Source organism: Pristis pectinata, chromosome 6, assembly GCF_009764475.1.
Source record: "Pristis pectinata isolate sPriPec2 chromosome 6, sPriPec2.1.pri, whole genome shotgun sequence".
Classification (NCBI taxonomy): domain Eukaryota; kingdom Metazoa; phylum Chordata; class Chondrichthyes; order Rhinopristiformes; family Pristidae; genus Pristis; species Pristis pectinata.
This window is the reverse complement of record NC_067410.1, coordinates 74,174,972-74,319,150: the sequence shown is the minus strand read 5'-3', so window position 1 is coordinate 74,319,150 and position 144,179 is coordinate 74,174,972. Positions and strand designations below refer to the sequence as shown.

Below are 144,179 nucleotides of genomic sequence, written 5' to 3'. Positions count from 1 at the left end.
ATGGTTCATTTTGGTAGGTCAAATATGTTGGCAGAATATAGTATTAATGGTAGGACTCTTGGCAGTGTGGAGGATCAGAGCGATGTTGGGGTCCGAGTCCATAGGACACTCAAAGTGGCTGCGCAGGTTGACTCTGTGGTTAAGAAGGCATATGGTGTATTGTCCTTCATCAATCGGGGAATTGAATTTAGGAGCTGTGAGGTATTGTTGCAGCTATGTAGGTCCCTGGTCAGACCCCACTTGGAGTATTGTGCTCAGTTCTGGTCAGCTCACTACAGGAAAGATGTGGAAGCCATAGAGAGGGTGCAGAGGAGATTTACAAGGATGCTACCTGGAATGCGGAGCATGCCTTATGAAAGCAGGTTGAGGGAACTCGGCTTTTTCTCCTTGGAGTGAGGGAGGATGAGGGGGCACCTGATATAGGTGCATAAGATGATGAGAGGTATTGATCGGGTAGATAGACAAAGGCTTTTCCCCAGGGCTGAATTGGTGGCCACAAAAGGACATAGGTTTAAGGTGCTGGGGAGTAGATATAGAGGAGATGTCAGGGGTAAGTTTTTTAGTCAGAGAGTGGTGAGTGCCTGGAATGGCTGCCGGAAACGGTGATGGAGGCGGATACGATAGGGTCTTTCAAGAGACCGTTAGATAGGTACATGGAGCTGAGTAAAATAAAGGGCTATGGGTAAGCCTAGTAATTTCTAGGGTAGGGACATGTTCGGCATAGCTTTGTGGGCCGAAGTGCCTGAATTGTGCTGTAGTTTTCCTATGTTTCTATGTTCTAAAATATCAATAACTGTTTATGTCTGTTTTAAATAAAAGAAGTGTGAATGGTTTGGGTAGTATCTATGGTTCTCTCTGTCATAAGGTTTGCACTATTCCTCTACTTTGTGCCACATGGTTTTATGTGCAATATGGTTGAAAACTGATTGCTGATTGCTGTATTGGGATAGTATATTGTAGTCTTACATATGTGCAATGTGTTTACATAAGGAAGTCACTGGGAATGTAGCTGGAATGTAGTACTGATTTGACATAACTGGTGCAAAATCTAAGTGTGTATAGGCTGTTCAGAATCTTCTTGAACCTTGAAGGCAAGTGCAGGCCTTAGTAGGAGGAAGGGCTGTTGAGCTAAATTAAAGGCTCAAGGATGCTCACTAGATCTGTTCACCCCAAGTTGTAACGGAGGCATAGAAAATAGTGCAGGGAAGAGCCAAATGCTTGATCACAGTGGTCAGAGGTATGAGAAAAGATCAGAGGAATTCTCATTTTTCAGCCTTGAAAGGTCACATTAAAGTTCTAATGTATTGACTCTGAAATATTAACTTTGTTTCTCTCTCCACAGGCGCTGATGATTTTTCCTGAATGTTGAGTGGCTTCAGCACTTCCTGATTTTAATTCACGTTTGGAGCATCTACAGTAGCTTTGCTTTACACTAAGTTATGGCTAAGCAGATATGGGGGCAGGATTGCAGGATGTGTTAATGTGTGCTGCAGAACATGCCCCCATCTGGAATCCCTCTGGCTCAGACCTGAAGCATGATTTAGAGACATTCAGACACATAAGGAAAGCAAAGAGGATCTAGACAGCTTGCTCTAAGACCCCAATCACATTTCAGAGGGGAGTAAGTTCAGAATGATTATTAAGGTTTAAAGGAACCCAAGTGAGATAGAAAGTTTGGGTCTCAAAAAATTTATGCTGGACTACAGCTACAATGCATTTAAGAACTGTTAGATACAAGTTAGATTGAAAAGATAATGACAAAGACCATCAGGACAGCAGATGGTTGACCTTGGCAACATGGTGCAGGAGAGTGCCCAGATGTAATTGTGAGGTTTAATAACTATGAGCACACATTACATCCTTTGTAAGCAGAGTCAAGGCTCCAATTTTTATATTACCTACCTGGTACCAGGCTAAACAACATCATAAATTGGTTGGAGGGTTTTGGAGATTGTTGGGCAAAATCCAGTCATTGGTGGTCCATGACTAACAATACACGGGAATAGAGAAGTGGTCCTGTTTAAAAAGTACCAGCTGCTAGGAGATAAAAACAGGATCTCAAGAAGTATAATCACTGGATTATTACCTGTGCCATCCTTAAATTGGCATAGGGACAGGGACGATTCAATTTCATTAGAGACTAATGCCAATATTTGGATGGGAAGGAATTATGCCATAGGGAAAGGTTCACTTGGACTCCATTGGGAATGAGATCCAGTGAATATATTAAACAGGCTGGTCATAAGGAATTTAAATGGATAACTAGTGGTGAGGAATCAGAGGATAAGATAAATGAAAGGCAAATGATGCGCTCACTCTATTAAATCCTTCTGCCCCATCTGTGGTAGAGTCTGTAGCCTCATCACTTAGCTCAGAACCCACAGAGCTGTGGTGGAAGCAAGCCATCCATGACCCCAAGGAACTGCACAATAAGAATAAGAAGGCTGCAGTGAAGATTATCTTAAACCATTATCAATTGGAATTGGAACCTGGGCCCTTTAAAATGAAACAGATACACAGCTAGCTATCAGGATTCTGCATCAATAGAAATTAAATTTGATTAAGTAGAAGCTGGTTCAAATTTATGTATGGATGCTTGATTTTATTAAGGATGTAAAGAAGGATTGAGGTTTATGAGCAATCACATGCAGGAACTGCAAATAGATGAGTGCAAGAAGCAGTGAGTGGATCAAGAAACCCAGCTATTCTCTTGATGAGGATTTGTGCCTAAAGCTCAACCTCAACTGGGAAGAGGAGGATATACTGGGGGACATCAGAGCCATGCTATAATAATAACCATCTGCAGGAAAGGAGGCAGGTCTGACTGTGGTAATAACAGAGGGGTTGCCCTGCAGTCAGCCAGAGGGAAAGTCATTGCCAGGGTCATTTTCATCCACCTCCTCCCTGTGGGAAAAGAGCTACTTCCTGAATTGCAGTGTGGACTCTATCCATGTGGAAGCACATGTGAATATGATCATCACAAGGGGACAGAACTCCAAGAGAAATGCAGGGGCCAACACTAGTCACTCTACATGGGCCTTTTTGACCTCAACAAAACCTTTGACTCCATCAAAAGAAGACACTGTGGAGTACTCTCCACGCATTCAGTTGCCCACAAAAATTGTCTCCATCTTATGTTTTCTTCATGACTGCATGCAAGCCATGATCTTACCCAACGGGTCTACAGCAGAATCAATCTCAGCGAAGACTAATATCAAACAAGGCTGTGTCATTATCCTCGACCATTCTTTCAAACCTTCTAGTCACACTTCCTTTTCAACAGAAAAACTTCCTCTGTGAATGCTAACCTTCAAAACTAATAGGAAACAGTTTAACCTACAGCAACTACACTCCAGAACCAAGATCACCCAAACCACAGGAGTAAAGGCTGATTTCAAAGTCATCATTGACTCACTTATGGAAGCATATGGCAAGATGTGCTCAATACTCAACTTTCACAAGACCAAAGTCTTCTGTCAACCATCCCCTGCTGCACTACATCACACACCAGCAATAGAGGTTCTGGGCAAAACCAGAGAATGTGAACTACTTCTCATATTTCAGCAGCTACTTCTAAGTGAAGGCAGACATTGATGATGAAATTTGCCACAACCTTCAATGCCCCAGCACAGCTCAGTCACATCCTTCCAGTGGTTGGTTGAGGAAGAGGGTGTTTGAAGATCGAGACCTCAGTCCTGCCATGAAACACATGGTCAATCAGACAGTGGTGATCCCTGTCCTCTTATTTGGTTATGAGACCTGGACTACCTCAAACGAGCACCTCAAAGCACTGGGAAAATAACACCAGTGCTATCTCTGCACAATGCTTCAAGTTCATTTGAAGTATAAGCAAACTAATCTTCATGGCTTCTCCTAAACCAATATCCCCATTATTGATGTCCTAATTACACTCAGTCAGCTCTTTGGAAGGTGGGGATGGGAAACATCCTTCACATGCCCGGCACAAGACCCCGGAAACAGACCTTCTATTCTGAGCTCTCTTATGGAAAGGGATTACTAGGACAGCAGAGGAATAGTTTCAAGGATCTGCCCAACGTTTCCTTGGAAAAAACTGCAACTTCCCCAGCTGGGAGTCTCTGGCCCATGAGCACTCAGAGTTCGGGATGATACTGAGAACAGGAGTCCATGAATCGGGAACAGATAGAAGGCATGAATGGTGGAAAGAGTTGACTACCTGCCCCTTAGCTACCTCCTGCAGATGAGTCTGCAGTTCCCACATTGGCCTCATCAGTCACCATAGAACTCACAAACCAGAGAGGAAGCAGGTCAACTTTGATCCCGAGGGACCGCATAAGAAAAGGAAAATATGCAAGTATACTCATATCGTCATTTTGACAGAGACACTCAATTCAAAGGGACTGGCCCCGCAATAATTATGTGCTATTCTGAAGATCTCATACATGAAAACGATTTTTGCTAGCCAGGCAGCCCACATGTGGAAGAATATATTTGTGGCCTATTTGTGATAGGTTAAGTCTATGATCCACATGTCTGTCAAAAGATATCCTTTACAGAGGTGATGTTGTCGATATTTAGCGTGCCATTACATGCTTTTCTCCCCAAAAAAAGTTACAACAAAGAAGCATTCGATACTTAAATAGGGAGGAATTTGAACACGTTCATTGGGTTTGACTTTTCAGCCATCTGGAATGAGCAGGTCTGACTTGGCATCTATTCTTATGACTTCACTGGGAAAGTTTCCTATCGTTAAAAAAAAGCACTAACCGCATCACCTTCCTGAGACAGATGAGACTGAGTTGATTTCTGCCGTTGAGAAGAAATCTGAAATAACTCCTATTAAGATGCTGTCGGTCTCGCTTGTCAGAAATGGTTGAAATGGGAGACAAATGGGAGTTTAGCATCTGCTTGACCAATAACCGTGATACACACTACAGCTTTGCAAATGTCAGAAGCAACCCGCGTCACGCGGTCAAGTGGAATTAAATCAAAAGCCATCTAGACTGCGGAGGTGCATGTCCGAGACGCTTTCAGAAGTTTCTCAATGAGTGCGACACACACATCTAGAGTAACTGCAGGGGCTAACAGTATTGAATTTCTTGTAAAATAACGTAATTAACTTGAAATACTGCATACTCTCTGAGTGACATTAATTCATGTACCATTTAATGGTTCGGGGAAATACTGTAAATTCTAAATTACACGGTTTTTGGATAATTAAAAATCTTGGGCACCCAGGATATGGTTACACCGTGAAAAGACTTACTGGATCCAGTCTGTCAGCTTTAACATTCCTACACATGTATGCATGCGTCCAGCTAATAACTGACAGCTATATAAGCATTTGTAGCTTTTAAATGATATGAAGAGAATCGATTAGCTATGCATACAGAGTTCCAACATTTAAACGCTTTGTACACATGATTCCTTAAATATGTGCCGGTGGTTGCTTCTTGCTTTTATAAAAACAGTATTGTATATCATGGTCATTCATAAATCAAACACTCACTTCTTTTCCTTTGTCTCCAATGCCATCCATTAATCATTAGTAGGATAGACAATTTGAATCAGTTTTGCCTCTGATATGTTCAAAGGGCAGAATTCATCACTAAAAAGTTTAGCTGAAACTGAATTCTACAACCAGCAGGATTTAACAAAAAATCTGTAGGATCTTTTTCAAAAGAGTAAACATATGCCATTAGCTGAATCGTTTTCTTTTTTACAACTTCACTGGAAAACCCATTTGATAAGTATGGCAATTGCATTGCAATGGGACCGTGAAGGATATTTTACTACCAGTTAAATACAAAGAATTCTTTTTTGAAAAATTTAATTTACCTATTTCATAAAGGGATATTGAAATCCTTTGCAATGGAATAACAAACTAACAAGAGTTCAAAGACTTACGTACAATGGTTACCTATAAAATATGGTTTAATCTGCCAATGAATCTAATATCTGAATTCATGATTAAACCTTGTTATGGCTGAATAATCCCCTCAAAAAAGAATGGCAAAAAATAATAAACGAGTGATCTTGAAGGGTAATTGCTGTCATGTGCTTATTTCAAACAAGGGAGAATCTGGCATTGCTAATAAATGCAAATATCATACATATTAAAAAACTCTATCTGCCAAAAGATGGCTCCAAAATGCAAATTAAACTGGATAATTTCCAAAAGCATAAAAGTTAACTTGCAATTCCTCTTATGTTCTACGGTGACTGCTTCCACGTGTCATGAGGAAATCTTTCTTAATGAGCAATGCAAGCACAACTTCATTTCTCGGCTTGGAGGAGTCCTAAACATTGTTGTGGGTTCCAGAGGCTTCTTCTCCCACTCGCATGAATAGAATACCATCTAGGACTGCTTCTGGCATTGCTTTGCTTAACTGTTGTCATGGGAAGCTCATCGCAGCTTCATGCTTAATCTGACTAGGCAAAATTGCTGTCAGGTCCCAATTACATAATTATGTTAGTGCTAATAGAAACAAGTTAAAAAAAAAGTGAAGCAAACTAGCCAAGAAATGATGGAGATACACATATCTTATCAGTATCAGACTCTTTCTAATGCTAATGAGCATCATTAGGAATGTGTACCTTGCTGACAACACTTTATTTAATATTTAAATGATGCTTAAATAAAATATTTAAATATTTAAATGTCCCTATTATTTAAACAAACTTTTACCAATTGGATTTGTCCATTCAAAATAGCTCACGTTGTGTGTAGATTTTTTGATGTTATTTTGTCAGCATTTTGCTAACTGTCACAGATAGAATTATGCATTTCCGACAACTCATGTATCTTTAATGTCCTTAAAACTGACTAATTGGTTAGCTTTGAAGAAAGGGCTGGGAAGGGCTAGTCCCTACTGAAAAGTACTCCCTGAAGCCTAGGAAAAGCCTTTCTGAATGATAACATCTATCCACACAGCTCTCAATGAGCAGGGTATTGGGATCAAAAGTAAAAAGAACAGTTTAATTAAAGTATTTGGTCTGCATCTGAAAGTGGTTTACTATTTTATTTGGGGTCAATCTTCACATATTCCTTCATCCTTTGGAACCAGCAAATTAATATTTATGATAATTTGAAGTATTATTATCTCAGACATTTTTAACAGAGGCTTTGCTTGATGAGGTGGCCATTCTATATTTTTTTTCACCCCCTTCTCCCGCCCACAAAGTAATTCCTGATCGAACGATTTCATGTTGTTTTTAAAAGGCATCTACTCACATAGCAAACATGTTTATTTTTCCTGCCATTGTTTCTTGATTCTAGCTGGCATCCATTCAACTGCATTTTCAAGTTAAAGGTGGATGTTGAAGGCTTGCACCCATCTAGTGGATATCTGATATCCAATAATACTCATTTTCTGTTGGAGGTCACTCAATAGCAATCATAGAAATTTACACATAGAAGCAAGCCATTTGGTACATGATCGTCTCAGAAGAGCTACTCTGGCCAATCCTAATTCCCAGTTCTATGTAGTCTTGCAGTCCAAGAGTTTATCCAGGTAGTCAGTTAATGTGTTGGGGGTTCCCGATTCGACCATCCCTTCAGGCAGTGGCCTCTAGAATGCCACCCCGCCTTGAGTGATTTACTTTCCTCCTCAACTCCCCTTCAAATCCTCCTAACAACTTATTACTGCTCTTCTAAGGGAAATAAGTTCTTCCAGTTTACTTGCCTAGGCCTTTCGTTGGTAGTGTGCGTAAAGAGTAGGGTATTGGTGGTGGGTGGGTATAAACAGGTGCATTATTACACCCCACCCCAGTATTTAGCTTGAGGTGACAAAGAGGTGCAAACACATCCCCTCTACAGCATTAAGGACCGTGTGCATGCCCCTCCAAAAGCTGGGAATATTAAACTCCTATGCGTGCCTCTGCCCCTCCTAACTTTATACACATTGATTAACTCTCCATTTCCTTTGTACGAAAGAAAACAACTTCAGCCAAGCCAGTGTCTCCTCATAACTAACATTCTCCGCCCTGGCAACCTGATAAATCCCTCAGAGATAGCCATCAGCCAATTATATCACCCCAGCAGAGGGAACTAATTCAGCCTAACCAGGTTTCAGCTCCTGAGTCCAGTAGTCAGGCTGTTAGGTAAAATTGTTTGCTGCCCATCTTTCCTTTTTGAACAAATAATTATTGCAGAATAGAATTTACCATTCATGTTATTTTCTTCTTTCAAAAGATCAGGCCATAAGCTGTCAAGTTTTGAACTATTACTAAGTGACTGTTAGTTAGATTATCCAATAATTTCAGAAGAAAAGAGAAATGAAAATAAGATTTTGGAAACTGCAGTTACATGGCTGGAGGATAAAGCCTGACACCAACCCCATTGTGTGGTAGTGTGCCCAATGAATGGATATACTGACGTTGCCAGGAGCTTAGGAAGCTCTGCAGAACAATGTCATAAGCCAGAATCCTTTGAAATGAAATATATTCCAGAGACCTTGCATCAAAGATAGATGAGAATTATAGGGTGAATGTGTTATCCATTCTAAAAAGCAGGCAAAATATTTATACTTGCAAATATTACATACATAAACTCAATGAAGAAAAGCATACTTGTATAATAGTGGTCCATGGGATTATGTTGGTTAAATAAATGCTTTCTACAGACAGGTAGTTGTCCAATAGTAAAATTCATGGATGATTCAGAATGGGGAAATTACTTTCCGATGTTCATTGCAGACTGGTATAACAGCTCTTTGCTCATGACTACAACACACAAAATTTAATAAACCGATCCATCATCTGACTAGTACAGTGTTAAAGTGCTTTTCACCTTACTAATTCCAAAAAACTAGTGCATCTCATATATACTGTATTTCTAACACTAAATACTTTGCAAAGCAAGCTTACAAAAATAATGTTGCTTTTTTTACTTCCTTAAACATTCTTCCTCTATTATTATCATTTCAAAATATATATGTTGACACAAGCGGTGATTCATATTAAAATATTCCCCACTGTCTCACACATGATATAGAATGAACCTACTTCTTCTATTTGTAAGACTCTCTTATTTATTTTATCAGGTGTTTTTCATTTGGTTGTTAATTCACCCCTATGATATCCGCCACATGGAAGTCAATGGTCCCTGCCAGGGAATATGTTTATCTAAAGTAATATGTTTATTTAATGGAAAATCTTGCATAGAATGCAATGATTGTTGTTTAAATGATTGTGTTGCATATCAATGATTATATATAAGCCTACGGCAGTTTCTAGTTCAACGTGATTTGAACCCTTTTGGTGAATGCTAGTTTTATTTCAAAACCATAATTATCATTCAAAAAGATATTCATTTTAGATCCTTGCAGAATGCCCATTTAAAATACACATCTCTCCATCTGCCCATAATGCTTAGCACTTTGATAAAAATATTTGTCGGTAGAAGAGTACTAATAAAGGTATAATTGGAAATAATTGGTTATGATTTTGGTATAACACAATCCTGAGAATGTTCCATGCCACGATATGGCATCAAATTCAAACAATATATACCAATGAGACAAGAAGGAGCCTCTATTCCACATAAACGACTGGTGATAAATTATACATTACGAAGTCTTAGACAAACGGAAATGTAACCTGTCAGATGCATATTGATTACTGTAACATTTGATTTCTATTTGCTGCCTTTCGTTCTCAAGAGATCTATATGGCAGTTGAACCTGGGGGCAAGCAAGGAATATTTCTGAGCTAATGAAATTAAAGGCTACACCTATTCAATCGATTCTCATTAACTGAACAATGTTAATTCCTTACAGATTCTATAATTTACTGTATCCACACTTCTGTTTGGAACAATCATCTGTGTTTGTATCACTGACATCATTATTTATCAAATTTATAGGGATTTAAAAATAAAAAAGTGAAACCTTCCACGAACATTAACCTTATGATCAAAATTATGCAGTCAATGATCCTCACAGGTATTCACAGTAATTTTCTGGGATGGTAAAGTAGGCAAAATGTCATACATAAGCAGTGTTCAATAGGAAATTACTGGACCTGTTGCTGGCACAGAGTGAAGAAGATTTTAACATGATATTTTCTGCCCATGTCAACCATGAGAACTGTGGAGAAGATTCTGAGGAAGGGTTTATTTCAAAGGGCCAATGTTGTATTCGACTGAAACATTGTTCCTTTGGAAAGCCTATCATATGATTGCAGAAATGGATCCAAATCAATAAAATACAAACACCAAACTGAACTTGGGATTAGCTCATTTGTAAAAGCTGAAGTTGTTCATTTTTGTTTCACTTTAATGACACATCATTGCAGGCTGTTGGAAAGGTCAAATGTGAACCAATTACATTTAAGAACTTATATTTTTCTTATAAATATTTAATATAATATATTTAAAATTTAGCATTGAATATATCTAGGTTGCAGAGTGGAGCTTCAGGTAGTGTGATTGTGTCATAGCTCCAGCGACCAGGTTCGATTCCGACCTCAGGTGCTGTTTGTGTGAAGTTTACATGTTCTCCCTGTGACTGTGTGGGTTTCCTCTCACATCCCAAAGACAAGAGATCAACCATGATCGTATTGAATGGCTGGGCAAATGTGAGGGTCCTACTGGCCTACTCCACCTATTTTCTTGTCTTCTTGAATGTTCTTGTGTTCTTGATGGTTGTTAGGTGAATTGACTACTGTAAATTGCCTCTCGTGTAGGTGGGTGGTAAGAGAACAGAATGGGAAGAGGTGATAATGGGCATTTAATAGGGAATAGGTTACAAGGGAATAAGTGGGGCAATGGGATTGCTCTGAGAGCTGGCATAGACTAGCTCTTGAATGGCTGGCTCTTATGTCATAAGGAAATATGAGAAATAATTAATCAATCATTTACTTTTAATCCTTCCATCAGAAATGAACCTATTGCTTGCCAGGAAGCATATTGTAGAATTAACAAATATGATTTTTAAAAAATCAACAGGAGAGACAGGTTTAAAGCAGCCATAGAGCCATGCTCTGTGAGAATCCTAAAATAGAACATATTACAAATTCCATTCCCTACCTTTAAGTGTTGTCCATCTCCCTGGTCTGGATTTGATGCCGAACCAGGCTCTTTACCACATTGGCATCTGATTTGAGCTTCTGACGTCATACCTCTCCAGAACAAGACAGATTACTTCCAGCCCTCTAACATTGCTTATTTCTGCTTTTGCCTTAGCTGATGGGCAGGTGATACCTTCATCCACACTTTTGTTACCTCAGGCATTAGTTCCTTATGTACTCCCCTTGCCAGTCTCCTGCACTCTACCTTCTGTAACCTTGACCTCCCCACAACTCTGCTGCTTGTATTTTAATTTGCACTGAATTCAGCTCAACCATTCACCTTGTTCTCACTTATCTACATTGGCTTCAAGTCTGACAATTTCTCAGTCTCAAAAGTCATTTCCTTGCTTTCAGATACCTTCATGATCTCATCATTCTGATGTCTCTGACTTGCTGACAGATTCTTCACAGTGAATCTGCCAGCATGCTCCAAATGGAGTTCAAAGTCAGAACAGAAACTTCCAAATGATGGGGAATCTGCTGATAGATCTTGTGCCAGGCTAGGCCAGACACAGGATTTGCAAAGCCGTTCATTCCTATTGTAATTGCGTTCAAAAATAGGTAAGTTACAACATGTAAATTATTGTGTTTGCAATGATACTTTTAATTACTTAAACAGTGATTTTTCAGTGATATTTTTAAATTTTTAACATTTAATTGTTTATTTCATTTTTAATAGTTATTAATTGGTTCTGAATATCAGGGAGATTCTGAGGCATTGAAAAATATGCCAGCTTTGATAGATGGTAAAGATGGGGCCATGGCTTTACCATGTGTCAGGGATTTTCATCACTATTTAATTGGTGTGGCTTTTTCTGGCCTGTCTACATAACCCAATTACAATCACCTGTGCCATCTTCCGGTTCATCTGGGGATCCAAGATGAAGCGGGTCCGACGGGTCACCATGCACAAGTCCCTGGACAATAGGGGTAAAGGTGTCCCCAATGTCGCCCTCATCTTGATGACCACCTTCGTCTGTGGCTGCATCAGGCTGTGCATGGAACCCAAGTATGTGGGCACTGTGTACCGAGGTTCTACCTGTCCCTGCTGTTGCGAAGGATGGGCCTGGCCCCGTGGCCACACAACGCCCCAATCAGCTGAACGTTGCCGCACTACCTGTCCTTCGTGGAAAGGTTCTTCCAGACCAACACCTTTGACCACAAGTCCATCAGGCAGTGGTCAGCACAGAACATCCTGCAGACACTGCAGGAGAAGGACTCGATGGACACTGTGGGGTGGTTCCCTGAGCAGACTGTCCAGACCATCTGGCAGAATGCCTCATCGCCAGAACTCACCAACAAGCACCAAGACCTCGCTTGGCTGGTGGTGAGAGGGGGCCTCCCAGTCAGATCCTTCCTGCATGGTCGGAACCTCACTCCCAGTGCGTGCTGCCCCCGGGAGGACTGCGTTGGGGACGAGACGGTCGCCCACCTCTTTGTGGACTGTGGGTTTGCGAGGAGGGTGTGGCAAAAGATGCAAGGGTCCTTGTCACGTTTCATCCCCAGCAGCTGCATAACAGAGGATTCTCTGATCTATGGGCTGTTCCCAGGGATGCACACAGAGATGGATATCAACTGCTGCTGGAAGGTCATCAACTCAGTGAAAGACGCCCTTTGGTCTGCCCAAAAATTGTTGGTCTCCCAGCACTGGGAGATGTCCGTGGGGGAATGCTGCCGACTGGCACATTCCAGGCTGCAGGAGCACGTGCTGAGGGACTCACTGAAGCTGGGTGCAGCCAATGCAAGGGCTCGGTGGGGAAGGATGACAGTCTAGGGTTCTTCTGCCACTGGAGAGGGAGGGGCGGGGTCAAGTGAGGAAGCCCCTCAAATATTGTAAATATGGGATTGGGGTATCACCCCAGGGAGCCACATGAGTGGCATCGGTGCTGTGGTTTTTATAAAACGTAACACTAAGAATTGATCTGTACGTGAATGTAAAGGTTTGCACTGTTTTATTATTGTATATAGTTTCTTTTATTATGAATAAAGTTTATTTTGATAATAAAAGAATAAATCACACAAGGCCCTAATGCTGGTCAGGGCCTCTCTGATCAGGTTCTGGATGCTCTTGTCCAGGAAGTTCAGTCTTAAAGATCTTAATCAGGTAAATGTGAGGAGATGATGTGTGGATGGTGAAACACATTCAGTAAAATCTGGATCATGGGGGTTATCCAAAGCTTGGGTAAAGATAGAGAGTTATAAGGAGAGAGTCAAAGAGTCATGCAGCAGGGAAGCCATTTCTTAGACTCACCACATCTGCATTGACAATCAAGCACCCATCGACATTACTCCTAATCTTTTCCTCTCACTTCTCCATTAACTCCCCCACCACCTTATTGTCCTGCCATCCACCTATACTAAGGGAAATTTACAGTAGACCATTAACCTACCAACCAGCATGGCTTTAAGATGTTGGAGGAAACTGAAGCATCCAGAGGAAACCCACGATGTCATTGGAAGAACATGCAAGCTCCACTGCAGACATTACCAGAGGTCAGGATTAAACCTGGTTGTCTGGAGCTGTGAGGTGGCAGCACTAACTGTGTTAATTAATTTTACTTAAAGGAAGGCTTGGAGAATCAGAGAATACTTTAGATAATGGCACAGCATGCAGATTCCAATATCTCAACAGTGGAGTTTACCAATCACTTCATGGCCAAGAAAGTAGGTAAATGCAAGCAACAGGAATTGGTGGAAGGAAAGAAAGTTTTGTGAAGGTTGGTTTCTGGCACTGGAGGAAGTTATGGAGATGGGGAAGGGTGAGGACCACGAAAGTTTTTAGACCTTGAAGATTCAAATTTAAAATGAAATGTTTGGGGTTCAGGAGCTAATGTGGCGAGTGAGTAGAAGTTTATCATGAGTATATCTTTGCAAATAGTGGCAACTGGCCACAGATCTGGGATGAGTTAGGGAATAAGATGCTGAACATAAGGACATTGGAAATGTCACCAGTATGTACATAGAACATAGAACATTACAGCACAGTACAGGCCCTTCGGCCCATGATGTTGTGCCAACATTATATCCTGCTCTAATATCTATCTAACTCTTCCCTCTCACATAGCCCTCCATTTCTCTATCATTCATGTGGCTATCTAAGAGTCTCTTAAATGTCCCTAATTATCTGCCCCCACAACCTCTGCTGGCAGTGCGTTCCATGCACCCACCACTCACTGTGTAAAAAAACTTACCTCTGACATCCCCCTTGTATCTTCCTCCAATCACCTTAAAATTATGCCCCCTCGTCTTAGCCATTTGCATCCTTGGAAAAAGTCTCTGACTGTCCACTCGATCCATGCCTCTTATCATCTTGTACACCTCTATCAAGTCACCTCTCATCTTCCTTCTCTCCAGTAGATAACAAAGACTTTTGAAGCCATGTTTGGGCTAAATTAGACAGCTTCTGAAAATGGGCTTTGGGATCACGATGTGAAATCAGCTCATACTCATTGATTCCAACACAGGGAGCATACCAGCTTTGTGATGGCTGATTTAAATGATTGTTATGTACAGCCAGCACTGAGTGCAGACATACTGTTCATTGGCTGATCATCACATTAGTGAGTCCCAATATTGTGAGTAGCCAGCACTAGTTAAGCTAGTTCTGATGAAGAGCCCCAGATCTGAAACACTAACTGTTGTTCTCTCCACAGATGCTGCCTGACCTGTTGAGTGTTTCTGGCATTTTCTGTTTTTGTTTTGGATTTCCAGCATCTGTAGCTTTTTTCATTTTTGCCAGTGGAGGGATATGGACATGGTGTAGACAGAAGGGATTAATTTAGTTGGGCATTTGACTACTAATTTAATTAGTTTGGCACAACATTGTGGGCTGAAGGGCCTTCTCCTGTGCTGTACTGTTCTATGTTCCATGAATTTAAGGAACCTCAGGGTCATTGGCATGGTGCTGTAGAAGGTGAAGTGAAGGAGAATACTGTTTAAGTCAGGTTCAGGAAGTCCTTCAGGCACAGGATCAGAAGGCAGTAGGAGGGGACAGACATGGCCAATGCCGTAAATAAAGCATTGAGAATTTCATTTAGTACAGCAACAAATTCAATGACTTCATATGTACAGGCAGCAGATGTGCCTTTTAGAAATAAACAAATGCAGCACTGGTCTCAGACACTGCTCAACATAACACACCCTCATATTCACCCATCAATGCGTTATCAGTCCAGAGTTGTGCAGCAGTGTTAAATCTGCAGGTATAGTGGAGCAAACTTCACTTGCTCCACTTTACGCACACAAATAGCACCACTGCGACCCTCGTACCAACTTTTAGCAGCTTTCATGCACACCCAGCAATTCAACAACTCTGCACATCGCCCAAAATATGTGAGACTCTCACTGGCATACGTCCCTTTCTCTTATGTTACAGAGCAATTAAGATGTGATGGTATCACACCCCTATGAGGAGAGGTTATTTGCCAACGTTAAGCAGTCCGTTGTTGAAACTAAAGAAGATGACAGGATCCTTGTACTAATTCACTTTATCATATCTCATTTCACTCTCATCCCAAAAACTCTGCTGATTTACAACCTGCTGATGGTGTAAACATACACTTTTCTTTCCTCACTTATTGGTTAGCCAAGGAATACAACAAGACCAGGTGGTTTTAGAGAATGAAGATCTTGTGAGGACCTTTTTTTGAATTATTTTCAAAATCTCTGATTTGGTGACTAAAACGCAGATATTGGCTGACATTGTTACGTTTTTAAGGGTTTTTCCTTGTTGTTTTTCCCATCAAACAGCTTCGGTTTTTGGTAGCGGGAGTAGATATTTTTATAATAAAATATTTCAATTTTTTTTCTTTTATTAACTAACTATTACATGTGATTTTTAATTTAGAGTATTGTGATCTTAAGTATGATTTAACACAACATATTTAGTAGTATTTTTACTTTCTTTCTTGATGCATGTACTCTGTATTTTTTTTCATGGATTTCATAAAATATTGTAAAGAAGACAAGTTACTTTGTGACTTAATTTAACACTATAGACAACACCATAGATAACATCACAGCGTGCAATTCAGCTTTGAGGCATGTTTTGAGTCACCAGGCACAAGTGCCCCGCAATGAGGGAAGAGTGCAGCACAAGCACCAACTTGTCAAAGAATGAGATTGCCCATGACTTCTGCTGCAGAGATTCAGAGTTTAATGAAGCAATCTACAGCAAGTGGCAGACAGGTCTGCACTGTTACAAACCGAAAGGGGTGTCAGAAAGCCTGCAGAAGTCTAGGACCATGAAGGAGTCCAGTGTAAAGGACTTTGGAATAGCCATTTGCAGCAAAGTGTGCTGACAATACAAGGATAGATGGGAAAGCAAGTTTTGAGGAGGACAGAAAGGGATATAGATAGTAGACAAAAAACTGCCAGGAAGAGTTTAATGTGGGTAAATCTGAGATTATACATTTCAATAAGAACAGAAAAGCAGGGTATTATTTAAAGGGATAGAGACTTCAGAGTTATGCTATACTGAGGTCTCTAGCTGTCCTCACACATGAAACACAGAAAATTAGCAAGTTTAGCAAGTAACAAGGAAGGGAAATAAATATTGGTCTTTACGCAAAGTGATGTAGTATGAAAGTAGGAGAGTCTTGCTACATCTCTGGTAGGACTGTAAGGTGCTGGTAGGACTGTATCTGAAGTGTTGCACACAGTCTTGGTCTCCCTATTTAATGGGATATACTTGATTTGGAGGCAGTTCAGAGAAGGTTAACTAGGTTAATTTCTGGGATGATGTGCTTGAATTAGGAGGAAAGTTTGAGCAGTTTGGGCTTATACTTAGTAATGTGTAGAAGAATGAAAGTGATCTAATTGAAATATATACAAATCTCAGAGGGTCTGAGGGTAGATGTTGGGAGAATTTTTCTCCTTCTGGGGGAAACCAGAGGTGAAGATTCTCTATAAGGGTTCATCCAGTTAAAACGGAGATGAGGAACAATTAGGCATTCTCCAGAGAACTGTGGACATTGAAGCAATGAATTTTCTTCTATATTCTCCTTTCTTCTATATTCTCCTGCTGACTGTCCTTTCTCTGGTTGACTTCTTCTGCTTCAATTTAGCAAGCCTGAAAATTTGGAAAGGTTTGAACTCAGTGTTAGTCCTCCATTGGCAGATAGTCAAGTCTGTTTACCTCCAGGCTAATCTGAAGGTAAAACCAGATCAGCCATGATCTTATTGAATGCCAGAATGGGCTCAATGGACTAAATGGCCAATCCTGCTCTAACCTTTTGTTCTTATAAGAGTACTACACTCTTTAAATGGCTTCCACAACTCATAAGTAATTTGCAAGTTACAGGAATAAATACATACTGGAAGCTGCAGCATGTTGTCTTATGGAAGTCCTCATTGAAGTCCAATGAGAACTTCAATGTTATAGAATCATAGATTGGTTTCAGTAAAGAAGTTATCCATTTTGCCCAGCCCATCACATTCATGCTGATCTTCTATCAGAGCAGCTCTGTAGTTCCACAGGTCCTTTCAAATCTTGGGAAATATTTTATGATTGTGTTTTAGCTGCCATCTTCCTTAACAAATGTCACAGAGGTGCTTCAAACTGAAACTGCATTGTGTGACGCAATACAGACATAAACAAATTGTTAAATATTAATAAATATGTTATCATCTATACTATCGGTCTTCAATAAGTCTTCAATTGTCAGTGGAGGCTCTGGGATGCCTCACCAATTGACCCCTCAGACAACCTCAAACCTCCTGAGGAAGACATTGTTAGACACACCTTAATCACCAATAGTATAGCTGATTATATATTTATTAATATTTAACAATTTGTTTATGTCTGTATTGCGTCACACAATGCAGTTTCAGTTTGAAGCACCTCTGTGACATTTGTTAAGGAAGATGGCAGCTAAAACACAATCATAAAATATTTCCCAAGATTTGAAAGGACCTGTGGAACTACAGAGCTGCTCTGACAGAAAATCAGCATGAATGTGATGGGCTGGGCAAAATGGATACCTTCTTTACTGAAACCAATCTATGATTCTATAACTATTTTCACATTTTTATGGGTAGAGTTTTCTGCTGCTTCTGCTTGCTTCATCATTTTTATGTGTTTACATTTTGCTTCATTGATAGTTTTCCTGTCTATTTCTTACAATTGAGTTGGACAGCTATCAATCACAAATTGGGCATGTGATTGATACACATCACTTAATGTACATTTGAAGAGACTTTCCTGCATTAGACACAAACTGATAACCATGGTCCCTGAACCTTCTCGAGACCTAAAGTGCATCTGAAATAATGTCATGGTAAACAAAGACTGACACAGCTGAGGGGTTAGGGGAGGGGGAATATAGCCACTCCTAACAAGACTATTTTTCTGTCCTAGGCAGACATATAATGTTGCTATCTCTAGGAATGAGGATGGGTGGAAATGTAGTCCTCTCTACCTCCAGACCCAGCATTTGAAGAGAAGGTGGGATCAGGTCTGCATTTCACTGTTGGGCCACAATTGTCATTCGAATATATTTTCTGCAGTTGAGTGGCTTTGTGGATATTTGAAATCTTTCTTTCTGTGGAAATTGTTCTTCAAAAATGCAGGAGTTCTGACAGTCTTGTGTACACCAGTGCAGAGGCACGTCCTTTCGACTATTCATCTTGTCAATTCGGCTAGCAAGAACCCTCGGGACATACCTTTCTTCTGTATTCTTCTGCTGACTGTCCTTTCTCTGGTTGACTTCTTCTGCTTCAATTTAGCAAGCCTGAAAATTTGGAAAGGTTTGAACTCAATGTTAGTCCTCTATTGGCAGATAGCCAAGTCTGTTTAGAAGGCAGAAGAGCTTTCAAACTGGAAGTCACTAATCCCATTCAAGATGAGGAAAAGCAGGTTAAAATAAACTACACTGAGTAAATTAAATGTTTGTAACTTGACTTGGAACTTGTTATGTGCCTTTATGTGTATTAATTTTATATATATTGTTTTGTTACTGGGTAGTTGTGGGATTGCTTTTATGCATTTTGTTAAATTAATTGTTTGTATCTCTTTAAATGTGGCTTGTAAATTATTAAATTGGTTTATTGATTTATTATTGTCCCATGTATTGAGGTACAGTGACAAAACTTTGTTTTGCATGAAAAACTTTGTACTTGTACTAACTTGACGAAGTGAGGGTAATGTCAGATAACCTAAGTTTCAGTGCTTGCAATTCACTCGTGGGGCTTTCAGGCTGAGGCAGCTTCTTTGCCAGGTGTGCAGTCAGCAACGAGACTTCTGCTTGTTAGATTCCAATAAGCAATGGGGTTGGGGGGGAATGTGCAACAAAAAGCTGTCTATTCCGTTGGAAGATGTGTCTGGGCCACTCAATAATTGGAGACCATTGGCATACCACAACATAATTATACTGTCAGATTTGGAACATGAAATTCTCCCATTTTCCACTAGACTGTGTACTTTTAAAAAATAAATCAACTTATCTGGATTTATTTAAGTTTAGAGACATAACATTTCTTTTGCTGGAAATGAAGAGGGGCAGGGCATTATTCAAACAATAAAATTGTTCTGCCTTTACCTTTTGTTATTGTATTGCATCTGTAAATAACTTCCCTAACTGGATTTGATTAGTGTGTGATACCTTAATCTGACAGAGTTCATTGTCTTTATGCCTTTCAGCAAAAGCTATGGCAAACCAGTCCAGTCGCTTCCCTGCCTCCTCTTGGCGTACATGATTGGGTTATTCACTCTATTATTTGCTGCCAGCTACTGTTCAAACTTTGGTCTTACCAATGTACTGCAGACTTGTCCATTCTAGCCTGAAAACAATGATTGTTAGGACAATTTTGTCCTGTTGAAAAAATAACATCTTGAATGTTAATAAGTGACCTCAGACACATCTATAATAAGCAGAAATTTACTTGATAACTCCACGGACAAACCCCACCTTGCAGGAAATAGGTTACATAGTCAAAATCTAATAAGATCACATCATAAAGCCTCAGGTTGTGCTCAAGAATTCAGTATTGCAGTGTGTGACAAAGAAAGGAACCAACAAGCTTACGTATGTGCCTCAAATCATGGTATATTTGTATCTCCAAAATATTCCACAGTCCATTCTGCTCACTCTTTTAAGAACAAAAGAACTCAAGAAATGGGAGCAGGAGTAGGTCATAAAGTCCCTCAAGTCTGCTCTGCCATTCAGTAAGATCATGGCTGATATGATTTTGCTTTCAACACATTATTGCCTTTACCATGCAACTCTTAACTTCTACATCATTCAAAATCCTGTCCACCTTGGCCTGATATATAGTTAATGATTCAGTCTTCACAGCTCCCTGGGATAGACAACTCCAAAGATTCATAATCCTCTGAGAGAAGAAGTTCTTCCTCATCTTTGTCAAAAATGGGCAACCTCTTATTCTAGATTCCTCTTCAAGGAGAAATACTCTCTCAGCATTTCCCATATCAGGTCTCCATACAATTCTATATGTTTCTATAAGATCACGTCATCTTTCTCGCTCCAATGAGTTGATGCCCATCCTGCCTGCTTACGTTTCCCTGTAAGGCAATCTCTTCATCCCAGGAATCAATATGATGGACCTTTTCTGAACTGCCTCCAATGGAAGTACATAGCAAATCAAAACTGTACTCAGGAGCCAGGATGTGGTTTCATCAATGTCCTGTAGGTTCACAACAAGACTTCCCAATATTACACCCTATTCCTCTTTCAATAAAAGCCAACATTCCATTTGCTTCTCTGATTACCTATTGTACCTGTATGTGTGTTTCATGTATGATGATGCCTAGAGCTCAATAACCTAATAATCATCCACATTATACATCATCTGCCAGATAGGTTCCCACTCACTTAATCCATCTATATCTGTTTAGAGCTCCTTTATATTCTCTTTACTACTTGCTTTAATACCTATCTTTTGTGTCATCAGAAAATCTGACTACAATCTTTTGTTCCTTTATCTAACCCTTCCCTCTTAACTGTAAAAGTCAATGGTCCGGTGTTGATCTCTGTGGCATTCTGCTGGTTATAACCTGAAAAATGACCTATTTATCCCCTATTAAGTCTATTAGTTACATTCCTCCATCTGTGATTATGTGTAACACCCAATGCCATGAGTTCTTATCTTGTGTTATAATATTTTATTTTACCTTATTGGAAATCCAATTGACTCCTTTGACTGGTTCCTCTTTATTCACCCTGTTTGTTAAATATTCAAATATATCTAATAATGTTGTCAAACACAATTTCCCTTTCATAAAACAGATTACCCCCAGTGCAGGTAGGTGGTAGGAAAACCAAGGAGAGTTGTAAGGCATTGAGAGAGAACAGGTTACAGGGAAAGAAGAGGGAGGATAGGATTGATATGGCAGTTCTAAGAGCTGGCACAGACTTGATGGGCTGAATATCCTTCTTTGTAGTAAGAAAATAAGGGAAATATACTGACTCTAATTAATTTTATTATGATTTCCTAAATGTCCTGCTACTACTTCTTTAATAGTGGATTCCAGCATTTTCCCATTTATTGTTTTCTAATCTGTTGGGCCTTTCTGGAATCTTAGGAATTTTGGAAGATCACATCAGAAAGACTTTTCATGGAAAAGATTTGCTTAACTTACTGCCATACATGAACCAAGCTAATTAATTTAATTCATAAATTTGGTTACACTTAGTTGCTTGGAGTTTAGTCTAATATGTCAACTTTGACTTTTTCTTACTTCCTAGATTATCTTCTACTTATAATTACAGTCATTATGTGATATAATTTATCGTTTAAGTAGTTATAGTTAGCTGTTACTTTGATAAAAAAACTAAGAGTTGAGAATATTTTAATTATGAGATAAAATCTATTTGGAGAGTTATAAGAATTTAAGCTATGATCTAAAGAAGAGGATATCAGGCTGAATATCAATGCATGATATCATGTGTATTTAACATAAACAATATGGGTTATGGTTATGATATAAATCCCCTCCAATGTGCTTCACAGATGAGAAAAGTAAAGACTAACTGTTATTGTGAGTTGGATTACTAAGGCAGAGCCAAATGAATAGATTTTGAAGAAGTACTTAAAAGCAAAGAGAGGAAGCAGGCAAAGTGTGTGAACTCAGAAAAGGATTCTTGAGGATCAGAGCCAAGTGAGGGAATGCTATTGAGAAAGATAGGATTCACTAACAGATCGTTGGATCTACAGATTTTTTAAAATACTTTATTGTTCTTTATGATTATCCATGTCATGATTGTTCTCCTGATCTCTTTGTATTACATGTATAAACATTGATATATTAATCTGTATTAATTTGAAAACTAGTAAAAAGATTGAAAAAGAAAGAGAAAGATAGTGTGCAAGAATTTTCAAAACCACAGACCAGCCAACTACAGTGGTCCAGCAGTGCATTTAAAAACCAGAGTGCAATCCCTTGTAATGAAATGTTACCTATATTTCAGTCTGTTCATCAGTGAAGTATGTTTTATGCTAATAGCCCACACTATGACCATCCCTTCATTTACAAGTCAGTAAGAAAAGTCACTGACCAGAAGCCTATACCAATTTAACAAAGAGAGAGAAAGCACAGGTTATGTGTTCATCTATGCCTTGTAATTCTAACACTCTACTGGCCATCTTCTCTTGTTCTATCCACTCCATATTTGGGGTTATCTACTGCCCGTATCCTCACTTGCATCAAGTTCTGTTAACCCATCACCCTGTACTCAGTGACCACATTAGCTTTCAATTAAGCAATAAATTGATTTTACAATTCTCAGCCTTGTTATTAAGTCCTTCCATGGCCTTGCACTTCTCTCTCTCTCTCTCTCTCTCTCTCTGTAACCTCCTCCAGACCTACAGACTCACAAGATATCTGTGCTGCTACACTTTCAGTCTTTTAATCATCTGCAAGTTTGATCAATCCATCAACAACTGTGTCTTCAGTTGCCAAAGCTCCAAGCTCTGGAATTCACTTTCTATATCTTACTGCCTCTCCAATTCTCTTTTTCTCCATTAGGACATTCATTATAACGTGCCACTCGCTGCTCAAAGCTCTGCCCTCTGCCAATCCTTGTACTTCTGGAAATATTTTCTCCTTATTTATTCTTATCAAAATCCTCCATTATGAACAGCTCTATAAAGTCTTATTTAACCCTTTCTGCACTAAAAAGAATGATATTTTTTCCACATAAATGAAAATTCTCATCTCTTGTACAACTCATTTATATTATTAGAAAATTAAATTGCTAATAACATTACTAGTAATCTGGAATAATTACATTGCATGCAGAACTGTCTACAATCCTTAATATATACTGTATTTTCTTACTCTTTAGCAATGATAAAATAATAGATTATTGACTGATAGGAACATCTATAAAAGCAAAGCGTACCATTTTTACACTTTGCTCCACTGGACTTCCATTGATATAAAATAGTTATGCATCAAAATAATACTAAATATAACAACAAATGCAAAAGAAAAACACATAGAAATGTGGACTTAGAAATTAGTGGGGCAGTTAGATGGTGTTTTTCAAGCAGTGTATGCAGAAATTCAGAGGCCCATTGACTCTTGGGCCTCCTAGACAGCACGGTGACATAACTGTTGCCCCACAGCACCAGTGACCCAGTTTCAATCCTGAACTCTGGTGTTGTCTGTGTGGAGTTTGCATATTCTCCCTGTGACTGCATGAATTTCCTCTGGGTGTTCTGATTTCTTCCCACTTCCCAAAGATACGTAGGTTAGTAGGTTAATTGCCCTTTGTAAATTACTCTTAGTGTGCAGATGAATGTAGGATCTAGGATTTGATGGCAATGTGGAGAGAATAAAATGAGATTACAGTAGAATTAACGTAAATGGGTGCTTAATGGTCAGCATAGACAGTGGTCCAAACAGCCCATTTCTATGCTGTATAACTGTTTTACAGGGATTGATAGAAGTCGGTCCTTGATTTTCGTCAGTAGGTTTGGTGTAATATGATCCTGGTAGAATACTATAAGCAACTCAGGGAAAGATAGATGTCAGTGCTAGGCCACTCACTTCATCAGTGAATCTTTCAGGTAAGAACTAGGATAAGGTGTCTGTATGGGCCATTCGGGAAGGCTAATCATGACTTACAGGGAATGAACTACACTTTTTGGAACTGGCTGTGGTGGCTATAGAAGAATCCTGAGTGAGGCAAGCCCAGTTTGAGCTGAATCCTGAGTAAGTCATTGCCTGCTAATATATTAATGGACAAAGTCTTAGTTCCTTAATTTGTATACAGAAGGAGTCGTGTGTTCAATTCAAGTGTCTGCCTGGAAAAACTATAAAATTGTCTCCACAATTTTGGCAGTGGGAATAATTCCCATACAAATTAGGCACAATCTGATTCACAATGGCTTCCTTTAAACTTGTACCTGTTTCAAGCCCAAGAAAGACTACAGCAAAGAATATTTCTTCCTTGAATTTTTTGGAGAATTGAGATTGGGTGTGTGGGGGGGGGGGGAGGGGGGGTGCAGAATGAATAAATGAATTTGTTTCTTCAGAACTGTTTTGGTCTAAGTTGTATCAGTACTAAAAGCATTTCGCTTACCCCTGATTCCCTGGATTTGTAAAGAAGAACATTGACTTGGATTCCTCTAGTTGATGGCAAACAAAGATGAGAATGCATGAAAAAGGTTTCCCACTACATATGTGCCATCTGCTGGCAGTAATTGGGATTTCGGGGCACCTTATCCTTTTTTATTAACTTTGATGCCAACAAACTTCGAGCGTTCATCAGTATAACCCTGGTTTCAATCCAATCCTCAAAGTGATGTTATGTGAATTCACTGGTTCACAGCTGATTGGGCAGGCTTAAAAATTTTAACTGTTATGGGTCTTTAGGCTGTAATGGCAGTACTTTTTTCACAAGAGGAAGACAGAGTTGATGTGGATAATCCATTCAAACATAAAATGTTAAAATAAAGTTACCACTTCAGTTAGTCATATTGTTCACAATGTTGAAATTCCATGACAATGTGGTTCCTATGGTGAAAATATCCAATTTCTTATTCCATAACAAAAGCAGAATTTCATAATGAAATTGACACAAATATTTTCTCCTTGATGCAATGGTAAATACTATTCCTGTTAATGCTTCCAAAATTGCTCTTAATATTGGAAATCATTTAGTGTGTTTCAAACTGGTTTCTTTGATTGTATAAGCATGTCTATAATTTGATTTCAATTATTTGATAATGAAACAGACTCAGAAGTCTGAATCATGGAGCAAATATCTTTCTGGCTCTATGTTATACAGTATCTGTCTTCAAAATCCCTCAATCCAGCAGCGTCCTATGTTTAGTTATTACCAATGGTTTACCTTGTTATGTGAAAGTTTCTCTAATATTATTTTTTTCAGTAAAACTAAACATTAATTTTGCATTTTATGCTAAATTGAAGTTCTAATCCATACTTTATTACATGCTTGCTCATTTGTTATCCTTCTTACGTGTGAGGAATACCCATAAAGCGATAAATGCTTATAAATGTTGCTGTGCAGTACAGTTTATTAGATTTTATATTAAATTAGTTTGACCACTATGTTAAAAGTATGAAGGCATTTAACAAAAACTCATTAATGAGGTTTGTTAAAATAATGGAATTTTGAATTATGGTGATAATGACATGGCTCGGCATTGATGGCAAAATAAAAACATACAAAGTTGCTTTACATGAGCACTACTAAACAAAATTTGATACCAAGCCATCATTGGACATATTAAGATAAATCTTGGTCAAAGACGCAGCTTTTAAGAAGAGTCTTAAATGAGAAGGTGGAGGTAGTGAGCTTTAGGTTATGAATTCCAGAGTTTAGCGCTTATGCAGCTGAAATCATGGTAACCAATAATAAAGAAGTACTTACAAGTGAAATACTTACAAATAGCTTTACTTTCATTTAACACATGTTTGCCGTTATTAATGTTAATCCATTAACAATGACTTAATTTGAAAGTGATAATTATTCACAGTTTATCTGTTGAAATTACAACTGACCATGTGTATCACATTTTGGCAAACTCTACAGTCACATAGTTTCTTTGAAGTATGTTCATTCAATTGCTTATCTGAAAATACTTAGGAGACTATGAATTAAATAATAATACAAATATTTTAAATAAATCAATCAATTGCTAATTAACTGATGATGATACAGTTTTAAAATTTCAAATTGTTACGTGCTAATTGGAAAAGAAAACTTAACAAATGATCATATGGGTGGGGGGGGGGGGGGAAGAACTACTTATGTTATCTTCTAACCCATTATTCTTAATTTTATATCTGCACTGTTTCCCCTGCTATTAAACTTTAAAAGTTAACTAAATTTACTCTTTGAAGGACTGTGTGGAGTGGTGATCACATTTACAGATTTCTTCCTCAAGAGTTTAAGTGAGGTGGCTAGAAATTTTGATAGAATTGTTTAAAGTCTGTAGAAATTAAAGGCACAATGAAGTAAATGATACTTTCCTGCTTTATGTTTTCTCTGTTTATCTCACTACAAAGGCTTTACTCCATCCGGGTTTAAAATGTGGAGAATTGTTTTCAAAAACTGTTATTGACTCTCACACTTCTTGTTTTAAAAACCCTTTATGGTGTACTGTATGGAGCACTGGGATAGATATTAGCCTTACATTAATGGAATCCGAGTTCAAATCTAATGCACACCGTCTTCTGGTTGTAATGGATCTTAATCCAGTTCTGAAAGAGCATAGGCACTGTAACTTGACACAACACTCTGCATCTGTTAACATTAATTAGTGATCTCAAAGAGAGAGAAAGGCAAACAAAATCATCCTGGTGTTTTACTAAGGATAAGGCTGAAATACGTTCTTAAAGAAGCATGGAGAGAATTTCCCTCTGCATCCAATCGTGCTGTATGTTCTCGGAGTGATTGTTGCTGACGAGTGGATCTCTGAAATGGATAGATTTCCCTCCACCGGCACAAAAATTCCTCACCTTATTGAGTGCCAAAAATATAGTAATTTATTTTGAATATAACCTCGGAGTCCTTGACGTCCAATCAAGTGCAACATACCTGAATATTCGTATGATTGAAAAGATGTCATTTAGCAGCTTAGAGGGAAATAGAACAGTCAGGATGTTTCATCATCAGGTAAAACAGTCCTTATTCCACGCCTTTCCAAGCAGAATAAAAGACCGATCAAAACGATCGGATGGAGTTTGAAATCTAATAAGGGGAGAAAGGCATTTGGCTGGCTGTTGGTGTGGGGAAATTATTAAGATAAAACATGACGAAAGAAGCACGTATCATGTGAAAACATTACTGGGACACATACGTGTCGTTATTATAATAACATTTCTAAATTATAATAGGATATTTATCTTTCTTTTATTATAAATCAAATAAACCGCTAACTGAAAAAGTTGAGTACGTTCCTTAAACAGTATGATATGCCTAGATCATCTACAATATTGTTATTATTTATTACTTTAACTGAAGTATATAATTTGGACTTTTAATACAATTTATTGATGTCTTACTATGCCAATTTCATAATTCTGGAAATGATTATTATTTAAATACTATTATTCTATTAACATGTATTAATTGGAAATAATAATACAGCAGCACCTGTAAATTTATGTTTAGTAAATTTATTTTCATTATTTCCTTACTTAATGTTCTTAAGTATTTGAGATGAGATTGCGAGAAAACAATTCAACAAAACCATATGACTAACAGAGTTTTGCAGAACTGTGGTTTCAACCTTAACCCGAAAAACAGCGAATAATTATAATTATGTTCGAAATCAATTGTTAATGGGCAAGCTGCGACAAATGCTGTATTCACTGAAAATAACACAATCAGATTTGTAAATTTTTCACAAAAAGTACAATCTGAATGCAAAGATTCAGATTATTATAAATCAAGTAATTCACTAGTTGAAAATGTTATTCCTGTGCGTTAAAAGACATGATACGCAAAGTCTATCTACAATATTATTATTTGTTATTATTTTAACTGAAAGATAAAATACTGAAACGTAAGGGACCATACAAGGGTTAACATTAATATTACCGTTATGAATGCCATCATCCTAATTTAGAAGAGATGGATACTGCACCTGTAATGATTTAATTGTATCCCCGTTAACACTTGGAAACGGGCAAACCTTTTTTTTTACCGAAAAAAGCATTTTAATTGCGAACTTGCTCTCTCCAAAGCACAACCTACATCATATAACATATAAAAAAGTGAAAGGAAATGTTATTGAACGTATAATCATACAAATTTTAAAGTTCCAATTATTTGTTTAAGAATATCCCTTAAAAGCCTTTGTGAAAATGTTTTAGTTTGAAAAACAATCTGACGATACAAACACACAAGAGTCCTCCTTGGTGAAGTAAAATGCATGTATTTCAAAATCTACCTTTACCGTATATGCTTGATTGGTGTAATTTGCTGGCACCGGCCGTATTCACTCTAAATCCCGATCCAATTAAAGTGCACCTGGCCTGGAAGATCGCTTTAATTATTGGGTCACATTCAGTTGTCCTTATATGTATATATGTAATTCGCACTTCTCTTGGCAACTTCAATAACAGTACCAATATATCCTGTTATCCGCAAGTTTTTCGACCTACTTTACTCAATCCGTTAAAATTAACACTTTCATTACCTGTAATAATTGTCCCATCCCCAACGAAGGCAATTTTCCTCCCTTGGATATTTACATAAACTGATCCACAATTTAACTAGATGCTGTGCCTTAAAATGTGCAGTAAAATATATAGTTTCAAAAATGATTGAAAAGGTAGAACTAAGAGCTGTGCGTAAATATATAAACTCATTAGAGTAACCATAAGTTGTATTAGGAAGAGAACAAAGTCTATTTCCCCCCAGTAGGATATAAAATACTGCGTTTAAAAAAAAGCACTCAGTTTTTTTGGTGGATTTTGGTTACAGTAATCGGTTTCTGATCCAATCCTCAAAATGCAGGGATCATTCTTTTTCAGAAACGTGGGTTAATTCTGGCGCTGGGCAAGATGATCACTGGAAATGGGATGATGCTGTTTAAGTGCTATTTTTAAACAACTTAAAAGGGGGAATTAATATAATAGCGACTGAGTCCGTTTAATCTTTCTTTTTGTTACGTCACTGGATAATCATTCTGTTCTGGTATAAGAGAACAATTGTTGAGATTAAGAATCAGTAAGTGAAAGCGATGACTTTTTGCCAAAAGGAGGTTGTTTCTCTTTTGGAACCGCCTTTCAAACAAAGCCCAGTCTTAACTATCTCATCGTTTGATTGATTAAGGCTTTGAATAAAGTTCCGCGCCAGACTGACAGGGTTTTTTGAATAGCCACTTCCAAATAAAGCCCACTCGGATGGCTGTGCTTGAAGATCAGAGTGTAAAGGATGAGTTTACCGGCAGTTAGCAAGTTATAAATAGAGGACTCAGACAATGGTACCTTCTCTGAGGACAGACGGGCTTTACAACAGTCCTGGCGTCATATCCTGCTGTGGCGCTTCAGCTCCCAGCCAGACCATTTCTTTCTCTCTTTTTTTGGTTCTTCCTTGATTCTTAATACTACATATATACATACATATACCCCAGAAAATGCGAAGGCTGGATTCGTCTGTATCATCACTGTGCTTTGGTTATTACCTGAGAGGCATTTGTTTTCCAGAACTCCTGTAGACTCTCCCTCACATTAGTAACTCCAAACACAATTTTGCCAAGGATGGGTTTTAGAGGGACAGCTGCTAATTGCTGGTGAATTATATTACTGATAATAATTCAGAGTGTCAAAGAATGTAGCCCTGTTTTCAGAGACCGCCTTCATTTGACTTCAAACTTAGGCTTTTGCCCTGCAGGCAATCTTCTCTAAAACAAAATGCTGCGTGTGTTTAGATATACGATAGATAAGCCAGTGAAAGCTGCCGTGTGTTAGAAAGGCTTCAGGACGGGGTTCTATTCTTGCCGCAGCCGCACGTTCGCTTTTTATTTAAAAATCATATTTCCAGTGATGGGAAAGGAAGATTGCAGGGATTGGCCAATCAAAGCACACGTTTCCATAGAGAAGAATCTCTCTTATTCACCAATCAGAAGGCAGGGGTCTCGATGGAGCCAGGGGTGGAAGAACTGATAAATTCTCCAGGTCACCGTCCCATCGACTCCTGGCTGTGACCACAACAACTCTTAGCCCCTGGACCACAGTTGTACCTGTCACACGTAACAGAGCAACGCGCGAACCAACTTCAGAAACTTCAACAACAAAAACTCAGTCAACTTTCTTGAGATCGCCGGTTAATTACTTGGGGGTATCACATCTGCTGAGAACAACTGAGACTGCAGCTTAGCTTTTCTGAAGTCGACTGGCCTGAGTGGATTTACCTAAAAGTGGCCATTATTTTTATTTTTTAAATATATATATATCTCCTTCTCCTTCGGCAACCCACTGAAAATCTGGGACTGAACGTGTCCAAAAAATGAGCACGTTGGCTGGACCCGTCCCAAGAATGATGCGGCCAGCCCCGGGACAGAATTACTCTCGCAGCAGCGGATTCCCACTGGAAGGTGAGCGCCACATGCTTTAACTGATCGAGTGCCCTTTAGCTTCCTTCTACGAAAGAGAAAAGAAGCCGTTTACGCGCGTCCACGGAGAATTTTCTGTGCGAGGCAAAACATTATGAGACTTTCCCAATAATAGTTTTTAGTGTGACTGCAACTGTACAGGCCTATTTAGTGAATGCCTTTTTGAAGTTTCTGATAGCTCTTAAACGTACTTCTCCAAGTATCATGTTCAGTATATCCAGTAAGTAGATTATAATATAATTGAGGAGTTCGCTGGTGTTTGACACGGACTAAGTCACGTTAGTGTTGATGGAGGCAAACTGTGAAAACTAACAGAAATAAATCTACTTTGTTGGTTTCAGATACCCGAAGTTTGGTTACTTTTAACATTTACTACTAGAGTACATGAAAAAATTCAATATGATCAGTCCCTCCCGAACTTGTGGTTTTACACAAACTCAGGCTACGAAATCTCAGATTCTAAATGCACTGAAATCAACTTTTATTTCACGTAACCGGGGCGGAATGGCCTGCTTATACAAAACATAGATTTAAATATTGTGATGGCATGGTTTTAGTAGCGTTCATTGCAACACATCCGAACTATTGCTTCGAACTTTTATTGTACAATGTGAAATAATATTGTAAAGAGACAGAATAGATTTTAAAATTTTACTGCTGAAACAAGGAACAGTTTTATTTGACTACAGTTTCTACAAATGGATTCCACACAATGTATAAACACTCTCTTTGACCAATGTGTTCTAAGCGTTGATGAAATATATTCAGAGTTTCTTTCCACTTTTCTATGTGATCAGTTAAGTTGTAACATGTTTATTAACGCTACAATTTTTTTTACTGTAAATAGTGTCAACGCCTTTAGGTCAAGGAAGAGTGAACCAGCTCGGAGGAGTTTTTATAAACGGCCGGCCTCTGCCAAATCATATCAGGCACAAGATAGTGGAAATGGCCCATCACGGCATCAGACCGTGTGTCATCTCCCGGCAGCTGAGGGTCTCCCACGGTTGTGTCTCTAAAATCCTCTGCAGATACCAGGAGACGGGTTCCATTAGACCAGGGGCGACTGGGAGCAAACCGAGGGTAAGTAAGACCACTTATTAAAGAAAATGTATTCTGTATTACAACTTGGTTAATACATCTACAGCGTCACGAAAGGGGTTGTTACGGTTCCTCTCCAAAGCGAACGGATGGCGCTCCTATCTGTGCGTGTTTCTCAAAGGCTCTTCAAATGCAGACAGTTAAATCGACCAAAACCACCTGAGGATTTTAGTGCTGTATAATTTTTAAAACTGTAAATCAAAATTTGCTTTTGTAGAATCTGCCCCACTTACATCTGTAGTTACGCATACATGTGCAATACTCAGAAACGCCTGTCATAATCGAGGTACTGCAGATAATTTGATCTAATCGATCGCTTTTAAAATTAACTAAACTTTTAGTAGCTTTTACAATATGATACTTTGACAACACGGCAATGCTTTTTAGTTCCGCGCATTCTCCGTTTTATGTTAGAAGTTACATAAATTTGATCAACTGAAACTAGTACTTTATTAAGAACTTTCAGCAGCCAGAAAAGCCAAGATTATAAAACTTGTAACAGTAATGAAGGTACCTGTAACAAATGGATTTGATTAGTTTAGATAGCCCAAGGAGTAACATATTTATACATTGGATTCATAATTTGAATATTACCAAAATAGTAAAACTAAATACAATTTTCAATTTGGTAACGTGATTAAACAGGGTTTATTAAAATCATTATAATCGATCCATTTTCCATATTCCTATAATATGTCCATATGTCTATATTAAACACGTGAGCATTGATAATATTTGCGTTGTGCATATCCAGAAATATACATTTACTTAACTTTTTGGTGTACGATGTTACATACTTAAACATAGAAGATGAAAGGATATCTTGAACAATTTAGATGGATTTTAACAAAACTGCTCCAACTGGGGGTTTTGCGCTTTAGACAAAACTGCAGGTTATTGTATCGCAGCCATTCGGGGTGGCCAATGTCATGCTTATAACCGAGAAAACACTATTCCTTAATTCATAATTCAATCTTTAATGTCGGTGGGTTTTGACACAGACAATTAAACACGCAGGTTGTAATGGCCAGCAATTATCGTAATATAGGTCATTAAACACAGGAATTGTACTTCGGTTACTTCGCATTTTCAATAAACGTGACCGCAAAGTTCAAGTACCGATTTGCAGTGAAGTTACCAATCAATAAAACCTTTTTTTGGTCCAGTTTGACTTTCGTTCACTGTAAGTCAAATTCATAAAGTTTCGATCATGAACCATATGTGCGTGCCCGACAATTATGCCCAAATGAAGTATTATATATTCCATGTGAATATTATATCACGCGTTTAGTTTTGTTTTCTATGATGAATTTAACAGGAATTTTTTTCCCAGGATTCGTATAAGGAATTGTTAGAGAGGTACTACTGTGTTTGGAGTAATTCGAAATTGAGTAGAAATTACTGCTATATTAGATTTTCATGTCGGAATGCCTCTGCAATGGATTAGTTTACCAGTCGCGATTGAGCAAAGCTGTAAATAATATTTTGTCTTCTTTCTTGTCATAACATTTCCAATGAAGCAAATGGCAATACCAGACGTTGAAAAAAAGATCGAAGAATACAAGAAAGAGAATCCTGGAATGTTTAGCTGGGAAATCCGGGATAAGTTATTGAAGGACGGCATGTGTGATCGGAATACCATTCCCTCAGGTTGGTCCAACAGTTGAGATATGCGCGAATTGAAATAAATCAAACACTATTGTGATTAACATGCAAACATAACTACTCTTATTTCACATAAACATGAAATTTGCTGCAAATATAAATGACGTCCAGCTGCACAACATAACAATAAAGGAAACCATACCTCATGGTGTTAATAAATTATTTCAGCGCCTCAAATTGAAAAATACTATTTCTATGGTTCTTTTAACTCATTATTCTTAAAAATGTCAGGAAACAATTCACGGTTTTAAAACTGAGTACTGTCCATGTCTCATATAGGCGGCATTTGCAGAAATTTGAATGTGCTTTTTGTGATGGCGTTGATCATGAATGTAATGTTTCCCTTGAGACATGTGTCCATTTGATTATTTTCAATGTAGAAGAGTAAAATATAATCGCTTCATCCCAAATTATAAATGAATGATTGAACTCAGTGTTCTGGACTTCTGTTTTATCAATGTAATATTGCACAGGAACTTGAAACATTTTGTTCATCTTATTAACCATTTCTTCCAAACAAGTGAGTTCAATAAGCCGGATCCTGAGGAGTAAATTCGGAAAGAAAGAAGACGAAGAGGAAGATTGTGGAAGAAAAGACTATGAAGATGGCGATAAAAAAACCAAGCACAGTATTGACGGGATTCTGGCTGATAAGGGTAAGAGGTGGAATTTATGAAATCATTCGTACGTTTTTTTGTGATTAAAATGCATTAATGTTTGTGTCGACACTATTATTTTTATAGATGTGAATTAAGGAATCCGAAAATTTGTATTATTTACATATTTTGGGCAAAAAAAGACGTTCGTACGGTTTTTAACCAAAATCTACTATAACTATAAATGAAAGTTCATTTACCCAACACTGGGTTAGAAACAGTCACGGTGTCCCTTTGGAGGTTTCAACGGAATGACCACGAGCATAGTTGCCTCCAGCTGCAAATGTCTAGGTGCCCTTCGCTTTGTTTTGCGGTTCTGGTATTTCCCGGAGTGAGGGAAAGTGGACGGAAGTATTGCTTTTATTTCACCCTGTGAGTTTTATTGAGCTTGTTCAGGTGGTAAAGTTTACGCCAAAGTGTTAAAACAATTGAACAAGCTTAGCAAAGGGCGGCGATATCAAAGTTTCGAAATGTAACCAGGACAGCCCTATCAGCACCACAACCTGTTGATAGTTTGCCGCTTCGTTGTGCGCAAAGATAAACAGATGTTTTTCAACGTTTACCATCTGACTGCAATTTCATTGACTTCCAGAGAATGCTGGCAAGAAGAGTAGGCTTAATATTGTTGCATGTATTATCAGCGTAGACCATTTTTATTGATTATTACAGAACGATAGTACCATATAACACCACTTTGTGTGTCTACTCCATCAGGAAAATCAACAGATTACGTTTGTTGGAGGACTTCACTTTGTTATTGCTAAATTCCTGTTAAATTAAATGATACAGAAATCAAGTATAGATCGCAGATAATATATGCAAACATGTAAGTGTATGTTAGGAGCATGTGAAAATACATTCAATCCAATTACGTTATCAATAACTTCCTGTAATTTCGAGGATTAGAAAGCGATTTTAGTGTTGATTTCAAAGACCAAACATTATTGTTTTAAACTGTAATCTACTCCTTAAACGTTTGTGGTTATAGTATTTTAAAAAAGGTCTTCAGTTTGCAAATTTGTCTTCATTTTCGTGATCTTACAATCAGTTTTCGAAGATGAAGAATGTTTCAGATAATCGAATAAGATCATGGTCGTAACATTTAACATTATGCAAACTTATTAAAATTAGACGCAATTATTTTCGATGGTGTTATTTTAACCAGACAACTATGCCAATGGAATGTACTAAACAATGTGAAATGTAATGATAAATGCGTCGGATGAGAGGACAAATTTCTCTCTATATATGAGAGCATACCCGGGCTAATTTCAACATGGTGTTACATCAAAACTGGGCCAAAATTGGCTAATTATGTTTCAACGACATCTGAAAATTGGAAGTGATCCGGTGCAGATGTGATTCGAATTGTCTTTAATTATATAATATTTGGAATGCATTAAATTATATACTAATAACGAGAAACGAGATAGTTAAAGAAAATCGAGCTTTCTAAAGATATTTACTGTGAATTCCACCCTCTATGCCTCTGGTATGTAACAAAACGAAAACTAAACTTCTGATGCCGCTTTCTAAACATTTCAAATCAATTCCAAGTTGTAATTAAGGGAAATATTCAGCGTGGTGACTTTTGCATATATATTTGATCGTCACCAACAATGTTCTGAAATTGTCAGTTGAAGATTGAATTTCAGGAAGTATCGGTGAAATCCACCCAATACTTCCTCTCTATGCACCCTTAGCAATACAGAACTTTACCGACTTTACCCGAACTGAAAAGTACCACAGAGCGCATTAGAAATAAGGAACAGACATTTTTGACATTCGACAGACTGCTTTCTTTCTTGGGAGTTAGGAGGTGAGTCGATTTAACCCTTTGAGACCTAACTACACGATCATTTTTTTTCATCTCACCAATCAGCAACTCGGGATATTTCCCCCAAAAAAAGATGCCACAAGAAATCAATCCTCAGTTATAGTTTGTATTTCAGATGGAAACTATGAAGTATTCGGTTCTTCTAAGGTATATTTCGGGCACGTTTACAAAGGGAGAAATTATCTTTTAAAAACACGCGAGAACGTTTTATTTTCATGATTGCTTCCCTCGAAAATCGCAACTATCCCTGTTAAGGAGATAACTGAAGGTTGGTCAAACTATGCCCATCCTTCGAAGGTAAATGACAAATCCCACGGCTGACTAGGGTCATGGGCGCTCCCTTGGATTCGAGGACTTGCTTCCACTCCAGAGTCCGTAGGTTCTGAAACAACACACAAAATGCTGGGGGAACTCAGCCGGACAGGCAGCATCTATGGAGGGAAATTAAAGGTTGATGTTTCAGGACTGATGAAGGGTCTCGGCCCGAAACGTCGATTGTTCATTTCCCTCCATAGATGCTGCCTGACCCGCCGAGTTCCCCCAGCAGTTTGTGTGTGTGTGTGTGTGTGTGTGTGTGTGTGTGTGTGTGTGTGTGTTTGTTGCTCCAGATTTCCAGCATCTGCAGTCTCTCTTGTGTCTCCGTAGGTCCTGAAGTTGATGGTGTGGCAGGAAATGCCAAGTGTGACGGGCGGTGGGTATTTTGGGAACACTAAATTGCCTCAGATGCGCGAAATCAGAAATAAGAACAGAAAATGCTGGAAACACTCAGCAGGTCAGGCAGCACCTATGGAAATAGAAACAGGGTTAACGTTCCAGGCATAAGATCCTCCGCCTGAAACGGGATCTTTGTTCTCTTTTTCTCAGATGGTGCCTGACTTGTTGAGTATTTCCAGCGTCTTCCTTTATTATGGGCATTTTGGAAGATCGGCGGGTTCCTTCCGCCGCTCCCACCCTGGTTACATGGACTCGGGGGTCTCGGTGCCATCGGCAATGCTCCTCAACTCGGAGTGGTCATGGGCCAAGAATTCCCAGGAATCGAGGAGGAAGTTGCACTTCTTCAAGAAGACTTTGAGAACATCCTTGAATCTTTGGTCTGTCCACCCGGATCTCTTGCCGTGGCAAAGCTCGGAATAGCTTGTAGTTGAGGAGTCTCCCGTGGGGCGGACGTGGCCTGTCTGTTGGAGCCGGATTTTATAGACTTAGAACATAGACCAATACAGCGCAGGAAGAGGCCCTTCGGCCCGCCATGTCTGCGCTGACCATGATGCCAATCTGTCCTAATCCCATATGCCTGCACATGGTCCGTATCTCTCTATTTCCTGCCTGTTCATATGTCTGTCTAAGGGCCTCTTAATCGTTGCTTTTGTATCTGGTTCTACCACCTCCGCTCTATATATACAAAAATTGCCTCGCACATCTCCTTTAAACTTTCCCCCTCTCATCTTTAACATGTGCCCTCTCCTATTTGACCTTTCCGCTCTGGGAAAAAAAGACTGACGATCTATATATATTCCTCTCATAATTTTATATATTTCTACCAGGTCACTCTTCAGCTTCCGACGCTCCAATGAAAACAAGTTTTCCCAAACTCTCCTTACATCTAATACACCCCAATCCAGGCAAGTTCCTGGTAAACCAGTCCTGCACCCTCTCGGAAGCCTCCACATCGTTCCTATAGCGTGGCGATCAGAACAGCACACAATACTCCATATGTGGCAAAAATAAAGTTTTATATAGCTGCAATAATACCTAGTTGCAAGAATTAAAACAGAATCATGACACACCCCAAAATCCTCCAATTATATTTCCTACTGTGCTCTGATAAGAGACATGTCGTCATCAGTTACAAAATATTATCATTTATTCGGAAAACGCATTTTCCTCTACACGAGTTTTGGCCATACATGAATGCAACGTAGAAGTGTCAATTTCCTGATTTTTTTTGTGAAATCGCGTCAGAAAAGTGGCTCTGAAAGATTGCCTCAGTGTCCATGGGACACGCAGGGAGCTAAAGGCAACTGTGAAGCTGTGACCTGATTCATGAAGCGTGATAGCTCGTTTACAGTCGGCAGTGTTTATTGATCTGATTAATATACTATATTCAACATTTGAATTATCCTGATTGTGTATCTAACGAGCTCCTTTATGGATCATAATAACAAGGAAAAGGTATGGCAGTGCCTCGTTTTAACTTGTTGGGCATTGTTGCGATTTGATTATCTTTTTTCCCCGCTAACAAAGTACCTTTTCGCAAAGACATGATTTGTTAATCAAAACATCCAATCTATATAAAAAACAGACTGGAAAACTCTTGGAGAGAGTGGATAAATTTAAGTCCTTTTTAGCATTAGCCTTGCGCACAAGCTTTGACACAAAGTGTCGCTTGTTGCAGGAGTCCATAGACCTGCACGAAATTCGCTGCAAATAGGATCTTGAGTAGACAAAAACGACCAAATGAGCTGGTCAAACATTTGTACAACTTTTCCAGCTATACAAAGAGGTCCTTGAATACACAATCCACACTTGGAGATGAACTTGGAAAACAAAGAAGCGTGAGTCCATTGAAAGTTACACTTTAGGCTTGGAAGGACAAAGCCTATGCCAGTGACAGCTTGGTCGCAACAAAAGAAGGCAACCTTTTTGTAATTCAGGGAAAAAAAAGAACAGAAACCAACCAAACAAAAGGCTGAGAAAAGACATTATGGGCTTGCAATGAGGGATGAATTATTCAGTGATCGCCAGTAGCAGCCAGTCCTTGGAGTTTTATGGACTCTGCTTCCACCGTGGAAAACTAGCCATTTTCACCTACAAAATGTTTCTTTTGCCATCTTTTTAGACGTGTAAGATGCCGACTGTCATTCAAAACCAAAATACAATTGGCACTATTCGATTGAGTAAAGTCTTTGATTTAAGGGGCTCGCCTTAGATTGGAAGCAGAGGAGAGAAAACTGCTAAGAATGCCGGAGATTTCCTTATAGTTAATAGATTAACGTTCAGCCCTTGCAAATTAATTTTGCTAAAGATTGCGGCTGAAGACTTGTAAAAGGTTAGTGTATTCATTCTAGGACCGCCTCGTCATTTCGGCATCATTAGTTTACAGGGGGAAATAAGTTATTGCAGAGGAAAAAAAATGCCCTTTACGTTCTAATCTTTTCAGCAAACAATTTAGGTTGTAATTAACCTAGGTTCACAGGTAAACAAACGGTTCAAATCACTGGAGATTTTTGCCCCTCGCTACAGCCCTGGTAACATTACATAGCTACGCACGGTGATCCGAGGCGTTCGACCATGGAGTGTGCTGCTTGTAACTTCCAAGTGGTTTGAAGAGGCCTCTGTTAGCACTTAATAGCAACATCTTGTGCAGGCACAGCTGACAAACTCACGAGATCAGAATAAAAGATAATTGTAATTTACTAAGAGGATCTTAAAATAAAAGTTTAAAAACATGCTGTAGTCAAGGACCTTTTTGTAGGAACTAACTTTAGGTGAACTTTCAAATCTCGAACGTGCTGGTCTTGCCAATTTTAAAAGGCCACACATCAAAAATAATGCATCATTGAAGGTTTTATTGTCACATATCGGCTAATTAAGAACCATTAGAGCAGAACCCTCTTGCTAAAGTTCGCCTCGTGGTTAATTCTCCCTGTTAGCCATTTTGTTTTAAATATAAACGGGTCGCTATAAGCGTTTCTGCCGGGGCTATATTTAATGATTTAGTAGTGTATTTAAGTGACTGAGGTTGCCGGCTCTTCGTTGAATGGGACACTGTTTTCGCGCAGCTTCAGGCGTGGTCAAGCTCGATTTATCTGCAATCATGCGCAGGTCCAAAATTCAATCAGAACCCGGACCGAAGCCTCTTAAAGCTGATTAAATCGAGCCTTTTATTTCTTCTCACTTTCATCTCTCCCTGACCCGCCCCCAATTCGCCCGGGGCGCAAATTCGTGAAATTTCTGTCCCCTTTTTTCTCTCGCAGGGACCGCTGTTCGAAGCAACTAACAAGTAAAGCTGCGAGAGGGGAACGAGATGAAATAAATTTTGCGGAATGTGGGAAGTTTTGAACGAGCCAACGCATTTTTGGGTCATGTAGTAATAGAATTCCTGACAGCTGATAACTGTACTGCAGACACGCGACTCCCGGAGCCTATCTTAATATTTAGATGTAAGATTACAACTAACAGTTGTGTTCATTCACTTGGGTGTGCACGGAGTGACAGAGTGGGAACTGTAAGGGTGCATGAGGGAAAGCCAACAGATCGAGAGCAGATAAGGCTTCTTTCTCCGCTTGCAAAGGATATACAGAATGACGAGGCAAACCAAGTGTTGGGAGTTACAAGAATGAAAACTGTACTTGTGTTGAGCGGGGTGATGGACGTGAACCGGAACGCTGTGATTATCACCCCAGGAAGATATATAATGTCCCCTCATGATGACTCCCTTAGTAAAACACAAGTGCACGGGCCAATGTTATATTTCGGTCTGTAAATGCTTTGAGGAGACAAAGTAGACGGGATTGCAGTAAAATAAACCCTCTCGTTGATTCATCTCTTAGCCGTACACAAATCTACCTTTTATGTGCAATTCGTTAAAAAATAAATAATATTAAATTAGCATACATTTCGTGGATGCAGACATGACAAGCTTTTCACGACTCCTCGGGCAGTTTTCCTTCCAGCCAATCACACTTATCAGTTTCTCACACTAATAAAATAAACGAATTATATCTGTATCGGTAAGATAACAATTACAAACAAAAACAATGGCCCCAGTACGGTTTCACTTAGTTGTGTGTCACCAGATGTTCCCCGCTCTCTATAGTTGCTCAGACGATGTTGGCGACTTAATCTGAAATTTAGTTCGTAGGCATTAAACGATAGATTTTTTTCCTCAGAAATCCAAAGCCTGTTTTGGTTATCACGATCTTACGGCCTCATGCCCACTTAATTGGATATTTTTAAAGTGTGCTGTCCAAGCAGTTCAATTGCATTAGGAGGCGAAAGTCCCAAGAGATGATTACATTCATTTGCAGGACTAACAGAGTGCTGCATTGCTGCGTATGCTGTCTTTCCGATAAATTGATGGGAATCGTTCCCTAAGCATGACATTCTCTTGTGCTGCGTTTGCATGGTATTTCGTCCATTCCAGGCGGAATCCCTGAGGAAATTGATCGACAGCCTCACACCAGATAAGCTGGTCATTTCTCTTTGTCCCGGGCAAGGTAGCTGCGGTGCTTTGCCTATATAGCAACAAATGCGACAGGCGTTATATAAAGGCATGCTCGGAATGAAAGAATTTTAACCAAGCGACATTGCACGCAAGAGTTTGTTACGGAACTTTTGAAAAGCTGTGGGAAAGGAAGATAGTAATATACGTTGTAACACTGGAGTTAAGGAAGATATGCACAAAAGGGGACAAAATACACCTTGAATTACAAAAATCGCAGCTAATGTACCCAGTTTGTTAAGATTTACTGACAATTCATTTGAAATAGGCAATGTGTAACTGAACCACACAGACAAAATAGTCCCAGGTTTAATTCATGGCTTTTGGGGTCAAGACCCGTCCAGTCCTTCATCTGGACTGGATGGGTCTGGACACGAAATGTTGACTGTCCCTTTCCCTCCACAGATGCTGCCTGACCCGCTGAGTTCCTCCAGCAGTTTGCTTTTTCGCTCCAGATTCCAGCATCGGCAGTCTCTTGTGCCTACAGTTGAATAGTTTGCTATCACCAACTGTTTAGGTTCAGGCAAGACAAATGACCATGTAGGTGAGGCATAATTGAGAATCTGAACTCAGAAGGTTAACAGCTTCAAGATGAGGGAAGAGGAAAGGAACAATATTCGTAAATGCATACCAAGGTGTTTCAGATACTAGGTTAAGTACATCCAGGTATTCCTCCTCTGGGCTTTATAAATGGAGTCAATTGTATTTTGTCCATTAATTCAACAATGTTCTGATGTGATGAGAAAATATGAAAAATTCTGAAATTCTTGAGCCAAAGCAAGACCTGTGGTAATTGTTTTATTGTTCACATTAAATAAGCTGGAACTTGGTGTGGATTCTGTAGTGGAGTGAAATTGGTCACATAGGCCTGTCTAATTACCAGCGTGAAATTTCACCCCTCCAGAGGTAGATTTCATGCTCCCATCACTCACAAGACACTGCAATGTAATGCCACATGGTGATGGCATCAGTCTCTATATGCCAGTAGGCATTTGATTGCTAGGGTGTATTAGTGAAGTATATTACAGTCAATAGTTTACAACCCAATATTTTTCAGATCAATTTGTTTGTAGGTCTTATAATTTGAATGTAAAAGTTATAATTAAACAGCTTATATTCTGTTCTTTGTTTTATTTGTAAGAAATTTAAAGCATGAGGTTTAATCATATTATCCGTTACAAGGTAAACTTTGTCTCATTTCTTTTGAGTGCATTATTTCTAGATATTTACCCATTCTTGATTTAGTAGAAAATAAGAATTACATAGTGAATATTGCTTTTCATGCAAAGAAAAAGCAAAGTGTTATTTTCATTTCATAAATATTAAGCACGACAAAAATAGATCACAACACAGCAATTACTGGAATATCAAAAACAATTGGTCCAGTTCACTTGTAACAAGCACATCGACAAGTGCTGATCTATAGTGAGAAACCGAGTACAATAAAAATAAACTTTGAATAAAAATGAATATAAAGTATACAAAATGGAATTAAAATTAGGAATCAGAATTTCACATTAATAATTTTACAGGATATATTCTTCAGTATTTTAAAGGGACAGAGGAGAGATTGATGCCAATTAATGTTGCAATTACTGACTGATACACCTTTGGTCATTATCAGTCCCCTAATTTCTAACACTGTATGATCAAAACCAAACAATCTCACTGGGAATTATTCCAAAGAAAATATAGCTGCTGCATCAATGCATACATATCTAAGAGAATTTCAGTTTGTATAGATACAATAATTCCACACTGTGAAGCAATTCAAATCACTTAAGAACAATTGTGCTCCACATTGTGCCAATTTTAATTTGATGAATTAAAATAAAGCCAACAAGCTTTGATTAGAAATGAAACTTGATTCTAAAAGATAAATTTCTTTCTTTTACAATATGTTTTGGCTAGTAATGTGGGTATCAAATTATTACCAGAAGTTATCCTGAATTGTAAAACGCTGATATTTAGCCTTTGCATGTGAACATTAATTTTGTTTGGTTTAGTTTCCCCAAACAAAAGTTCACATTAAATGAAGTAGTAAATTATAATACAAGCTAAGGTTTCATCTGAAGCAACTCTTTAGGATATAAATAAACCCAGCAACCAATTATGACATGAAAGTCTTGTCTCTTGTGTTCACTGTACCTAGAGCACATGGTATGATTTTGATCAAGTGAGTTCATAGAATAACATTGACTTCTTTGTCAAACAATACCATGTTTTTGAAATCTGTATAAATTGCAACAAGCTGAATTAAAATGCTTATGTTTGGCCACTGTTTGTATCCCCAGAGAAATCCTGTGGAGCAGAATTTGCTGATGGTGGCTGTGGTCATGCAGTTACTACATGCTAAGCAGGCAGGAAAGGTTCTTCACAAATGAATTCACTGGAGTTTTATGTCCCTTTTTGCCCTACAGCTGTTTTACAACCTGGAATTAAAATCTGTAAAGAAACTTTTCAGTTGCCTTGGCCAAATATTGATCAAGTGCTTGTTTGTTGATGCTGATGCTATTGTTGTGTGAAGAGGGGCCAGTAGCTCTGCCCCTTGTTGCTGAACTTCTATTGTTATTGCCTCTTAACAACAGGGATCAAAGCTCTATGTTTTTGGCTTACACCAATTAAATAGAGGGTATCTTTATTGTATCTAATGTAGGATATTTAAATGGAAAACTTCATTAACATAGGGCTTTTCAACTTAATCATTAACCTAATTATGTCTCTGTGCAGACTAATGATATAGTTGAGTGCAAATGTGAAAACTAAATATATAGTTTGCCAATCTTATTGTATCATTTCTAATGAATCTTCTGTATTGAATATTAGATTACAGTGCTATTAATTCAGAACATTAATTCAGAAGCATATGTAAAGTTTTATATAATGTTGGTTAATTTTAAAGAAAAATATAGTCATTTGAAGTAAATATCTCATCAGAACAAGTTCTCACCAAAATAATTGTGGTCTAAATTGTTTGATATAAATCCCATCTGTGGGGCACTTTCTCTTTCTTTCCTTTTTTTAAACCTTCTACCTAAAATCAACACCAGATTTGGAAAATTGCTAAGAAGCCTTTCACGGCCATGCATTTAAACCATTCCTGAACTGTCTTTGAACCAAGAAAAAATCCAGAAAATAATTATAATGGAGCAAGGAGCCTTTTCAGCTTTAATTATTCTCATCATTCCCCTTGTAAAATGATATGGTAAGAGGGGATAGGGAACTAAAGATCAATGTTCTTAAGTACACTGTACACTAATAACAAGTTAGATGTATGTTTGGGATAAATCATCAATTTAACCTAAAGGTAGATTGGTGTGTTCTAGTTTGAATAACTTCACACTATAGCAGATGAGTTCTTTAGGACTTCTCACGGTTTTGTTTTTGACTATATTTTACTTTATTTAGTTAAGTCACTACCAGTTATTCTGTAAATTTAGATCAAGATGGCCTAACCATCTCCTGATTAAGCTGATACAAAAGGCAATCGATTTAGACCACAGAGTAAATAATATTGTAGCTTAACTTTGTCTCAAATTAAAGTATACTTCGGTTACTTTCTCATGGATCACAACTTATGTGATTTATTTTGTGACAAGTAATACTGTTGCCACAATCCCCCAAACCATTTGTTTTTGTCTTGGATTGCCAGTTTAGTTTCCAATTGCCTGTACTTCCACAATGCTGTTACGGCATTATGTTACAGAATTAGGGAAACAAAAGTTGTAGATATTTTTTGAAATATCATGATAACTGTAGGTTTTATCATTGTATCATCTAAAGGACTTCTGCAACATCCATCTTATAAAACGTCAGTACCTTTGGTTGATCTTCAAAACTATGTTGGTCAACAGCGTATGAGAAAAAGATCTGCATTAGCTTTCACTGACTGTGAAGTTAGGGGGAAAACAGAGATATATATTTAACTATCCAAATGCTGACCATTTACTGACTATTCAGATTTGATGTCTTTCTTGCAAAGAAAACATCATTCACTGCATGGCCTTGAGCTCTGTGGTTAAGGGATGTTCTTTGATTCATCGTGCACTGTAAAATGCTGCTTACTGAGATTTGACATTCATGTAGATTTAGTTTAGGAGGCATCCATGATGAATTACGTACATCCTGCTCTATTTTTATAAATATTTCCTTATGTCTTATATCAGATTGTTCTGGGGAAATATACTACAAAATCTCAGGGAAAAAAACATATTTTAAACACATAAGTTAAAAATATCTTGTGAAAAAAATATTTTATAAGGACAGTTGAACAGGTATTAGCAGATGTTCAAGGGCATTGTGACTAAATAAGATAGTTATAATGAGAATATTATATATACGCCACGGTATAAATTTTGGTAAATGAATCATCTGGCAAAAGGTACACTTCTTTCAGAAGGAGGAATATAGGAACCATTGCCATGAATTGGGATGGTGCAACATTGTTGCTGGCTACTATTTCAAGTTGTTTGTGGCAGTTAATCTAAAACATGCTTTTCATAGATGTATCCATAGAGTTATAGAGTCATACAATACAAAAACAGGCCCTTCAGCCCACCATGTCCATGCTGACCTATCTATAATAATCCCATTTACCAGCAATTGGTCCATAGCCTTTATTTCTAGAATTTACGTGATTAATTATAACTGAACAAACTATTGTAGGATTTAACTGCAGCAAATATAAAATATAGCCTAGTCCATTCATATGTAGAATAGCCACATTTTGGAGCATGATCTTAAATTTTGAAAAAGAGATGTCTTTGATTTTCAGTAGTTTAAATGCTTTAATTAATTGTGTGATAATAGCCTGCTTCATATTGACTTATTCTGTACTTTGGAGATGGATGCACTAGAGAATGGTTTACAGATCCTAATTAACTAACTGCAGAAGACAGAGGCATTTAAGTGATGTAATAGTAGGTGCTATTGTAGTAGGAGCTAGATGAAAGTTGTGGGCCATAGGTTCTTCGAATAAATACCAAGTGGATGGTGCTTCTGCTTGATGGAGACAGTAATTTTAAGCCTCAGCTGGAAACCTGGCTATTCCCAGGCAAAATTCAAAGTAGTAAAGGGATTAACTGTTCACAGTGGAAGAGGAGAAAAACATTTTTTGGCCAATTTGTCACTGAGGGCAGGGTTTTACGAGCAATTTTGAAATTCAGAATCCACAGGAAATCAACACTGAAATGCTGAGAAGAGGAGTTAAACAGACATACATGAGTGGTTTGCATTGGGTGCACCAGAACATTTAAGATTAAATTAAATTGCAGGAATATCAGTGTACAGTCAGTAAGTTCACCTGTTAATCTACTTGGAATTTACTATTATTTTAAGATAGATGAATGTAAAGGAATTCAATACAACCACTTTAATTTGCCAGGAACATTTTTAAAGCCAGTTTATTTTTAATTTATTTTCCCTATTACTCGTGAGCTTATTGATATGTTCTCTTTAAATTCCTCTCCAAATCCTTCATAAATGTGATGAGATGTTGAGAAGGCATACTTCTGTTAGGGCTGTGCCTCTATTTAATCGCTTCAAGGATGTATGTTACAGTGGCCTCGAGGGTGGCTCCCCCTTCTCAGAAAGGTATCTCTCCCAAGTATTCAAGCTAAGGTCAAGAGTATATTAATAGGACTGAGTTGCAATTGACTGAAAGACCAAACTTCTATTCTATTGAATCATTTAGTGCTGATCCCAATTCCCATCGCCTTTAATTTATTAAAAGTTGTTTATAACGTTAAGCCCCACAATAGTTTTTCCTTATTGAAAGTAAAAACAGATTTCAGTGACCCAAGGGTTGCAATAAAAAATACACACATTTGTATAGAGTGTTTTCTTGTTCCAGGGAAGTATTCCCTGTCTTCTGGAATATTCCATTTTGAGAACCAGAAAGGTGTGTCGAGTTGTTTTCAGCGGCAGATTTCTCAAGCTCAGAAATTTCCTATCTTGTGCTTTCTTTATGAGGTATCTTGCACATATGTGTGCAGAAAAACCTCAGGACATAATAAATGCTAGCACAAACTTAGAAATACCATACATGAACAAGCTACAACTCTAAGTGGAAGGAAGAATGCTAGAACCTGCCTTTTTGCATGCTGTAAGCTTTCCATTATATTTAGTCCCTGGGGGTAGGTGGAGATGGTGGGGCTGGTTGTGCAGTTGCTGGAGAGTGTGGGGTGGTGAGTGGATGTGAGACAGTCTCTCACAGTGCAGTAGAGATAATGAGAAGATGAGTCAATCCAAAACAAGTTTTGTGCATTTCTTAACTAATTAGTTCAGGACTGGCAGGGAACTAGGAACAGAATAGCTCCATCCTCTAAATTGGGTGGCATTGCATGATACAACTGGACTTAAAAGAAGGGATATAAAAATTAAATAATTCAGTGAATTATTCATTTAAAATTATAAAATAATATAGAATTTTTAAGCAGCTTCCAGATTGTGTATACAAATTATAAGAGTGTCTCAATTTGTTGCCCAAGTTATTAAGCACTCATATTTTCAGGACATATGTAACTGAAATGTTTTTGCTTTCTTTCATTGGCCCTATTCTAATATACTCTCGCTGAGCAGCTGCCGTTAGTTGGCATCTGCAAAACCCACACCATGATCATCAGGCATTACAAGTCCAGTGTTCACCAAACTGTCAATGCCTGTTGTGATTAGCAACATGAAATGAAATGTGTTTTATTCCAACAAGAAGAGAACTCTTAAAAAAAATCAGCCATAGCCTCACCGCCCTTGTTTTGAACCACATCTTAAGGAGGGAACTACAAAATATCACAGTTGCTATAAAAATACAAGGAGAAAAAAAATCTTTTTCTTTGCTACTAAGCCTTTCAAACAAAATTATGTCTTCAATATCCCATTGGTGTTTACTTAATTTGGAAATGGGTATAATAACGGTAACAATACCATTCCTCATAGATCAGGGGATTGTGCTTACAGATTGAACATAAATGCACTTCAGAAATACAAACACTGAAAAGGATAAAATATTTCTCAAAGGGAAATCTGGAAAGGGTAATTGAATAAGCTTGGATCTCTGAAATATGTCATGGTGAGTGCAGTCAACATGTCATAATTAGTTTCACTGAAGACCATTCCAACAATCTGCTTCTATTCTTCCTGCATCATTGTTCGCAGCTAGGCAAATAGCCAGAGGACAAAAGGAATCAAGTTCTGACAAAACATGAAAGAGTAAAAAGATTTAACTGCTTTTATCAAAGAAACTGAGAAGAACTTTGTGTAAATAAAGTGAATAACTTGCCATCAATATTTCAGCAATTGCTTTTCTCAACGTCTGCTGTTGGCGGATAAAAATGTGGTACTTGAAACTTTTTTGCAATACTTTTCAAGATTTTTTTAAAAAAGGGATCAATAAGCACATCAGTGCAAACAATGAAGCAGCTTTAACTTATCAGATCATAGGATGTAAGGCTGTATTTCAGTGATGCTGTAACGCTGACTGCATTGAAACCGTTGCGTGCTTGACTGAGGTAACAAACTGTTAATGTTTCCAAGTCAAAATACATGTGATAGACATGAGAAATGAAAAGTAATTTCAGTCATAAAAAATAATGTTATAAGCTGATTTCAAACTGCCTTTTGACAAGTTATGATTTAATATTAAGAAAAATAAATTTACAAAAAACCTAAAAACAATCTATGCATAAAATTGAAAGATATAGGGAAAACAAAATTTAAACCCAAATGTATTTGAAGTTGCAAGAAGAATCTAGTAATTTAAAATGCAACATTACTATTTTATTCATACAAGCAGTGACATTGAGTGAATTTGGTTTATATCAAGAATTCCGATTATATTTGAGTACAAAGACTTTGAAAGTTGGAGGGAATGATCATGTTTGTTAGAATAACATATTAATTAAAATAAGATACTGAACTGAGGAACAACTAATTTAAGCTATTCCTTTGTTTTGCTATACGTCATGGTAGTAGAAAGTTGTTGTGCCATTGTGGCTTGAACTGACTACGACTATTTTGTAGTATATTTGTTGGTTTTCCCTTGTTTGTTTACAGTACAAATTACCATTAGAGCAAAGCTTCTTCAACTCTTTCTGCCTCCCCCTTCATGAGGCCTTCAGCATGGTGACCATCCAAGCATAAAAACATGCTTATCTGCAAATGAATGGCAGTTCTATGCTTCATTAAAGCTTCTTTCTCTTTTGGCACTCGCATTGTGACCCTTTGATATTAATTCAAAGGCCAATTAATGAATGCGGCTTGTCTTTGAAGTGAGGTATTCAGGGCAGGCAATAGGATGAACCTGAGGCTCCAATGGACTATATTCATTCAGTAGCCCTTCATAAGGGGTACATCCAGTTCAGGGAGTTTTGTTTCAGCTTGTGGTTAATGTAGCGCAGCTGATTCTGTGTTTGTTAATTGCATTATATGGCATTGAGTACTTGCAGGGCTGCTCATAGCCCATTGCACCTAAAGTTTATTTTAATGTTTCCACTCATTTTGGCTTAGACTTCTGATGTGGTTTATTATTATTTTGTAATTTATTGCACCAAATTAATCGATTGTATTCAATTGCATTAAGTGTTGGGAGTTGCTGAATTGGTGTTGCAAGAGTTGACTAAGAGCTAATTTGGCTGCACTCTGTTAACTATATGCACTGAATTGGGATTCACTCTACTGTGACCAAATCCTTCATAAGGCAGTTTGAATTGACTAAAAGAAAATGGACAAGAGAAGGTCAAGGAGAGAGGGCTAAAGAAGCACTCTATTTGTTAGAAGTATTAGCCAAGCAAAACTCCAAATAGCAACAATATGACCACAGTTAATAGACAAGCCAGACAGAGGCATGTCAATCACTAATCTTGGAAAGCAATAGACTGTAGCCCACTGTTTTATCCAATTAGCTTGGTAAACTCAGCATCTGTGATGATAATGTGTTTATTCCAGATTGCTGAGTTTGTTAATTAATTACAAAGATAATATTCAGCTAGCTTTCTATGTCTTAGTACCAATATCTAAATACTTTCCCCCATATTCATTGAGTTTTCACATTTAACCAAATCAGCAAAAGAAGTGCTCAACTTTGAAAAGAATGTAAGTTTTACATCCAACAAAATAACTTGTGTTTTATACATTTTAATCTAATTTTGTGCAGCTGGTAATTTAAGTATTATTAATGTAACTAGGCTAGCACTGTCAGGTTTAGTGGCTTCCTAGCACCTTCTCAGCAGCATTATCTGCTTGGAGTAAAATACTCCATAAAAGACTGCTTTGGATCCAGCCAGCCATTACAGTTCCCTTGGTAACCACATAATAAAATTACATCTATTTGCATAGAAATATATATACAGACAAATTTGTGTATGGTTATGCATTAATTGTGCTGTACCTTCATCAAAACTGGCTTTGACTAGCCATATACTGTAGCCATGTGGCCTATTAGTCATATTAGTTTGGTTTGGTAACTTGGATCTTCTATGCTATAAACCATTAAATGTTCAAAAACTGGACTTAATTTCATGATCATGCTCAAGGAAGAACAAGAAAAACATTTGTAATACTTAATTTATCAGTACATCAAAAAGTTTTCTTCAAAACAAATATACAGTATAAAGAGTTCAAGAATAATAAGTTGTATGTTCGTAGCATGAGTTTGCATATTTAACCTGGGAAAACAAAGCCTAGGTTTGGATTTCATGGCGATGTAGGATCTGTTTTGATATAGCATCAATTGCAGAGGTACTATTGACACTTGAACTTTTTATCTAAATTAACATTGAAGGATATAGATTGTTCTGATTTGGGTCATATTTGATTTGGGTTAGATTAAGAAAAGCATAACCAACTCATCCCTTGTTAAGATCAGTTGGATGAATGGAATGAAGTTTATCAGTGCTGAGAGGTGGCTTGTTTTAAGTAAATGTAAAAGACTATACTGACCTCACTAGCACATTAAATAAAACAAAATATTTATGGTATTTCTCTCTGTTACTTGGAAATAGAATCAGTGACTTTAAAATGCAGATGCCATTATTGTGAGTGTGTCTGTAAATATTTCAAGGAAGTAACCAAAAGTTGATAGATCTTTGCGATTAATCATAGCTTATGATAGAAAGCATCAATTTTTCTCCTGCATTTCATGTACATCTCCACTGTTTGATCTAATCTTACAACATGGTATAAACTCAAAAGATGACATGTTGTATCAACTTACAAGAAAAGCAGATATATCTCCAGCACCAAATTTCTTCTATTGATCAAATGCCCATTTTATAATTTTGTTTTATATGATAATGGGTGATAATGTAGTTGAAAGTGCTGTATTACAACAGAATAGTATTGATCAGACCCAGATCCTTGCTTGGTGATTGAGGTATATGTTAATTCCCACATCAACGTGTTGTACAAAGAATCCCAACAATTGTGCCATATCCTTTTCCCCCATTACTGAAATATGGATATTGGATTAACTATGTAGGGTTGTAGGAGTGCTTTAACATAAACTGAATCAAAATGCCTGAATGAACTCTTTGTTTATAGCTGGCAATTGTTGACCTGTTCAAATATATGAGAAAAGAAGCACTGACTGAATCACTGAAAAGAGGTTCTTGACCATTGCCCTCTTGTGGTCATGTGACATGGTTACTTCACCTTTGCAAATAACTTGGAAGCAGGTCCTCCAACAAATAATATCAGCCAATAAGTACACACTGGATTTTGCAAAGCTCCTTAAATAAAATCTCTGTCTGGGAATGGGAATTTGGATGAGTTAATCACCCTGAAGACAAAGGTAAAGAAATTGGATTAAGGGATCCACTGTGCCCCTGTTTATATTTTCCTTTCAAGTGAACAAAAGCAAAAAGAAAAAAATAGAAGGTAAAGGGAGGGACAACATAAGCATTCATTCGCATTAAATCTATAGATTTATTTAAAGCACTGTATGTCCATTAAAACTATTAACAACATATAAAGAAACATATATAAATCAAAAGCTTTTAGCTCCAGACTCTTATGTGCACTAAGAGCTATGCTTTTAATATTACCTCACAGAAACCCTACAAGAGATGAAATAACATTTAAAATATCAAAACCAAGAGTGAAATGTTCTTGGATTTTAATTTTGTGCTTAAGTAAAAGCAAGTTGCTCATGTAAATTGATGGCAGGATATCTATCACCACAACTTTTGAAGGCATGCTTGTAACATACTGCCAGGTCAAAGTTTATCATAAGGTCAATTTCTACCAGTGTTTCCCAGTTTGAGTTTCAATTAACTGATCATTTACTTTTGACTGGCAGTGAAAAGTGTAATCCCTGAAATATACGCAGTGAGATTTTTGTAATTACAATCAATGGTTATAACATTCAATAACCAGATTTATGTGAGAAAAAGAGTGTGAATAACAACACAATTATTTCCATAGTTATGGTGTACAACTGTGGGGAGGCTGTTTTGATGTTAGCACCCCAGGCCAGCATAGAGAACTTTCATGGTAGATTTGCAGTTTCCACAGCAAGAGAAATATTCAGTGTTCCTATGTTTAAAAAGTAAATGTTTTCACGGTTCATTAATTCACATCAGAATACAAAATCAAAGAACAAGAGGAAAAAGGGTGGAATTGGCGTCATAGTGAAACAGAATTCTACGGTTTCATTAGAAGTATCAGTTTTGCATGTCTTACGTAATTAAAATTCAACTTTCATATGGCCCCTAGTGGCCATAAAAATGTCCATTTTATGCTTTTCAACATGGCTTTTTCTAATTGTCCTGCTCTCTGGCATGACACAAACAAACTTTCCTGGGGTGGTGCCAATTGGAAATTTGTTCCTGGTTTCACACTAGTGAAACATGCGTCCCATCTCCACATGTGACTACGATTGTTGCTGTGCTCATATCCATTAGGAATCATGCTTTCTAAATGCTTATTTTTTTTCAAAAGTAAACAGTAATTGTAGAAAGTAGCCATTAGATACAGTTGAATAAACTTTATAATTTAAAACGTTGTTGCATGGTCTTCTTGTGATATTTTGGCAACAAAGACTAAATCACTTCAAAAGCAAATCTGTTCTTAATGGAAAGGAGTAACTTAGTAAGAGTAAAAGGCCAATAGTCAACTTCTTTCAATGCAATGCAGCCATTAACTAACCTAAATTTCTATGTTTTATAATTTCTGAAGCCCAACATAATTTTGCAACAACCTTCAGAAGCAATTTAATTTTAAACACAATAATGTGTGTATTTGTATCTGTTACAGTAGATTTATTAAAAAGCAAAATATTTAATAACTAATAATTGGAGAGTGGTATTTGTATTTCTTCAGTTATTTACAAATTGTATTATACTAATCGCACCGGAGAAATCCAGATAGCAGTTCTTTCAGTGATGAAGGGGTTAATAAGTGACAACATTCATCCTTGGCCAATATGCTCCTGTTGTTCTGCTCCAGATGTTTATTTACATTTTAATTAATCTAAATGAGTTTAACTCTAAACTAAACATATAATTAGATAGCGAGTGCACAGCATTAAATAAAGTGAAATTATTTCATTATGTTCTACTTTTAACAGTTTCATATACAGCAGGCAGTGAAGATGTTAACTCTTTAATAAATAGTTGATGCTTTTTTGCCACAGTATTTATGAAATAGTTTTACGTATGATTTATCAATTTTAAGGACAACATAGGCAGGTGTAAAATTAATATCTTTAGTAGATCCTGTAGCATCAGCAGCAGAACGATAGGCACAGATGGGCCAGAAGCTGTCGTCCCATCATTGCCATGAGTACATCTGCTTTACTTCAATGTACTGTTATATGTACTCAGTCAATCACTTTGTTCCATTTGCTGAGAAGCTAAACTGGTCTGATCTGCAAATAAATTGTTCATTTGTCTTTTTTCCCTTTTGTTTTGTTTTGGTAACACATGTCGACAGCTCAATTACCCAGTTCATTAACAGCTCCCAAAAGACTCTGTGGCTGGTCTATGATAGCAACTGTGCTTGGAGCACATATGGTCTGTAAAGGCCTCGTGCTTGATAGTTATATAAACGAAGATGACTGCTGCCTTTATCTTCAGTATTTCCTTTACCAGGACTACACCTCATAATGCAAGCAACTGTTTTTAATTGTATTAACTGATTGGGATTTCCTTCACAAAGATACTCCTACATACAGTACTATGTTCTTGTTTAACTTGAATATATTCCTGCTAATGTTGCTATATCTGGTCAGATAGATTTTGAAAGTTTGGTTTGCAGTGTTTTCCACATAAAGATCTAATTGGGAACTTATTCATTGAATGCACTCCAAATTTTGACAAGATGATTTTATATTCCTCCTAAACTTTCCTTCAGAAATTTCTATACATCTTAATTCAATGTCACTGTAAGGTATGAAGGTTTGAATAGAATATGTGCTAAAATGTTTAAAGCCATGTTGTTAGGCTGTTATTTTCTTATATATTGTTGACTGCATGGACTTAAAAAAATTAACTGCAGTCAAAATACAGCAGCAAAAATATCACACATGATGCTGCCATACTTTTAAGTTTTCAGAACGGGAAGTCACAGTATATAAAGTAATTCTTTGAAGTTTTTCTATTTATAATTAATATTGAGTAAAATATGGGATTGTTTTAAACCATAAAAACTCCCAATTGAAATAGACAGAACAAAAATAGTCTTTCATAAATCTAGTTTAAAGTAGGGGTATTCTTTTGTAACTTGCACTTGGATTTAATGATTGAAATTGGTTTAAACAATGTTTGTTCTGAGTTAACCATCAACCTATATGCAGTAATAATGCAAAAGGCTTGAGGGGAGCTCCTGGTTGACTTTAGACCTTCTGAACTTGTCTCCTGCTGTTTACTATATTCATATTTAATCTGTATTCTCCACCCACAGTAAAACCACTGTGGGAGTTGTTGGATGTCAGAGTTTATTTGTACCATTTTGGTTAGCACGGAGCTGTCAAGCGCTTATTTTGTTATTAATGACCCCTTGCTGTGGAGCTGAGAGTCAGGAAAATGGAAGAAGGGAAAGTTGGTTGGGGGATGGCAGAAATTAAGTGCATCTTCATTGAAGACAAACCAGTTTAAAAAGCTCGAAGGCACATCAATAGATTTTATCAAGCTGCTACAATATCACTCTTTACTCCCCTAAATAAAAATAGCTAAACTCTCAGTAATAGAAAATGTAAATGATTGTTTTATTGCAAGTATAGATTATCCAAAATTCCCAAAACAATGCCTTCTGCACTATATATATATATATATATATATATATATATATATATATATATATATATATATATATAATTTTTTAGTGCAACAGAACACTAAACCAACATTTACTGCTGACAAAGCAACTTTTTGTGTTAAAACGAATACATGGAAATGTTGTATAACATGAGTACCTCCAGGTGCTACGGGATCCTAAAACAGAGGGAGCTGGATTAACCCCTGCTGAGTTTCCCTCTCCAGCCCTCAACTGTTCTACTCCATTCCTCTTAAGTGTCTCTTTGTGCCAGGCAGGTGTCAGAATGCTTACTGTGAGGAAGGGCCTGTTGATGTATACCACAGATGGAGCGTGGAAATTGGCAGAATAGGCTTCTGCCATAGGCCACTTCTTAGGCCCCAACAAAAGGAGCCAAATATGTCAACAAAAATCCTGAGAACCACAAAGAGGAAAGTGTCATTTGTCATTAACTCTGATCCAGTGATGGGGTATCAGAGTTACTAAAGCATGCCTAGTTTTCAGGCAAGTAAAAATGATAGTTCTGGTTCTTTAGAATGAGAAGTTTGGTTTAGTTTAGAGAACAGGTGGCTTTTGGCAGACTGCAATTCTTTTTGTCAGTACTTTCAGCTGGAAAGATTATGCTACCTTGTACATGTTGGAATTTTGTTTAAAGATTTATCTGCATTAGCTTTATTATGGGCTAGCAAAATCTTTTAATTTTTAGTTTTTTTTGACAAGCACTCACAAATGGAATAGGACAAAGAAAAGTGGATCTAAGAAGCACAATGAGTGTGATTAATGGATCTCCTCAGAAACAACTTTTAGCTCCATGGTGTGGCTGTCTAGGTTAATAGAGTATTTAATTCAAAATTAAATAAAAATCAGACCTATAAGTGGAATTTTCTCATGCTTTTAAATTACACATCTTCTTTCAGTGAGCATCTTCTTCCACAAACTCTTTGCGCCTTTCAAGGATTATCTTTTTTTAAACATTTGTGCTGAAAGCCATAGCAGCTGTGGAAGTACAGACAATGTTGCTTTTTTTTAATCTATCACCCTTGGGCAATAATGGGGAGTAGTGGAAAGATTCACAGGGTGATTAATAGTCTTGACAGACCCTGATTGAGTGCCTTTTCCATGGCTGTAACCATCCTAGTCTAGAGTGTAGGGTGGTTGGGCCAAAGGGCTAGAGAAGAGACAATCAGACCAATTGGATATGAATATCCCACTGGATGTCAACACAGAATTCAGAGCCAATAGTCCATTTGCTGCGACTATCTGGAGCAACTTCCCAAACCCTCACCTTCTGATTGAGAGGCAGGAATGTAACCAGTAAACCAAATGTTGCTTCATATGGAAATTGTTTCTGTTGCTTTAATACCTGGGAGTGCAGTCAAAACATTTGAATTGTGCAATGTCTGCACATTTTGTTATTTGTCTTCTCTTTGTGAACTTCTGTCGAAACTTCCAGGAAACGTAATGTGAATGGGCCATAAAAAACATTATGATGAATCAGGGGCCAGAAAAGGGGTTCAGCCAATGACCTATTTTATCTGTGACATTGAACTAAATTCAATTGATTAATACTAGCACAACCTCACAGCTCTGCAATTCAACTCGTTCCACTGTGCTGAACTTGATCACCTGCAGGAAATTTTCTGAGGTATAGTTATACTCAGTGGTGTGGCCTATTTTTAGAAGTAGCCTAAGTTAAAGATTTACATGAGGCACCCCACAGACAAATTATATCAAACACAAAGCCTTGGGTTTGTGTGGGATCCTCTTTCTTAGGCAGTCCATTGTGGTTGAGGATAACTTATTTCCACTCCAGTTCTATGGATTCTGAGGTCACTGATGAGGCCAAATTGGGACCTACAGTATCTTTCCCTGGTGGGGCAAGAAGTACATGATGGGGAGGGTGGACAGATAGTTAGGGAGATGGTGCATTCCTTCCATCTGTTACTCTGGAGTTCTGTATGCTCCCAATGAATGGTCTTGAGGTCAATGCTTTCCTGGATGATCCTTCTCCATTTTGAGAGGTCATTGGCCATGAACTCCCACTAATCGGTGGGGAGGTTACATCTTTTTCACAGAACACCCTTGAATCATTTCCTCTGTGCGTCTGGTAATCCCTTGTCGTAGTAGAGCTCAGAATAGAGCAATAACTTTGGGAGACTGGTGTTGGGCAAGTGAATTATGTGGCCTGCCTGTTGGAGCTGACTGAGCGTAATTAGGGTTTTAATAATTAAGGATGTGTTGATGAGGTTCTATAGGGCACTGGTGAGACCTCATTTGGAATTCTGTGCACAGTTTTGGGCCCCTTATCTTAGGAAGGATGTACTGATGTTGGAGAGGGTTCAGAGAAGATTTACGAGGACGGTTCCCAGAATGAAAGGACTTACATATGATGAGCGATTGTTGGCCCTTGAACTGTACTCATTGGAGTACAGAAGAATGAGAGGGGAACTCATAGAAACATTTTGAATGTTGACAGGACTGGACAGAGTAGATGTGGCTAAGTTGTTTCCCTTGGTGGGTGAGTGCAGGACCAGAGAGCACAGTCTTAGAATTAGAGGGTACCCATTTTTTTTATTGGTATTGGTACTGGTTTATTATTGTCACTTGTACCTAGATAAAGTGAAAAGCTTGTCTTACAAACCGATTATACAGGTCAATTCATTACACAGTGCAGTTACATTGAGTTAGTACAAAGTGTATTGATGCAGTACAGGTAAAAACAGTAACAGTACAAAGTAAAGTGTCACAGCTACAGAGAAAGTGCAGTGCAATAAGGTGCAAGGTCACAACAAGGTAGATCGTGAGGTCATAGTCCATCTTATTGTATAAGGGAACCATTCAATAGTCTTATCACAGTGAGGTAGAAGCTCTCCTTAAGTCTGGTGGTACGTGCCCTCAGGCACCTGTATCTTCTACCCGATGGAAGAGGAGAGAAGAGAGAAGAGGAGAGAAAAGAGAATTTAGAACAGAAATGAGAAGAAATTTCTTTAGCCAGAGGGTCATGGATTTATGGAATTCGTTGCCACGTACAGCTGTGGAGGCCCGATCTTTGGGGGTGTTTAAGGAGGAGATTGATAGGTATCTAATTAGACAAGGTATCAAGGGATATGGGGAAAAGGCTGGAAATTGGGGCTAGATAGGAATAGTTTAGTTTAGCTCATGGTGAGGTAGCGGAGCAGACTCGATGGGCCGAATGGCCTACTTCTGCTCCTTTGTCTTGTGATCTTGTGATCTTAATGCTGGCAATATTGATCTGGGAGGGAGGATGTTGATATTGGTTTAGATATTAAGGGGATCAAAGGTTTTATGATTTGTATAGGAAAGTGGTATTGAGGTAAAGATCAGCCATGATCACTTTGAAAGGTGGAACAGGCATAAGGGGCTGAATGGACTACTTTTGCTTGTATTTCTTTTGTTATTCAATTTACCCGATCAATAGATTTGGAGAATTATGCAGAAACAGCGCTGGTGGTACCTTTGCAGTGTTTTGAGATGCCAACTATAGATAGTCCATGTCAGTAGACCATGAACTTTGTGCCAGGTGAATACATTCTCTACTATTTCTGGCACTGCACATGGAGGCCAGTGACAGAAGGGATCACAGGTTAAAGATGGCAGTAGGTTAGATAGCCAATAGATGATTGGCCAGATTGGATGGGCAATTGAGGGCTGTGGGGTGGGAAGTTAGGCGTTTGGGCAGATGACTAGGGCCTCTGAGGTCATCTTCTTGCTTTCTCTCAAGAGTGACAAGGCAGAAGCAAGAATGAATTGGAGTCAATTGCCAGTGCATTTGAGTCTCTGCTCTGCTCCTGGACTCGTCATTGAGCCCAGGCATGGAACATTGAATCACTCAAGGGAGGTACTGAATGGGCACAAGTTATCCTCAACCACAACGGACTGCCTAAGAAAGAGGATTCCACACAAAACCCAAGGCTTTGTGTCTGACCCCCAGCATTATGCCAGGGAGAGTGGATGTGCCAGTGGTGACCCCATTTATTTTAATGGGGGTCAGAGACTCAGTGGGAAAAAAAGGTGTTTAAAATTAATTTTTAAATTATTTGTTTGTATTTTAACATTTCCAACCAAGTTCATATTGTATATACATTTTATTTTTGTATTAATTCAGATCTATTTGAATAATTTTTAAATGTCTCTGACTTTTGAAAGTAGATGTAGTTAAAAGGTGAACTGGCATTCCTGTAGGATGAGGCCTGAGGATAAAATGAAAGTTTAAAAAAAGGGGAGTAAAAAAAAGCTGCAGCTGATGGAAATCTGAAATAAAAGCAGAAAATGCTGGAAACACTCAGCAGGTGATGCAGTATCTGTGGAAAGACAAACAGAGCTACCACTTCAGGTCTGGGACTCTTTGTCAGAATTGGGAATGAGAGAAATCAAATTAGTATTCTTTCAAATGTGAGGTGCAGAATGAGCTGACCCTCCAAAGTTGAAGTAAACACAGAAAATACTGGAGATACTCAGCAGGTCATGCTGCATCTGCGGGAAGAGAAACAGATCCAAAGTTTCAGGTTGAAGACTCCTTGTCAGAACCCAGTTAACCCTGTTTCTCTTCCCACTTGACCCTCCAAAACTACCTTATATTTGCTCTGTTTTCCTTTTTTTCTCAGTTCTGATGAGGGATCTTTGACCTTAAACGTTAACTCTCTCTTTCCTAACCTTTATGCTGCCTGACCTGCTAATTGTTTACAACATTTCCTGTTTGTGTTTCAGATTTGCAGCATCTGCAGTTTTTCTTTGATTAACATAATACATATAATTGCCCTGGTGTAATTGTAAGTTAAGTAATTGCCCATCATCACTATTGTTTTGCACTGCAGAATAATATTTTTTGAGATGTAACAAAGTGATAATATTGGAACAACCAGTCAGCATAATTTTTATTTTATTTAATCCTTTTTTAATAGTTAGAAAGGCTTATCAAATAGAATGCAGTTTTTTTTTTAAATTTTCCGTTATCAAATGCTTTGGAGTAATAATTAAACATTTTTCATTTCAAATAATTTCAGCAATATTAATATTTGTAGAGGCAATAATTTATGTCAGAAATATTTTTTGATCATCAGATAAAAATACTCTGGTGCAGGACATTTATCTCCAACCATATAAAATAGGAGCTAACCCATAGATTTATATTTCAAGCACCACTGCTTATGTATTTTTCAACTCTATATCAACAACTACACAAATGGTGTAAGGTGAAAGAAATCTCACTAAAATGCCATGTACCAGAATGTCATGCTGTGTTCAGTTCCCTATGAAATTGGTTGAAGTGTTCATATATCACTGCCTTAACAAAGCCAAATATTTCCTGAAGTCGCAGTAAAGGTCAGAGTAGAAAGAACTGCTTTTAATTCCTTAATTCCTTGTTTAATTAAACTTCATGGCATATCCAGTGGTGGTACTTACAGCTTCCCTCCCTTTTTCATTTGTTCCTATAGTGAAGAATTTGTAATCCCATAGAGAGTTATTGCTTTCCTGTTCTTGATCCCTTTGCTAATTGCTGTCTTTCCTACTTTCTCCCAGTTTCATTACTCCTAGGCAGGGCTCTCTCCAGACAAAAGCAGCATAGGCTACATCAAACCTCACCAAGGAAGAATGTCATGGATACATAAATGGGCTTCTTAGTGTTCTTTTGATTGTATCTTTTCTTACATTTGAACTGATCCCAAGCTGCTGCTGGCATTTCATATTTATAATTCTCATTGTTAATAATATTCAGTTTTAGCTCATGAAGTGGATAAATTTCCACTGGAATTTTCCAATGTTTAACGAGCCTTGGCTTATTTTGTTACACTGAGTAGAAATTACAGCCATATTTAAATTTAACATTTGGCTACAGCTAGACCATTCAATAAAATTATGATTAGGAGCAATGTGTTCACTCTAATTTGCAGATTTATACGGGAAAATACAGAGGTTAAACTACTGTGAGTTACATAATGGTAATATTGCATTTGAAACAAGAGCACCAATAAAATTTGTCAAAATATGCTTCCAAAGTTATAATGATAATTATTTACTTCTGAACAGGATAAGTGTTGCACTCATGAAATGGACATAGGATGTTTGTTGATGCCTGGTATTCCTAGTTGCTGCTGGTACTCATTATAAACATAAACATGATAAATATGAAGTGCCAGCGGCAACTTGGGATCAGTTCAGATATAAGAAAAGATACTAAAAGGAACACTAACAAGACCATGGTATGTTAGTTGCTGGCTGCCATTTCCAACTGTTGCATAACCGTACATCAGTTTGTGTTATAGTGTGTACATGTCTGAGAATGCATAATATACTTGGCTCATTAAGTTTTTCTGTATTTTGTTGATATGATGTGCAGTGACCTATATTTTTGGTGCAGCTTTAAAAAAATTCTAGTGTCACTGGTCAGAACTTATGATGTGTTTTAATTCATAGCCTCAGATCAACTCCAAGTAAAGAAATTCTATTATTTTTCTAACTGGGGCATTTATCATCCAACCATGTTGGATTTCTTATTGGCCAGGCTAATGTCTCACTTTGGAGAGAATAAGTTAGCAAAATCCGACAGCAGAATAATGCCTGCACATTCTGGTACATCATTGATACTGTAATCATTAAAAGGAAATGGAATCAGCTTGGATGTCCTCATTTCAGTCGCATATTGCTATGTTCCACAAATAAAACTAAGTACACTGAAGACTTTGTTAATAAGGAGTATATACCATGTTATGGATTTTCATTACCCAATTGTTGAATGTAGCATATTTATATTTGAATTTTCATTAACTGTTATGATTTTTTTTATATCATCAGCAGAGCTGATTTAGAGGAACTGAATTTGAGAATGTGAAGAAACTGTTAACATTCATAAATGTAATCTTTATTTCCAGTTATTATAACCAGAGGTGTCAATTTAATAAATGAACATTTTCTCAAGTAATTTGCCAAATTATACAATCAGCAAAATCCAATAAAGAGCACAGGGTAGTAAAAAGAGCTTTTGTAATTATTGTCGAATTCCAGTGAATATTACCTAAATAAAATAGAATTTTATTCATTTCTTAAAATTGTGCATTTTTATTACACAACAGATAAATTGCTTCTCAAATCACAGATAGGAATTTACCAATGATAAGAAGGAACCTCCTAGTGTAATGCAACACCAAAACACTTTATAAACTCCAGAACCAAAAACAAAAATCACTGTGAGAACAAGTAACAATTGCCTGAGTGGATGGTGGAGGAAAGTACTCTCACATGTTTACGAAACATCTAGATGAGCACTTGATTTGCCAAAGCACAGAAGGTTATGACCAAGTGCAGGTAAATGAGATTAGTGTAGATGGGTACTTGACGATCTCCATGTGAGTTTAATTTTGGGCACCATACCTTAGGAAGGATGTCAAGACAATGGAAAGGTTGAAGAAGAGTGAGGGTGGCTCAGTGGTGCAGTTAGTAGAGTCACTGTCTCTCATCAGTAGAGATCTGGATTCAAACCTGACCTCGGGTGATGTCTGTGTGGAGTTTGCATGTTCTCCCTGTTAGCCTGTGAGTTTCCTCCCACATCCCAAAGATGTGGAGGTTGGTAGGTTAATTGTAATGTGTAAAGTGCACCCAGCGTGCAGTTGAGTGTAGAATCTGGAGTGAGATGATGAGAATGTGGGTAGAATAAAAACGGGATTAACGTAGGATTGGTGTAAATGGCTGGTTGATGATTGTGTGGGTTCAGTGGGCCCAAGGCCTGTTTCATGTATCTCTCTATGATTCTTAAGAGTTAATGGAATGGAAATATGAAAGCAAAACACTGCAGATGCTGGAAATCTGAAGTAAAACAAAATGCTGAAAACACTCAACAAGTCAGCTAGCATCGGTGGCAAAAGAAACAGAGTTAATGTTGCAGTTTCAGATTACTTCCAGCATTTTCCTTTTTCTTTTAATGGAATAGTACCAGGAATGAGAGACTTTAGTTATTTGGAGGCACTGGAGAGATTGGGGTTGTTTTCCTTGGTGCTAAAATTGTTAAGAGAGCTTTCGACACTTTCAAAATAATACTCAAAATAATGAGTGGTTTTGATAGGGTAAACAAGGATCAACAGTTTCCCGTAACAAAAGCGGCAGTAACTAAAAGACACAGGTTTGACTTGAAAAGAAACCCCAGGTGGTGACATTAGGAAGCCTACAGCCTGAAAGGAAGCAGATTCATTCATAGCTATTTGGATAAATATTGAAAATGTAAAAAGTTGTGGTGGGATGTTCAAAATATCAGACAAATATTAAAAAACAAGATGCTGGAAAAACTCAGCAGGTCAGGCAGCATCCGAGGAGAAAAACATAGGGTCAACATTTTGGATCAGGACCCTTCTTCAAGTGTCCTGATCCGAAACATTGACCCTCTGTTTTTCTCCATAGATGCTGCCTGACCTGTTGAGTTCCTCCAGCACCTTGTTGCTGATTCCAGCATCTGCAGTCCTTTGTTTCTCTAGACAGTGGTATTAATTGAATAGTCCATTTAAAGGCAGGCACATGCATGATGGGTCCAATGGCCTCTTACTTTGCTGTTCTGTGCAATCATAGTTTAGAAACTTGCAGTCAGTGGAATATATTTAAAATGACTTGTAATTCCATTTCTGAACTGCTTTGGGTTTGCTAATGTAGGAAGAAGTTAAAAAATTAACTAAATTGGTCAGCTGGTGCTCAGTCAAAAATGAACATGTTTTTCTCAATACTCTAATAGATAATTGTGTTTTCCTATTTTGTTTATTCTCCTTGGTATGATTCAAATGAATATAAGAGATGCTTGCATACATATGTAATGTAAATAACCCCCATTCATTTCCACAAAAAGGAAATTAATTGTGCTCAGCAATTATGTAAGTGTTAAACAGATTAAACAACTTGAAACAGAATCAAGGACTGGATTTTTGGGTCTTGTCTATATTGAGACTTGCCTCAAAGCATATTGGTTGTTAATGAGTCTCCATGGTCCTTGAGACAATTTATTAGAGGAAACAATGTACTTGCATGCCCTGTGATTAAAATGTTTTAATCACATTGCTAATAATTTATATTGTCAAGAAGCCAGAATCGATGTTGAACACCAAGGACCAAGATGTATGGGCTGTACTTGAGTGTGTGCCCCAAAAGGGATTTCCCTCATTGTGAAATGTACAGTTAATGTAAGGGCAGAGCCATAACCTGATGACTGAAAAATGCTCTTCAGATTTGAATTCAATAATTCAAATTAAACCAAGTGTTCATTGTGATTGAACTGAACCTCTTTATCTCATCAGTAAATTGTCATCTGCCTGGCTGTCTGAATCCATTGATACAACTGGTAGAGCAAGCAAAGATCCAAATGTTTAAAATGTTTAGCTGTGGGTCTTTAATGGTAAAAGCTGAAGATGGCCTTTGTGTCTCCTATTTTTAGAAAATCTGGTGTTATCCACGTATTTCTTGGTTATCCAAGTAATTCTGCTATTGAAAACAGTTACTGAGTGAATTATGTCCATTTTAAAAATCCAGATTCTGAATTTTGATACACTCAAAAATTAGTTTGATTTTTTAGGTGCAAAGAAGAAATTCAATTATAGGGAATTGCACAATATACACATATTAAAGTGAAATAACTGAAATAAAAATTATTAATGTGGATGATATAAATGGAAAATTTGAACATAGATTAATTTGAGTGATGTGCAGAATTGAATAATTTAAGGTCAAAAAGAAAAGATTTTCAGGTGCTCACATTCAGAAAAGTGGCCATCTACAGTTAATTAACCTGCAGCACCTAATTATACTGAATCACCCTGTATTAATTGTGATTCAGATTGAATCTCCTTCCAATAAATGGTAATTTACATAAGTGCTCATTTATAGGGAGAATCCCTGCTGTATTAAGTATCTCTATACAATGACCTTTCCTGCATAAAAGTGTCTGTTTACAGCAAATCTCTGTGTAAAGCGTCAGTTTACTTTGAATTTAGAGTGATCACTGACCATGAATCCCCTACAGACACTTTGTAGAGTCAGTGAACCACCCTGATGTATTGAATGTCTACTTAGTAGTGAGTTTGCTTTGTAGTGACTGTTCATTTGCAGTAAACCTCTGCTCCATGAAGCATCCTATTAAAAGGAATCTTCTCCCTATATAAGTGGTCCATTTACGGTATATCTCTGTGTGTAAATGGTATGCTTATGGTGATCTCCCTGCATAACTCATATTTACTGGATGTTTCCTTGTAAAAAGTATCCATTTACTGTGAATCTCCCTAAAATAAAACGGTCTTTCATAGTGTATCCCGTGTATAACATATTGAATTAGTGAATCTCCGTGCTTTATAATGTGTCCATTCACAATGTATTCACTTTGTACTGAGTGTCTATTTACAGTGAATCCCCTGCAGGAATTGTCAACTTACAGTAAATTCCCTGTGCAACTTGTTCATTTACAACAAATCCTTCTACTGTATAAACTATCTGTGCCAGAAAACTTGCTGAAAGCAGACACTTGTAAGTTAGGGGTGGTTGATGAAGGGCCTTCACTGTAAATGAATATCTTATGCAGCAGAAATTTATTATAAGTGTATATTTAAGCCAAGAGAGAAACTATGAATGAAGTGTAGAGTTATGGTGAATCTCCCTTTCAGTAAAGTTATTATTCACAGTAAAACTCCCCTCTATATTGATGTAAACTGTACATTCTCAGATAATCCTCCTGCTGGCTTCATTGTCCTCATCCAATGAATTTCCCCCTTATTTACAGTTCACTGATCCAACTTGTTCCATTACAGTGAATTATTGTTATTTAAAATCTTCTGCTGGAGAAGAAAACATTTGCTCCATATTAAAATTGCATTCCCTAAGTAAATTTGCAGATCTTGAAGGCTGTTGTGACTAGTGGCAAAATCTTCACCCTTTGATCCTCTCCAAAACCATCCCCGCCATACAGTGTAGGGTCAGTCTATTTGAATTTCCTTTTGCAGTTAAGTGGAGTAATTCTGAGTGGGTGCGCTGTGGAGAGAGCTGTCTGAAAAAAGGCAGGAAACAATAAAGGTTTTAGTGGCTGGCTGAATAGTAGCAGGTAAGCAGGATAATATTTGGCACAGGGAGTTGCATTTCAGGCTACCATAATGCAATTCCAAGCCATTTTTATAGTGTATCTCCAAGTGGATTATCTGACGGAATCACACAAGGAAAGTCATTGTAAAGTAGCACAAAATATAGTGTCAACCTTTGTCCAGTTATGGCATGCTAAACTGAAAGAAAACAGACTTGCGTTTATCTAGCGCCATTCATGATCCCATGTTGTGAGTTTGATCCCTTAAAGGACACATAATTATGCTGATCTGTATCATACTGAGAGAGCAGTGTTGTGCGCTAATACTTAATCTCAATATCCATCAGAAAACAAGATTATAATTTAAAGTTTGTCTATTTCTGGAATCTTGCATGGAAAATGGCTGTCTTGTTCCTCAACATTACCAACAGCATCCATACTTCAAAAGGATCTTGGTCACTGTTAAGTGCTTTGTGATGCTTTGAGGTTCTAAATGGTATAATTTAAAAGCCAGTTCTTTTTAACAATATTCTGCATTCAGGGATGGTGATATTGGTATGAAAGTATTGGTGAAAATTAAAGGGAAATGTTACAGAAATATCACCGCACCTCAACAGGTCAGGAAGAAGCTTCTGCACTTGTATCTGTCTTGTTTTTTCCAAACTTCTATGATACTTTGTTTTTAGTTAGTGCTATCCTTGTGTGTAACTACATAAAAAGGTTGACAGAAAGGGAAGTGATGATGATAATGAGGAAGAGGACAATAGGGAAGACAATAGTTGCTCCAGTCTTTGCTGATGACACTAAGCGGAATAACATGGAGAACAAGGCCACACAGAAGATCTAACCAGGTGCAAAGTCTGACCCCAATTCCCCTCTGCCCCAATCTAACCATAAACCATGGCTGGGTTACATATCTGTGCACCAACTCAATAACTTTTATTCTGGCCATAGGGATGGGGAAAAAAATTGATGGCATCAGTGAAGATGTTAAAACTTGTGGGACAAAGAAGGTGGAGGAATAGGGTGACAGTGCACCATTTTCCAGACAGGGGTTGATGAAAAATGTCCCCATGGCTCTGAGGTTGTGGACATTGGAACTAATTGGTACGAGATAAAGAAGGACAATCCCACCTACAGTAAACAATGTGGCCAGTGTCCAAGATTGTACACTAATTGACAACTGGAATTCTGTCCTATTACATCCAGAACATAGACTGCTTCTGGTGGCTGTACAGGATGGATATTAGACAGTCATCTTCTCTTTGGTTTTTAAATCCTATCTGTCAGGACAGGGGCTTCTATCTCTCAAAGCTTTCAAGATCAAAGACGTGCCATGATGACAACCTGTCCACTAATCATTGGGGGCACAGATCCAGTGCCCAGTGGAATGATGGTATTTTCAAAACAATATGATATGCCAAGCAGCAAGCTTTCCTCCTTATTATACTATAAAAATAGCATACAGGGGTCAACATCTTGGTGTCCAGATACCAGCTTCTGAGATGCAGATGGTAGTGTTTCCTTCCAGCATGACGGCCAACTCAGTCCCACAAGTCCCACAGGGGCCACAGTTTTGTGCCTATTAGTGCTTTTGCCTCTGTCTCCGTGCCTAACAGCTCCATCGATGCTGTTCTAATCATCATCTTGTGTAGAGCTTGTGGATTCTCTATTTGACCACAGAGGGTTCCTAAGGGTGCATCAGTTTCATCCCACATCCCAAGGTTTGCTGGTGAATTAATTACACTCAGTGGAGGTTAATGGAAAAAGCAATCAAAAGGGAATTGATGGGCATGTGTGAGAGAGAACACGTTGCCAGGAAATAAGGAGAGGGGGAATTGTATTAGTGGGATTGTTTGCCTAGGGATGAGCAAGAACCAGATGGGCCAAATGGCCTCCTTTTATACAAGATAAAGAATAGGGGCATCTTACCTTTTGAGATACTGGACCTGTGTTGGATGAGGTGAAGCATTAGAAGGGGTACATAATGGAATCTCAGGGACAAAGAATTAGTAGGTGTGGTCAGTTTAAAGTTGCTGACGTTAACATGCTTTATTTTCTTATACATGGATTTCACACACATAGGCCCCAGATTACATTGAAAACTAAAGTGTCAGACATTGCAGCATCAGATATACAAAAATGTTAGTAAGTTTATTTACAGGCCAAGAAATATGCTAAAGTTAGTGAGTTAAATGATATTTCCAGCCAAGCTCCTTCACCTGGGGGATTCCTGCTACAGAAGAGAAACAGCTTGAAAAGCTTGTAGATTCTAATGTAGCAGTTCTTATGCTGAATTGTCTCCAAAGTGTGTGTTGTTTTCTCCCGTGTTATAAGTGTAGATTAACAAACATTTAGAAATTATGAGTGCACTCAGCACAAATGAAATTGAATTAATGGGATAGATATAAATCAAGGAACTTCCCTTCGGTTTCACTTAAAATACAGCTGTTATGTTGGAGCCACAGTTAAAGCCGTTGGTAAGGCTTTCGAAAATCTTGTTTAGAATGGTGTTCTATTTGGACAGTGGAAAGTAGAAGATAATTCCAAATTCATTCAATAAATCTACCTTCATCTAAGAACATCTAAATAAAATGCAAGATGCCTTTTTTCCATTGTCTGTCCATAAACCTGAACTGTTGTACGAAGTCCTTAAGCAGGAGGTAAAAGGAAGTGATGAACAATTAAAAAGCTAGTTCCGAGTATCATGAGGCTCGGCAGAAAATAAAGAGTAGTGGTAAAAGGTAGCTATTCAAACTGACAGAAGGTAGAAACTGGTGATTTAACAAGGAACCAACATTGCTGTTTCACAAGTTATATTAATGGGTTTGAATTTGTCAGCAAAAAACACAATTTCTAAATTTGCAGATGATAGCAAATAGAAGGGGTGAGGTAGTGATTTATGAGAACTCCACAAATTGTGAGAAGACATTAATAAACTAGTGTGGGAATATATTTGGCAATTGAATTTCAGCAGATAAATGTGTGAACTTATATTTGTGAGGCAAATAAGAAGATCACCAATAAGAATTTAAATGGAGTAGAAGAACAGGGAGTACAAATTATTAAAAGTAGCACTGGAGGTATTCTTCTTCTTAATATCATAAAGAAAGCATACAATGGGGTTACTTTCAAAAGAGAAAGAAAACAAACATTGAATCTTCATTAGATTATGCACTATGAAACAGTGTATACAGAGGCAGTAGAGAGGGTACAGAAGAAAAGTTCAGGATGATGTCTGTCAGGAAAAGATTATGAGAGATTATGTCTGTCAGGAAAAGATGAACTATTATCTTCTCTTGAAAAGTGAAGGATGATGGTTGAATTATAAAGTGTTTTAAAATTATGTAAGGTCTAGATGGAATAAACAGAGATTTTCTCAGTTTTTGAGGAAGCACAAAACGTGAGCTTATCAGAAAAGATAGCCACTGATAAATCAATTTAAGGAATTCAGCAGATGCTTCCTCACTTAGAGCATCATGTGAATATGGAATTTACTACTCAAGGTTGAAGCAAATGCCAGATATGCATGAAGGATAGGCATAAGGCATTACTTTGACAGAATTAGAACAAAAGGAATGGGAAGATACAGGAGTAGAACATAAATGAGAACATAGGCTGGCTGGGCTGAATTACCTGTTCCTGTGCTGTATATTCTGTTATATTCAATTTTCACAGTGACGATCAATTCCGGAAAGACTTGTTCTTTTGTTCTTATTCACTAAAATTGCCCCAGTTTAAGACTCAGTGACAAAGGTCAATTGACGAAATTCACAAATTGCACTGTCCTGAAATTGATCTCTGTTGATAAAACTATCTTCATGGCAGGTAATGCCAGGGTTGGAATGCTAAGCTTATCTTCATACATGGAGATGGTATTTTTTTAAAACCAGGGCATGGATTACAGAGAACCAAAGCAATCCAATTTTTTTCAGAAAGTAAATTTTCTAGCTAGTTTGCATAAAATTGTTAACACCTCAACCTTCTAACCCTTACATAAAATATGCTTTCTAGTTGACAAGGCTTCAGTCAAGTGTGAACCAGTATTTTTCTATATTCCTAGAACATGCAGAACTTCAATAATGGCTTTTCCCATCAAACTGAAAAATTGCAGTATCTAGTTTTACTGTAAATACTTGATCACATAATTTAGGCTGCGCGTTGTTTGCTGTAGTGAGGGGTAGTTGCAGTGTCAGAGACGTTGTCTTTTAGACAGACATTTTCCTAGGCTGTCTCTGTGCTTAGGTGAATGAGATAAAATTCCATGCCACTAATTTGAGAAAAGTAAGTGTGTCTTGATCAGTATTTATGCATTTATCAATATTACTGAAAACCGATCATCTGTTTATGATTATACTTTTCTACATGGGATTTTGCTGTGCACAATTTTAACTCCTGGTTATGAACATTATGAGAGTGGCTCCAATTTAAATAAGTTTGGAATGCCCTTTGGGGTGTTCCAAGGTCGATAAAAGGCATGATATAAACACGACCGACTTTTTAACCGCACTTCACTCAAATTCCCACAAAATGCTGGAGGAACTCAGCAGGTCAGGCATCCTCTATGGAGGGAAATAAACAGTCAACGTTTCAGGTTGAGTCCCTTCATCAGGACTCGAGACCTTCAAGGGTCTCGATCTGAAACATCGACTGTTCATTTCCCTCCGTAGATGTTGCCTGACCTGCTGAGTTCCTCCAGCATTTTGTGTGTGTTGCTCCAGATTCCAGCATCTGCAGAATCTCTCGTGTCTTCATATGAATTCATTTGTGAGGGCTGTATGCATACAAGCAAAGCTGGCTTCACAAGGTTGCTACTATGTTTACTACTGTGAAGATGCAGTTGCACATTCCTGCAATGCAAATCATTAACTGAAACCTCTTCTTGTAGCAAATAATTCAGACGAGGCATCAGATATTGACTCGGAACCAGACCTGCCTTTAAAAAGGAAACAGCGGCGAAGTCGCACAACCTTTACAGCAGAACAGCTGGAGGAATTGGAGAGAGCATTTGAGAGAACTCACTACCCAGATATCTACACTCGTGAGGAACTTGCACAGAGAGCAAAGCTTACAGAGGCACGAGTCCAGGTAACAGCATGACTTATTAATTGATATTGAATTTGTATGTGTTTTGTTGTTAATAAATCAAACTCTGTAATTATTGGAAACATTTCAAAAATATATGTTATTCTGAATTATTTTGGTTGTTAACTAGATCAGTAAGTTGCACCTTGAGTGGTAAATTTAGTTTAGTCAGTTTGGATAATTACATCCAAAAGCAAAATAAAAGTTGCAGATGCTGGAACTCTCAAATGAAAAGAGAAGATGCCAGAAATACCTAACAGGTCAGGCATCATCTGTGGACAGAGAAACAGAGTTAATGTTTCAGGTTGATGGCCCTTTGTCAGAAGCATTATCTCATTTTCTCTTTCTGCTGATACTATATGTGCTGCTGACTATTACTGGCATTTTCTGTTTTTATTTTGGACCAGAGAACAACTGTGGAGAGAAACAAAATTAATATTTCAGGTCGATGATCTTTCATCAGAACCGGGGAAAATTAGAATTTGAACATATTTTAAAGTTGATGAGAAAGAAGTGTGCAGAAGGGGTTGGAGGTTAGAGTCAAAGAGAATCAAGGGGAAAATCTGCAATAGGGTTCAATGACACAAGTGGAGATGGTGTTGGTTGTAAAATGATGCAGATGGTATATCTGGAGGGTATGCAAATAGAAGAAGAAAAAAATCTGAAATATTGGAAGTGTAAAGAAACAAAATACTTGAATATTGGAATAGCTGATTACTTGTTGAATTTAATGTTGAGTCCTGAAAGTTGTACTGTGCCAAATCGGAAGCTGAGTTGTTATTCCTCAAGCTTATAATGAGCTTCCTTGGAACAGTGGTAGGAGGCCAACCACTGTTTAAAGAGAGAGAGAAAACAGCCTGGAGGATTAAAGTGACAGGCAATTGAAAGCTGAGGGTCACCCTTGAAGACCAAATGAAGGTGTTGTGCAGAGATGTCACCCAACCTGCTTTTGGCCTCACCGAAGTTGAAATGAGCACCAAAAGCAGCACACTAAATTGGAACAAAACCAGAACATTCTGGAAAAACTCAGCATCAGGCAGCATTTGTGGAAAGAAAAACAGTCAACGTTTCGAGTCTGTAACCCTTCGTCAGAACTGAGCTCCAGCATTCTCCATCTTTTGTTTCAGATTTCCAGCATCTGCTGCTTTTTTGATTTTTACACTAAATCAGTAGTAGAAGTAAGTTGGTACTTTGGGAAGCAGAAGTGTGAATAGAGATGATTGTCTTTGGATTCTTTTTCTGCTATGCTCCTCCAAGATTTTAAGGGTTTCCCAAACCTAGGATAACTTGTCAAATTGCGTTATGCAGTGGCACAGTGTTAGCCTGCAAATGAGGGTGGGTGGGCACCTTTAACCTCTTGTTTTATTTTTCTCCGTGTGAAGCTGTGGGATGAATGAATGTTGGTCATCCCAATGAAGGAAGACGTTCTTTTTCCAGATTTGTTCTGGAACTCTCCACATGGTATTGTGTCTTTAAGGGTTTGGGAGTATTTTGAAGGAACAAGAGAGCAATACCTACATTATTATTTTGGTTTGCAACCTTTAACTCCATTTAAATCTTCTGTTAACTTTTTCTATTTGTAGTCACAACTTGCAGCGAATAGGAAAAATAAACAACAAATAGGTATACTTTTCCTATTTGCTACAAGAATTTAGCCCTTGGAGTGACTTCATTGTTGTTCTCCAGAAGGGAGTGATTTTCATCTTTTTACTGCCCTGCTTCTTGAGACCAAAATCCAACGTAAATTACTGCGATTTTCAAGGTTCACCATGTGGGACTTGCATGATGCAATTTCTTTCAAAGCAATGTTAGCAGTACATAGCCAAACTAGTTTCCCGAAAAGGGATTGTTGGAGAGCTGTGAGCCAATAGTGAGCTCTTTTGGGATCATTTTGGAATTGGCTTATTGTTGTTACATGTACCGAGATACAGTGAAAAGGTTAGTTTTGCATGCCATCCACACAGATCATTTCAGAACATAAGTACATCAAGGTAGTACAAGGGAATGATGATACAAAGATAGGTGAAGGGGCAGGTAGTGTTGAGGAAGCAGGGAGTCTGCAGAAGGACTTGGACAGGTTGGGAGAATGGGCAAAGAAGTGGCAGATGGTATACAGCGTAGGGAAGTGTATGGTCATGCACTTTGAAGGGCTAAAGGCATAGACTATTTTCTAAATGGGGAGCAAATCCAGAAATTGGAGGTGCAAACAGACTTGGGAATCCTAGTGCAGGATTCCCTAAAGGTTAACTTGCAGGTTGAGTCGGTAGTAAGGAAGGCAAATGCAATGTTAGCATTCATTTTGAGAGGTCTAGAATATAAAAGCAAGGATGCAATGCTGGAGCTTTATAGGGCATTGGTCAGACACATTTGGAGCAGTTTTGGGCCCCATATCTAAGGAAGGATGTGCTGACGTTGGAGAGGGTCCAGAGGAGGTTTACAAGAATGATCCCAGGAATTAAAGGGTTAATGTATGAGGAACGCTTGATGGCTCTGGGCCTGTACTCACTGGAGTTTAGAAGGATGAGGGGAGGTCTCATTGAAAGTTACTGAATATTGAAAGGCCTGGATAGAATGAATGTGGAGGTGATGTTTCCAGTAGTGGGAGAGTCTGGGACCAGAGGGCACAACCTCAGAATAGAAGGACGTCCCTTTAGAACAGAGATGAAGAGGAATTTCTTTAGCCAGAGCGTGGCAAATCTGTGTAATTCATTGCCACAGATGACTGTGGAGGCCAAGTCATTGGGTATATTTAAAGCGGAGGTTGATAGGTTCTTGGTTAGTAAGGGCGTCAAAGGTTATGGGGAGAAGGCTGGAGAATGGGGTTGAGAGGGAAAAATAAATCAGCCATGAGCGAATGGCGGAGCAGACTCAATGGGCCAAATGGCCTAATTCTGCTCCTATGTCTTATGGTCTTAAAAGCAATAACAAAATGCAAAATATAGTGTTACAGTTACTGAGAAAGTCAAGACCAGATAATACCATTTCCCAAGTGCAGAAAAGCTCATTCACTCAGCTGTTTAACTTCCATTATTCCTTGCATTCCCCGCGCCCCACCCCCACACACAAACCCATACATACAATACATCCCTATTCCTCAATGTATTTCTTAGCATTGGAATGCATGGAGAATTTTTCTACCAAATTTAACTGTTGCCCAACCATAAAAATGTTTAAAACAACTCAAGGGCTCCACTGGGCTGGTGTCTCAATTTCTCCACTCAAGGGCTGCCTGATGCATTCTACATATCGAAATAGCCTTCACTTTCTCTCACCAATCTCAAGAATAAAGATCCACAATCTGTATAATCTCCTTCAGGTAACATGGGAGTATTATCCATTAAAGCTTAACACCGAGACACATAACCTGCAGTTAAAGTGGGTGAGGTAAAATTGTTCAAAGAGGAATGAGAGGTAGGGAGGCAGAGGCAACTATTGGGAGTTCTAAAACAATGGGCCTTGGCAGATGAAGAGATATTTGAGCGTGGTGGAGTGATGAAGTTCAGGGAAACCAAAAAGGCCAGAAATGGTTGAATGTAAGTTTCTCAGAAGACTGTCGGACTGGAAGAGATAGGGAAAGTTAAGGCCATAGAAGAATATGAAATGAAGGGCAAGAACTTTACAGTCATATTATTGCTAAATTGGGGTGATTGATGAATGAGAATGGAAGTTGGTATGTAGGCAGAAGAATTTTGGATGACCTAAAGTTCATGGAGGGCAGAATGAGAGAGGCTGACCAGGACTGCATGCAATGGTCAAGTCTGAAGGTAACAAAGAATACATGGTGGCTTCAGCAATGGCTGGACACAGTGGGTTGAAGGGCCTGTTTCTATGCTGTACAGCTCTATGACTCTATTTATAGATAGGCATGATGGCTGGTATTGATGCAGTGAGCTGAAGGGCCTGTTTTTATGCTCTACAGCTCGATGAACTGAGGAAGGGCTGGAATTGGGTATTATCAAGGAGGGGAAAGTAGGCAGTCAATGATGTATGGACAAATAGGACACTAAATTTATGAATGTATGGTTCAGTTATGAATGTGTTGCTCAGGAGAGGTCTAGAATCAATGTGTAGAGAAGTCTGTGGCAAATGTTGAACTACCATGGCACAGAATTTGCAGTTGGTGGGGAAGCAATAATGCTTTCCATTGATCCTGAAGGAACTCTCTACAGTGATCTGGTGATTTCTGTGGCAAGAATTTGCCCTTTACCAATACTTGTTTGTGTCAGACATCAATTCAATGTGATCCTTGTTGCTCAGTGACTGTGAGACCATCATGCTGTTTGCTCAGCCAAATACAGAAAAGAACAGTACAGTACAGTAAAGTTAGTACAGTAGAATTCATAATTTTAAGTTAAGATTTTGAGCACTGTAAAGAATACTAAATAAAGATAGGAAATATACCTGTGCTTAAAAGATGCAGAAATGAAATAAATAACCTATTTTTAAATCACTTATATTCATCACAGGAGGTTGCACTGCACATATGTAACATATGTTTTAGAATCAAATGATTTGGAAAACAGTCTTTATGGGTTAGTAAAATAAAATCCATTTACACCAAATGCAAATGAAAGTAAGATTCAAGGTTTGTTTATTGTGGGATTATATCCTAATTATGTGATAATCCTTGCAATGTAGTTTTATGTCAGTGGAGAAGTGCAGTCTATAGGCTAGGTCTGAATAACTCACAGCAAGCTTAAGATTTCCATATTATAATACTAATGCAGAAAATTCCTTAAATTGCTGCCTAGACTAGTAAATATGGTGAACACTGGTAATTTTGCTATCATTAGTACTGCAAAATGAAATTCAACTTTTTTTAATCTTCCTAATATTTAGCTAGAAAAATTTTCACCTGAAATTAAATGTTGCTCAAGCAGTTGGTCAATTTAATGACAATGGCAATAATATGCTGATAATAATAAATGGCTTGTTCTTCCATAGGACAACATCTTATAACACTCTGATAACTTACTGTATTATACACCGCCTGATATAGCTTTGAAAGGGGAGAAGTTAGCCAGGCTTCCAGTCTTTGAGCACAATATCAGCTATCAAATGTGTACAAACAAATAGAACATAGAATTTAGAACAGTAGAGCACAGGAACAGGCCCTTCAGCCCACGATGTCTGTGCCGAACACGATGCCAAATTAAACTAAATCTCTTCTGCCTGCACATGATCCATATCCCTCCATTCCCTGTATATTCATGTGTCCATCTAAAAGCATCTTAAACGCCACTATCATATCTGCTTCCATCACAAACCCAAGCAACCCATTCCAGGAACCCACCACTCTCTGTGTAAAAAAACTTGCCCTGCTCATCTCCTTTAATCTTTTCTGCTCTCACCTTAAATGCATGCCCCCTAATACTTGACATTTCTACCCCGGGAAAAAGATTCTGACTATCTAACCTGGTGAAAAGGGTATGTCAGGTTAAAATGAATTCCACATAAGAACACTACAGGATGCAGGTGTGATGCTCCCATGCTGATTAGTCTACTCCAGTCCCAATACTCTTATGGACAGTGTGCCCACATAAAAAATTAGCTTCTTTGCTGAATTATTAGAGGAATGCAGACAGCAGTGTCATCACAACATCATGTTTAAACTCCTTTAAATGAAGAGGAAGGGGAAGAAAGCTGATGGAAATAATTTTACAAGACTAGTTACCTCTCTACAATGCAATACCATATTCTGCAATATCCTGTGCTGGGGTCACATCCAACATCACGGAAGATTGCTGGAAAATAGCAAAGCAGCTATATATTTATTTGTCATTCACCTTCAATATCTGTACTTTCTATGGATGCATATCACTTCCAGAACTCAAGGAATGATCCTAAGTGAAGTACAAGAACTAATACTTTCTAAGTACTTGCCCCTCAGTGCACGCAGAAGCCACATTAATGCAGCAGCTGGCACAGTGTAGCTTTAACCCTATGACTTCTCTGCATTCCTCACAGCTTCATCTGGTCTCATGAGGCCTATCATCTCTTATGTGGCTTGCTGTGATCTACTTCCCTGCTAAATTCCCCAGAACAACTAACATATGGATCTTTTACTAAACCCAGCATGAATGACAGATTTAAGTCAATCATTGACTTCTTCACGACAGTTCAGTGTTGGGAATTTAACATTTCTCAGACAGTAGGAACACTGAATCTGCTAACTTTTATTGAGTTATTTCTTGCAATAAATTTTAACATTTTTAAACGACAGTTATACTACTGTTCTTTACTCCTTTTAAACCCACACACAACATCTGTACATCAATAAAACACCAGTGACAGTTAACTGCTGAGGAACTTCAACAGGTTTAATTCTGCACAATTATCTTATATCCAGAAATAAATCAAAACTTTATGATATTTTAGAAAACACATTGCTCAAAAAAAGAGTAGATTTGCATTGATTCAGAATGTGTTCAATGTTTGGATTAGCACCTACACATAAACTGGAACTGCTTCAGTGTCTGATTACTGAAGATTTTCTCACATCTGACATTCCAGAATTCTCGTGAGTTTGGAGCTTTGTTCAAACTTGTTATATTTGATAAAAAGGCTAATTCATTTTAATGGCAGCTCAGATTGAGAATTATAAAGTTTGGGTAGAGAGTTAGAGGAAACCACACTTTGCAGAAATTGCTTGATTGATGCTAAAGGCATGCCTCTGGAAAGCTGATGTATTTAAAAAAAACAGCTTTGTTTGAATTGTCTGATTGTTGCCAGGATAGCAGTAAAAAAATCTCACAATAAAATGAAACTTTAAATGATGCATTATTAAAATTCGTATATAAATTTATAAAGGGATTTGCTTGATTTGTCAGTAAAGCATTTGTCAGTTTTCAATTGCTTTAAGTAAACATAATTCCAAATGTAATTGGCTTATTGTAATGTTTTGCTTCACAATGATTGGATCTTTTAGATTATTATTTTTGTACATGAATTGTGCATAACGCTGTTCATTCTTGTTTAGTTTGATTTTATTATTCATTGTTTAATTATGATAATAATTGTAGCAAAAGTAATTCAATTCAATTAAAATTGTCCTGGAAGTGATCCTGTTTAATTTATTAGGTTTGGTTCAGCAACCGCCGAGCTCGTTGGAGGAAACAAGCAGGAGCCAATCAACTACTGGCATTTAATCACTTGATTCCGGGAGGATTCCCGCCCACAGCAATGCCAGCACTGTCTCCGTACCAGCTGTCTGATGCCAGTTATCCACCCACGTCGATACCACAGGGTAAAGCAAATCCTTATGTTTAAGCAAAGAAAATTTTTAATGCCGGCATTCTGACAAAGAATATCATTAGAAGATATGATCTGAGAACTATTAGATCTCAGAGTAAACCAAAAAGCTTTCAAATAAAGAAATGTTGCTTGGAATTATTATGCTGAAGTACTATAAATAAAAACAAAATTATCAAGGAAGGACGTGAACGATTTGCCATTTTAGGTGATACTTTCTTCAGATGTTTTCTATATTACTGTCGCATGGGAGAACAGAGAGAATAGGGTAGAAATTCACCTTAAGTAGTAGCCCAAAAGGGACAGTCTATTAATCAGCTGCCTGTTTTGCTCCCAACTGACCCTGGCTAGAATATACAATCAATGGCATGTTGCCCAATCATCATTGCTCATTAAAAAAAGTAAGGACTTCCCTCTTGTGGTTCCTCCAGTGGGAATATACCTTTGTGAGCTGGCTCAGTCCCCATGTGCAAGGCCCTGTGTGGTGGCAGGTTCTTCTGTGATGTAATGGGCAAAATAACATTTAAACTGCTGACTCATTCTGGCCCAGCTGGCTGTCAAATGTTCCTGACTTTTAATTTAATAAATCATAAAATGCTTAAAACATTTAAATGTACTCCAACAACTTAAAAAAAATCTTAATTTAGTGAATACTCATTCCTCTGCAGCCATCCCCCCCCTGTAGAAATCAATGGTCTGCACTGGCTCAGGATGATCATGCAGGTTCCACACTTGGGTGAATTAACACATCTGTACATTTGCTTATGCAGTGTCAAGAAAGAATAGCTACATGTCACTGCATACAACTTTGGGACTCCGGTATTGAAATCCCAGAGTTAGCCACAGTTATAGAGTCATAGATTCATAGAGTTATACAGCACAGAAATGGCCCTTTGTCCCAACACATCTACACTGGCATTCTTGCTCATCTACACTAATCCCATTTGCCCACACTGGGTCCATGAACCTCCATACACTTCCTATTTAAGTACCTGTTGACATGTCTCTTCAATGTAGTGATTGTATCTGACTCCACCACCTCCTCTGGCAATATATGTGTAAAAAAAACTTTACCCTCAAATCCCCTTTAATTCTTCTTTCTCTCACCCTAAACCTACGCCCTCTTGTTTTTGATACTGCTACCATGGGAAAAAGATCCTGACCACCTAACCTATCAATATCTCATACAATTTTATATATATATAGGTGGATCTGAGTCCATGGCCAGATTATTGAATGGCAGAGCAGGCTCGATGGGCCAGATGGCCTACTCCTGCTCCTTTTCTTTATCTTCTTGTGTTCTTATCTATCAGGTCACCCCTCAGCCTCCTTTGCTCCAGGGAAAACAATCTAACTCTATCCAATCTCTCCCCATAACTAAAGTCCTCCAATTCAGGCAACAGCCTGGTGAATCTCCTCTACACTCACTGCACCACAACTACATCCTCCTATGGTGTGATAATCAGAACTGCTCACAATACTCCGAGTGCGGTTTAACCAGTATTTTGTAAAGTTGCAACATAATGTCCCAACTTTTACAGTATATTCTAAACCCTGACCTTTGAAGGCAAGAATGCCATATGCTGTCTTCATCACCCACATGTGTTGCCACTTTCGGGGAAAACTGTTCATCAGCATTCCTTAACACACTACTATTTACTATATACATACTACCTCTATTTGCTTTCACAAAGTGCATCACCTCACACTTGTCAGTATTAAATTCCATCTGCAAATGCTCTGCTTATCTTTTCATCTGATCTATATGGATAATGCACACATTTCCCTGCAATAGCTAAGTCACTCCATGCAACTGATTTAAATAGAACTGAATATCAAAAGGGATGTATAATAAGTGGTTGGAACTACAACTCCTTTTGGCATTACCACCCAACCCGAATATCCCTCCCAACCTAATGCAAAGTTTTATACATTGTGCATCCTTAACTCCTGTGGTAATGTGGTTGTTCTGCAAGATTATTGAAAAAAGGAATACCCAGTGTTTTCTTTTAATTGTGAGATAACTAAAAAGGGCCTGAACCATTGTTCTTAATTTGTTTTTGATCCCCCTGTAATACAAAGTTTTCCATTTGTCTTGATCTCTGTGCCTACAAGGCTTCTCTGCATGATTCTTAAAAGCAGTTTGATGTTTCTGCTGCAATCATTTCTTCCAGATGTTTCATGGCATTGAAAGAACCTTTAGTTATGATAAATAGCTATCAAGCAACTTTAGTGTGTACATGCAAGCAGTCTTCCGTGAATGAGTTGGCACCAGAATATGGAACACTTACCATTATGAAACCCAGTGTCACTTTCAATTACTTCTAGTTTAAGTGATGTTAGAGAGAGTAAAATATGCCCTTTACATTGCTCCAGTGATGGAAAATTTCCTCTGAACTCTGTGCACCAAAATCATAAACATGCTTCTTAAAGAATTTTAACAGTTTCACTAAGCCTGGCTCACAGGTGAAATTATTCCCTGTCAATGTGCTTACTTAATTTCACCTCTCTTCAGTACCAGTGTAACGTTTGCTCTGCCTGTCCATCTTAAGTAAGTAGGATGAGGAGCGGTGACAGTGGGGAGTGAAATTGTTTATGGGATAGAGCACAGTGAGTGATGGTAAATCAGCAGACATTTTTTTTTCACTGCAGCAATTTTCATTTTGCTGAAGTTGCTCATTTTGTGTTATCACCAAAGACTTACATGAGACATCCAGTTAAGAAACAAATTGGTTCAATGGATCTGCATTCACTAGGAACCATGTTACTTGCAGCCAGCAGAGAATGGAGACTTTTTTCCCATCATTTGGGGCAGCATTTTAAACCAATTCTTCCAGTTTTGAAAGCAAAGAGGACTAACAGACTTTGGATGAAGCAATGCTGAAATTGCAAGAAATAGTAGCATAATGGTGGAAAATAATAAAATTATCTTTAAAATCATCAAACAAGACTCACGTTTCATAAAAATTCAAAATGATAATGGCGATGAAAAGAAAATTCATACTTCCTTGTAAATACAGATCAATATTATTCAGTTATTATGTGACGATTTTACTCTGTTTTAAGAGAACATATAAAAGATTTTGTAATTACTACACTGTTAATACTGTTTGTGTTGGGTGTTCTTTTTCAATGATATGTAGTAGAAGAAAGTATCATTAATGTGGCTGCTACCTTTTAGAATCATTAGAACAGTGGTTAGCTTTTAGCTAATATGTATTTCTTGTTTAAATGACATGCATTTGATATTATAAAAGGAGGATAGCATTCTATTTTAAAAGTCAATGTCTTCACAAAAAAGCATTATGGAAACATCTTTTTGTCAAAAACCATAGCATAATTTTTGCAGGTACCCTCATTAAAGGGAATACTGAAGGAAGGTTTGGGCCCAGCAAAACTCAGATCATTTTTGGTTTTCAAGTGACTAACATCAATCACCGGAAAAGTAGTTTGAGGGGGGTAGATGGTTGTTCTTAATCAGATATTCAGATTCTATGAATTTGCTTTCTCATCATTTTTTTCCTCCTGGACATCATAAGTATGAAATGTTTTGCTGGAATTTATATCACTGAGATATGTTTATGAACAAGAAAAAGAAAATGCTTGACACTTTTTCTTGAAGACACTGCATCTCTAAACTACAATATTTTGACTTCTGAACAAGTAAGCAGTAATTGTTAAAAAGTGCTTTAAAAACTACCAGACATGAGTTTATTGCCTTTTAGACCTAGAATAGCAATTTTTTAAGAAAGAAAAGTGATGCAGCATTAATACAATAAATGTTATTGTGCTTTCAGCAATCTCAGATCCAAGCAACACAGTTCACAGGCCACAGCCTCTGCCTCCGACATCAGTTCACCAGAGCAGCCTCCCTTCTACTCCAGACAGCAGTTCAGCTTACTGCTTATCCACCAGCAGGCATGGATTTTCAGGGTACACAGACAGCTTTGTGTCTCCAGCAGGGTCTACCAATCCTATGAACCCAACGGTTAGCAACGGCCTCTCACCTCAGGTCAGTTTTGTGATTCAGAACAGGCTTTCTACTGTATATGTGAACCAAATAGTTTACTACCCAAGGCAAAACTAAAGCAAGATTTCTAAATTTAAATCATTGCCCAAATCTGTTTGTGCAGCTCATGTGACTGTGCTGGTTTATGCCCAGTCATTTTTCCAAGTACTTGGTTTCCTTGACACTTTATAAAACAAACTTTTCACTGTCATCTTTTGGAATAAACAACTGTCATACAAGTGGATAGAAACTGAGAACACCATATCAAGAATAGTTGCAAAGAATTAATGGCAGGACTCAGAAAAATGAAATGAAAGTAAAACCAAACCAGTTTTCCAAGATGAAATTCAGTGAATGTTTTAGGTTACTGTGTAACAGATTAAAGTACATTACCATTCAAGTTACTAACCTGGTTCTCTCAGTTGTTTAATCTTTTTTTTGCCATTTTTCTAGACCATACTTCCATCATTTCAAGCTTGGCAGTTACTAATATATTCATTCCACTATGCTTATAAAATGATATAACAAGGCTAATTTATGCATTGCAATCCTATAAACTTCATACTTCCTTTCAGAAGTTCTCTGCTAAGTAAACTAGAGTTTAGAAATGGAATTCTAGGTGGGGCATTATTTCAAGAACCACTTAACAGAATAAGACAAATCTATCATGATAGTTGTTCATTAAAATGTTACTTTTTCTGCTGAAACTTTCCCCTTAAAATATATTAGATGTACAAATGGGAAATGAGCATATCAATTCAGCCTTATTGATCGATTTATATTTTGCTTCTTAAAAAAGAATCCATATGTTAGTGTTAAATCGATAAAAATATCAAACAAAAAATTAAAGCAAGCATTTAAACAACTGAGTTCCATTTTTGTTTACAAATTTAAAGCTCTAATATCACAATGTAACTACTCTGAAAAATATCCATATTATACGATTATGTTGCCAGTAAATTATCCTAGAAGAAATTAACTTTATATAGTGTTATAAGAGACCTGGGGGGACACAGTTGGTTTGCGCTGCACTATTGTCACAAATGATCCCTTCATTGTAACATGTAGGCTCAAGGCACACTTAATAGAGCATCTCAAGCTAATATAGCACCTTTGGCTAATATCACCCACACTCAATATTGCCCCATTAAACTTTTTAAATGTATTACCAGCTGGTAGAAAGTAGACATTATCATATTATTAAAATATACTGTCTCCATTTATTAGCATAAGTTGGACACAGGTGTCATCTGATATGTACACCAGTTAATTTTTAATATAGGTCACAAGGGATTGGAATATATAATTAAAAGTGAGTCATTTCAGAGTGAGGAGATAGAGTGCTAAAGGTATGATTTTCTTGAAAAGCATTCTATAAATTGAAGAACAGAAGGAAGCACAAAATGACATAAATGAAAAGTGAAAAGACAATTATAGTCAATTACACACCAATCATTGGCTACTGCGACTGCTTGAACAGTAAGGAACATTTTAATAGGCAGAAAATGAGATTCTAATGGCACAAAGGGGGGCCAAAATGACTGCTTGCATCTGTGGCTTTTTACTCTTCACCTAATGTGCAGTTGAATTGCGCAATGTTGTTACTGCTTTCTGCAGTACACTGATAACTCCCAGATCCAACAGTTCAGAGTATTGTAGAAACTATAAAGTGAGAATAAACAAATTCCCCCTCTGGGCAAATAGGACCCTTCCTGGTTTCTTTCACTTAGAGCACACAATTAATTGACATCTTAATCAATTTCTTCTGGAAAGTGAGAGTGTAGCAGCATCAAACACATTGCTGTTGCAGTAGAATTAGAAATTCTAAATGCCTTATGTTCAAAACAGTCGAGAGGCTCTGCATATCATCAGCTCATTTATTTGTTTTGCCCCCTTGAATGCCTTGGCCTCTGTGTGATAAATATGTCATTGCAATGGAGATGTTTTGCTATTGTAATTTGAGTTATGATATGAAGATCATCTTTCCAGTGAAATAATGACAGCAGTGCTCTGTCTTGTGTTGTATTTTTTATTTGTGCTGTGGATACAGTTGGACTAGGTTGGAAAGGAATTCTTTATGAAATATGTATGATTCATAACAAATTATTTGAAAATGTATATTCTGCTATGTGAAATCTTAGTTAATACAATCATAACGGTATATAAAACCATAGTCACCGGAACAGAAGAAGTCTATTCACCCACACAATAATATTCCACCTTTAAAATAGATCTGTATCTCATCCCTCTTATACGCCATTCTAGGTACTTCCTGATAAAATTAGATTTTAGTTGGCTAGGATTAGAATGATGCCTTCTTTGACTGGAATTCTACATCAGAAGAATGAAATTATTTTTATCTATCCTGTCAAATCCTTTTATTATTCAATCACCAAATAGTTACTTCTCAATCTTCCATTCTCGAGAAAATACAAGGCAAGTTTTGGCAAACTTTAATCATAAATCTAACCCTCTATGCCATGGTATAACTCTATAGAATCTCCACTGCACTCCCTGGAAAGCCAATGTACTTTCCCCAAGATTCAGTGACCAGAAAGGAATGCAGTTTTCCAAATGAGGACTGACCAACTTTGTGTAGAGCTGAAGCATAACTCCTGTTGCCTCGTATAGCCCAACAATGAGAAAAAATCCATGAAAAGTGCTACAAATACTCAGCAGGGCATTGACCTGAAACATCAACTCTTTTTCTCTCTCCAGCCAAGCTGCATGACCTGTTCAGTTTTTTCATCATTCCTGGTTTTATATCAGATTTCCAGCATCTGCAGTATTTTGCTTTTTTGACTAAATAAAAAACTTATATTTTTCTAGCTCCAATTACCATACCTTTTTTGACCTGGTCTATCTATCTATCTATCTATCTATCTATCTATCTATCTATCTATCTATCTATCTATCTATCTATCTATCTATCTATCTATCTATCTATCTATCTATCTATCTATCTATCTATTTATTTATTTATCCATTCATTCATTTATTCATTCATTCATTCATTCATTCATTCATTTATTTATTCATCTATTTATTCATCTATTTATTTATTTATTTATTTATTTGTTTGTTTGTTTATTTAAAAACATCCTTCAACACCTTTAGACCATTCACACGTTCAACCAAGATTGCAAGAAGAGCTAACTGATGACCAATGTCAGAATTAAAAGTCGTTAATTATTATCATTACATGCCAAACTCATATTTTCCTATTGTGTCAACAAGCTGGAACACAGTAAGCCACCACATGTTAATAGTTCAGATTTTGATGACTTTCCTACCTACTAGATCTGACAAATGTCCTGAAATCATGTCATTTTATTTCAAAAGAAACCCCGTAGTCATCACAACTATCAGAGCTGGATTAAAAAGCATCTGCAAGCTAGCTGCTCCTTCAAACCTACTAATCTCATAAGAATATAGGAAAGTATAAAGGAGGAAAATCATTTTACCTCTGCATTCAAAACTCATGCATATGAAAATAATTCTTTATTCAAAATTTTATTCGTAGCATCTGTGTAAAAGCCAATAAATCCCAGTGTGTTTTGAGTTGAAGAATAAATAAAGAAAGAATTAATTTTCAGTTCAACATCTGTAGATGTTATCACCCAGTGTCTGTTCAAAGGTGCCAGGTTGAAAGTCTCTGATCTGTTTTCATCTTACAGCTTCTGAGGGAGGACCTTTACTTTTATGACCCTGAGCTTTAGGAGACAGGAAGGATGAGTTGAACCAAGGTTGTTTTATCATCACTGACTCATGGGACAAATATGGTACATAAATTGTGTAATCATAGTAGGCCCCATTCTTCATTTTAAATATACAATTTATATGTGCTAGTCATTTATTTTTTAAGTGTAGCTTTATCCCCCCCAAAGAAAAAGAGATATTATTGAACAAATTTATAATTTATTTCATAAATGATTTTAAATTAACTAGAGGTTCTTAATGGTCTTTTTTAAAAATACTTTTCCACACTCTAATTACTTGGTACTTCCAAAAAGTCTCTACACTTTCAAGACTTTATAAAAATAATTTAGTTAGCTTTTAACAAGATGCTGTAGTGTCCCCATGTTTCAAAGTTAGTTTTACTTCTGAGTATCATTCCACAAGAGGTTTTTCTTCATTGATAGTAACATAAGCAGTTGTTAAAGCATATATTTTGCTGTAATATCATATAACTCTTTGATCAGAATCCTTTTCTGGTATGTAATCCATCAAGTTTGGTTTTATTACTGTATGGATTAAATACCTTTTACTGTTTTGAAACCATGAAGGAATCTAAAATTTATGTCTACATTGGTGTGGGAACTAAGTGCCCTTTAACTTCTAAGCAGCGATATTATAGGTAATAAGATCTAGCTCAACTCCATGTGATACATAGCGAATCATGGGTACACAAGAGCGAGTTACAAAGCTTGCACAGTATCAGGGCATTCAGATCATGTCATAAACCCCAAGGCTGAAGCTGGAACAATACATGTGGATCATCTGTAATTCAAAGTTATGCTAATGTCTATAATTTTTGTTCTAGGCATCTTTAAAATATTTAAAAAATAGATTTCTCAACATACTTTACTTTCTACTGACCATAACCTGAGATACATCATTGCCTCCATTAAACTACATTGTTTATGACTTTTAATATAAAAAAAGTAAAATAACTTCTTTGTATTCCATCCTTGACTAACATACTTTTTGTGCAGCTTCCAAAGACAGCCTTATTGAGAGTGTCATGTGAATGCAGTTTTTATGTGTGAAAGGTTAAGACTCTCAATGGCTTTCCAGTCTTAGAGTCCCTCGAGTTTGTTGCTGCTGATGTATGCCTTATGATCTGTGAAGTGAATGAATGCATATCTCAAGCTATTGCAGTGAAAATATGACAACATATGATAGCAAATTGCACTTGGTGGAAGAATTTTATAGAATTATTTTGTGGTAGTGATCCTCAATTACATAATTAATTTCCCAGATTATGCTACAAATTTAATGTATTATGGAAGAACAACTTCTTTCAGTTAAGAGCATAAATCAGAGAAAGAAAACCAGACATTTCCACCAGTTCTTTTTGACTTGATAACTTGGCTTCTTTCCAATGTCAGGAGCTGGAAATGTTCCTGCTGCTGATATTCACCAATCATCCTTTAATTGATCTGAAGATGTGTTTATTGAGATTACAGCACAGACATTACCCAAGAAAGGTCAGGTTACTTTAAATATAACTAAATCTTATCAAATAAGTATCAAAGACAGAGTGAAGATTACCTTGAATAACATAAGAGGATTTTAGCTAGGACATTAAAATGAATCTGACACCTTCTTACTGTAATGAAAAAGCTCCTCGTGATTGACAGGAGATTAATCAAACCATCCTGTGATGATTTTCACAAACATTTTTCTCTTCCAACAGCATGGTAACTTTTAGGTGTTCTGAAGATGGAACTAATATTTAAAAAAAAGCTTTGAAGCATTAACTCATTAAATATTCTCTTTGTTACCTGATTTGCTCTTTGACCAAAACCTCAACCCAGTTACCAGTTTAAAAAAAATACCATGTTACACATTTCCCTCCTTTTGCAGCTGCCATTCACTTACATGTAAAGAACATGTATTAAATATTAGAAAAAACAATGAGGTAATGGCAAAAAATTGCAATGGATGTACAGTATGTGGAATATTACCGTAAAATTCAGTCTTTGATAGTTGCATTTTGATTTCAAATGTAGATTTTTTTCACTTGGTAAAGAAACAGTCTTAATTCATGCTGCAGTGCTCTTGAATATTTTCTGTACTTTATTTTTTGTAAATATTCTGTATATTTCAATTGCAGATTTAATATCAAGTTCTGATTTCTTTTGATCAAATTGCTTGTTTCAGATATTGGGGCAAATCCAATTTTTCACTTCTAATTGAGTAATGATATAATTGAGATTCAAACAACTATTTCATGCAATTTGATTCTAATTTACATCTAATTTAGTCACATTTTCATGAGCAAGGAAGGAAATCAAAGAGGTCTGAAAATAAAATTTACACAAAATGCCACACAGACTGAATTTGCAAAAGTAACTAGCAAACTGCAAACATGAGGGAATTTAACATTTCATCTGCCCATTTCTTTGTTTGGATTCTGATCTTTTTTAAACTCTCACAGCATTGATGTGATACTATGCTCCAACTGTAAATAAAATCACCAAGGTAGATAACTTTAAAAGTTGAAAATACCTTCATATAAAAAAGGTCAGTTGTGCGTTATAGAAAATCAGAATGCTGCTGAAACTTAGTGCCAGTAATGTTCAATGTAAAGTATCTGGCCCATCAAGTGGCTAATGCCATTTGATGATGTTGATTAAAGCAAATAATCAGACTGAATAAAGGAAATAAATTAGCTGGTCCTGTACATTCAATAGGGAGTCTGAAGGGAACACTGGTCACTGAATTATTATTACATGTTGCTGTTCAATAAACTTATGCTGAAAAGTTGGTAGGATTAACATATGAGATAGAATGATCTGGGGTGCTCATTGATAACTAACTGGAACTAGATCCTTACTTTGGTATGTTTTTTTGAACTACTATGCTGGAGGCATGGAGTTTATGTCTCAGCAAGCAACAATGAACTTGTTCAAAGCACAGTCCCATTTCCTTGAATAGAAAACTGTCTCCAATTTGGATCAGTGTTTTGACAACATTTTGGAATTGAAGAGGGTATGGAAAAGGGAACCTAAATTGTGACTTTGGATTAGGCACCACAGCTATATGTAAATGTCTACATTATGGACCTTACAATGACATTCAGTGTTCAAAAGACCATAGAAAAATTAAGCTCATATAAACTGTTTTCGTGCAATCACAAAATCCATAAAAAATAGCGGAGAAGAGAAAGATAAGGGAAGTACTGGAGAGCATCCTGAAAACTCAGAGCAGCACTGTGGAGTCAAAGAAGCCACCATACCTTCATACCTTTATTAGTGGGAAATCATGTCCAACAAATCAAAGGTTTTTGAGGAGACAACAGGTTCATTGGGTACGGGAACATAGTGACAATTGTTTAATAAGCTATAGGTGATTGGTCTAGAAGGGGATTGACAGAAAGAAAACTCTAAGACTGCATTTTCAGTTTAACACTCTCAGAGAGAAACTGATGGGATTGTATTGGCCATCTGTTTTACACCCACCTGATTTTACTTACAGTTGAGATTTTAAAAAAGTATGGGTAAGATAAATGTCTAAATATTTGACATGTCACAGATTCTACAAGAGGGCACAATCACAAGTACAAGCAAAATGCACCACCAGTTTGGGAAGATAATTATTTTTTTATTATGTTGACCTGCCAAAGTTTGTCCTGACATTAACAGCTTGTAAAAGCAAATAAAAAAAATAAAACCGTGCAGATTGGTGATTAATACAGGGGAAGAGTAGAAACTTACTCCTGAATGCTCTTGTCAGAAATAGTAAATGAAAGGGTTAATTGCTTTTGACCATCAATGATCCAGCAGTAGCTTGACCCTCCTCTTGATGATGAATGGAGGGTTACTGACCCGCATGTGTTTCGCATTAAGACCAAGCTTTGCTGTGACATCTTCAAGAGCATTTATCAGGATTCCACTGACAGCATGTTCTGTAAATGACAGAAAGCAAATGTGTAAGGGTCAGAAAGGAGAATGTCATCAGCTCCTGTATAATACATTTCTGAATCGAAAAACTGTCAGTGGAGTTTGAAACAAGAATGTTAATTCACTGCAAGAAAATATATTATGTATGAGGAAGACCTTATTTAGGCTGAAAATAATGAAATATGATATAGCTTTTGCTAGCAATTTGATTCTGTAGAAGATGCACCACAGAGGCAAAAGATGGATTATTAATCCGTGAATAAAATGTATTTTTTAATGCAGTGCAGTTTTCTGGTTCAGAGGAAAGAGAAATGAAATATAATCGACCATCAGAAAATTTGATTCACTTAACATGGTCCATGGTTTTCACAGATGGGCTTTGGTATTAAAAGAAGCATTCCTTCACTGACTCGAGCAGTTCCATGGGCTTTTTGTATGATATCTAGCTGTGAAATATTTTACTGTTTATTCACTTCAAATTACACTTAACGGCTGATATTTTAACGATGTCAGGAGCAATTTAATTCAATACTTCCTCACAGAATCTCTGCGGGCTTTGCAATACTGTTTCATTTACTCCAAATTAGAACTTGATTTCACAAATTTAATGCTAAGAGGCCTTTGTTTCTGAGATCAATATTAAAATGCTGCTCAGTCTTAACCCTTAACATGGTTAAATGGAGACCACCAGTAGTGAATCACAAGATGATTAATAATTATAGTATATTTAGATAAGTACATCTATGTATATCTTTAGTTTAATATATTCTAATATATTTAATCTAAATACAAAGAATCTCAGCTAAATAAGCTGCAGTGTTTTCTTACAAATCACAAGCAAATGAAATACTAACAATAGAAAACAAAGTATTTATTTAAACTTGAATAACATGCAGATTATTTAATGTACATTCCTATTTCCATATTTACTATTGTCGGTTTCTTTTTAGTTTGCTTATCTAATGCTGATTATAATTGATGAAGAATAATTACAAATATAAAGAAAGCTGTGAGAGTGAAATTGATTTCAACTGAAAAGAAAATCAGGCAGGGTATAAAATGTATTTCCAATTCTTGTTGATCACCTGGGCAGCATGAAAGCCCATAGTTAGTGCAGATGTCTCACAGCTCCAGTGAGCTGGATTCAATCCTGATCTTGGGTGCTGTCTGTGCAGAGTTTGCATCCTCTATTCCTGACATGTAGGTGCTCTGATTTCCTCCCAAATCTCAAAAACATGCTGGGAGGGAAGTCCAGATGAAGGGTCTCGACCCAAAACATTGACTGTCTATTTCCCTCCATAGATGCTGCCTGACCCTCCAGTGCTTTGGGTATCACTCCAGCTTCCAGCATTTGCTGTCTCTTGTATCTCTGGAAGGTTAATTGGTTACTGTAAATTATCTCTCGTGTAGGTTAATATCAAAAATCTGATGGATATGTGTGAGTAGGAGTAAATTGGAAAGAGTACAGGGATATAAAGAGGAATGGGATGAATGGGATTGTTCTCCTGGATCTGGCATGGATGCTTTGGACTGAATGGCTGCCTTCAGTGTTATTTATGAGTATAAGTTTTCTGCTATGACTACCCCATTAAATCTTCTCATTAGTTCACCTTTACATCTGAAAAATTCTATGATTTGTGTTTTTTCAGGAAGAATAAAATTTACTCAGAGTTAGAGTGCTTCAGTCACCAAATATTGGATCTTACTTTTAAATCAGCTGATAGTTGATAGACAGTGTGTGTGAGTGTACCTTGCAAGTTTTCTAGGTTAAGAACCAATGACTTCTATTTTCAATTAATTAATTTTGGAAGAAGGTATTTTCCTATGTCGAGCCTGCTTAACTGAATTAATGCCAGTTTCTTCAGAGAAATATATAAGTAAAGAAAAGAAGCCTGAGTTGGAGAAAATGTCTGACTCTTTTAGAGCATTTTTAATACTTTTGTATATTTCTGCTGCTACGGAGCCCTTCACTTCAATATAACTTGAGTAACAAATTAACAATTTACTTTGCTCTGAAATTACTCTATGGGGAAGATATTGATTGACTTCAATGGAATTGGATAGCCAAGTGGCAGGGTGAGCAGTTGCAAATATATTCAATTCTCATCCTTGGTAGTCTCTGAAAAAGCTGGGCCCATTTTGGATTAATCTTGGCTAATGAAAGCTAACTTTATTGAGTACCCATGCCCAGTTATATGGTGTGGCAATTACTATTATTCAATGGAAGTGAATGTTCTGAGGTGAATATAACCAGTAGCTTTTTGTGCAGGTTGTCAGAGTTCTACCCCGTCATGTAGCATCTGATATTTTTTCCTCTTTGCTCCTTACGGCATATCTCAATCCATTTACTTTAGTGCCAATACCAATTAACACAAGAATTTCAGAAAAGTAACCATGTATCAGAATCCTAAAGGTGAGGGACTTCAATTTCAGATTTTTTTCCTATTGTATCTGCATTTAAAAAAATCAGTATAGAATTTAAATATCATTGCTTAAAAATACATTGTTTATTTGTTATCTTTCAAAGTAAAACAAAAGAAAGTAGCTTAATGAAAGAAAGTTATGACAAAATATTTAGTGCTTTGCTTCATATCCACTTAACAAATTTAAGAAATGCACTGAACTAATCGCTTTTTTCCTATTTTCAGTTGCTCACGCTTCAGTTCCTTCTGCCATGTGATTGCCCATTTTGCAAGCAGTTACTTAACTTTATAGGCAGAGCAAACCTTCCCTATAAAGATAATTGCAATTCACCCAAATGAATATTTCACACATTTTAGTTATCATTAAAAAGACTGTGGTGAAAAATAAAAAAAATATTTAATTGTTTATCTTCATCAGAGGTTCCACTCAAGAAGAGTAAACTGTTCAAATATTATAAACTGATATTTCCAATGTTAGTTTAAAGTTAAAATATTTTGTATCCAATATTATTGTGCAATACTGTTATAATGTCCCAGAAGGATGAATGTGGTTATTGTTCATTGTAGTTCTCATTCAAAGTTACAATTTCAATCATTAGAGTATTAAACAATCTCTCAGAATTATTGAATAACATTAATCCGATAGGCACAAAGAAAACATCAGCACAGTACTAGGGCATTTATTTGCTCAAGCTATTATGTCATATCTCTTTACAATGCTGAAGAAGGCTGCTTAAGCTCATCAAATCAATTCTGGCTCAGAGACTGATCACCTGTCTCCATTACTTTTTCTTGTCACCTATTCTCTCTGCATTCCCATCAGGTACCCCAAGGTTTACTATTCGCCTATGCCAATTGATCTGCCAACCTGCATGGCTTGTTGGTGGGATCTTGTTCTGAGATTCAATAACTATTCTGTAACCTAACTCTATTTGCCCCATGTCCCACGACATCTCTGGTTAATAAAATTCCTATTTAAGATTAATTTTAACAACATTGCAACTTGTGAAAATATAAGCGAATGTTTATATTTTTCTTGGAATTTCATGGAAAAAGTCACTGAGATAGTCTTTGATGGCCTTTAATATAGATGTTAAATATTAGAAAATGCATATGAACAATTATTGCAGTTTGTCGTGATTTAAAGTATTTGATCTTTTCATAGAAGTTACAGTACAGAGAAAGGCCATTAGTGCCATTGTGTTCTGTCAACATGACCTCTTGAACTGGATTTTTTTCAGTACCATAGCCTACTGATTTACTCTACCGTTTCAAAATACATGTATAATTTATTTTAAAATGATGTAATTGACTCCACCTAATCATGTTCTAATAATCTTTTCTTTTGAAAAAAGATTATTCTAACTTCTTCCCTCATTCTTCAAACTGTTATTCAATCCACACACCCACTTGTTATTATTCCACCAGCCATTGAAATGATGGCTTGGATTTTGGCGTGCTTAAAAACAGCAAATCTGACAGTGCTCTCCAGTATTACTCCTGCAGCTGACAGCAACTTTGGATTTTCATGCAGGTATAGCATGTAAGTGGAACTCCCATTCTTGCTGTCAGTGATTCAGCCTATCTTCACACACTATACTGTTTGCTTTTCCAGCAGAAAGCTGAAATAGCTTGAACTGATATGTAGGCTTTTTGAAAAATAGTGTGATTAAATAAATACCTGGAAATCGAAGGGAGGTTTTGTTGGCTTACTAAGTCATAATTTACTGGCTAACAAAGTGGCTCTAAAATAATAATTTTATTGATGTAATATAATGCAATGCTTATGTAGTATTCTGTATAAAGTTTAACATGCTTCCAGTGCAATGATAACTCTTTAATATGATTGGCAATTCAGCCATGACATCACAGCTGCTGGATTCCAGGCATCTCCTTGAATTGACATCTGACACCGTCAGGCATCAAAAAAATGCAAATTCCCACTAGAAAGATCACAAGACTTATGTGGGGAATCTTTTTCTCCCGGGGGGTGGGGGGGGGGGGGGGTAATATCCTGAGTTAATACTCACAGTGACAGATTTTGAGTCAGGCATTCACTCTTTACTCTCTCCAAACCTTAACTATTTGGAAAACTCTATAAGATCTAAGTGGAAGATCTGAGCTTTTCCTCACAACTACAACTCCTGTTTCCTGGTGAATCTTCATTGTACTCTTTCTGTAGCCCTATATTTGACCCAGTGCAGTGTAATGAAATAGAATTAATTCATGACCTCATTGTGAAGGCATCCCAAAGTGGAAATAATCATATGATTGAATTTTGCATTCATTTTGATGGAGGGAAGATTGGTGCAAGACCAGTATTTTAAACTTAAGTAAGGGCAATTATGAGGGAGTGGAAGCAAAGCTAATGAAATGGCACATTGGGTTAAGATGTTTCAGAAAATGCAGAATAAATATGTTTCAATGAAAAGAACATTTCCAAGGGAAGGACCCTCCATATATGATTAGCTACAAAGGTTACAGATAAATGCAGTATCTTAAAATAATTGCACAAAGATATGTGTCAGGTCAAAAGAATGGATAGAATGTAAAAACAGCAAAGAATGCAGAAGGAACGAAGAAATAGAGCACAAGGTAAAGTTAAACAGAAGTATAAAAATAGATAGTAAGAGATTCTAAGGATAGTTAAAAAAAGTACACTTTAGTGCTCCAGAAAGTGAGTCTGGGGAATCAATAATAAAAAGCAGAGACAGAAGATGAATTAAACAGGAAGCTTGTATAAATTTGAATATAGAGGATGCATGTGACATCCCAGAAATAGCTGTAAAATGGGAATTAGATGGGAGGAAGGAACTCAGGAATATTAAAATCTCTAGGGAAATGATACTGAGCTGTGTTTAGATCTGTGCCCCGATGGACTTAGGGTTATAAAAGAAGTAGTCAAGGAAATAGATGATGCATTGGTTTTAACTTTCCAAACTTCCTTAGATTTGGGAATTTTAATTAGATTGGCAGATAGCAAATGTAACTCATTTAATCAAAAAGGGAGGAAGACAGAAAGCAAGAAATCACAGGCCAGTTAGTTTAGCATCTGTCATTGGGGAAAATGTTAGAAGCTATTATTAAAGAAAAAAAATCAGGTGTGGTTAACATGGCTCTGTGAACAGAAAATCATGTTTTACCAAATTATTGGAGTTCCTTGAAGAGGTGACATTTGTTGTGGATGAAGGGGAACATTTTGATACTTAGGTTTGTTAAGGAGCTGCATCAAAGGTTCTTGTGGAAAATAAAAGCTCATGCTGTAAGAAGTAACATGTTGCCATGGAAAGAAGGAAACAGGGAAGAGGCAGAAATAGTTCTTTTCTGGTGGGCAAGATGTAAGGAGTGGAGTGCCATTAGGATTGGTCCTGGGCCTCAACTTTTTACAATTTATATAATTGACTTTGATAAGGCACTAAAGGTATTGTTGCTAAACTTACTGATGACACAAAGATAGGTAGGTAAGTAAGTTGTGAAGAGAACAGAAGGAGACTACAAAGGAACATAGGCAGTTTAAGTGAGTGGGTAAAGATCTGTCAAATGGAGTACAATCTGGGAAAATGTGCAATTGTTCATTTTGGCAGAAAAAATAATAAGGAAGCATATTATCTAAATAGTGAGAGATTGCAAGGCTCTGAAATGCAGAGGGATCTGGGTTTCCTACTGTATGATTGGTAGAAGGCAATTTTGCAGATACAGTAAGTAAAGAAGAAAGTTAACAAAATGTTATTGTTTATTGCTAGGGGAACTGAATACAAAATTAAGGAAGTTATACTTCACTTATATAGGCCATTAGTGAGGCTACATCTGGATTTCAGTATACAGGGTTACTGTATACCGAATTTTAATTGGTATCTTGAATTAAGGATGGATATTAAGCATTGAAAACAGTTCAGAGGAGATTTGCTAGATTCATACCTGGAATGGACAGATTCTCTTGTGAGAAAATGTTGGATAGGCTAGACTTGTATCTGCTGAGGTATAGAAGAACAGGAGAAGACATGTGGGGCCCTGAGGAGCCTTGATAGGGTGGATATGGAAAGGATGTTTCCTCTTGTGGGAGACTCTTGGAATAGCGATCACTATTTAAAAGTAAGTAGTTACCCATGTAGGACAGAGATGAGGTGTTTATTTTCTCTAGGATGGTCACGAGTATTTGGAACTTTCTCCTTTAAAGGCAGATATGGATAAATACTTGATAAGCATGGGATAAAAGGATTCCAGGAACAGGTGGGAATGCAGAATTGAGGTGATACTAGGATCATTCACATTCTCATTGAACGTCAGAGTAGACTTGAGGAGCCAGGCGGCCTACTCCTGCTCTTAATTTGTAAGTTTGTATGTTCTAACAGGCTTCCTATAATAGGACACTCATGGCTCAAAGGAATTCACTAGAGTTTGTGTAATTAATGTATTACAAAAATTAATTCCTTGGTTTTATATTCGATGCTCTGACATATTAAATACAGGAGTTTATTTGCCTTTATAAACAATTTTAATTGTGACTTTCTCACCATTAGACACCTATGTAGCAGTATTTCTATATGATTTTTCATTCCACCACCCTTTTAAGGACTGTACTATTTGGCCTGCAGTTTCATGCATTATTCTTTCTCTAGAGGTGTACTGTTTCACTTTTCTCTGCATTGAAATGTGTCTGTGCTTTATTATCGATTTTCTGAAGTTGTTTAATCCTCCTGACTTTACCTTGGTATCATGAATAAACTTCAATATCATTTTTCTTAAATCTTTGTTCAGCTCATTTATATGAATGGAAAACAGAAGTGATTTTGTTACCCCGTAAGTTCAAACAAAAATAACATCCCTACCTTCTGTTTTCTTGTCCGAACTATCTCTCCATCCTAGTAGCTAATTTCTCTTTATCACTGTGCTCTTGCATTTTCACAACATCTTTTATGTCATAGTTTAGGTAGTTTTTGTTATCAGGGCATTATGGATGGCAGAAGAGATCGTGCAAACCTTGCAAAATCTGACTCAGTTTCATTTGTTCAAATTTCTTTCCATATTACTGACAGCAATAGGATTGCAGCCCATTTTTGAATAAGTAATTAACGTCACAGTCCTGGATATATTCTAAAAGCACCTCACAAGTCTGGCCACAAAGTTTTGCCTCACTTCAACTTTCCTTAGCATAATGAAAATCTAATTTATCTAAATCTGAATATCTGTTTTATTTACTTATCAACACAATTGACAAAGAAATTTGATAATTTGTATGCTAAATTGAAAGACTGTAATGGTGAGTACAAAATTAAAGATAAGTAAACCATTTAAAATAAAAACTTATTTTACAATTATAACATGCAAAGTATGTAAAAAATAAACTACAAAATGAAATATATATAAACTTCATTGATAAAATTATTATTTAGTCATTAGTTTTCAAAGTTATATTCCTGTGACTTCTGTAGTTTTACTTTTATTTATGCAACTCCATCTAATTTTGAAATAGAATAAATGCCTACATTAATGTAAATTTCATGCTAACAATTCCCCTCTTTATCTTTCTTTGACACAGGGTTGACATATATGCTTACATCTTTACGTAGACATATTTTGACTTATTCCAAACAGATACACATTTAAGTTATAAACAGCCATAATGGATATATTAAAAATGTAAAATGATACAATGGCAGAAAATCCTTTTCCTGCATTGTGCAGGCATAGTTCATTGTAATGTTTTTACATAAGAAAATATTATGAAATTTAATGATTGAGACCATATGAGCTTAAGAGAACAAAAATTTTAAATGCCACTGATAAGGAAACTAGGAAACTTCAGTTTGCCAGTAACTCATTTGGATGCACTGGTGCACCATCAGATATGTACGTTCTAAATTTGAAGTAACAAAAGGTCACCAAACAGATTTCAATTCATTTCCCAAATTTACATATAGCTCAAGTCTGTAGAAGTTCTGTTACAAACTGAAGACAAAATAATATGGTATCAGATACTTTTTTTAAAAATCCAAATTTAATTGATAGTTGCCCTTTTTTCAATAAGTGTATATCATGTGAGTTTTATTGTGAAAGCACCCTAAGTAATGTTACCAGCAAAGTAGCTTACTGCTCTACCAGGGTGATCAGAGTAATGCTTGAGATACAGATTCAGGAATAGTTGATCCATTTTATTTACTGAATTTTACGATTGTGATTTATTTTATTGATACAGATTATTTAGGTTTACTGTGGTGATCTTTGTATTATTTTTATATTTTTAAAAAGGTATTTTTGCAGTTATTATCCTAGCTAGGATAATTGGTTTCATGAACTATCACAACAAATATTACAGTTCATGCACATGGAGAAATTAGTGATGATTTTAAGTTTATCTGCTTAGTTACTTTAAGCTGGCTGTATGGCCAAGAAAGAAATTTGTAAACTTATATAAATGCAGAAAATGCTAGAAGAACTCAGCAGGGCAGGCAGCATCTGTGGAAAGAGAAACAGTTAACATTTCAGGTCAAAGACCCTTCATTAGAATTAAATATCATGGGTTTTTGATCTGAAACATTAATTGTTCCTCTTTCCACAAATGCTGCCTGACCTGCAAAGTTTTTTCTGCATTTTCTGTTTTTATTTCAGATTTCCAGAATCTGCAGTCATTTTGATTTTCAAAATTGTAAACTTGTTTGACATCATCAGTCAACATATATTTTAGGTCAATTATAATGTAGAAGAAGTACATAACTGTTCTTTGAAGATTTCCATAGGTTTTTTCTTTGTTGTTATGAAGGTTTGAATATCATTAAGTTAAATGATTAAATTTAATGCTCATCATTTTATCCTTTAATGCTTCAACTTCCAGAAATAAATAGTTGCAGCATGAAGGCTTATACATAGAACTTACTTAAAGTAAATGCAATATTGTGAATTTCCATTTAGAGTGAAATAATTCCAGTCTCCCAATTCACTTAACATTTAAATGAATTTGGAAATACAGCTACAATTGTAATGAAATGTCTATCTGCTATAGTAGAGCTAATCTTCAATTGTAGCTCCTTAAAGAGCAGTGGGTTGCATCTCACAGACGGATGGAAACTGTTGCTTCCATCCTCAAAGCAGATACAGGGAGAAATTTGCTCATGGTCAATAGCGCAATGCAACATAATTGGCTGTCAGTTGCATCTACCTCTGCATAATTGGTTCCACTGATGTCAGAGGCAGTCAGTGGCATAGTTGTAATGTTAACTACCGATCTTGTAGAAAATTCCCCACAACAATTTCCCAATGACTCTGTCAAGAACTTTCTTTTATCCAACATCTGTTGCTGTCAGTTGTGAGCTCAAATAGATTTTAACAGGCAGCAGATGTGATGTTATCAAGCTACACGAGCACCAAACGCATCAAAGAATTCTAATATTCAGCAAATTAGGAAGGAAAAAGCACAAGCTTAAAAATTCATCCAGATTGGTAACACTAAACATGCTATAAACTAGTGACAGCTTTCTGCCCTTCTTCAAAAATTCATTTCCATAGATTTTGGAGACGGAGTAGAATGTAACACTGCTGTTTTATAGCACGTTTAATGCTAATATCTGGAATGAATGTTAAAGCAACAATGACTAAAATAAAAGCTGAATTTTCATAAATAAAATAAATGTCTATTTTACTTTAATATTCATAGTGTTTTGAAATAGTTATCTGAGGCAATAACAATACATAAAATGGATTTCATAATGGTCAGAAAGTGCGATTGTCTGCATCTTCCACCTCCATTGCCCCTCCATCATTGTCCAGCTGGATGGGGTTGCACTCCATTCTTATAGACCATTGATAGTCAGAGATTTGCCAGCAATGCCTCCTTTTCCTGCAACTGCATCACTTCCTTTGCGTTCTCAAAGATGTAACCTTGGCTCCCGCCCTGCTTTCTAATTTGCATGTTGCAACACCATCCTAAGGAACGGCATCAGTTCCATATCCATTCTGATGACACTCTGATTTACCTCACCACCACCACCTCTTCTGATCTTCCATTACCTCTAAGTTGTCAAATGGTTTGTACAACAAATTGGGAGTTAGGAAGTAAATTATAAAAAGGACCTCAAAGATAGGAATCTCAGGATTACCACCAGTACCACATGCTAGTCAGAGCAGAAGTAGAAGGATAAATCAGAACTGGCTGGAGGATTGGTGTAAAGGCAGTGGGGGGGGGGGGATTCAAATTCCTGGGATATTGGAATTGATTGCAGGGAGCTGGGACTAATACAAGCTGAATGGGCTGTATCTGGGCAGGAATGGCACCAATGGTGCTGTTGAGGAAGGTTTAAATTAAAAAGGCGGGGGAATGGGATCTTCTGTGGGCAGACAGAGGAAGGGGTAATTAGGAAAGGGACAAAAGTCCGAAAGGGATAAAGCAAAAGTAGAAAGCATAGAAAACAAGGGAGAAAAGCAAACAGTGCAAACTAATGCCAAGGGGAATAAGAATATTAAAAAAACTAAGCCTATAGGCTTTTTGTCTTATGCATGGAGCATTAAGACAAAAGATGGATGAATTAATCGTGCAAACTGATGTATATGATATACTGAGGCATGACTGCAGGGAGACCAAGGAAGTGAACAGGACGTACTATGGTATTTCGAGGCAAAAAGGGTGAGGTGGTGAGATAGCATTTCTAATTTGGGAGATTAACATGATTGTGAGCAAGAATATTAGCCCAGATGATGTGGAATCTCTATGGGTAAAGCTACGAAGTACCAAAGGGCAGAAAACACTGGTGGGAGTTGTATACATATTTACAAACAGTAATGGTGATGTTGGCGATTGCACTAAACAGGAAATTAGAGGTGTATTTAATAAGGCTACAGATGTAATCATGGGTGACTTTACACATAACCAAATTAGTAATAATACAGTGGAGGTGGAATTACTGGAGTATACATGGAATAATTTTCTGGACCAATGTGTCAAGGAACTAGCTAGAGAACAGGTCATCTTAGAGAGGGTGTTGTGTAATGAGAAAGGATTATTAGCAATCTTCTTGTCTGAAGCCCCTTGTGGAGGAACGATTCTTCCTTGAGATGAAGAGTGATGTAAATAATTTTGAGAGTCAGGTCCTGAATGTAAGTAAAGGAAAATTCAATAGAAATGAGTGAGATTGGCTAAGATATATTGAGAAATGTTACTTATGGGACAAGGTAGTGGATCAGCAATGGCAAACAGTTAGGGAGTGCATGGATGAACCACAATGTACATTCCTGTTTGACCCAAAAGTAAAACAGGAAGGGTGGTTTAACCATAGGTAATGAGGGAATTTAGGGATAGTATTAGATCAAGGAGTCAACATATAATTGGCATGAAAAAGCAGTAAACCTGAGGGCTGGAAACAGTTTGGAACTCAGAAAAGCAGAACCAAGGGATAAATTAAGAGGAGGAATATAGATTTTCCGAACAAGCATGCAGATAACATTAAACTAATGGTAATAGCTTCTACAGATGTGTGAAAAGAAGGAAATTAGTGAAGACCTTACTCTCAGAAACAGATGAGTTAATAAAGGGGAGCAAAGAAATGGCAAACCAATTGAACAAATACTTTGGTTCCTGGCTCCACAAAGGAGGAACATAAATAACCTCCCTGAAATGTCAGTGAACCTAGGGTCTAGTGAAGGAGGAACTGAATGAAATTGGTATTAGTAGGAAATGGTGTTACGGAAATTGATGAGAGTAAAGACTGATAAATCCTCAGTGCCTAAGAGTCTTATATTCACTAGAGTTTAGAAGAATGAGAGGGGACCTCATTGAAACCTAAAATCCTGATGGGACTGGACAGACGAAATTCAGGAAGAGGTTTCTGATGGTGGGGAAATCCTGAACTAGGAGTAAGGATACAGGATTGGCCAATTAAGACTGAGATGACAAGAAATTTCTTCACCCAAAGAGTGTTGAAACTGTAATTCCATACCACAGAAGACAGTTGAGGCCAAATCATTAAATATATTTTAGAAAGAACTAGAGATAGTTCTAATAGCTAAAGAGATCCAGAGATATGGGGAAAACTCAGGAACAGGGTATTGAATTCAGGCGTCATCATAATGAATAGTAAAACAAGCTCAAAGGTTCACCAGACTAATTCCTGAGATGTCCTACACCTATTTTCTAAGTTTCAATATATTTCCGGATGTGCATAAATTTGTTCCAACTAACTGTAGGGAAGACCTTCTTTCTCCTTTCCTGACCCTGTTTCCCATTAATGGATTTCATCACTCTCCCTGGCAACACACTGAATGTGAACCAGAGTGCTTGCTCACAGGGCATCACAGTGGTGCAACTAGTAGGGCAGCTCCCTCACATCTCCAGGAACCTGGGTTCAATCCTGACCTCAGGTGCTGTCTGTGTGGAGTTCACAAGGTATCCCTGTGACAGCATGGGTTTCCTCTGCCTGCTCCAGTTTCCTCACACATCCCAAAAACATGTGGGTTGGTAGCTTAATTGACCACTATAAATTGTCCCTAAAGTGTGGATCAGTGGTGGAATCTAGCGGAGGATTGATGAGAATGCGGGGAGAATAAAATGGGTTAGAGTAGGATTAGTTTGGTAATGGCTGCCTGAAGGTAAGTGCGAATTCAATGGGCAGAAGGACCTGATTCTTCTGCCTTGCATCTCTCTGTGACTCCATGACATTATTTGATCCAGTGTTGAGCTCATATCAGTGTTATCACTAAGACAGTCTCTTTCCACCTCTAACATTGGCTGAACCCATCTGAATCTAAATCCATGCCTTTGTTACCTCTAGTTTTGACCACTCAAGTGTTCTTCTGGCTGATTTCTATTCTATGCAGTTAAAAAAAATCTTTCACTGGCTGGCCTCCCTTGTTCTTCTCTCCACAAGTCTATGGTCACCCAAAAACTCTTTTGTTAGTCTCCTAACATACAAGATGTCCTGCTCATCAAACCCCTGTTTGCTGACCCAAAGTAGCTCCGAGTTAAAAATTATCTTAAAATTAAGATATCTTTATGAGTCACATGTACATTGAAACACACAGTGAAATGTATCTTTTGCGCAGAGTGTTCTGGGGGGCAGCCTGCAAGTGTCGCCACGCTTCTGGCGCCAACATAGCATGCCCACCACTTCCTAACCTGTATGTCTTTGTAATGTGAGAGGAAACCGGAGCACCCAGAGGAAACCCATGCAGACACGGAGAGAATGTACAAACTCCTTACAGACAGCGACAGGAATTGAACCTGGGTTGCTGGCGCTGTAATAGCATCGCACTAACTGCTACGCTACCGTGCCTGCCCATTAATATTATCATCTTTGTTTTCAAATATTTCCATGGCCTCACCTCTCCCTTTCTCTGTAGTCTTGTCAAATTATATAAGCTGTTTAGATAGCTGTACTTCTGGCATCTTGATCATCCTTGAATTTAATCATTCTGCCACTGGTGGTCCTGCCTTCAATTCTCAAGGCCCAAAAGTCTGGAATTCCATTTCTAAATCTAAACTAAGGGTTTGTTCATCTTCCAAAATATCTAAATCTGTGGCTGGATATTGATACTTGTGTTTGATGTTGCTCTGGTGAAGTACCTTGGATGTTTCTCCAATGTTAAAGTGTGTTTTATTTAAATATAAGTTGTTGGTTTTGTTAAATCAAATGTAATAAAGTGTGAGTTTTTCAGTTTATTTTACAGTAAGAGCATTTCACAAGTAATTCACGCTAATTTAAGCCATTCTGTTGGAGAACACTATAAACAGTGGAGGAGCCCAAATCCCTGGAAGCAGATTTGAGATTTCTGCATTAAACTACATATTTGTGAAATTCCCAAAGTGATTGTTGGCTTCATGGAGCAATTAATGGTAAACTCTGATGGTTTTGCTGTCATTACGACTGCAGAATAACCATCCAATAGAACCAAAAATGCAGAGTTGAGCCCATCTGTTGACTGATATGTTTGCAGAGCTTTAGCACTGGTCACCAATGCAAATTCCACTGGTGTTGATTTTTATATGATGCATATACATGGTAATAAATGATTTACAAGTTGCTGCATCTCAAATAGCAATGGGAGCTATTGCATGACATGATGTTATGCTGTTCTGCTGTTGAGTAGCAATAATGGTGCAAAATAATAAACATGCCCAAATGCAACTTATAAATCAAAATTTATAAAACTCAAAATGTTATCCATTCCATTTGGGAATGGATTGGGATTCACTGTGCACAAGCACACTTCTGTTACTGGCATTAGTCATCATGCACACCATATTAGCATTTGCACAACTAACTTCTGGCAGAAGTATGCAGAGCAGATAGATGATACTAATCAGTATGCAATGTGATTTGACATTTGTATTGCCACTTTGGTACTCAATGCTCCAGCTGACACTTTTTCTTCATATTGCATGGCTGATATGCATTAAGCTTCAGGATAGACTCCCACTCCACCTCCACTTAACCAATTATCAACAGCTTAAGAGGGTAGCTGTTAGTTGGTCTCTTCTGTTGGTTGCTAAAAATATTTTTGTGTTTGGTACAATTGTTCCAGGTATTAAAAGTCCAAACCGACAGGCCTTTTTCCCGGCTTCATACATTTTCCACAAGTGAATTGCTGCCAGACATGGGTGCATTAGTAAGCATTCCCCTAGAACACAGCAGGACTGGAAAAGTAAACTGAAGGCATGCACAGTAGAATAGGCTGCTGAAGCATGAAGGAGAAGTAAGGAGTAAGGGAGACGTAACTTCATTTTGGATCAAGGTTGCAAAGGGATTTGTAGTTGAGTGGTCCTGACAAATGTTGGTAGATATGTGCTGGGGCTATAATAAGATAAGATATTTATTTATTAGTCACATGTACGTCGAAACACACAGTGAAATGCATCTTTTTGCGTTACTGAGAATGTGCTGGGGGCAGCCCATTTAAGCTAACAGTCAACTTATGAAAACATGGAATTTTAAGATACAATAACTGATTTTGACCATGAGTGTGAAGTTATTGATTGCCTTCTGCCTCTGTTTCCAGGGGTTTGTTTACTGCTATTGACTTCTTTCACCGTCTGCAGCTATTTGAATGTATACCTTGCCGATCCAGAACAACTTTCCTACTTTCTTTCTTCACCAAGGTCCCTATTTGCAAAACCATGTACCTGTTCTCCTCCTCATTGTAAATTTCTTCATGGTTTCACAGGCCAAATTTGCTTCCTGCATGTCCACCACTATCTACTCCAGTTATGGTTCAAATCTCCACTAAAGAGTAAAGGCTAGCTTTACATAATGCATGCTAGCTTTAACTAGTGTCGGTAAATATTGGTATTGGGCTCTCTGTAGAGGCATGAAGTTAATGAGCACTGCAGCAATCATTAAAAGCACAGGGAACACAAGGTTGGTGTGCTGCCAGCATTACTGTCAACAAGCACGGCTCAATTGCCCAACCCCTTTCCCGCATCCATTTGGGTGTGTGAGGTGGGGGGTGGGGGGGGCTCTATATCAAATTCATCCCCCAGGCTCTGTTAGCCAGAATAATGAACTTTTTTTTTGCATTTAATGATTTGTCATGTTCCTATTTTCTATGTCAAAGATCTTTGCAATTCATCTTATGTTAAAATAACTATGATTCTTTTCTCATTAATATACCTGAATAATATACATAATGGATTTTTGTGATTTCAGTCAGCATGTGACAGAATCATATCATAAAAATTGTTAGCTTTACCAAAAAATCTTTGGTTCAATTGCTGTAAAATTGAAAACCAATGCAGCCTTTAGACTATTCAGTAAGTTTTAGTTTTGTTCACACTCATTATAAATTTCACTATGAATTTATGAATTCATCTGACTGCTTAATACCAAGATAAATGAGCTTTTGTTGTTTTAACTTTCTTCCCAGTGAACATTAGTCTATGAAATAAAATTGTGCTTTTTTAGTAATCTCATCTGAGAAGGGTCAGGGGCCAAAAATGTTGGGAAGGTTCTTTCTTGGATAGAAACAGTAAAGACAGCACTGTCAATTGAATGCTTATGGACTACACTATGATCTTTGGAAGAATCAAAGCTGAAAATATTCAATTCTCTACTAAATTCATTTTTTACACTTGGGCATACAGTGAATCATCCCTTTACTGATGGAAACATCCTGGTACCAACAAGCTGGGGGTGGATGCCCTAGACTAGTCCTGCTTTCATTCAGTACTTGCAGTATGATTTGGTGCAGACTAGTTCTGCCCTTCCTGTAACTCCATGCTTTAAGTGAGAAGGTCACATTGAAATACCTTAACTGACACTCCATAGCTCCAGGCTACTTTCTTTTTCTTGTTCTCAAAGAACCATGCAGAAATTACTAAAATCTAATTATTTTGCTGTTAATCAACTGCAGGTTGATTCCTGGAGCATTCTTATCAACATTAAACCACTTGGGGCAGAAAACATTACTCAATAGACATTTAAGGGTTTATCACAAAAAGTTCTGAAAAAATTGATTTTCTGTATTTTTATGCTAAAATATTATTGGAAATCAATGCAAGCTGTTAATTAATTCTGTATCACCATCCATCTAAAATGGCTATCGTTGGTAGATGGGTAAATTGTGATAAAACTGCATTGACAAGACCACTTACTAAGAACCCACATTTAATCCTAATAATTTTCAGGATCAGATTGGATAATGTTCTGCTTGAAAACTTGGAAATAAATGTGCAAAATAATCTTTCAGTTGTTTACCTCAGACAAAAATCTTGTGAACAACTGAAAGGGTCAGTTTCTAAAATTGTTTAACACATTAAACAAAAACAAAAGCCATTCAGTTCAGAAATTATTTTCAGTGCATTTTTCCATCAATGCTAACTTTTTTTATTCTCTTCCTGAAATCTTATTATAATTCCACGGACACTAGTCACTCTGTAACACCTCATCTAATGCTCTGTGCATATGAGCTTAGACTGTGAATGTTAATAATGATCTGTCTTTTAGTACGTTTACAGCTGTGTTGTACCCTATACTTAACAATACAACCAAAGGTAAAAATTTTCCATTAGTAATCAATGATTGGTTGGTTACAAGATAACTGACACATATCCTGCACTGTCCCCACTTTCTTGTCCAGTTCAGTGACACAGAGAACAAATATATTGCACAGTTGCCCTGCTGAGGTCAGACTATGGGACAATCAAAGATTAAGCATGAGATATTACTGACCACACTTCTAAGTTTGAGAATGGCTCATTGAACAACTGAGCCTGTTGGGGCAATAAAGCATCAGGAGAACCAGCTGAGACTTTGCAATAATAATGCTGTCATTATTCTCTGAAATTGATACCAATATCTGCATTACATTATAGATGCACAGACATCCAAAGGAGATTGTCATTGATTCAGTCCTCCTCCACAGGTTGTGCTGTTTTCAGCTTGCAACAGAGTCAAAGGAAATCAGTTTAATTGATGGAAACTTATGAACGAGCCTTGCTTTAAAATACTGTCAATTGGTGCATGATGTCTAATTGACTGTACTAAGCTATAATTATTGTTTAGCAAACCTCCTACCCTTACAAATTGATTTTATGAATGTAGATTGTCATACCCTCACATAAATGTTTCAAAATATAATTGAGTTTAAAATAATAAGCTAAATAAATATTGTTTATAAGAACATTTATTAAAAATAAATACAATGCTAGTTAGACCACAGCATGAGTATTGCATATTGTTTTGGTCAACATATGCAGGAAAGATGCCATTGCACTGATAGAGGTGTGGAGGAAACTTTGTGAAGGAAGTCTTGTTGGGGCTGGGAATTTTTTGCAATGTGGAAAGATTGGATAAGCTAGGTTTTTTTCTTTGGAAGTGAGGAGCCTGAGAGGAGACTTAATTAAAGTGCATAAAATTATGAAGGGTCCAGGTAGGATAAATAAGAAGGATCTATTTCCCTTAGCTGTAAGATAAAAGAAATAATGGGTATAAATTTAAAGTAATTGGTAGTAAGGTTGGGCGGAGATAATGAAAACTTTTACCAAGAATGTTTTAGAGGTCTGTAACTCACCACTGCCTGAGGAAGCAGAAGCACACATCACATTTAAACAGATCTTGAATGTATAGTTGAGAAGTTCTGACCTACAAGTTTTGGAAATAAGATGAGCTTGGATGGCTCTTTCTCAATGCAGATATCATGGGGTGAAAGTCCTCCATATGTGATGTACATTTTCTATAATTTTATGGTACTTTACAATACCATAATCGTATGCATATTAACCTTACTTAGCTCACAGTAAAATGTTTCAAGTGTTAATTAAAAACCATGCTTTTTCTTATTTGTAAAAGTTTTTAAATATGGTTGCCAATTCGTCTGGCTTGATGAGATCACATCTGCTGGATGACAGTGATCTGTTGAACTGATGCCTGACTACCACTGGCATCAGAAATGAGGGTAGTCCATGCCTCAAGGGTTGTTAGATCTTTGGTCATCATAGCAAGGTCATCAGAGTTGTCGTGTCACTGTTCTGCAGAAGCATCAGGCTGTCCTGGTGCAGGATTCACAAAAGGCTAATATGCAGGTACAGCAAGTAATTAGGAAAGCTAAAAGAATGTTACTGCTTATTTCTAGGGGAATTAAATGATTATGCCTATTATATAGGGCAATGGTGAGACTAGATCTGAAGTACTGTGTGGAGGATGGATCTCTTTAATGAAACAATGATGTTAATGCATTGAAAGCAGTTCAGAAATGGTTTACTTGACTAATACCTGGAATGGGCTGTTTATCTTATGAAAAAAGGTTGGACAGGGTAAACTTGTATCCACTGGAGCATAGAAGGATGAGAGGGAACTCAAATGAAACTTATAAGATCTTGAGGAGTTTTGATGGTGTGGATGTGGAGAGGATGGTTCTCCTTCTGGCAGACTCCAGAACTGAGGTCACTATTTAAAAATATGTGGTCACTCATTTAAGACAGTGATGAAACAAATTTGTTTTTCTCTGAGAGGCTCACGAGTCTTTGAAACTCTCTTCCTCAAAGGGTATTGGAAGCAGTGTCGATGAATGCTTTTTAAAGAAGAGGTAGATAAATATTTGGTAAAGAAGGATATGAATGGTTACTGTGAGTGGACAGGAATGTAGAATTGAAGTTACAGTGAAATCAGCCATGGTATTAAATGGCAGATCAAGGTTGAGGGCTGAGTGGCCTACTCCTGAGTATAATTCAGATGCTGGGAAGCCTTATGCTTGCTATAAACTCTCGGCCATTAAACTTTAAGGGTACAAGTAAGCTTTGGGGAATTTGATTCCTTTCAGGAATAAAATTCTCATTCAGGTATGGAGTGTCTACATATAAAATCACCTTTCATTGACTGCTGTGTGGGTATCTAAAATCCAAATGTGACACTTAAAATACACAATCTCACTCTGAGCATCAAAGTTTCCAATTTTATCTGTTTAATCCTCAGCAAACTAAATGTGGTTAATCCTCTATCAAAACTGTGCCTGGAGGGAACTGTAAAATTTAGAAGTTCAATCAATTTTGTGTAAATATATGATTTTGTTCGGCATTCCTTTTCACATTTGGTCAACTGAATGATCTCGAGTATGATGTGATGACTGAACAGCATTTTAAGTAACAGAATCTGGAGTTAGTAGAAAGGCAACATTACTTTGTTTTGCCTAACTTCAAATTAGGAACCAGACAAACGAGTAAAATTGAATATGTTGATTTACAAATGCAATTCAAATGCTCAGGAAACAAAGTTGGTTATTTACACTGCAGGAATGGAAATAACAGACTCACAAATGGAGGCTGTGTTGCAAAATTTCGACAGAACCTATTTTCCTTGCAGGTTTTCCCTTTATTAAAACTGCCAGAGAACAATTAGCACTTAATAAATTACATTGATGGACATTTAGGGTCATACACTGATGTTTTCTGAGAAACAGGAAACTTTAAAATATTTAATCCTTTCTCTGGCATTCATCCAAACATATTAAGATTTTGCCTCTGGGTAGATTTATACAATTGAAAGAATACCATGACGCCTTAAGTTATAGAAATATTAAGTAGAGTGTGTATCAAGTTCCTCTTGAGAAAAAGTAGCATTGTCCCTTCATAACGAAAAAAACATTGCCAATTAAAATTATTTTTGTGAGGATTTCACCTTTTCACTGTTACTTGATCTCAAAATTAGTCCAGAGATGTAAATTGTCTTTGACAAGAAATTGCTCTTCAATAGAGTATCCTATACCTGGTTATAATCTGGGACCAAATTTATTTTGGATTGCTGCTTTTTGTACTTGAGGAAGATGATATTGCACAAATTTAAGTAAAAGTAATACTTTATAACCTTACAAAAATCAAATGTGTAATTTGCAGTAACAGACATTACTTTTTTCCTTTTTGTGCCATATATCTGAAACAAAGAGTATTCTTAATAAATTAAAACTATATATGACCATTTTAAAGTTAGTAAATTAAATGACAGAAATTGTTCTCGACTGCAATTCAAATACATCATCCAGTAATCTTTATTAAATTATAGCTGGAAAATATAGAACATTAATCTGCTTGAAGTGGAGATCCTGTCTTAGCTATGGTCAGCTGAGGATGGCGGATAGGTTGGGAGCTGAGTTGGGTGTTTAAGAGTTCTGCTGTGGAGAAGTCAAATAGATAAGATTGGTGGGGCAGTTTGCTTGTTCTTGTCCTTCCCTTGTGTTTGTGTCTACTGCTTGCTCCTACATCCTGGCACAGTGACTTGGATGCTTGTCTTAATCAATGGTAACCAGTATCATTTTTCTGCATGTTCCACACGAGGATATGTGAAAATTCATGTATGAACAAAATTCATTCTTTTTATATTGATGCAAATTTGATCTCTCTCTATAGAACTGAGGCAGACTTTTACCTGCTGCCCTGAACCCACATAGTCATGGCCCATTTTTATGGGTCAGAGTAATTGTCTTTCAGTGATGGGCTCCTGACAGCATCAATGCGAGGAAGGGGAGGCCCAAAAGTGGCCAAGGAAAACTCAGGCAATGCTGACGTGGGATCACTGCTCCATCGCCAGAACAGCGAAACCATTTGAAAGGTGTTAGAAGGATCTGAAGACTGCAGTAACCCTCTAGATTAGCTTCACCAGGTAGGGAGGAGACTGTGCTGTGGCAGGATAGGAATTTACAACTGGACCTGCTCCCTTTGTTGGGAAATATTTGCTCTCAAGACCAGTATCCTGGGGGTAGGCACCCTGGCTTTTTATGGTGTTGGTGGGAAGCACTAAATTGGAGGAGATTACATCTGGAACTCTTCATTGGTTCCAATGTCAAATGAGCAGGGAAATAGCAGCCAGTGGGGGCCTTGATGGTGGTTGGCAGGGAAGGGAAAGTCCTGGTTGTAGCAGAGAGGCAGTATTAAGCTTTACAGGCTGATTTGAAGTTGTAGAATGGGGGTTATTCTGGACCAGAGTGTTGGGTGTATCCTAGTCCCGAAATAAATTAGTTGTTCTTCCACTTCTTGCTGAACCAGGATCTCATTAACTTTATGTTTTAAATTAACAGAATTTGTTCCACTCCTTAGGGGTTTATTCCAGAGGTCTGCAGTCTTAATTGTAACGAAATGATGCCACGAAGATGCTTACCTTGCAGTTTGTTCAATTTATAAATCATCTCTCCCTATTCTTCCCAGCCATTGACCTGAAAGTTAAACATAGAATGGAAAACATACCTTTGTGTTACTGTAGTTCACTCTTTAATTTTTATATGTGCTCCTATTGTTCATGGTGCTCAGTGAGATTGTGATATTTTACTTTTGGGAGCCCCCAGTGCACCATGATCGGTTCAAAGACCACTGAAAATACCATTCAAGCAATATTAAAAAAATTGCACTTAAAAACAAAAAATGGTCTTGGTATATTAGTAATGGTGTAATTTTGCATCTCTGCAGGTAATGGGACTCTTGGCAAATCCTGGTGGTGTTCCACATCAACCACAAACTGATTATGCCCTATCACCACTAACTGGAGGTCTGGAACCATCTACTTCTGTTTCTGCCAGCTGTAGTCAGCGGCTAGACCCAATGAAACCTCTTGACAGCTTGCCCACCTCCCAGTCATACTGCCCATCAACTTACAGCTCCTCAGGTTACAGCATGGATCCAGTGGCAGGATACCAGTATGGACAATATGGGCAAAGTAAGTGCCATGTAAATCTAAGCAATACGTTTAGCTATAAAAATGCATACCCGCCTCATCCTTCATCGATTTGTATCAAAATGTGTGACTCAGTATACAAACTTTGATTGTGAATGTGAAATTCATTACGACTTTATTAATCTTGTGTAAAATAAATAATTACAAAATATATTGCTCCTTTAGTTTGGTTTGGCACTTAGTGCAACATTCCAGCCAAATGCACAAGCAGAGCATACAAAATTTAATAAAAAGAAAAATGTACATTTGGTCAACATTTATTTGATTCAGAGGAACTATGATGAGGAGAGGGTCTATTATTAACTTAAAGACTTTACAGGATTAATGTTATATTTCATTTGAGGAACAAAAGAAGGAGTGACATTTTGCTATACTGTGTAGTTCTGGTATCTGAAAATGCAATGTCTTGCCCTGTATTTGGACAGCAGTCTACACGTTGGATGTTACCACAGTCTGGCGAGGCTACAATCAGCATTTTTTCCCTTCAAGTTCAATTAGACTGCCAAAAATCTGTTACCATGAAAATATTTAATCTCATGGCTGTAAACATCTGTCTTAAAAGCAAGCAGCCAGATGATACTTTATTTCTTATATTAGCTGAGCTGTAGTTTTAATTAATGAATAAAGAACACTAACTGTTTAGTTATCTATAAGCTGCCCTATTATAATTTTAATACAAGTTTCTTTTAAACAAATGTTTGCATTGAGCTATACTAACTAAAGCTTTAGCAACACCTCCCTTATAATTCTTTATAAGTGACACAGTATCTGTTTTTAGTTGGCATACAATCCAAAATTTCAATCCATTATTTTTAAATGTTAATTTTCACTGCATTAGAAGTTTCTTGAATTGCATCATATTTTACTTCAGAAACACCAGTTTTATTCAGCATTATTAGAGGAATTGAAATCTCTCTACACTGTCTACACTTTTATCACACTAGTTAAAAGCATTAAGTCAAATTCTGTGTATGATATTTGAACAGTTGTTAAATGAATTAAACAGACAGACCTACAAATCCATCAAAAGAGAATGCATGAAAAGAGGACGCATATTATTCTATGTACACAGTGGAATGCCAAACTTTTTAGTGCACACTATTATTTTTGTACTTCTAAAGACTTAAAGATGCTGCAATTGAAATATTAACATTAATCGGTAAATCTTTCCTCTTAAGGCTCCCTTTCTCCACAAGTATAAAGCTAAACAAATCTGTGGTTACAATTAGTGTTACTGTTCAATAAAAAGAAAGATAGCACAAATGGAATGAAACTTAATTTTGGCAAGATGAGTTTTTGTCATAAGGGATCACTGGAAAGTCAATAAATTGAGTTAGATCATCTGATAACGGGTACAAAATATCCCGAAAAAGCATTGCCACGCACTTAAAAACTTCTGCCTATTTCTAACAAAATCATTTTGTTGAAGGGCTGAGTTAAAGCACTCTATATAATTATCTTCAGTGCTGTCAGCAGCATCTTGATGTGATTAATTGCCAGGACCTAATATATGCTTGCCATTTATGTAGAACCTAAGGCCAAGGTCTGTCAAAAAATAAAGCAGCCACTGGAATGTCACTATTAAAAACACATGTTCTGAGAAAGGCCAAATCAGGCATCATCTTGGACAATATTCCTGGATCCGTGTGGTACTGTCAAACTTGTCCTAATATAAACAAAGTAACCCTCGTAGTTTTGGCAGGTCATGATTAGCCCTGACAACATTGTACCTGCATTTGACGTGGCCCCTTGCAACGATGTTGTCACAAGAAGCATTCCTAAGTTTCTTTTACTTCCATTACAGGTGCCTTTCATTATCTGAAGCCAGATATAGCATGAGTGAAAAAGTCCATAAAAGTTGAAACGACCCTTGTTCTGGACCCACAAACATAATGGGACCATGGTGCCCACAACGGTTGGATCTATTCCCCAGAAACAAACCAACTTTTGTCTTTCTCTGATAATGGTTTTCATTTGTGATCATAGGATGAGCCCCATGTTCTAAGTTTTGGTTTAAATAGTACTTCTGTTGCCTTGGATTTGACTCTTCTGTTTAGAGATGAAGATAGAGAAAATTCATTCCCAATAGTCACCCATAATTAAAGATTTGCAGCAAGCATTCAGTAAATGTCACCAATTATGGCATTCCTCAGGCATTAATTACTCATGTATAACTTCATAAGGAATACAATGAAAAACTGATTTGGAAACTTTACGAGTATTTACAATTTAAGTTAGTCTTCAAATGGTCTGCTCTCACAAACGGAAACAATTACACTTCAAAATGTCTTGTCCATTAAATTATGACTGACCTGTGGAGTATCTTGTGATGTTTTACTTGGCTTTCAGATCTTGGCTGAGGTATCATAACCCTGCATGACAACTATCTGTTGCTTTATTTCCCATTTACAAGTTACCAAAGCATCAAACGATATCCATTTAGTCACCAATGACTCATTGATTCCCAACAAATTTTGACACCCTGTGTGGCTTGGTCCCAAAATGAACATTGAAGGTAGGCTTCAATGATCACTGAAGGGTTGTTTTCTCATGTCAATAGATATAACAATTACAGCTGTGATATTTGAAGTAGTGTCAATAATTTAAACTGCATTTTCATTTCAATTTTTAATATGTAAATGTTTATCACAAGAACCCTCATCTCTGAGTCTGCTAATGAATGCATAAAATTACCCAAATAAAGGACCAAGTAATAGGGTGGAAGGATGCCTGCTAGTCAGAAATAAATGGAGCTGTTTAAAGTTCTATAATTAGGTATACTATCAACATGCATTCAATGCAAAAAAAAACAAAAGCAACAAACTAACTCCAGCTTTAGTGATGAAACTGCAATGTGCAATATTATGTACTTCTATATCTACCATGGTATTTCTTGAAAGTATTGTACTGTATTCTATATTTTCTTGATATCCTTGTAATTTAATTGGTTGGCTATATGAAATGTTTACTGACAGGTGTTTTGGGCATTGTTAACAATATACAAGATCTAAACAATATACATTCCATTGATATTGTACATAAAATTCTTCACATAAAAATCTGATGTGTAGAAAAAGTGTGTAAGTTTATATCACAGACTGAAAACCATATCTTATTTTAGTAAGGCTAGAGGAAAGGTATGTATAGGTAGCAGGAATTTCAGAAATTGTTTATAATGGACTGTTACTGTCTTTCTGCAAAATGCCTACAACCTAGTGGCAATTTGGATATTGTCATACTTTCACAAGTATGGTTTCAGAATCATACAGCAAGTTTGATAGCTGGATGTTTATATATGCATAGGAGTTTGTGGAAACATTTACCATGACTTTGTCCATAAACTTAATTATGATCATTATATCAACCTGTTAAGTTGTTGCATTGCAACATAGACTTTCCTAGAGAGGTTATTATTTATTCCTATATATTCAACTATTTTAGAAATTAGCATGTATCTCATGATGTGTACATTTTTGCTTAGAATGTAGAAACAAATTAGATAATTACTGCCATTAAGTACAATGATTAGGTGATGTGACCTCTTCTGTCACATACTGGTTTTAAAGGGTGATGAAACTGAATGGAACTGAATGTTTTGTAGTATCTGCCATCCATCCTTCTGTTTGTCATTTGACTGCAAAATACAGCCTTGATGTAAAGATTCTCTTTCCTGTACAAACACAGTGAATATTTACTATTTATAATAAAAAAATAAACAGCTAAGGAAATCAATCAAATGAATACGAGTCCCATTTATGATGTATGGCTTTCAATTAGCAATTTTCCTACCTGAACCTCAGAAAGCAGCGAAACATGAAATGTCAGCACTTCTACAACACTGCCTTCACTATAATCTGACCTCTGTTGGAGCAGGAACTGCAAGCTTAGCACATTGCTGGTGTCTATCAAGGTAGTCATGGCTTCTATACTCTGGAGCTGAAGATATCTGTAGTATCTCAGAGTGTGTGTTCACTATTACATAAGGATCACTGTCACTAGTGATAATTGGTCACTATTTATCAGCACAGGTGAATGGGTAGCTCGGGCTCTTCATTCCAACTATACTTAGTAATAGGCTTCCTTTGGGTTTCTACACTTTTAAGTGCAGTAATTAAAGAACCTAAACTTAATAATTTCCTTTGCTGGGGATTTGGACCCCATGCAAGTAGGGAAAACATTGCATTGTCTCCTTAACAAGACTGAAACACAGAGGGAGTTAAGTTAGGTTCAGTCTAAAATAAATTTTGTGTTATGCACACAGATTTGTAGTGCAGGCTGCATGAGGTGTCATATTCATAAGGGCAATAATGCATAGGCAGCAAATACAAGCTAAAAATATATAGATAAAGCAAACAATAGCATTAATCAACTTGTGCAATACTGATTTCACACCAGCACAGTTATTTTAGAGCTCAGCTCTCCAGCTAACAGCATCTTTTAAATATGCACAACTGAACACTTATTCAGCAGCAGGGAGGATCCTCTTTGTTCTTCAACCCACAAGCCCATACTCCAGCCCTCAACATTGTAATCTAAAGGGATCATTAATTCTTCACACATATTAACTTCTGGTGGATTCTTTCTTGATGTTGTGACTGTGCAAGTCTTTAGTGCTTTCTAGAATTGACCTAGATGGATTAGAGTGTCAGGTGCTGACTTCACTCTTCTGTAGGAGCTCTCAGATAGGTGTGCCTTAGTGGAGGAGGGGGAGGAGGTGAAGGAGGGAGAAGGGGAAAGGGAGAAGATCTCTCAGAGCATATGCACCCAGGATGTTTTTGGAAGCAAATCTTTAACTGGCCACAGTGAACAACAAGTGTGAGACATCTGCATTTCATAAAGGCATCCACATGGAAATTTGAAAACCAAAAAAAACTGCAGATGCTCGAAATCTAAAACAAAAACAGAAAATGCTGGAAATACTCAGCAGTTCTCTCAGAAGTACTGGAATATAGAGATCTGACATCCACTGCAGCCAGAACTATGAGGGGACAAGGTCCGTATTCCCATTGGTAATCAAAATGACTATGGAAATAAATTTAACTGAGTGTGGTCTCTTGCAGGCTGGAGCTGGAGTTATTTACAATATCTCAAATTTCGCCTTTCATCATTGCATTCTCTGTTCAAAGAGAAAGGAAATGTAATTCTTTCTTGCCAGAGACCAGTAACCAGAGAAATCAGGGTCAATGACACTTCATCAAACCTAAGTCAGGGAACTTAACTCTGTTTCTCTCTCTCCAGATGCTGCATGACCTGCTGAGTACTTCCTGCTCTTCTCTGTTCTTGATAATCACTGCACCATTTCTGGTTTCAAATGTGCTCTAAGGTTCGGGAATCTGTCACAGCTATCTTGCCAATTTTCCTTCAACCACACTATTTGGATCTCCTCAAGCTCATTTTCATTCCTGCCACATTAATGAGAACAGTCCAATTAAGTAGGTAGTAACATGAAAGAATTTGCTGCATGACCAAATGTACGCCCATGCAAATGTAAGGCCAGAGGTGCTGCCATATCTACATAAACACACATGCAGTCAGGTAGAATGTTGGTCATTATACACTTATGTCCAAGGAAGGTTGATATGTGACAACTTGCAAATGTTACATGGTTTTCCTGTTACGTATCATTAGTTTTGACCTTCTTCCAAAGGCTTTCTAATATTCCCCTTTTGAACAAAAGAGCTATTTGTCCCCTCTGTAGATTAATATCCAAAAATTGATTGGTGTCTCTAAAATCATTTCACTCAGGTAGGTTCCACTCAAGCCTCCTTTGCCCATGTTGGTCACCTTTAGTGAGGGTGATCCACCCAAATGATCACAGATCATTCAACCATCAAACCACTAAACATTTAAAAACTCTCTGAATATTTCAGATGCATTAAAATCATTCAAAACTTTATTCAAAAATACTTATCAAAAGTAAAAAGTTAAAGGCAAAAGAAACTAAAAATAAGTTAAAGGCTTTAAACAATTTTCAGCAATTTAAGCACTTTCAAACATTTTTAAACACTTTCAAACACTAAAATATGTAAATTAACACATCATTAGAGACTTAAAGATTTAAGGTATATCATTTAAACTAACCTGAATGTTTGCAGCCACTCCCTTCCATTCACATCAACATGAGATGGCCCCTTTTGCCTCCTTGGACCAGGAACAAAATTTCCACTGAAGTTTCCTCTTTCACCCTGAACTCCATGAGGAGTTGACTTTGGAAAATTTCCCAATCCTGAATTGCTGACATCAGCTTCTGGATTTCACATGCATATAACATGCATGAAAATCCAATGTTGCTGTCAGATACACAGAATAATTACAGCAAACCTTAATAGCTGTCATTACGCTCTGAAATCTGTGATGTTTTTGGGTATAAATTTCACCATGCATGATTCGTCCATCAGTCCCAGTATGTAGTGGCCTGACCATCAGGTCCTTAAAGGACCACTGCAAACCACACGAGAAATGGACAATTATTTTTTCTCAAATTTTTTTGAGGTCAGAAGGAGCACAAATTCTCTTAATCCCACAAGAATTTTTTTTCTTTCTGCCAGTCCTGCACTTCATCTTCTCACTCTTCCACAGCTCCAGCCCGCCATAGTTGTGACAGCCGGTACAAGATCCTGATGATCTCCTGCCGTCCTCAAGGGGCAAGCTTCCTTGAACCACCTCTTTGGTACATAGCTGATGAAATTGATGTCCAGGATGGCTTGATCCTTACCCTTCTGCAATCAGTTTCCACGGCCTCATTGAATGGATGACCAAAGAAACAAAAGATCAACTGGAGAAAAAGCACTGTAGTGGCAAACAAAGTAGCAGCAAATGTCCTTCAGTACCATAATAAGAAGTAGACATTCAGTGAGGAGATGAGAACAGTGAAATAATTCTAAACAGTTATCAAAATTGAGGGACCAAAATCTATCACAGTGATAGAATTTTTCAAACTCTGCACCATTCAGGATTAGGTACTTGCACAATTCCAGTTTTTTTTGTTCTCAGTCCTGCATGGGTCTGACAGCCAGATCAGGGAGACTGCCAGACTTGCTCAGTGACAAGCACATATTTTTTTGTTATGGCACAACGCAGGCCTCTGAGCATGGGCCCCAGACTCTGAAGCAGGACACCAGGGTTGATTGCCATCATGCAATCCTATCTCTTCCGTGGTTGGAAAGTCTGAGGTTCTAGAACATGGAGCAGGACAGGAGCAGGCCCTTCAGCCCACCATGACTGTGCTGACCATGATGCCAATCTAACTAATCCCATCTGCCAGGGAATAGTCTGATTCCCTCTATTCCCTGTCTGTCATGTGTCTGTCAAAATGCCTCTTAAGTGTTGCTATCGTTTCTGGTTCTACCACCTCTACTGGCAGCGCAGTCCAGGCACTGACCACTTTCTGAGCAAAAAACATGCTTTGCATGTCTCATAGATTCATAGAATTATATAGCATGGAAACAGGCCCTTCGGCCCCGCTTGTCCATACCAATCAAGGTGCCTATCCATGCCAATCCCATTTTTACCCCCCTAATTCCCTTTCTTTAAACTTTCCTCCTCTTACCTTAAACCTATGCCTTCTGGAATTTAACATTTCTACCCTGGGAAAAGATTCTGACTATCTACCCTATCTATACCTCTCATAATTTTATAAACTTCTATCAGGTCGCCCCTTCAGTCTCTAACGTTCCAGAGAAAACAATGCAAGTCTGTCCAATCTCTCCTTATACTGTGGATATGACACTCCAATCCAGGCAACATCTTGGTGAACTTCTTCTGCACCCTTTCCAAAGGGTCCAAAACCTTCCTCTAGTGTGGCGACCAGAACTGCACACAATACTTCAAATGTGGCCCAACCAAAGTTTTGTACAGCTGCAACATGGCTTGCCAATTTTCATACTCTGCCCTGACCGATGAAGGCAAGTGCACTGTATGTTTTCTTTACCCCTTATTCACTTGTGCTGCCACTTTCAGGGAGCTTAGACTTGCACCCTAAGATCCCCTTGTACGTGAACGCTCCTGAGGGTCCTACCATTTACTGTATACTTTCCTTGTGTATTTGACCTCCCAAGATGAATCACCTCACACTTGTCTAGATTAAACTCCATCTGTCATTTCTCTGCCCAAATTTCCAACTGATCTATATGCTGCTGTATCCTTTGACTACTATCTACAACTTCACCAATTTTCATGTTATCTGCAAACTTACTAATCAGACCACCTAACATTTGCATCCAAATCATTTATATATATTATGAACAACAGAGGTCCCAGCACTAATACTTGTGGAACACAAATGGTCACAGACCTTCAGTCAGACAAACACCCCTGTACCCCTACCCTCTGTTGTCTATGACCAAGCCAATATTGGATCTAATGTACCAGCTCACTGCTGATTCCATGTAACTTAGTCTTCTGGATTTCATCTTCTAGTCAGATTTTTCTTCATGTAACGTAGCTGATAATGGCCCCAGCTCCTGCTCCTGATGGACTCAGGCTCCCTTTTCCCAAGCCAACCTCTCCCTGCCTAGCTGCTACTCATCATATCCTTGGGCCTTTTCCATCCCAGTCTCTCCCTGACCAATTTAACCCCTCCGTTCCTCCCACCCAAAAGTGAAAAATACTGGCTACTCAGTCCTTTCTTATTAGTCCCCTTCCCCGATTTCCTCCCCAACCAGCCTTCCCCCTGATCATTGCTTTGACCAAATTGCATCCCATCTAATCCACTCTTTTTTGACTAAATCCCACCCAATCAAATCACCAGACCATCTGCCCCTACTGCCTTCCCAATTTTCTCTCATCCCCAAGCAATTCTTTCTCCTCCCATGATCCTCTATCACCTCCTAGTGACAGTCTCTCTATACCCCCTCAAGTGTAAGTTTGCACTCAGTCATTTCCTCTCCTCCCACAGTCTGCAACTTAACTCATGACGTTCACAGTGGCAAGAGCTTGTAGATGAAAGGTCGTTGTGGATACTTAAGTTGGAGATATCCGTTTTAAGAGAGGCCAGTCAGGGCAGCGCAGTGTCACAGCTGTAGAGCCGCTCCCTCAGAGCACCAGAGACCCTGGTTCTACTGTGTGTAGTTTGCATGTTTTCTCTGTGACTGCAGGGATTTCTTTTAGGTGCTCTGGTTTCCTTGCACATCCCAAAGATGTGTGGGTCGGTAGGTTAATGAGCCATTGTAAATTATCCCCAGTATGTAGGTGGGTGGTAAAGTCTCGGGTTGTTGATGAGAATATGGGGAGAATAAAAAAATGGGATCGATTTAAGATTAGTGTGAATGGATGGTTGATAATTGGTGGACTTGGTGGGCTGAAGGGCCTGGTTCTGTGCTGTATGTTTCTCTATGACTCTCTAAGATACCTTAGCTCTCAACTCCACCCAGGAGAGAATTGCACAAAAGTAGCATGGATATATCATGCAATGGCACTCAAATGTCTTTTCAAAGGTGTTACACTTTACTGTCCAGGAAATATTCTAAATATTTACTTCCTCCAGATGATCACTAGGGAAATAGGGAACTTGCCTTTCCTAACAAGTGATGTCCAGAAACAAAGTTAATACCTTTGATATAAATTACATGTAAGTTCTAGGCAGGCTAATAGGGCTGGAAACAAATTTCCAGGGACAGATGTTATTTATCCTGGTGTTGGGGGAGATGAAGCAGGAATATTAATAATGGTTATGAGGGAGTTTACTGGCCACTGGGATGTATTAAATTGGAAACAGGCTCATGTGGTGTTGATATTTAACTGGAATGACAAAGCAGCAAAAGCAACTATAAGTCAATGTCTTTCTTCAATTCCATTTGAAATATTTGGAACTGATTATTAGCCGTAAATTTGAGGGAGTATCTACATGACAATAATCTGGTAAGAATCACTTCACAGGGTATCAAAGGGGAAACTCCAGTGTGATCAATCTCTTTGACATCTGAAAAAATGATAATTCAAGTGGCCTAGAAAATCCAACAACTTAATTTGTCCAAATTTCCAATAAATAAAACTCAAATTGAAAGTTAGGTTCAATGCAAAATGCTAAAAAATCATGATAAACCCCGAGGATGGATAATAAATTGGCTGAAAGTTATAGAACAATAAGGATGTGGGTAGACTCCTGTCAATGTGGGATGGATGTAAGCAGTAAGTCCTGCAGGACTCAGTATTCCAATCTTCACCAGTGATATTCATTCAAAGGCTAAGGTATTTTAGCTAAAGTTAACAGTGATGCTGTACTTGTCAGAGTAATCAGTGATATAGCTGAAACACTATAAAATATATTGGACTAAGTCTGTATCTGGCAGGAAAAGTTGCAGAAGAAATTCAATGCAAGGAACTACATAGAAAATAGATAAGCTGCTTAGCTCATATATCGTACTGAAATGGCTTAAAATGAACTTGAAAGGCAGGAGTTTAATTATTGCTCAATGTTACAATTAATACAGAGAAGTAATTAATAAAGTAAATTGAGCTAAAGGCAAAACACTATAAACTTGAGGAATTAATGAATTCACAAACAAATGGTGCTCTGGTCATACAATTACTTTTGTGTTGTGTCTAGTTCTGGCCACTGAAAAGCATGGGAGGCACTCCCGAATTGAAGGCAGTGCAGGGGAAAGTCACAAAGTTAACCAATGCAACTGATCTGTTATATGAGGAAAGATGAGAAAACATTGCCCCTTCAGCCTTGAAAGGCAGTCCCTAGGAGATGGTCCTGTAGAATTTTAGGGCATGGAAAAGTAAGATGTATTTAAATCAAATTGCAAGAATAGGGCAAAGGATATATGCTCGAGCTAGAAGAATTAAGGTTCTGTATTTTGTTCTGGTTTCATAAATACTTTACAGTTATGCTCAGATCACACTTTTTTTGTTTTATGAATAAATTATATCTTGCATTTGGCAGTCAATTGGAGCTGTCCCTAGTTAATCTTAAACCTGCCAATTCTCCAGTATATTCCCTTCCTATGGGAATAACCCAGGTCTTTTGCATTAATGTTTTAAAATGACAAACTAAATTCCATAATCTCGTGTCTTCCGTGAAAAATGTAAATTATGTAATCACTATCTGAAGATCATAACATAATTGAAAGAGAGCTGGCATCATATCACCTAAGTCATCAACCGACATATTTTGTAGTTAATCTGAAATTATATAAAAAAACATTTTTCTGGAGAGTTGCATCATTGTTACCAATGAGAGTTAGAACTCTTTGGTATTCTTTTATTTCTAATAGAATATTCAATTTCGCAATACAAAACAGATTTGATGATCTTCCAAACTTGAAAAAGTTTGAAACTTTTGACCCCATTTGGTCACCATAGTAACAGAGGAGTTCTTTCTAGCACATTGGAAGATTTAAATCTAGCTTTATACATCAGATTGCTCTCCCAATCAACCTACATTGCTACAACCTTACACAACCAGGCCAACAGAAGACATGGCTGAAGCCAAGATGCTTAACTGCAGCCAAGGCATTCAGCTGAGAACAGGTTAGATAGGTTGGTGAGGAAAATGATGGGATTTTAGCAGAAGAGCATGATTTCCATCAGTTGTTTCACTTTCTAGTCACACCTTGTTCTACAATTTATGGAGATCAGAATCTCATTGCAGTTTTAGATGTATCAGGTCCAAGAATATAAGAGCACATTAATATTAAGGAAATGGTGGTTCAGTAGTTTAATTGCATTCTAGTAATCCAGAGGCTGGAAATAATAATTCAAAGAAAATACATTCAAATCCCACCATTGCAGATATGAAACTTCAAATTTAATTAATTAAATAATGTGGAACATTGACCAAGAATGTATCAGAGTGTAATAAATTTCCTTCAAATGTACCCCCATACCTGGTCAGATCCACAGCAATATGTTGGTCTTTTAACTGTCCTCTGAAATGACCAAGCTAGTCATTCAGTTGCATCATAAACCTAAGTTTTGAAACACAGTAATAACAAAACCATGTGGATCCAATCTGGCAGTTAATGATCTTGCAAAGCCTTCCTCATAAACATTTGGAGACAGTTGTCTAAGTTGGGCAAGGTGTCCCACAGTCCATCTACACAATAGCCTCACATTGTCATACTCCACAGAATTCTACCTTACAAACAACACGCCAGCTTCCTCCATCAGTCTCCGTGTACATCCTGCACAACCAGCAGACAGACCCACCAGAGGTGGAGGTCTTTAATTCTGATTCTGTGTCATCAGGTCTAATATGGGCAAAGGAAACTCCTCCTGAAAACCACCTCAGATCCTGCCTCTTGTGGATGAATCACTGCTCCTTCATATGTTTCAACACTTGATAAAGCACTGAGAGCAGCAAGGGCACAAAATGCATTCTGCTGGGGGCAGCAGGGACACCGTCAAGACTAGGTTGTTAGCACCACTAATGTCTAAGCTAGCTGAATGCTGAAGGATCTGTTGTCAATATTAAACTGCAGCAGGTGGTGAGTGAACCAACATGAGGGTTAAATCTACTTGACTTCATGCTCACCTGTGCCAAATGCACCTGTCCCTAACAGCATCGGTTGGAGTGACCTTGTAGGGAAAGTCCTGCCTCAACACCAAGGACATCCTTCATTGTGTTACATGGTAGTACAATCATGCTAGAATGGGATAGGCACAGAACGATTTTGTTTTGAGTCCAAAATGGGCATTTATGTCCAAAAATAGGCATTCATGGGGCACCATTGACCATCAACAGCAGCAGAATACCACAACAACCTGTAACCTCATTCATGTGATGCTTTTCACTCTAACGTTACCAGTAAGCCAACAAAACTCAGGAAGCTCAAGATCATCCAAGATAACATTGTCCATTTGATTGGCATAAAAACCATCATCATAACCATTAGCTTGCTACCCCACTAGTATACAGTGACTACATGGGAACTCTGACCTGCAGGTTGCCTTCCAAGTCATACACCATCCTGAATTGGAAATATGTTATTATTCCTTTACCGTTGCCGGGTCTAAATCTTCGAACCTTCTGCTCACCAGTAATGTGGGATGATCTTCACAAGAGGGGTTGCAACAGTTTAAGGAGGCCACTCACCATCACTTTCTCAAGGGCAATTAAGGATGGGCAATAAATGGCCCTGCCAGTGATATACATATTCCAAAGATGAATAGCAAAAATGAACATTGTGCATATATGAGATATTATTCAGGGAAGCAGCCAATTGTTATATTGTGTAAATGAAAATCACATTTTCACTCAAACCAAGCATTGAAAATGAGCTAATAGTGCAAGTGTGAGGGGCCTGAGCCATTTTAATTTCTGGACCTCATTTCAATATACTCTCCAGCTTAAGGCCATTGCAAAGTTGGAACAGCTGTCTGGAAATAATCATACAAAGCTCGCCTTAAGCAGTATCAGTTTTTTTTTCTTGGTTAAACACAATAATGGTCATTTATGTGCTGTTTGGAGTCCTCTGGTAATTTGACCAGGCACCTCTGAACATAGTCCACCCTGTGCCCCAGATGTGATTTCCACATCAATGATGCTTTTGAAAGTATCTTTCCCCATCCAATGCTCCTCTTGAAACATTGCAGGGGAATTTGGACCACTTTGTCCAAGTCAATAATGACCACTGCGTGCTTCAAGGGCAACCAAGTCTTCCCAGCACAGTTCTGGACTGGGACATCTGCAGTGTGGGTCAATTAATTAATTATCTTACATCCTTTGAATATTGCCTCTTCATCTTTTTGGTTTTTACTCCCATGACACCACGATTTCCCTGATTCTAAAGCCCTTATGCCCTTCATCTTCCCTTTCTAATCCTTCCAGCCATCCATCGCTCCCCACTCATGGACCATACTTTAGGACCAAGCTCTGATGTCCCACTCCCTCCACCTGGTACAGGTCCAATTGAACCAATGGCCACCAGCCATCCAAAATTTGGCCCAGGAATGGAGTATTGGGCAATCATTTTTTCATCTCAGAAGTGTGCAAGTAAAGTTTGTGGGTGGGGGGGGGGGGGGGAGGTGGTGGGCGCGGGATTCTACAATCAAAATAGTTACCTAGACCTTGCAGGTCACTTTCCTGAACAACGTCTGCAAAAGTTATTTTATTAAGATGAAAGTGCATTTGTTGATAAGCCTTTTCACAAGTCTTGGGGTTAGGTGTTTCTCTACTGTCAGATTTAAATTTAATTTAAGTTTAATTTTTCAGATTTGTCAAAATCTTTATTATCAGCCAATCAGCAACCATCTTACTGTCTGCCACCCAGAAACTGAGAGCTTCATGCTGCCCGTTTTATGGAACAGTATGGTCTCTTGACCTATGTGTGAACTTGGAGTAGATAGGCTTGTTTTGGTATAGAAATAAACATTAACAGCAGGCGGTAAGCCGATAATCCTCTGGTTATGCCTATTACTGCATTGCCAGGACTAATAGGACTGTAAGGCATTTCAAGCATATTCAGATGCCAAACAGAGAAAAATAGCAAACACGATTCCATACATTTAAAAAAAAAGAAAATATTATTAACATTGTTTGGTAGCAATCTGAACAAAAACTTAGCTGCTATTTCGCACATTTGTGTCTTCATTAATGTGAATAAAATTATCAGTATCTTATAACTTATATACAGCTGACATGAAACAGATCACACACCCGTTCTCAGAAATGTTTTCAGTCGGTTCACCTGCACAAGAAATATTGTGCACCTCAGGACAAGAAGGTTCAGTTGTCGAAAATACTCAACAGGTCAGGCAGCATTTGTGGGCAGAGAGACAGAAGCTTTGATGAGAAGTCATTGACTTGAAACATTAACCTTTCATAGATACTGCCTGATCTGCTGAGTGTTTCCAGCACTTTCTGTATTTATTTCACATGACAAGCATCTGAAGTTCTTTGTTTTTTGATTAATGGTAAATTGCTGATGGTTGCACAGAAGGGCGGTTACAATAACAGACTTCACCTAACAGAAATACTAAATCTTGTACATAATATGATGGACAATTAATTACCAGAAATTTAATCATCATTTTATGAGGTTCCCAAAAAAGTGCAATAGTAGTCAAATTCTGTGAGATTCATGCTAAACTAGTTAATAAATTAACAAGGTCACACAAAGTAAAAATCCTAATCCAGGATTAATATAATTTCCTCTGGTTTCTGACAACCAGTAATAAACCCTCTTCCTTTCTTGATGTTTTCACCTCAGAAGATGTTGACTCTTGCTCAGGTAAACTTCATGGTTACAGGTGGCCCTTCAGTTGTTCATTGAAGTATGTATGTGTAATCTTAAACAGTGGGAATGTAGCAAGAACTGTGAACAGCATCAAATCAGAGCTGAATCTTTTCTTCTGTATTGTACAGATGTGCACCACCTCCACCAAGTGTCACTGGATCGAAGTAATGCTGAGGTTAATGCTAAACTTTGCTGGGTTGCCAAAAATTAAGATGACAATTGAACCCAGGAATCAATACAGAGAAGAGGCTTGAGACTGAACCATAGTATCAGAAGACCACATGTCAAGGGGAGGCTTGAGAAATTTGGGCTAATTGGCTGAGAAGGAGGAAACCATGAGAGAAATTCATACGATTACAAATGGCAACGTCATTTCAAATTAAACTGTGGTTGTACATCAAAATGGTACTGGATCAAACTGACTGAAATAAGACAGAGCAAATAGCCTTCTTCACCTGTATCTACTACGATTAGAATAGATGTCTCATCATTATGAAGCCTGAGCAAATATAACCATCATACCATTAAAGTTATTGTACCAATGATAATATTGTAATTTGCACATAATACCAGGATAACTAAAGATTGGTCATAATACCCTAACACATTATGCAACAGGGCATTATCAGCTACTCTCTCCACAGGTTCATATTTCCAGCATTTAGTGTATTTCCATTCTGAATTAACATAAGAAATAGAAGCGGTGGGAGGGGGGGAGTCATTTGGTTCTGTATCTCTGTATTACAATTCAGTATGTATCTTGGCATACTGCGTATCACTTCAAAAACATGAGCATCCTGGTTACATCAGGTAAAGTACCATAATTACCTTAGCGTTCATGGGTCTGTAATTATTTCACTATTTATGATTGTGTTATTTTCCCAAGAGATTTAGGGAAAATATGGAAATTACTTCATATATTACCAAACAATTTATTCTTTCATTTAGGTATTTGGACCAAATATCCTTCACAAATCAGTAGATGGTGGTGCATCTTCAGTTTCAGATAACCTCCTGCAGCTGTTTCTTCACAGGTCTCACCAGCTCCATGTGAAGAATTCAGGAATGCCTTCCCACGACTCCTTTAGCTTCTGTTTCAGCTTAGCTAAGTTTGTTGCCTTTTTTTATATATTTTAGACGATGATTTAATTGGAAACAGGTTTACTATTTGGTTCAGGGCTTAGGAATCATCAACCAATTGTAAAAAAAGATTCATGCACTAAATGCCTTTAAGGAGCTTCAGATATGGTTTGAATAACTGGTTTACCGCAGAGAGTAATCCTAAGTGGTGGGGGCATGAAGATTTTAACGTTGACTTTTTTCCTTACAATTTATTTTCTTCTGAAGAGATCTTTACTTAGTGAGTATGATGGGAGAGGAGGCAAATTCTGGTGGGATATTTGATTCTGGAAGTGCTTACTGAACAAATGGACAAGCAATAATTTACCTTAAATAAGGCTTTTACATTGTCAATTTTTGAACCTGGTGAATGCTCAGAATCAGCTCCACCTGGAAGGTAGTTTTATTTTTGTCTCCGTCATTCCAGAAAATGTGGGTGGGGGAGGGTAGTGGTGAATATAGCTCAGCTCAGCTATCAGTTAAGTGACTACTTTGCTCTAAATGAAGACTTCTGTTATAAAGTAGGTAAGTGTGTGATTGAAATCTTCTAGTGTTGGATTGCTGAGATCACTACATTACAATCTACATTTCCCATTCAAGGTAGCATAAAAATGGTTGATTTTTGGCTAGGAAGGTAATATATTTCCTTTGGCTTCATTTTGGTTGGAATATCAGTGGTGTCTGGACATCCACTGACAATGGTGGAAGCTTTCTGAGTAAAGTTGGCATAATTACAGAATAGTGAAAGTGGAGGTTGGTGATTATTTGTGAACATCCCTGAGTTTGTGTCTCCCATAGCAAGCAGGTAGCCTAGTCTGTTTTGAATCTATATGATTGCAATATGTATATAAACTATTTTGGCTTTGAACTTAACTGGACTGGACTGATGTTTTTTCTGTATTTATAGATCACCTTGCCTGATTTGTTTTCAAGAGTCTTTTTTTATGAAAGTGAGCATGGTCGTAATTTGTGAACATATGCTCATAAATATATTTTCAAATATATCTTGTTCATGTAGCTGCTAAGTTATGATGGAATGTCATATTGTGCCTTTGTGATGAATTGTATGTAACACTTAGCACAAGATTCAGGATGAGTGGTGATGATTGACATTTGCTGGCTCTAGTAAGTAGCATTCAGGTCAATATTTTATCATACATGTAGTGACTAAATCTGAGTCTTGGAAGTTCTGCAAATGGTTCAATTTCCATGCTGATTAGTTAGGGTAAGTATGCCCAAAAGCTCACTTAAATGTGTCTTCAGGGCAATTGTCAATATGATGCTACGCTGAATTTTAATCAAATTTTTACTTTTAATTCACATTATTTCAATTTTATTCAGTAGAAGGGTGTGACTTCTGGACATGACCAAAATATGAACAATAACGATCTCCAATCCCATTCACCTTTTCATCTATCAGAGCTTTGTTTGTATATGGTTGAACCTCCTTCAAGGTCATAGCTCCAAGCTCCTTGTATGAAGCATTTGCTTAAATCCCAGCCTCCTTCTTAATATTGAAGTATTGCAACGTGACTTTGCTGTGACTGTCTCCCTGATTCATGTGATCACTTGTTCATTGGTATTCCGCATAACCATCCCATTTCTTGGTGGGGTCTCTGGGTGACTCATACCTCTCACTCAGGGCAGGAACTTGCTCAGGTAGCTAACAATTCCTAGAGAGGGCTGTGGTCCTGCAACATCAATTGGGCTCAGCATCTCCTTTATTACTTTGACCTTTTGGCTTCTGACCATCTCTGATGATCAAATGACTTATGAAAGACACTTCCTTCATTTTGAACTTCAACTTTTGCTTCTTCAGCTTTAGTTGCTTCTCCACTCACCTCTTCATCAGGGAACTCCTCTTTCAGTCATGATCTAACCGTCCTATACCGCCTCTTCTTAAGATCAGTACACTATCGGCTATGATCTTTACTGACAGCTTCAATTCTTTGGCTGTCTTCTCCAAAAGTAGCTAACGAAGGGCACATTGAAGCAGGCTGTGTGTGAACTTGCCTATCAAGAATCTATTATTTGCAACCCACATGCTGAAAATATTTGTTCTATTCAGGTTTGCTGAAATATTTTCCATCATAGGATAGTTTCTCCTCCTCGGAACTGCTTTAACATCTCTTGGTCTAGGCAGATTCTCAGCTTGGTGCTTGATTTATCAACAAGCACCTAACAAGATACCCAGGGATAAAAGTATGTAACAAGCCTGTTACTTCTGCCTTAGGTTTGCCTTTTGCCTTGAGAACCATTGGAACATGCTTTTGTGGAAGCAGATGGTGTTTTCTGACTAGTTTCCCTGTTCTGTGAGAGATATCATTATATCCATCTGTGAGATGTATGGGTGAAGTGATTTACTATGCTGAGGCAACCTTCATAATGCTGTCTTGGTGTGCCTTTATCAGTCCCATTTGCTGTACTGTACGACTTTCAAGCAAGGTATCACATTGCTTCAGGATGCTACAATGAAATCCACATCAACTTTCTCTTGTGCTTTTGTTTACTATTTCAGAGAGTATATCCAGCTGGCTTCAGCATAATCCTATTGTGCATCGATAGCCTGAGTTGTTATATTCAACTGCCTCAGGATTGACAGCTTGCTTCAGGAGGATATTACACGCTGCTCCAGAGTCATGTTGGATCAACATCTTGGTATGGTTACATCAGCTGGATGCTCCTTCCACAGAAGTGACCTTGTTTCACACTGTGTGTATCATACACTAAATCAGATTCAGTCTCTTCTCTGCATGGCTCATTTACTATTGATGCCTCTTTATTATGTAATGCTTATAGAAATGATTTCCCGATCCACATCATGTGCCCTATTTCACACAGCATTTCATTCACAGCCACTTTTGTTACTATCCACAACTTCTGAAACACCTAAGCAAGATTGTCAGTACCTTCCCTTTTTAGCCTTTTGTTTGATGCTTCACTTCCTGTATCTCCTGCTGTGGCCATTCAACGTTTCTGGCCTGGCTTTGAATAGCTCTACAGCGTTGCGTATCTGTATCCACTTTCTTAGAGTTAACTCTGTCTTGCTTAGTTACTGTTCCTTCAGACTGGAAAGCTTGGTACCATAAGTAATCTGATCTCTGACAATCAGAACTTACAATTCTGTAAAACTGTGATTATTTTAACAATCTTAACTCCATTAAGAAAGTACCAAATGTTTCTCTGTACTCATGTTTGCATGTAAACAATTGCTAATGGTGAACTGTTGCACTGCCAGTGAGTTCTAATGTGTTTGAATGCAGCTAAAGTATTTCTAGTAGGTACTATTATCTCGCCTTGTGGCCAGTGAGATACAATAACAACTTTACTTTCTTCTGCTCTGGTTTATCTGCCATAACCAGCTCAATGTATAGTGTAAACTCTTTCTTTTACCCTCTCCATTCTTTAGACAGGTTACTTGCCTGGAATCCCATCATCTAGTGTGGCTTGTCCCCCTCCCCCACCCACCTACCATCCCCCTCTCACCTGGACTCACCTATTACCTGAACTCACCTATCCCCTGCCTGCGTGTGCTCCTCCCCCACTCCCCACATTCTTATTCAGGCTTCTGCCCTCTTCCTTTCCAGTCCTAATGAAGGGTCTCGACCCAAAAACGTTGACTGTTTATTTCCCTCCATGGATGCTGCCTGACCTGCTGAGTAGCTCCAGCACTTTTTGCATACCTCCCCTCCCCCATCCTTTATTCCATGGTCCTCTGCCCCCTCCTACCGGATTCCTCCTTCTTCAGCCCTTTGCCTCTTCTACGTATTACTTCTGAGCTTATTGCATCTTCTCTCCCTCCCACCTACCTTTCCCCTCTCACCTGGGCTTGCCTATCACCTGAACTCACCTATCCCCTGCCTGCGTGTGCTCCTCCCCCTCCCCCCACCTTCTTATTCTAGCTTCTGCCCCCTTTCTTTCCAGTCCTGATGAAGGGTCTCAGCCCAAAACATCAACTGTTTATTTCCCTCCATGGATGCTGCCTGACCTGCTGAGTTCCTCCAGTGCTTTTTGTGTATTGATCTAGCGAGGCTTTGTTTGGTCCATTGCTGACTCTCTCAGTTGAATCGTACAATTCATTGTCTCTCTGTTTACTGCAGTTGGGAAAGATTGAACTCAGGGGTCATTCTTCTGATTCAGGCATAGCGTGTAGTTACATAGTTACATCAACTGGTAGTTCTAACATCACACCTCAGTATCTCCCTTATTCAATCTCTAGTATACTGGAAATAGCAAATAACAAATCATCAATAAAGGTGGTATATTCATGAAACAGCTTACAGAGCCGGTGGACATCCTTATAGTTTCATCTTTCAAATAGCCTCCTTCTGGAACTTTCTATCCTCAAATACTATTGCAATACTAGAAGCAGTTAGTCACATGAAACAATCCTTAAAGTGGTGACATCATTAAAGGGAAAATTATTGTCCATGGACTAAAATTACATATAACACATATATATTACACAGTAAATATGATACATAAATCTTCATCCATTTAAAAAGTATTACCTAAAGGAAATAGTGTCCTTGAGTCCAGATTGATTTGACATAAGATATCTTTATTAGTCACATGTACATCGAAACACACAGTGAAATGCATCTTTTGCGTAGAGTGTTCTGGGGGCAGCCTGCAAGTGTTGCCATGCTTCTGGCACCAACATAGCATGCCCACAACTTCCTAACCTGTACGTCTTTGGAATGTGGGAGGAAACCAGAGCACCCGGAGGAAACCCACGCAGACATGGGGACAACGTACAAACTCCTTACAGACAGTGGCCAGAAATGAACCCGGGTCGCTAGTGCTGTAATAGTATTATGCTAACCGCTACACTACCGGTAATTGCTTCAACAATGAGCACAGTGAGGGAAACAGGGCATCTTAGGGAACTAGCAGGGTATCTCCAGAACCAGAGATGTGTGAAATATAAAGTGAATGTGAGAACCAGTCTTCAGGAAATAAAACCTGTTCACAATTTAAATTCAACTGATACTTTAAGGCTATTGAAAGCAATCATTGGGTATGGGACATTCTGAGTCTGTCCCATTAAAATTACACAGGGGAAGACAATAGATAAATGTTCATGTTAATTGGTGGTCGTTGAAAACTTCAGGGTGAGATCAGGGAAGGCATTAAGTGGCCATCTGCTGTATTAAGACATAGTTGAAGACATATCCCTGCCACTTAATGCACAGTTCAGGACAGGTCTGTTTTGTCACTTAATTTTCTGGCTAGTTGTATATTCAGGGAGCCATCCATCAATACTGTAACAAAAGAGGTAAAATTTCCGTGTCTGGAGTTTGTACTCAGAAGGTTTTCGATCAGCCGCCACTAGTATTTGAATATTCAAAACAGTTCTGTTGGTTGGGAAGTGCTCCTATGGTAAATATGTAATTCTGCAAAGTTACCTGTCTATATTCAAAATGTTAAAGTTAAGTTGGTGATTACAGCCATTGAAACTGTAGTTAATCGTTCATTGTTGCCTTCGTGTAAAAAGGATAAAACATTGTGACAAGAGGGGAGAACTAGATTCTCTCCAGAAGATCTGTTGTGTTGAATAGAGACTTTTATATCACCAGCTTCAGTGTCTCTCTGGTGACTCAGTTTAGCCAGACACAACAGCAAGGACTAAGAAAGACGGTATTCAAATAATTAATTTTCAGTGGCAGAATAACTGGTTGGTAGTAATCATTAAAAGTGTACTGACTTTCCAAAATACCAATCACATGGGTTTGAGTTGCTTTCCTTTACAAAATTAGCAGGTTCATGATATTTAATCCGTGTTATTAGTGTCAGCAAAATGCCACTACAGTCCCCTCTATCTGTGTGACATGTGCATGCATGGTGATTACTGGTCAAGCAGCAGTGGTGTCAATCTGCATGCAACGTATGAAGACACAAGAGACTGCAGATGATGCAGACTGGAGCAAAAAACAAACTGTTGGAGGAACTCAGCAGGTTGAGTGGCATCTGGGAGGAGAGAGGTGGGGAAGGACATTTCAAGTCAAGACACTGCATCAGGACTGATGTAGGATCTCGACCTGAAACTCTGACAACAGATGCTGCTTGACCCGCCGAAGTCCTCCAATAGTTTGTTTTTTTGCATGCAATATGTTTGGCATCATTGCTGCAAGATTTAAACACACATACATGCCTCGACAGATATGATCAGGACCAAGAAGGAGGGATGAAGTTTAAGTGAAAGAACAGTCCTTTTTTGAAGTACTGTTGGGAACTCCCACAGAGAAGATGATCATCAAATCAAAATTCCCTTTTTTGATCTGCCTATTCCAATCAAAGGCTACTATAATCCATCCCACTACTAATATAGGCAGTCCCCAGGTTACATAAGATTTCTGTTCCTGAGAACTGTCTGTAAGCTGATTTCTCTTTAAGTCAGAAATGTCCATTTTCTTTTGCTACCTGTATCATATCACTGTATATTCATTTGCTGTAATTCTTTCAACTTATTGAATAAGCATCCTAACACTACCCATAAGTAAACTCATGGAATATATACTGCATCCATCATTAATATTATTATTTCTATTACTGCTCTAACTCCATCTACAAGTTTGCAGGTGATATCACCACAGTAGGCCGTATCTCAAACAACGATGAGTCGGGGTGCAGGAAGGAGATAGAGAGCTTAGTGGCACAGTGTCATGACAACAACCTTTCTCTCAATGTCAACAAAACAAAAGAGCTGGTCATTGACTTCAGGAAAGGGGGTGGTGTACATGTACCTGTCTACGTCAATGGTGCTGAGGTCAAGAGGGTTGAGAGCTTCAAGTTCCTGGGAGGCAACATCACCAATAGCCTGTCCTGGTCCAACCACATAGACGCCATGGCTAAGAAAGTTCACCAATGCCTCTAATTCCTCAGGAGGCTAAAGAAACTTGGCATCTCCCCTTTGACACTCACCAGCTTTTATCGATGCACCATAGAAAGCATCCTATCTGGATGCATCATGGCTTGGTATGGCAAATGCTCTACCCAGGACCATAAGAAATTGCAGAGAGTTGTGGACACAGCCCAGCGCATCACGGAAACCAGCATCCCCTCCATGGACTCTGCCTATACCTCTCCCTGCCTTGGTGAAGCAGCCAGCATAATCAAAGACCCCACTCACCTGGGTCATTCTCTCATCTCACCTCTCTCATCAGGCAGAAGATACAGGAGCCTGAGGGCACATACCACCAAGCTCAAGGACAGCTTCTATCCCACAGTGATAAGACTATTGAACGGTTCCCTTATACGATGAGATGGACTCTTGACGTCAAAATCTACCTTGTTTGACCTTGCACCTTATTGTCTACCTGCAATGCACTTCCCTGTAGCTGTGACACTTTACTCTGTATTCTGTTATTGTTTTTACCCTGTACTACCTCAGTGCAGCGTGTAATGAATTGATCTGTACAAACGGTATGCAAGACAAGTTTTTCACTTTACCTCGGTACAAGTGACAATAATAAACCAATTCCAATACCAATACCAGTACCAAAATGATGTGGTAGGTGCTTTGCCCATTTTATCTCAAGACTAATCTGCTTGCCTTGTTTCCTCCCACCCGGGAACCCAAACATGAGCTGGAGAGGTAGGGTTGTCTGGTTGATATATGATCATTTTTGGACCACTTTCACACCAACTGTGCCAGGCACCAGGAGTTAGAATTGACTGTCTCCTTTGTTAAAATGTTAACATACTTCACAGCTTTGTGAGTAGCAAAGGTGTTAAGCGGATGTCTCACATTTCAACGGTCTCACGATTGGGTGGGCTTCTTTCAAAAATTACAATGTTTTGCTAGTCACCCAATTTTATAAACTGACTCATGTTAAAATGGTTGCTTTTGAGCTATGATTTATTCTGCCCTTTTCTTTCTCAAGACATTGAATTGTAATGGGCATTGTTCCACAGATGACAGCTGAGTTCTTGTGAATCACTCAAATAGCATTCTTCCTGCGGGAGGCTCTGGCTAGTGGCAGGAGATAGCAATCAGCTGATTTGTCTTTCACTTTCATCATAAAGTGAGTTTGAAATGAACTGACCCAAATATTTAACCTTAACTAGTTATAAATATGTGCTTAACTTTGAGTTGGATTGAATTTATTTCCATAACTGGGACTGGGATAGGTGAATATTTTCCCCAACAATGTTTCAGAATTAGAATCAGGTTTATTATCACTGACATATGTTGTGAAATTTTTTGTTTTGTGGCAGCAGTACAGTGCAAGACATAAAAATTACTGTAAGTTACAAAGATAAATAAATAGTGCAAAAGACGAATAACAAGGTAGTGTTCATGTGTTCATGGACTGTTCAGAAATATGATGGCGGAGGGGAAGAAGCTGTTTCTGAAATGTTGAGTGTGGGTCTTCAGGCTCCTGTACCACCTCCCCGATGGTAGTAACATGAAGAGGCCATGTCCCAGATGGTGAGGGTCCTTAATGATGGATGCTGCCCTCTTGAGGCATAGCCTCTTGAAGATGTTGTCAATGGTGGGGAGAGTTGGAGCTGGCTGAATCTACAACCCTCTGCAGCCTCTTTCAATCCTGCACATTGGAGCCTCCATACCAGGCGGTGATGCAACCAGTCAGAATGCTCTCCACTGTACAGCTGTAGAAGTTTGCAAGAATCTTTGTTGACACACCAAATCTCCCCAAAGAAGTGTTGAAGAATTTCCATTGTAATGGAAATTTACAGCTTAGCTACAAAGCAGCAAGAGGTTAGAAAAATTTCCTACTATAAGCCATGAAGAACATCAGGAAAACAACGAGTAATGTTTCTGACAATATATTCTGCGTTGTCATGTCTGTCAACTATTGCTGCCATTAAGAGAAATAAATTACAAAGAGAGGATTGCAGAATCAGTAAGATCAAGTTCCAAAGATGTACAGGTTAGTAAGTTAACAAGGATGTAATTGGGCAGCACAGGCTCATTGGGCCGGAAGGGCCTGTTACCATGCTGTATAAATAAAGTTTAAATTTCTGTTATCAGAAGTTGGCAAGTGTTGAGGTTTTCTTCAGTAGTGATGTTACTTGTTACGTTCATCAGTTTCACACAACACTGTACATCTGTTTTATTTTCTGGTTCATTTTTGCCATTAGGTTTTGGAGTCACAGATTGAACCAATGTACAACTCTGCTGCTTGTGGTCAAAATTAAGTCTTCTAAATTGACATAAGTTATTATTCAACTACAATTTTAACTTTCCAGTATAAACCTGCATTCCTCTTGGGACATCAGATGCCTCTTATTTGGTTTGCAATCTGCTTCATTTTCTTCAGTCAATGATAATCCACCACCTTTCAATTAAATGTAAGCCAGTCAGGATCTCTCATTGATATCTCCTGCCTACTACTCCTCAGTACATGTTACAGTTGCCTGGGGGTTGCCCAACACAGATTACGGTAAGTAAAAAAAATTCTACTGAATCAATCCCAGATAAATTAATACAGGCTCTGAAATGTTATCAGCAATATAATTCACAGCTCAGTGCTTTAGGGCCTAGAACTTCAGAATGTGAGGAAATTCATATTCTGTTTTCATATTTCCAGCACTTCAAAGTTGCCATGTATAGAACTGCCATGGGGTATTTTAGAACTAATTTGGGATAAGAGTTCATCTTTAAAAAAACTAAATAGAAAGCATACCCAATATTATTACATTATTGTACAGCAAGCAAAATATAGTCTCACTGAAATACAACACAGCAACCTAAAGGCAGGTCATTCATATTACCTCTTCAAAGAATGAAATAAAATTAGGTTATTTTTAAAAATTTTGTGACAATGCAATAGATTCTTTCAGTGGTGCTCCCTAAAGCAGCTATTTATCAGTATGTACTAAATAGATAGTTAATTTATTGATGATGCATTTGTTATGGCTATATGCAAAAACTGGTGAAATTACTGACTGATTTAAACATTGTTCAAATGCACAGCACATTAAAGGAAACCTATGATTAGAATAGTTGTCCCTCCACAAAACAAAGATTGGCACTGTTGTTTGTAGATATGAGTAATATTTTAACCAGAAACTCTGGGAGTAATTTTGAATCTCTCTGAAGGATGGTGGCCTTGTAGTGTAGATCAGAAATAAGAACAGAAAATACTAGGAAATACTTTATTTCAGATTTTCAGCATCTGCAGCTTTTGATATTCATTTACTGACCATTTGCTCCTGGTGAAATCTGAAGCATTTTCATCTTATTGATTTTAATGAAATGAAAATCTGGTAGGTTTTACAATGGGGATAACCTCTCTGCCTGTTCATTATCTGCATTGTCCTGTAGTAATAAAATGATCTTTTACATGAAATAAAAGAACAGGAACAAAATTCCATGTTGTTGGTTTGCTATTGCATTAAATGACACAAGTGAGGCAAAGCGAAAGGGGATTAAACATCAGGAAGTGAATGTGTGAAGGCTGGAAATGAGGAACACTGGACATAGCTGTGGTGACCACTTTCCATAGCCTGCTGGAAATAGACATGAAGAATGATTGTGTTACCAATGAAGAGCCTGCATGTTGGGGAACAGTAAAGTCAATATAGTCCCAGAGAGAAATTTGGAAGGAAATGACAATTAGTCAAATAAAACAACTGGGAATAACCAAAGGAAGTCTGTCATCAGGTCACAAATACAATGGTCCAGATTTTGCTGGCATAACCCCACTGCTTGTAATCATAACCTGTGGTCACCCCACATCCTATCTTACCTGGTCTGGTTGTGGAGTGCTTAACTTGCTGTCCTTAAGCATCCTATATTCCAGTAATGAAACCCAATGATACAGTAGGACCTCATACAATGAAATGGAAAAGCCTCATCCCCAAAACTTCCCTGAGAGCTTTGACAACCAGCAAAACTCTGTTCCCAGCTTTGTCAACTGTCAAAACCAAAAGGACTTAAAACATTTCTGCATGTCTTTGACATAAATATTTAATGTGTAGTAAAGCTTACAAACTCTAAATGAAAAGAAATGTTTTTAAAGTAAAAAAAGAACCAAACACTTGTAAGTCAATAAAAACATTAAATAATAGACAATTTTTTTAATTAAAAGAAAGTTACTCTCTCCTTATCTGTCTTCTCACAGCCCTATAATCTGCATTGTCTAAATGGGTGCAGGGTAGGTAAACTGATTTCCATTTTAGGGCTAGAATTCCCAGGAAGTGGATCTTAGCTGATGGGAGATTCCATGAGGGGGCCATAATGAAACATTCAGCTTCAGTTAATGGTGAGTAAATTTGGCTTTCCAAGTGACACATGCTTGGGATTCACAGACCAGCTGTCACTTAAACTGGTAATGCTTCTGTTTAAAACTGCTGGCAGCAAAATCTAAGCTAATGACTATAATATGTACAATATTTCAGGCTACAAGTGATCACATCTATAGACCACTCCTCATAAATTGACCACTAGATTTTCTCTGGTCAAATAACAGGGGCTCAAGGAAGGTACTAGAATAATCATGGACAATTTTAATAATCATATAGATTGGACAAATCAAATTGGCAAAAGTAGCCTTGAGAATGAGTTCATATAGTATATTTGGGATCGTTTCTCAGAACAATACTTTGAGGTACCAATGAGAGAACAGGCTATTTTAGATTGGGTATTGTGTAATGAAACAGGATTAATAAATGATCTCACAGTGAAGGATCACATAGGAAAGAGTGACCACAGTATGCTTTAATTTCAGATTCATTTTGAGGGTGACAGAGTTGGGTCTAAAACTAGTATCTAAAATTTAAATAAAGGTAATTACTCTGGCATGAGGACAGAACGGCTAAAGTGGACTGGGAAAATAGATCAAGACAATGATTTAAGGAGATTTCATAAATCTCAGTGAAGGTATATTCCAGTGATTGAGCAAGACTCTATCTGTGACAAAATAAGGATGTTATTGAAATTAAAATTGAAAGAAAAGGCACATACAATGTTGTGAAAATTAATGTTCCGTCACAGGATTGAGAAATATTTAGAAACTAACAAAAGATGATTAAAAAAATTAAGGGAGTAAGAGTATATAGTAAAATAAAGCATAGGCAGTCAGTAAAGACTGGGGTGCCACAGGTGTCAGTGCTGGAGGCTCAACTAATTATAATCTATTTTAATGACCTGGCTGAAGGGATACAATGTGCTGCAGTTAGTTTTACTGAAGATACAAGGTATGTTGATAAACAATTTGTGACGATATCACAACAACACTGCAAGGCGAAATAGGTAGATTAAGTGAGTGGGCAAGAAGTTGGCACATGGAGTTTAACAGGGGAAAATGTGACACTAAAATTTTGCAACACAAAGAGATCTAGGGATCCCAGCACATGAAACACAAAAAGTTAGCATGCAGTTACAGCAGGTAATTAGGAAGACCTTTATTACAAGTTGTAATAAAGTTCAATAAAGTTGGCCTTTATTACAAGTAGTATGGCATATAAAAGAAAGGAAGCTTTGATGCAACTTTGCAGGCCGCTAGTGAGACTGAAACTGGACAACTGCACACAGTTTTGCTCTCTGTGTTTAAGCAAGGATGTACTTGCATTAGAGGTAGTCCAGAGAAAATTCATTAAGTGATTGTTGGGCTGAAGGTGTTGATATATACAGAAATGTTGAACAGTGTAGAAAAACGAACATATTGCAGCATATAAAATTCTGAGGGGTATTGACAAAATTTATGCTGAGAAGATGTTTTTCCTTGCAAAACATAGTTTAAGAGCAAGTGGTTGTCCATTTTAGATGGATTTTTTTCCTTGGAGTGTCATGACTCTTTGGAATTCTCTATCCCAGAGGGGTTTGGAGACTGTCATTGAATATATTGAAGGCAAAGAATGACAGATATTCAAACTACAAGGGAGCCAAGGGACATGGGGTGGGGAAGGGGGTGGGGGGGGGGGGGGGTGCGGGGAAGAGAGAATGAATGTGATGTGGAAACCAGGAGTGGATTTGCCATAATCTTAATGAATGGTGCAGCAGGCTTGGGGGACCAACTGGCTTTCTGGTGTTCTGTATTAACACAAAATGTTTACATCTTTTGCAACCTTCCCCATGAGATTCAAGCTATCCCATCCAAGTGTTTATTTTTCAAGAGTGATCAGTAATCATAGTGCTATTTATAAAATCATGGTTGGAGTAGGGAAAAAATCAATATAGTAATTGAAAATTGATAACAACGTGCTAAATTAGTTGCAGTTCATATTCCTGATCATAATTAGGATTAAGATAACAAACAATGTTCAAGTGTGTATTGTTAATCTTGAATACGTGAAGAAGGCTGAAAAATGCAGATAGCATCAGTGAATAATGGGAAGAAAGATTATTGTAGTGGTTAAATATATTCAAGCTGAACTGTTCTGTTGTTGCAGTTACATTGAGCAATCAGAATGTTAAAACCATTGTGGCTTAACATATGTAATTGGATATTATCATAAAGTTTTAAATCTGCAACATATACTGCACAAAATCTAGGATTCACCCAGTTGTTTGTGTTCTTCTGTTGGCAGAACCTTAATATATTGGTATCATGTTGCCAAATCCTGCCACCATGTGGTCAGGTGTTGCACTGCTAAAATTATTGAGTAATCATGCAAAATCTCTTGTGCTATTAAGAACAGTATCTGCTAATAGCTTTATTATAAAAGTCAGCAAAGATAATCAGTGGACTTCCTTTTATGTGTTCATATGGAGTTGTTGATTAATCCCTTTCTGATGATGAATTTAGTGGCCAAATATGCAGAACAGAATTGGGAATGGGGTGGTTTGTGTTTGCCTTCTCCTAACATAAGCATTAGATTAGTTTCCTTGTTTTTTTAAAATATGATTTCCTCTGCTAGAAGTACTTACCGTTTGGAATTGTTTCCATTGGTTTTCACTGATTTCTAATGAAAAGTTTACAGTTCTCTTCACCGATTGAAATCTCATTGCTGAGTATCCCAAAGTTCAATTTTCTGAAGCGTCTTTCACCCACAGATGGTTATCACACTGGGTACGTTCTCTTGCAGTTAATTTCTTGACACTACAACACCATAGTGCAAAATGGACTTTTGATGCTGGTAACATAAATTATTATCATAGCAATGTTTTTCTGTCCCACTACATAAGAAAGAGGAACATTTAGTTAAACAAGGAAAAAGGAAAAAGAAACAGAATGCATAAATAAGGAGAAAATAAACACCAAGGGTATTAAACTAATTGGGTAAGAAATCAAATCTGTTTGGACATAGTATGAGTTACCTGGTTAGTTTGACAGGGTAACTTAAATTTAGAAGTTGTTTATTTCAAAACATTTTCTGCCATATTGTAGTTAGCAATCTGAATATATTTACTGAGGGCTTGTTCTGTTCTCATGAACTCTTTTTAACGCATGAAGACATGTTGGAGTAGAGGAACTTATCATTCATTGATATGTCAGTCAGCTACAATCTATACTTATGAGCTCAGATAATGTCACCTGTTGGACATGATCAGTGGCCTGGCTGGCCTCCAGACCCTGAAAAAGTTAGGTTGGATGGTTGTGGGGTTGGGATGGTGTTTGCAGATATGAAGAAGAAATTTAAGTGAAGGACAGCTATATCGTTGAACTTTAGTGATTCTGATCTCAAATCAAGACCGTGTTTGCCAGTTCAGGTAGATGCAAACATTTCAGCGCCACTCTTTTAAGAAACACAATGATTCTCTAATTTCCTAGCCAACATTTATGCACCAAATGAACATCACCGAAACTGGGCTGCTCATTTTAGGTGTGCAAATTGACTGATAACGTTATTGTTCATAGGAACAATGATCCCAAAACAACAAAGTATGTTTATGAACCATTTTGTGAAATGTTCAATGGGTGAAAGGTGCTATGTAGATGAAAATTAAATAGCCCTTCAGGCTATGAGTCAATTAAATCCACCTTGGGTCTGTTTATGCTTCATTAAAGAGTGATGTCTGCAAATGAGAACCCACAGTTCTGCATCCAATTTTTC

General features: G+C 37.6%; 1 protein-coding gene across 1 annotated transcript; it reads left to right on the top strand.

Moving 5' to 3' along the window:
- Positions 1-30,497: 30,497 nt before the first annotated feature.
- Positions 30,498-115,422, top strand: pax3b (paired box 3b). Its single transcript, XM_052017490.1, has 9 exons — positions 30,498-30,585; positions 31,451-31,683; positions 33,222-33,351; positions 33,888-34,022; positions 71,269-71,468; positions 78,546-78,711; positions 82,514-82,728; positions 112,647-112,893; positions 114,716-115,422. Exons 1-9 carry the CDS (start codon positions 30,498-30,500, stop codon positions 114,748-114,750), a joined length of 1,449 nt encoding a protein of 482 aa, XP_051873450.1. The 3' UTR covers positions 114,751-115,422.
- The last annotated feature ends 28,757 nt before the right edge of the window (positions 115,423-144,179 follow it).

Excerpts from the sequence above, each read along its gene's own strand:
- pax3b (XM_052017490.1), top strand. The coding sequence starts at position 30,498 with ATGAGCACGTTGGCTGGACCCGTCCCAAGAATGATGCGGCCAGCCCCG. Across the intron at positions 31,684-33,221 it reads CGACTGGGAGCAAACCGAGG|CAAATGGCAATACCAGACGT; the intron begins GTAAGTAAGACC and ends TTTCCAATGAAG. Across the intron at positions 82,729-112,646 it reads GCAACGGCCTCTCACCTCAG|GTAATGGGACTCTTGGCAAA; the intron begins GTCAGTTTTGTG and ends GCATCTCTGCAG.